At 40.2% G+C, this 144,179-nt stretch overlaps 8 protein-coding genes and 1 non-coding gene across 10 annotated transcripts in view; 5 read left to right on the top strand and 4 right to left on the bottom strand.

Moving 5' to 3' along the window:
- LOC115821780 (rho GTPase-activating protein 8-like) overlaps nt 1-8,258 on the top strand; it is a 9,736-nt gene extending 1,478 nt beyond the window's left edge. The window contains exons 2-12 of the mRNA XM_030785576.1: nt 281-409; nt 1,101-1,188; nt 2,020-2,151; nt 2,637-2,723; nt 2,853-2,951; nt 3,964-4,074; nt 4,258-4,331; nt 4,444-4,521; nt 5,198-5,326; nt 5,997-6,100; nt 8,061-8,258. Of these exons, the coding sequence (XP_030641436.1) occupies nt 281-409; nt 1,101-1,188; nt 2,020-2,151; nt 2,637-2,723; nt 2,853-2,951; nt 3,964-4,074; nt 4,258-4,331; nt 4,444-4,521; nt 5,198-5,326; nt 5,997-6,100; nt 8,061-8,258 (1,229 nt within the window). The remainder of the gene's footprint in view (nt 1-280; nt 410-1,100; nt 1,189-2,019; nt 2,152-2,636; nt 2,724-2,852; nt 2,952-3,963; nt 4,075-4,257; nt 4,332-4,443; nt 4,522-5,197; nt 5,327-5,996; nt 6,101-8,060) is intronic.
- Nucleotides 8,259-13,352: 5,094 nt separating this feature from the next.
- Nucleotides 13,353-68,563, bottom strand: phf21b (PHD finger protein 21B). The gene is made up of 14 exons (XM_030789322.1): nt 68,510-68,563; nt 67,749-67,814; nt 28,089-28,346; nt 19,939-20,031; nt 18,334-18,675; nt 17,552-17,680; nt 17,004-17,055; nt 16,723-16,799; nt 16,496-16,550; nt 15,950-15,972; nt 14,520-14,678; nt 14,310-14,376; nt 14,081-14,184; nt 13,353-13,625 (listed from the first exon to the last, which is right to left on the bottom strand). The coding sequence occupies exons 1-14, from the start codon at nt 68,561-68,563 to the stop codon at nt 13,353-13,355; spliced, it is 1,752 nt and encodes a 583-aa protein (XP_030645182.1).
- A 9,029-nt stretch (nt 68,564-77,592) lies between these two features.
- nup50 (nucleoporin 50) lies at nt 77,593-86,111 on the top strand. Its single transcript, XM_030773770.1, has 8 exons — nt 77,593-77,705; nt 78,546-78,630; nt 80,157-80,240; nt 80,388-80,583; nt 81,368-82,054; nt 84,001-84,088; nt 84,221-84,339; nt 84,822-86,111. The coding sequence occupies exons 2-8, from the start codon at nt 78,562-78,564 to the stop codon at nt 85,019-85,021; spliced, it is 1,443 nt and encodes a 480-aa protein (XP_030629630.1). The 5' UTR covers nt 77,593-77,705; nt 78,546-78,561; the 3' UTR covers nt 85,022-86,111.
- Nucleotides 86,112-90,111: 4,000 nt separating this feature from the next.
- On the bottom strand, nt 90,112-110,847 carry kiaa0930. 2 transcript variants are annotated; one of them, XM_030787614.1, is made up of 11 exons: nt 110,693-110,802; nt 101,522-101,670; nt 99,477-99,491; nt 92,687-92,791; nt 92,299-92,376; nt 92,011-92,112; nt 91,738-91,878; nt 91,401-91,592; nt 91,111-91,270; nt 90,761-90,916; nt 90,112-90,229 (listed from the first exon to the last, which is right to left on the bottom strand). In XM_030787614.1, the coding sequence occupies exons 1-11, from the start codon at nt 110,754-110,756 to the stop codon at nt 90,189-90,191; spliced, it is 1,203 nt and encodes a 400-aa protein (XP_030643474.1). In that variant the 5' UTR covers nt 110,757-110,802; the 3' UTR covers nt 90,112-90,188. The 2 variants fall into 2 exon arrangements, with proteins under 2 accessions (XP_030643474.1, XP_030643467.1); XM_030787607.1 differs by lacking the exon at nt 99,477-99,491 and having other exon boundaries at nt 110,693-110,847.
- Nucleotides 110,848-112,747: 1,900 nt separating this feature from the next.
- On the bottom strand, nt 112,748-118,634 carry fbxo7 (F-box protein 7). Its single transcript, XM_030782966.1, has 9 exons — nt 118,513-118,634; nt 117,966-118,203; nt 116,901-117,149; nt 116,482-116,626; nt 116,092-116,175; nt 115,860-115,955; nt 115,356-115,532; nt 114,996-115,042; nt 112,748-113,400 (listed from the first exon to the last, which is right to left on the bottom strand). Exons 1-9 carry the CDS (start codon nt 118,632-118,634, stop codon nt 113,083-113,085), a joined length of 1,476 nt encoding a protein of 491 aa, XP_030638826.1. The 3' UTR covers nt 112,748-113,082.
- An 871-nt stretch (nt 118,635-119,505) lies between these two features.
- On the top strand, nt 119,506-124,084 carry rtcb (RNA 2',3'-cyclic phosphate and 5'-OH ligase). The gene is made up of 12 exons (XM_030772886.1): nt 119,506-119,637; nt 119,975-120,053; nt 120,206-120,273; nt 120,407-120,506; nt 120,592-120,748; nt 121,000-121,156; nt 121,273-121,432; nt 121,755-121,930; nt 122,115-122,303; nt 122,580-122,690; nt 122,972-123,091; nt 123,214-124,084. Exons 1-12 carry the CDS (start codon nt 119,545-119,547, stop codon nt 123,319-123,321), a joined length of 1,518 nt encoding a protein of 505 aa, XP_030628746.1. The 5' UTR covers nt 119,506-119,544; the 3' UTR covers nt 123,322-124,084.
- A 69-nt stretch (nt 124,085-124,153) lies between these two features.
- Nucleotides 124,154-140,358, bottom strand: xpot (exportin, tRNA (nuclear export receptor for tRNAs)). The gene is made up of 25 exons (XM_030772875.1): nt 140,276-140,358; nt 139,093-139,246; nt 138,038-138,120; nt 137,793-137,849; nt 137,538-137,607; nt 137,122-137,340; nt 136,789-136,973; nt 135,525-135,693; nt 134,676-134,912; nt 134,387-134,425; nt 134,220-134,282; nt 132,486-132,610; nt 132,120-132,264; nt 130,759-130,878; nt 130,367-130,461; nt 130,080-130,149; nt 129,761-129,999; nt 129,208-129,493; nt 128,687-128,876; nt 127,184-127,300; nt 126,914-127,029; nt 126,780-126,827; nt 126,428-126,499; nt 126,022-126,078; nt 124,154-125,815 (listed from the first exon to the last, which is right to left on the bottom strand). The coding sequence occupies exons 2-25, from the start codon at nt 139,177-139,179 to the stop codon at nt 125,789-125,791; spliced, it is 2,916 nt and encodes a 971-aa protein (XP_030628735.1). The 5' UTR covers nt 139,180-139,246; nt 140,276-140,358; the 3' UTR covers nt 124,154-125,788.
- Nucleotides 140,359-141,277: 919 nt separating this feature from the next.
- On the top strand, nt 141,278-143,627 carry rpl18a (ribosomal protein L18a). Its single transcript, XM_030769473.1, has 5 exons — nt 141,278-141,335; nt 141,970-142,149; nt 142,448-142,577; nt 143,019-143,128; nt 143,477-143,627. The coding sequence occupies exons 1-5, from the start codon at nt 141,318-141,320 to the stop codon at nt 143,567-143,569; spliced, it is 531 nt and encodes a 176-aa protein (XP_030625333.1). The 5' UTR covers nt 141,278-141,317; the 3' UTR covers nt 143,570-143,627.
- On the top strand, nt 141,759-141,893 carry LOC115827203 (small nucleolar RNA SNORA68). The gene has a single exon (XR_004025921.1). It is a non-coding gene; the product is annotated as a small nucleolar RNA SNORA68 (small nucleolar RNA).
- Nucleotides 143,628-144,179: the final 552 nt, after the last annotated feature.

Below are 144,179 nucleotides of genomic sequence, written 5' to 3' on the forward strand. Positions count from 1 at the left end.
GCAAGGCACTTAATGCTCCCCACTGCTCCTGCGTCTGTTGTGTGTTCACTACTGGTGTGTTGGATGGGTTAAATGCAGGGACAAATTCACTGCTCACTGTTCACAGTGTGTTTGTGCAATCACGGAGACTTTAAAACTACTGATGATATCAATCTCGTTAAAAACATACACTGATTGTATGTGGATTATCTATTGTGAATACTTCGTGAAACTAATAAAACCTTTTTAGCAAAATATAGTGTGGCTTCACATAAGTGATCTCAGTGATATTTTCTGTCAGAGCTGAAAAAAGATGAAGAAGAGCAAGCAGGTGAATGCCCTCAAGCATCCATTCCTACCAACACTGCCTGTCAAGACACCTCACACCCCTACTACGACGTCGCACGGCACGGCATCCTCCAAGTTACTGGTACCATCTTATTGTGGGCTTGTTTTGAAAGGTCAACCAACCTGGTCTTGTATTTATTTAGTTGTGTTTGTGAGTAAATAGGAGTGTCCAGGTATCTTCCTCCAGTCATTACTGACACTTGTGGTTGCTGGATGAGATCCATACACAGTTGAAACAAGCATGACAGGAGTAACCTGTTTCTTGCATCAGATCATGGGAGATCTTTAATGGTTGTGGAAGATGGTTTTAAAATTGCCAAATGTAGTCAGTGCCAACAAAGGTGTACATTTATGCATATCTACTCTACAACGTGTATAGTAACTGTAAAATGTAACAGGTTTTCTTAGAGCACAGTCCTGTTAGACAGCTGCTTATTAACTTGACCCAGCATTTGCGATGGTGGAAGACACATTGCTAGACTGAAAATTTTATTTTAATAAACTACCAGCTGGCACTGAGTACAGTGCAGTGGATAAAACCTAGACTACAGGCTCCTATTTTGCCGAACTTCATTTTCATTTCAGTACATCAAGACATCAAATTTAAGTACTTTTCACTCATAAAACATGCTGCTAGTGATATGAGTTTTGGCACTTAACTTGTTAAGTAAACATGTGATCACTTAAGTATAAAATGCTTGTTTAGTCATCTGACGTAATAATTACATATTTGCATGTTTTGCTGAGAGTATCCCTCTGTTTGTGTTTCTCAGGAGATGACTACTATGGCAGAAAACTCATCATTTTCAGCAGCTGCCGCATGCCTCCTTCACATCAGCTCAACCACCGCAGACTACTGGAGTGAGAGAGATCTTCATCTATTTTACATCCACAGATAGATAAACTTGCACACTGTCAACACTGGATCAAACAAAAAGTTATAATATATCTCACAGGTTAGGGTTTTCACTTGGAGCAATTTTTAGTTTAGCCAAGCTGAATAGCTTCCTTAGCCTGGAGCCATCAGAAGGCTTCGTACCTGCAGGATTGGAAGTGGTACAACCCTAGCCTCAACTCTCACTATAGCTTTTTTGGGTTTACTTCTGGAAATCACACAGAGTGATACCAAAATCAGCCACTATTATTTAGATGGAATATACTCATAACAATTACTTCCCAGGTCCTAAAGTAAATAAACCAGATATTTTAGCAAGGTTGTGAACTAACAGGACTAACAAACGTTATCAACTTAGTTGCTTTTATGTTATAACTCACTAAATAAATGGAAACAATTAGTTTGAAAAATATAAACCGATCTTATGTTGTGTTGCATGTGTGCAGCGAAGGGTAGTTCATGAACAGGCATAATGTTCAAAAGAAGTTAGTGTGAATAAGCACTGTGATAACCTTGGGCCAGACTGCCTTCAATTAAGATAGTGAAAGAAAATACCATATCATCTCTCAACTTAGGATATTGTTAAAATCTGGTTATGGCTTCATAAGTCCATTCCTGGGCCCTGCTTCCCATGCAGATCTCTTATATGGGTCTTGATATTGAATTAATTGAATGATTCCAGCAGTGAGTTGACTTAGGGTATACTGTAAAAAGAGATGTATATTATTAAACTTCTTTGGGTTTCAGAATATGCTCATTTGTCTAAACAGTTGTTTGTGTGGATGACTTTCTCATAGATATATAAAGTACACGTTGGATCAGTACGTGGAAAGTGACTACACGCTGGTTTACCTCCACTATGGCCTGCGCAGCAGCAACAAACCCTCCTTGAGCTGGCTCAGAGATGCCTACAGGGAAATCGACAGAAAGTCAGTCACTCAAACCTCTCTCCTACCCTCATATCTTCTTAATAAGACCACTGTGTCCCAGCATTTCCCTTGCTATTGACTGTCCTTTTCAGAATTGCATCGTAAATTTCCCCAACTTCAGAGTGCATATGTAAACCCTCACTCGGTTAATAATTTAGTTTGTATTAATGATACAAATTATGCCTCGGTGAATATGGATACATAGAGAATAGTGTAATGCTCTTAGGGAGGCAAACTCTCTCCGTACCTTTAAAACCAGACTAAAGACTTCTCTGTCTTCTTATGGATAATATAATTTTGATTTGACTTATAGAGATGTAAAGCCCTTTGAGACTATAAATAGTGATATTGGGCTTTAAATAAACTTATTATTATTATTATTATACTGGAATATTCTCATTTTCAGGAACAGTTTGTCTCACCATTTCAAACCATTTTTCTATATTTTTTTGTGTCTTGTGTTGGAACATTGCATGTCTACATAGGTATAAGAAGAATCTGAAAGCTGTGTATGTCGTTCATCCTACTAACTTCATTCGGGTTATGTGGAACATATTTAAACCCATTATAAGGTGCGTCTAGTTTATTATTATTATTATTATTATTATTATTATTATTATTATTGTTGTTATGAGTTGGGTTGGGCTGGGTTAGATTGGTGGTCCATTTGTAACTTCCTGTCTGTCTTTTTCTCTGCTAAGTCACAAGTTTGGAAAAAAGCTGACTTACGTCAACTACCTGGCAGAGCTGAGAAACCATCTAAATTATGACCAGCTCACCATCCCCCCTGAAGTGTTAAGGTATGGAACCTTTTTTTTAGGTTGTGAACACATTTTAATGTGATGGCATCCTGTCATATCAGAATTCATTTTAGGAGTGATGACTGTTCCTGTTCAACTGCCTTTTTCTGTTCTTTTCTTTTTTTCTTTTTCTTTTCTTTTTTTTAAGACAAGAAATGAACAAACTGTTCTTCAAAAAATCAAGCTGTGAAGGAGAAAGACCTTTAATAGCTGGGTCCTAAAGTAAAAAGAAGAAATGCTAGAGAAAAAAGTATGCAAGGGGAAATATGTATGGTGCGTTTTATTCCTGGAGAACCTGTCTGCCTTCTGTTTGCAGTTCTAGTTTGCATACGTGTTCACTGTGTTGGGGGCATTAGGGCTCATATCAGCCAGATATTTATTTAAACTCTGTAACTGCCAGTTACTCCGAAGAAAAAAACCATGGAGTACTGCAGCTTGACTCTATGAATATGTATGAATAAAAAGGAAGAGCAAGTAGCTCTGGGAAAGAGGCATCTGCAGAGCTATTTTGGTCAAAGTTATATCTTAATGTGCATACACCAGTTATTATTCATACAGGCACTGAGCAAACAGACTCATCTAGAGACAGTAATCTGGAACATTCTTTGCTTTTACTATTCCCAGTGATCTTTATCACTGAATACAGCTTTGGTCTATCTCATGAAATTCATGCAGCCTAAAGAGACATAAAAGTACAAGCATGTTTTATCCCTGTGTTCTGTGAGGTATAGAACCATCATCCAAATCTGTCTTATACCCCTGTGTTCTCTGTGAGGTACAGAGCTGTCATCCAAATCTGTCTTATATCCCTGTGCTCTCTGTGAGGTATAGAACCGTCATCCAAATCTGTCTTATATCCCTGTGTTCTCTGTGAGGTATAGAACTGTCATCCAAATCTGTCTTATATCCCTGTGTTCTCTGTGAGGTATAGAACCGTCATCCAAATCTGTCTTATATCCCTGTGTTCACCGTGAGGTACAGAAGTGTCATGCTGAAAGATCTTGCTTTGCAGACATGATGAGAAGCTCCGTGCCACAAAGAAAGGAGGTCCGCCTCCCCCAGTCAAAGTCCCGCCCCCTCGGCCACCTCTCCCAACCCAACAGTTTGGTGTCGGCCTACAGTAGTGAGTTTATATACATTTATTTTTGGGCTGGTTTCTATAGTTTAGGTACAAGTGCATTTAGGAAAAGTATTCTAAAGTATTTATCTCCTTTATGTATATCTGAAAAACATGGAAAACAAATGTACTGAACATGCTGTATTTGTATTTTATTCGTTGTTTTTTTTTTTTTTTTTTTTTATCCAGCATTCGGGATAAAAACAAAGGTGTATTAATACCACCCGTAATGTCTCAAACTGTGTCGTACCTTAAAGAAAAAGGTAAAAAGAAAATCTTCTGTTTGACTTTTTCGTCAAAGTGTTTGCCGTAAGTTACAGCTCCTGTAAATTCTTAACAAGGTACAACAGCAGGCTTTCTCCTCTTCATCCTCAGGGCTGCGCACGGAGGGGATCTTTCGGAGGTCGGCTCATGTTCAACTCATCAAGGACATACAGAAACTCTATAACCAGGGTGAGCTCCTCTCTTGGCCTCCCTTAGGCCCTGCACAGCTAGTGGCAGCGCTTTTATCTCCCACTACCAGGAAGAAGGGATCAATAAACCTCAATCTCCTTGCCGGGTCCGGGGCCGTCACTTGGAGCGTGTCGCCCACAGGGCTGCTGATTAAAATAGTGTCCATTTCAGTCAACTTTCCACTTCATTAGTTCTTCCAGTTGCTTTTAAAAGGTCACAAAATCAATTCATGCTCTGTTTTACATAGCTTTGGCCTGTTTCTCACAGTTCATATGCTTTTCATATTTTTAGAAGCACAGTTTAAATTTCAGCATGGAGGAAGACATATGTTCTTACAGTTATTTCGTTTAATGCTGAAAACAATGCATTATCTTTAACAAAACATTAACGTGACCAAATGACTGGAGATCTGTAGATATTTATAAACAAACACACACACACACACACACACACACACACACACACACACACGATAGCCACGGCATATTCCATAGTTTGTTGTCCCAAGGCTAAAAACATAGGCTATGTCGTGTAATTTGTTGTGGTCATTTCCCAAAATCAATAGCTCACATACAGAAGCTCAATGAACTTACCGTGGAGTGGCAATCAAACTGTAAAGTATAGATCTTTTATGTTTGTACAGACATGACTTACTTGCCCCCTTGATCCCCCCCAGGGAAGCCAGTGAGCTTTGAGCAGTACGCCGACATCCATGTCCCTGCAGTCATTCTTAAGACCTTCCTCAGAGAGCTGCCTGAACCCCTGCTCACATTTGCTCTCTATGACCAAATCCTGGAGCTTATTAGTGAGTTCATGTCACTGCATTGGACCACAGTCCTCCTGTGTGTAGAATACACGAGTTTACAAATGCACTGCTTCTCCACAAGGTCAATGTAGAATTGTTTACAAATGTTCTCTTAGGGGTAACAAGATTTTATTCTAGATGTTGTATCATATGTTTTTTTCATTTATAGAGGATCCACTTAGTATGCTGTTGTGGGGGGGGGGGGCGTTTCTTCATATGGGTTACATTGAGAGTTAGAGAGATTTATTTGTTGATTTTTATTTCCACTCTGACAAAGAGGAACAGTAAGCTTCTTTAGGATTGCAGCTTTGTTAGCGGTCAGCCAACAAACCTAGTCTTGTACAATTTCCCCAGAAGCAGACCACTTCTCTCCCCTGGTCAACAATTAACATAATGTTCTAGCAACCTAACATGACAGGTTAAATGGCTGTAAAGATCTGTAGTTGAATGTGACTTAAGACTGGAGACACAAAGGAGTCTTTGTGTGTCCTCAGGAAATGCTTATGCCCCATCCAGCTTTGTCAATGACAGTATAGACTTACCATTGTGACTCATCTCATAGCCTTGTATCATAATAGACCTCAGGGCAACATGACTTTTATATGTTATTTTTATGCACATAGTTTTTTTTTTCTGAATTGTGTGGATTTACAGTGTTGTCATGCTTCAGGGGTGGAAAGCAGCCTGAGAGTGGCCACATGTAAGAGCATAGTGGAGAGTTTGCCAGAGCACAACTACATCGTACTCAAGTACCTTCTCTGCTTCCTGCACATGGTAAGACTTCTGGACACTAACATATGTTTACTGTGACCAAACTTCAGCACTGCAGCAGACAGACAGATGCTAACATTCAAACTACTAAGTGGACACCTGATGGCTGTGTTTGAATTGTATTAAAAGTAGTAAATGTCTTGTAACAGCTTAATTCTTGTTCTCCTGTGACTTAGCCTAAATAACAGTGTTTAGGTGCTAAGCTAGTTTGCAATTCAAAATGTGTGGTAGAAAAAAAGTTAGTGTTTTTCACACCAAGCAATCCGTATTGTTTCCGAGTATGCCTATGGAAACTAGTGCCCGAGAGCGAATTGTGCTCTCTCTTCCGTTTGGTCAAAAACTCGCTGCTCATATACAAATTGCTATGTCTGAATTCTTTGGCAAGACAGGAAGGAACAAGATATGGGACAGTCTGGATAGAGAAAAATAGCAACATTTTAACAGGTTGTCTGATGTATCAAGGCATTTACTCTTTTGTCTTTATGCATGTATTGTTACTTATTTTTGGGTCATACATTTTAGCATCTCTTAAGCATGTTACATGCTTGTAGATGTTTTTGAGGTACAAAGTACAATAGTTTGAATCTACTCAATTGCTGTGTTTTTATTCCCCGATTAAAAAAAAAAAAAGTTTTCGGATTTGTTTTACAGTAACACCAAGCCTCTAGCCACTGTAGGCCTTTTAAAATCTAGTGGATGAATGAAGTCATTCTGATGCCAGTGGATGTTGTTTGGGACAGCCCAGCCTAGTTCAAAACTGTAAGGTCATGAATGAACATGGGTTGTTGAATAGTCAACCAGACAAAAAGGACTGAAAAAAAATTGCTGCCACATTTCCCCCTTGTACATAAGATGTATACCATAATCTCACAGATCACCCATTACAGGTCATGTTGTGTTTGTCTCAGTGCTTTGGTGGCAGAACCTGGTAACTCTTTAGGTGTTCCCAGCCCAGGGTTGTCACTCCCTTTAGGGCTAACACACAGCCTGCACTTCCTGCTCCCTCGCCGGAACTGCTCATCTCTTCACATTAAGCTACATAAGCTCCGTCTGTGCTTAAGGCATGGGATTGTTAGCTGTTGAGCACAAAAGCTGAGAGTGCAAAATTTTCCCAAAGAGTTCCCCCTTACTGCTATTTAAGGACACATGGACCATGGAAGGCCTTTTCTGTTCTGCTTTGACATGGTTGCTGTCTTAGTATGAACAGTTCTATTTATATATATATATGTGTGCGTGTGTGTGTGTGAAGATTGTTCATATATATGTACAGAAAGTGTTCTTCTTCATTCTCTTTGTCTTAATTATGACAGGTGTGATCACACCAAACACAAGATTTCCTTCTCTACTTGTCTTCCAACCGCTCCACTGATTTGTGCGGTGATATGTTGTTAATGTTTACTATTACCTCTCAGATCACTTGTGCTCATTTGCGACGCACTGAGCTTTACTTGACTTCAGCGACTCTTTCAGTGTCTTGATGTTAATTCAATGCTGCTTGAACCCCTGTGGAAAATCAATATAGGGAAATGGAGTAATCTTGCCTAGATATTCCCATGGGTGTCATTAGTCAGCATGACAAGTTACTATTTAATCAGGGAGAATAGCGAATAATTACTCACAATGAGCCCCACTGCTCTCTCAGGGGCATCCAACCAAATTCATACACAGCTAAGACTTTTAAGTAGACTGCCATTCACCCAGTATGATGTTTCTTAGATTGAGTATTTCTCTGCTCTTACAGAATAACAGTGCCCAAATTGGTCATACTATCTGACACCACTAGCCATTATACAGGAAGATCAGTCACAAAACGGTTTCATGTTCAGGAGTAGATGTGACAAACCAGGCATCATTTTCCCTACAGAGACAAAATAAAACCATGAATTGTCCCACTGCTCCCTAATCTACTTTTCACTCTCTCACTTCCCCCCTCTCTCTCTCTCTCTCTGTCTTTCACACACAGGTTTCTAAGGAGAGCCTCATTAATAAGATGAACCCATCCAACCTGGCGTGTGTGTTTGGAGTAAATCTGGCTTGGCCATCCCAGGGCTCTGTGTCTCTGAGTGCTCTCCCCTCTCTCAACATCTTTACAGAAATCCTTATCGAGCATTACCACATGGTCTTCAGCACTCGCTCTCCCCCTGCTGAGGTACTGCCCTGACCTCATATACCAAAACCCTGTCCGGTCTCTGACACAGGCCACCGGCCACGCCCCACCGCACCGCTGACATGCCTCTTCATTACATTCAGTAATCAAGCTGGCCAGCAGCAGGATATGCTCAGACCATATGAGCACCGGGGTACACAAGAAAGCCTGTTGTTGACTACCAAAAACATACCAAGAAACTGTTACCCAACTTTAAAATTATTCAGTCTTATTTTTATATGAATTAGGTCAATGCCAAAACCCTCTTAAGCAGCCTTAAGATTGTTAACAGCGATAGAGCACACTGCTTTTTAAAATGCTTTTGTATATGTACATTACAGAGGTTAACCTTGATTTTTTTTTAAGCACCCAAAGCGAATTCTGCTTTGCTGGGATAAACACAGCACTGGAGATTGCCATGGTAACATAGGACTTGGAGAGGCTCAAGCAATAGCCTGAACAGTGAGGGTCGCTGAGACACTCAGTAACATGTGTACAATATCTTAACAGCAATGACTTATTATTTCATTTCCCTCATGTTGTTTCCAATGGTGAGTGGCACCTACTTTTGCAGATACAGGTAAAATCATTTGGACTGCTCTGCTTTTTATATATATATATATATGTGTGTGTGTGTGTGTGTGTGTGTGTGTGTGTGTGTAAGATCTCATCACCCCCTCTGCTCACACTTAGTCAATTCTGTGCTCTTTTCCGCCACTCTGTAAGAAATTAAAATAAACTTTACTGTTCCTCTCTGCAGTCACGCAAAGCACCAGTATAGTTTAGTTATGCATGTCTTGGTTTTGAATATTGTCTTTTGTTCCCTGATGTACTGGGTCATAATCTCATACGTCCTGTCCTAGATAACATAAAAAAAAAAATCTTTGATCTTGATCCGTCACAGGCAAGGCATCAGTCTCAGTGTCAACTCAGGCCTTCAGGAAACAATGGGAGGCAGGCTATTCTCTTCCCTATTTCATGACAGTTAGGACCTCACTGTCATGAAATAGGGAAGAGAATAGCCTTCAGTAAACCTCACTGTCATGAAATAGGGAAGAGAACAGCCTGCCTCCTATCTGCATTTCCTACTGTCTAACATGGTTTCTCAGGCAGCTATATAAGACATGTCCTCTGGCTAGACAATGCTGAAGGTTACCTGGAGTGGCAGGAGCACCGGGGTCAGTCTGCCAGCGCTGTCTCTGTTGGGACAGTGCAGTGACATCTAGATGACAGGCAATGCCTGCTGCTCCTGAAATTCTGGTTTGTGAAGGATGGGCTCCTCATTTTAGCTTTGAACGAGAAACAGAAACAGATTGGAGAAGTCTATGGAGCCAAAACAGGCATTCAACTAGCAAGCATGCTTTCATTTGAGTTTTTCCTCAAGAGGTGCATTAATTGCCATTTTTCCTACTTTTTTTTATGATGTAAACCATACAGTGTGTTGTTTTTCCCCACAGTGTTTCTTATGCATGTTCATATGCTTCACTTAATATGCTTCAATGAAGTACTGTTCATATTTATCAATATTATGTGGGATGTATTTGAAAGATCAAGTTAGACTTACAGAAACAAAAAAAACAAAACTTTTCTATGCTTTTAATAATACTAGAGGCAAATATATTAAAGTTCTAAATAAAACTTGTATGTTTTGTTGGTTTTTTTTGTTACTTGCTGTAAGTACTACTATATATGCATTAGTTCAGCAACACGTCATGCATTCTGATCATTAATGCAATCACAATGATCATGTACCACAATTACACTTTACCCATCACATATGCTGAAAATGAAAACTCTGGAGTTCTCCACAAACACATTTTCCCCTTGTGTTTTGTTTATTAACGATTCCATTTTCCATAAGAACTTGGTACAAAAAAGTGAGACTACTCTTTACCATTTACCAACTTCCATCAATCAACTTTTAATGCATCATAAAGAAGAAGAAAAAACTACATTGGCATATGTAAGACAAACACTTTCCTATACATACTATCCACTGGACAGTCCCCTTATGCAATGACAAAGAAAAACACTACTTTGACAGTCCAAAGACATATCCATCAAAAGTTCTGTGGCATGTTGTCTTCTCTTCTCCTCTCTCTTTGCTACCATTTCCTCATGGCAAAAGGACACATCACATATGGCAAGCTAAGTCTGAATGCATAATTGGCAAACAATAAAAAAGTGTTTTTGTCTCCTTTTTTCTTTCTCACATGTTCATCGATAAAAGAATATAAAAAAGATTTTTTTTTTCTCTCTCTTTTGTTCAATGTAGTGTTGAGTGTATTAAAATAGATCTGTATTAAGCACGGCACAGTTTCTCCCGGAGACGATTCTGGAATATGGGGGCACTGTGATGGAGGCAGGGGAAGTGCCTGTGTGAAAATGATGTGTGAAGGGCACTCTCTCCTTAGGATATGGAATTCTGATATGGCTGCCGTTTTTCCCTCCAGTTTTTTTCTCTCCTCTCATCCACTGGACCTGCTTCATAATCCTGCTCCCATGCTCAGTATCCCTCTGACAGATCCCTATGAGTTAGGTGTGCCCACACTACGCAGGTTCTTATCATGGCAATGCAAACCAGAGGACGATATGCATGGAATGACTTCCATTCTGGTTCTGCCTTTGCCTAACAGTCCATGTCTACTTTGCTATCATATTAGTGTTCGGAAAGGTATAATGTTTGTCAAGCCACAGACAACGTAAGGAAACTTACGGTCGATGTGTGCCACCTATATCTTTGTTCGTTTTTTTTTTCCCACTGTGGTTAAAGGTGAAAATCTTTTAAAAATCGTTTGCAGCCATGATAAAATACAGTATGTTAAAGCCCTTCTGGTAATAAAAGATATTTGTTTGCTTCATTTTATGTGGAGTTAAGAGCCACTACATTTCTCTCTACGAAATAGCAAATGGCAACCTTTATAATATCCTATAGTGTTGGACAGTGGATGCTCTCTTGATCATTAACAAGTAAACAAAAAAGCAAATTCATGGTAAGAGTTGACTGTGTGAAATATAACATCGCTGAATTCGTTTCAGCATGAGGTGATCTAACCCCTTTCATGTTGGTGAATGAACTCAAATAACTGAACTGCATGATGTGGATGCTCTGAAACCCATTCATTCTGCTGAGAATTTGTCAGAGGGAAACCTACAATAGATCTGCACTCTAATTAAGTAAAAGTCCGTTTTAAAGAACAGGCTTCTTTCCATTCTATCAGTGTCATAATTTAGAATGGATCATCAAAGACCCACAGCTAGGACTGCAGAAACAAACAAGCCCAGCTGTCAAGACTTGCTTAGAATTATTCTCCACATATGTTCAGAAAGCATGCGGGAGAACCATTCACTCTGCCTGCTTGAGTTCAACTTAAACTTGTGTAAAAAGGTGTAGTCTACAACTCCAAGATGTCACCCCAGTTCAACCTCTCAACTCAACTCTAAAAATATGTGTATTTTGTGTTAGGACTAGATTGTTTGACTAATAGAGATACAGTTGGGCATGATACAAGAGGCACATGAGCATTATCTAGGGATGAGGAGCATCTGCTGTGTTTCTGTTGAAACTTCCTCACCCTCCCTCCAAGTTCGATATGAAACTGACACCATAGAGGCCTTCTCTACCATCCACAAGCCTTGGGCACAGCAGGAAGACCATCTATAGGTACTGATACACAAGACTATTCTCCAACAACTTCAGCCACAATGACCTGTCATCTGTTTTTTTTTTCTTAGGAAAGAAAAGCATCACGAAAAACCCTGGATTTCTCTACTCTTTTGTTCTTGAGGCAGTGTTCATTTGTATCATCTAGCAGATTTAAAAACACACACCCACCCACCCACACCCCCCCCCCCCAAATGCAACATTGAAATAACGTGTGTCCTTGCAGTGACATGTTAAGTTGTACATAAATTCATGAGACATAAAAAAAAAAGCCAACAAAGGGGAGAAAAGCAAGAGGCAGAGTACATAGCAAAACAGAGAAGCAGAGAAATGTTCCCAGTACAAAAATGTAAAGTTTTTTTGGCATATTTTCTATACTGGTGAAATAAAGAAGGTTTTTGGGAGGATGATAAGGTCACACGCTCACAAAAACTGGAATGGCCCCTCCAAATGTACCCTTTGTAGTCAGTGCAACTAAAAAAATAAAAGAACGTCTCAGAGTGACCATGTGACTCATAGGACAATAAAGAAGAGAAAACAGGACCTGCGATAACAATACAACATATGTACAGTGATCCTCCATCTCCAATACTTCAGTATGCATTTGTCAACAGGCATCAGCATGAAAATACTAAATTCTCCACTAAAAATGCTAAATTCTGTAGTCATCTTAAATACTTTGTTCTTTTTTTTTTTATCTCAACTCTATTAATACTGAAAAAAAGTTATTCTCTGCTTTTTTTTGAAGGCTCGTATGCTTTTCATACATACACTGAAAACATTTCCCCCCATCCCTATTTCACCTGAATTATTATGGCAAACATTGTTCATAGGAGAATGAGAACAAATATCTACTTGGATATATCAATGTACAGTCCTCTCCATTTCATATGTCTGTTTTTTTTTTTTCTTTTTCTTTTTTTTCTTTCTTTTTGTTTTTTTTTTTTTTTTTACTACAACTACTCTAATGTCCTCTCTCACTATATGCAGAACAATTAATTGTTTCTCATAAAAAAAGCAAAACCAATACAAAGAATGTCTGTAGCCGCAGGGAATACTTCTTTTATGTATTCTTTACGGCACTGATATCTAGGTTTTTTTTAAGTCATAAATACATTAAGGCCAAGAACATTAATAAATAAAAAAAGAAAAACAATAAGTTAAAAAAATCTTAAGCACTGTAGGTGTTGGGTTTAAAAAATACTTGTAATGAATCGAGTGAAGGATATAGTTGTTGTTTTTTTTTTTTCAGGTTTTTTACAGATTTTTTTTTCTTAAGACATTGGAGCTCTTGCTGAAAAAAAAACACACAGGTTACATATCATTCTGGTCCTTGTGTCACATGTATGTCTCATTAACTTCTTTGAGCTCAATGGGGGGGAAAAAAAATTTGTTCTCCACTTCGTGTGTGTGCGAGTGCTGGGCCTTGCGGTGACCTGGCAGGGTCAGTTGTTGCCCTGCGGCTGGGGCAGACTCTTGTGCAGTAGTGCAGAGGGGCCTGCGGAGGGCGCCGTGATGGCAGGGGGGCTGCTGGTGCTGCAGGAGGGCTTGATCCAGGGCAGAGACAAGAGTGAAGCTCCTGTGGTGGTGGTGGCCGTCATGGTGACCTGGATCATCTGGTCGCGCTGGATCAGGCGGATCAAGGCTCTGAGACGTTCCAGAGAGGCCTGGGTCTCTCTTTGCTGACAGAGCAGCTTCTCCTTCAGATCCATGCATTTCTGACACACACACAAACAAATGCAACAAAACATTTTTTTTTTTATTTTTATATGCTATCAGCTTCTCTGACTTGAACAGCCTAAGCTGTGTCTCATCTCAGCCCTCAACATTATACTGTTTGTGTGACAGGAACAGCCCTGGTACAGGGGCATGTGTGAACAATGCAGACCAGAAACAGCAAGAATTCATTTCAGTTTTTTAATATTCTGTTTTTCTGAATTATTCATCGACTCCTCAGATTCGACAGAAACGCAGTTTCTCTAATCAGCTGCATCAGTCAGGCATTCAAGATGGTTCTGAGACTCTACGTAAATTTAGCATTTGCCCTGTAACTTTGTCACGCGCTCACAAATGGGATGAATACTACTGAGGTATTTGCAGTAAGGCAGCGTGAAAGGATTAAAATGAGAGCACATTGTCAGCATTGACTTCAGTGTGGTGGTAAAGTGACTACCGTGAGGGATTTGCTTAGCCTCAGGTCCTGCTCCTTTAAATGGGCACACTCTTTCTTCAGCTCACTGTTCCTCCTCAACAGCTTCCTCTTCTCCTCCTCTCTCACTACCAAAAACAAGAACACACGCATCATTCCGTCTGTAACCAAGCTCAGGTCATATCATTTAGAATGTGCTAGAGTCACACGTGCAGGCAATAACACCAGGTCTGCTTTATTTTAGGTGGCTTACCTGTTTTGTGTGTGACATATGACTGAACAAAGTTGTGAGGCCAAGACATGTTTTCTTTGTTCAAGACCTAAAAGAGTGAAGAGAAAATAATAGCTTGATGTCCACAAAATTACAAATTCATGCCCTCGAACGTAACCTGTACCACAGATAATCTTGATGGTGGATAAATATAATCCCAAATTTCCAAGCCCATTCTGGATGGAATCTCACCTTCTTCTGGCACTTGGGGCACATCCACATGCCCTTGGATGGTGACTTTAGTGGAGGGTTCAGGCAGTCGATATGATAGGCGCGGGTACACGTGTGGCATGGCTGGAGTTCTCCTTCCTCTTTACACACGGCACAGTGTTCATCATGCTCCAGCTCCTCCTATCGAACACACACACACACAAACACACACTGATGTGTTAGTTGACTGTCACACACACAGTGACGTGTTAGTTCATTATGTAATACCTGATGCTAAACATTCAAATCTCTAGGATAATGGTGTCAGAAAAGCGATCTGTTTGAATTAATCCTGTTACAGTATGCATGTCGAAAAGAGCAGGAAGACAAAATCTTATTCTCAAAGGGCTGGTGTAATGCTACATCTTTAGTTCAATTTTTAGTTATTACCAACCAATACAACACTTTATTTTGGTTTTAGTCAATGGGTTGGTTAACATTTTATTGGTCAACATTCACGCATTAACAATCAGCAATTAAAACAAGATCAATATTTCCTAATTTGATACTCTTTATTAAATTCATTTACAGTTATTAGCAGGCATGCACTGTGATATCATCTTATGAAAACAAAAAGGGCAACACATTCCACTAAAATATAGTGGGTTACTAACTATTTCAACTGCTGCTTAAAATCAGGTTTAATGATATGGTTCTTATCTGTCAATAAACAAATCTACCAGCTGGGTTGGATGATGACAGACAAAGGAATTAAGGGAACTCATACAGAGGCACAAGAATCTTCCCGTGTCCTATCTCTGTCCTTTCAAAGACTGTAGAGGCACATGGCTGAGTTAAATTGCATAAAATGCAAACATCTATTCAAAGTGTAGAAAACCATCACTAGAGAACACAGTGATCAAGCAACTGATAGAGCTGTCATTTTACAGTGGCTGTCAGAAAGCTGTTAAGAACAGGGTTTAATGAAGAGAGTAAGTGAAGATGGTCATGATAACGAGACTGTAATGTTCACATTCGACACGTCCTGCTGCAGAACCACAGCTTTGAAGATTAAGGCAATGAAATAAGTGTACTGTTTGTCAGGTTATTTGCAAGTTAAGAAATCGTACCTGTCTTATTTAAAGGTGATGTCATTAGACTGTGTATTCATGTTAACTACATTATTAGCCTCACTGACCCTTGACATCTTGGATTTATTCATAAAATCTAAACAGAATCCCATAAAAAGCCCATGTTTTCTGGGACACTAAAAACTGAAGGGGAAAAAAAAAAAGAATAAGAAAAAATACGCCGCACTGCTTGGAGCATATTTTCTTAAAACATAAAGTGACCCATTTATTTTCTCCCCCATGGAGGCCACGGGGAAAATGCAGTAGTGGGTACACAAACACACACACACACACACACACATACACGCGCATGCACGCACAAACTTACAAACTACTACATACCTTCCAGCATAGATCCTCAGTGTCTAGCGTGCGAACAGGAGGCAGAGAAAAAGTTAGTAGCTGGCACTGTGACACTGGGTTATTCAGCAGGGATTAGAAGAGGTTAAAGCCATGCAACAAGATGACGCAAATCTCATCGGCAACTGTTTTCCCACCACAGTCGTGATCACAAACGGGCTATGAACTGTCCCGACTCATCTACAGACTACAGAACTGTTGATATATGGCTTTCCCCTTAGGTTCATTAACGTTGTATTGATTCTAGCATGCTTGAAGGATATGTGATCACAACCACAGAGTGAGTGTGTGTGTGTGTGTGTGTGTGTGTGTGTGTGTGTGTGTGTGTGTGTGCGCGTGAGAGTGTGAAGTTTATTGGTTTCTGAATATGAAAAAATGTGGTAGACTGAAACAAGACACTCAGCTGTGAGGTTTTGCTGGTGCTGCATCTATATGTGTGTATCTGTGGACCTGTGTGGTTTTCCATGCACAGTTTTGACACCTTTACACCAGCTGTGTTGTGCTGATGGGAACCATAATTCGGTTTACCTCTTGCCGATAGGAAAAGCGGGTTGTTCAGATAATTTGATGCGAGTCGTTTGCGCTGGGGAGAAAAAGCACAGACAGACAATGTTCACTTTTACTCTCACTCGCTGAAACTACACATGCACATCATTTTAACGCTTACAAACACACATTTCTGCTAATGGTCATATTGGCGATGCTTAAATTTGTATCACACGTGCTCTAGCTGGACTAAATGCGACTTGAGTTACCTCGGGTTCGAACAGTCCACTGTAGGCTGGGTTAGCTGTGCTTCTTCGCTTCCTCTCCTGTCTCTTGGTCTGGATTTCTGCCAAACCAGAGGAACATCAGACCCGTTACGACAAAGATAAACCACAGCAATACCTTCCTTAAATGTGTGACAGACATATGTACTCCATAGCTCTTCTCTGATTTACTGTTAGGTATTGTGGCACATAAAGTTTTACTCAAAGGGAGTCAAAAAATCCTCAGCACATTTCAATATGCTTTTGAGGTAATAAACACAACTCACCCTCCAAGTGTTCTGTTGTGACCAGACCAAGGGCGACCATAAAGGCAATTTTCTGGAAAGGGGAGAAGAGTGAAAATGAAGGCAGGGACTCAGTGGGTGTGGAGATAGGGAATGATATGATGCTTGAAAATGGTTTAGGGAGAAGCTCTGCTTTATAGAGGGGTCATTTCCATCCCTGCACTGTTTGGGTACATGAACTCATAGAAGTGGGCCTTTTAAGCCCCCTGGACTAATATTAGTCATAAAAGTAGTTTTAGGGTAAGGTTGTCATGGCTATTTATCCCTTCAAATATGTTTTTCTTTTATTTGTCTCTTCTTTCTTCCCCCACAATACAACTTATAAGTGATTGTGACTCTCAAGAGACACAAGTGAATTTTTTGTCTTGATCCGTGTGTCCATTCGCTATGAGTCTGAATAACTTACAGAACCATGAGTCAGACAGTTCTTCATGTTATCTCAGCCACAGGTAGCACAGACTGCCTGTCTGTTTTCCTGGGTGTAAATCGGCCCTTGCACTGACTGTACGAGCACAGATTTTGGGGCTTACCTCTGGGTCTTCCTCCCTCTTCTTGGCTGGAGAGGAAGGGGCAGTGGTGGAGTCCTTTAAAGGGGTCTCAAACTGGTGGCCAGGGGAGCCCTGGGAACTGCTGGGGACCTGGGGCTGGATAATGATCACCTGGAAACATACATTCAAACAACCAAAAAAAAAAAAAGTTTCAATCAACCAGACCATTCATTCATCAAAAAGTCAAACTCCATCAAGCCATTTTGTCAGGCTGATTAACTTAAGTTTAAACTCGCTCAGTTTCTCCCCAAAGCCAAAATGTCACACACAGACTGTTCACTGGCTTTGCGCTGAGATATAAGCTTGGTTTCCCTCGGCTCATGATTTACTTTCTGTGGGACTCTTCAGAGCAGACCCAGAGTATGAACAAGGCGTGACCCGTGTGGACCACCTCTCTCCCTTAATGACAGTCTAATGAGCCACACAAATCTTCCCCCAGACTGCGTCAGCCACGTCCCCTCTCTCATTTCACGCTCTGATTAATTACTCCCATTTAACTCATAAGCTGAGGTCAGCCGGAGCTGAGAGCCAGAGCGAGATTTTGAGGAACTCTCAACACAAGGGCTTGGCAAGGTTAACTCATCCCCTCACAGGGACGAGGTTTATACCCCCTCCCCACACAACGCCTACCATGACAACGCTCAGCATTCATACAAAAGTCAGGTCGAAACACCATGACTTATGGTCGGTGTCGCCCATAAACTTTGGCGGCATGGCCACGCTTGGTGAATTCATTCCTCAGAGGATGGGGAGCGGGCGCTGACCTTGCTGTCAGGACTGAAGAGCAGCGGCTGGACTTTGACGGCGTCGCTCATGGCCGCTACCCCGTTGCCGGCGGGCGAGGCGGCGGAGATGATGGCGTATGCCACTCCAGGACTGGCGGTCGCGGTGGAGATGCCGGAGGGCTGTGGCGGCGGGGGACTCTCTCCCTGTCCGTTGGGCAGCCGCTCTGGGCTGAAGGTACTGTTGGCGGTGGGCAGCGCAGGGCCTTGGCTCTTGGGGCTGACCACGGCCGTGCCTCTGGGCAAACTCAGGGCCTGACTGGACTGCTGCTCCTGACACGGGCTGTGGGGAAGGCTGTCCGGAATCAGGGTCTTTGGCCTGACCTGTGGATGCACACGAAAGGCTGTTATTATCTGTTAGCATCTAACAACACATTCCTGGAATTGTGATTAAGCAGTATAGTGAAAATATTCATTACTGTAATTTTGTTTTGGATTAATGTATGCATAACTCAGATGCGTCTCTCTCTCTTTCTCTCTCTCTCTCTCTCTCTCTCTCACAGACATATACACACACACACACACACACATTGTAGAGTTGAAGTCCAGATATCCACACTGTTATACACACCCATCAAGCAAATGTCCAAGTATGGCTGTACAGATAAAAATCCTCTGAGCTGAAGATCAAACTTGCCTAGCAACAGTCTTATTCTCAAGGCCAAGTACAGAGTTAGTACATTTTTCAAACACAAAGCATCTTATTAACCAGTTGTTTTTTTTGTTTTGTTTTGGTTTTTTTGTAAATGTCTGTTAATGATATGAGAAAGCTGTGCTCGTTGTCATAGCATCTGCATGTCACATCTCCTTTGGCCTTGGATTGTGACTGTAGTAAGGGAGTGTGCTGCCACCAAGTGGCCATTTATGCACTAGCACAAATGAAAGCCCAGGTGTTGATAACCTTATCCAGAACAAACACATGTCTAATCATCCCAAAGGAGCTCTAAAAAAACAAATGAGCTCAAACAGCAAAGGGATTAACTCTGTTCAAAGCCATGATGGGATATGATACACTGTGCAAACCACAGTCTCATCCATTTATTAGCAGCATGATTTACTAACCTCCACAATTTGGACCTTGTCAATGACTCCAACTTTTACTTTAGTTCTGTGGTTGCACTCCTCGCAGTTGCTAGACCTAGTGACATTTAGTTTCCCTACATGAATATAAAGTACATGTGCTATCTTACTATGTTCTCAGCCTGTAACTGAACTGGTGATGCTTGGGTCTATTATGTCTACTGTTACTAGTCTACGTCTGTGTCAACTATCCCTCTGAAGTGGTCTGCAACTGTGTACAGGTTTGTTCTGACTTTTCCGCTGTCCTTCTCCCGTGAAGAATGTATGGTTAACCAATTTTAATAGGACAATTAGTTTTCGAAAAGTTTTCAAATATGTTTTTTTCACATTCTCAGTTACACTGCATGTTTGTGATCATCCACTTTTAAAAAGCACTGGGTTGCTTCAGTGTGTTTCATTGTCTCCCATCTGGTGTTGACTGTCTGAGGTCAGAGAAACAGAGCTGCCTCAGCATGACAGTGATGAGTGTGATGATGAGTGAGTGTGTGTGTGTATGCGGTTCAGTACCTGAGGTAGCACAGTGGGGGACTGCCCTGCCAGCCGATTGAGGGAGCTGACCTGAGGTACCTTTATGGGCAGTGCTGTAAGAGTTCCCAACATCTATAAGAGAGAAAAAGCAATAGGCAGGGGAGAGAAGTACAGATGAACATATGCATCATGTACATGGTCCTAACACAGTCGATCATACTTGATCATTATGGTGGATTACATTTGAATCTTTTCTGTTCAATAATAAGAAGTTATTACTGTTGTTGTTGTTGTTGTTGTTGTTTTTGTTGTTAATGTTGTTGTTGTTGTTGTTGTTGCTGATTCCGTCAAGCAGCCATGAGTAACTTTTACACCATCTCTGGATGAGGAACATGCTACTAGTTTGGAAGAAGACTGCATTAAAGATTCTGATTTTTTTTTTTTAAAAAAAAAGCATGGCAAACACATTTAGTATTTTTCAGTATACTGGGCGTGCGGGCGTTCACCAAGGTTCCAAGCGCTTTTGTTAAACAACATCCTGCCACATTACCGCTGCTGCAGCTGTGTGCTACACATTCTGAGGCCATAATGATTCTGACAAATGTAACTAATGTCGTTACACATTATGCTCCCATAACATTTTTGAAACATTTCAAAAATGCTGACATGGCTCCTCCTACCAGCAGGGCTCCCTCATACACTGAATAATGATCTGTGGTGAGTGAACAAAGCCGGGGAAAGGCTATGCCAACAAATGCCCATTTTAAACTAATAATTACATTTCCATGAATATTCTAGACATTGGTATTGTGAGAATCGCATGACCTTTTATATTCGTTTCATTTGTCATCTTGCATAATATCAGAGACTGTGGCTAAAAATACCCCTCCTCTCCTTTCTCCCTCTCTTAAGCCAGCCTACTCGAGCAGAGGAGAAGGGCTCACTTCATGTGTCTTTACATGAGACAGCTTTTAAAAGACACTGTCCCTTTGGCTCCAGCCTGATGAATTCTCCACTTTCTTCCTATGTGACAGAGCGCTGCATAAGCAAAGTGAAGCGTTTTATGAAATATGCAGATTGTTCTCTGAAGTCTTTAATTTCAAATAATGACAAAAGCTTTGAAGGATTACTCCGTCACTGCTCGGCACTCTGTAAGGTGTACCTTGTATGCCCTTTGTATTTTGGCTTACGTGAATGTACTCAAAAACACAGGGACAACACGTTTTCAAGTGAAACTGTCACACGTTACCACTTCTTTGTGTTTTAATTCCCACATTGCCAATTAAAAAAAAAATACTCACATTAAGTAGGTTCTAATTATTATAGTAGTGGAGACACACAACACACTAATACTCTGAGCTGTGTAACCTGACACTGTGGGCAGAGTCTTAAGATTTAACTGCTGAGCCAGTGGATTCACAGACAAACAGTTTTGTTTCAACATCATATTGATGAATTCTCTACTTCTGAGTAGAAATGTGCAACTGTCCCTAGTAGATACACTGATGCACTGATCTACAGTTCAATCTGAGCTGGGAGCTCAGCCAGTGCTGTTGTATGAATGGCTTTTTGATAGAAGAGATACAGGAGGCAACATTGAGTGGAGAATTATGTTTGACCTGTAAATCTGCTTTTCAAGGTCAGCCTATCATGTGAGTAATAATACAAGTCCTCTATAGCCCTCCATCTTCACTCTCACTCACTCTAAAGATTTACTGTCAACTCCTATACAATGACATGCTATCATAGCTTATATTGACGGCCATAAGTTACCAAACACAGATGGAGGTTGGCCTTTTGATCGTAAGTTAGAGTATTTGATGAAAGACAATGACCTAATAAGTCAAGAAAACTGTGCATTGTAAAAATGTGTAATAGCCCTCCACTGTTCAAACTAGCCCTTTCTCTGATGTGTTTTAATTTAGGATGCTATATAATCTCTCTGGCTAGGTCACTCCTTTCTCTGCATTTTTCTTTTTTTCTTTCTGTATCCTTAGTGTTTACTCTTGCAGCTTTACTTTCTCCGTGCTCTGATTATCTCAAAGGGGAAGAGTCAGAAAGGACAAAAAAAAAAAAAAAAAGTTTGAGCCGCTCTTATTTTTTGAAATGGAGTCTGTCCAGTGGTTTTTCTGACATATAATCCCCTCTCTCTATTGAGCTACAGCAAGATGAGTGAAGGGGAACAAGGCGGGAGGGGGTGAGAGACGGGGGACTGGGTTAAGGCTTGTTCCCATGGCAACGGGCAAGATGAAAATTCTCGCACTGTGAGGGCATTCATTTTCGTAATTGCTGCCCCTTTCCCCCAACGTAGGCCTCCTCTTTAGTGTGAGTGCCTTAACCTTGGAGTTGCTTTTTCTTTCTCTGCCCCCCCCCCCCCCCATGAATAAAAAGCTTCAGAGCCTGTGTAAGGCTTGTGTGTCGAGCAGCTTGTTTTGCAGTACAGCAACCTCAACAATCATCCCCCCCCTCCCCAACACTGCTACCTTCAAATGAAACGCAGGCACTTGTACAATAGTGAGGCAGAATGTCATTTTAAGATTTGTCTTTCAGCAGGGAAAAACTAGCAGAGCATGTGGTATTTACTTGTACCTCCCCTACCTGAGAGTCCCTGAGGGTCTACATGCTAGGCCCGTTTTCAGATAAACAAGTGTGTGTGTGTGTGTGTGTGTGCAAAAGAGAAAGAAAGAAAGAAAGAAAGGGAGCACTTCTTTCATCTATCTCCTGCCTTTTTCTTTCAGGCTACTAAAGTAAGAACAAGAGGCATTTAGCCTTAGTTTTTTTACTTACTTTTTTTTTTTTTTTTGCTTGCCGCATTGAAAAGCCTTTTAAGAGAGTAGGCATTATGTTGTCTGGCTGTGACATCTCAGACTGGCCTTGAGTTCTGTCCTGCTTTGCCTCGCCTGAACACAGCACTGAAACATCACTAGCTCTCCGCCCTCACTCTGAGGCTGTTGTATAGATGATAAATAAAGAAAACAAACAAAAGAAACTCCCTACAAGATGTTATATTTTGGATAGCAGGACGCATATCATCTGTTTTCTACGGCCTCCGAGTTGGTTGTTCACCTTGCAACAGCGCATTTACAGAAGCTCTTCCACTCCTCAGCTGAAACCAGGTATTCTAAAGTACAAGTCTCCTACTGTATTACTGGCACTGAGATTGTGATGGTGGGAGTGATGAATGGAGAGATTATATAACGCGAGGCCAGCAGAGAGTTTTCGGTGCTGCTGTTGGGTTTGTTAGCGTCTTGTGTGTCATCTCTGTTATTGACAGACGCCGCACTGGCGGTGAGGAGACACAGTCTGTGAGGCTCTAACACACATTTCATCTGAGAGGAGCTTTTTTTTCTTCTCGATGACGCATTCATCTCACCAACATCTCACTGGGGATGAGGGGCCTCGGGAACACGTTGAGATTTTACGCAAGGTTTCAGTTCCCGTCTCTTCTTCGTGTCTGAGCTTTCGTCTACCTGAGCCACAGTTCACAGCTCACAGCTGACAGTTGATCAAGTAATCACCCTCAGATACCATCCTTGAACATGTGGATTGGGTGTGATGAAGGAGGAGCTGCAACTGTTTCTGTTTTATGTGACTATCTGTTTGCCTTTGTACTTCACTCAAACTCCAAAACTCAGATCCACTTAAAAGCCGGACTGAGAGAGAAGGTTTATGACAAAGAGTTTCTTTGATTGTGATGTCTATATGAACACACATTCATCTCTTATCGACTGTGAATGGTCCACTATCACTAGCACTTTTTATTATATGTACCGTATACCTTTATGGTTCTTGGAATTCCCTTGTAGCATCTCATGAAGTCAGTCTGGGCCATTGTGTTGCCTTGCCTAATGTTTTATGTTGAAACCAGCTCAGGTGGAGAGATGAGAGAGCATCCATGCTTCTCAGTTGGACAAGGCACATCCCATCCCACCCCCCACCCCTTTTTTTCCCATTTTTGCAGCAGTTTCAGTACTTTGTGTTTTAGCTCTCTCAACTCCACATAAGGCTTAATGTCACATTTTGCAATGTTTGCACTGATTTTAATCTTGTTCTGGGTTTTTTTTTTTTTTTTTTTTTAATGGCATCCTCACCAGCAATCCTATGCTAATTAACATGGTAGCTGAGTTTGTCACAACAAACAGCATGGCCTGGTCTGAGTTAATGTTCCCACCACTGTCTGTGCACAGTGAAAAAGCTAGAAAGAGTATCAGGGCCACTAATGCATCTCAGAAACAGTGTTAATGGTCCCTGCAAAAGCCAAGGCAATTGCAATCAGTCACTTAGCTGTGAGAGTTCAGCTGCATTGCATTCAGAGTTACACAGTGACAACTAGAGCACCATCACATTCAAGAACTGTATGGTGAGCTCTGTCAAGCATGTCAGCTCCTTTGCAAACACACAGGCTCTTTACTCTCATTTAAAGAGACAGAGTGAGAAAAACATTGTCAAGATTCTGACAAATGCAGAAGTATTTGTGGATATATCCTACTAAGCACCGACTTATTTTATTTTATTTTTTTTAATCAATATCAATAATCACTTTGCCCTCATCACAGCTATTTTTTTATTCCCACTGCAATAAATGCAACACTCAGTTCACTAAATTCGAAGTTAAACATCAGAAAGGCATTGAAACCATGACAAAATAGTATATCTCTTCTCCACACAAAATATGCCTGATGTGCTCAAATACTGCTCTGTTAATGGTGTCTTGGTGAATCAAAAGAAATCTCTTTCCTCTCTCAACAAAACCATGTCCCCCAGTACCACCAACAGCCACATGGAGGCATCACAAATGACCAAAACAGTCCTTCTCTCTCAGGCCTACACACTTACTCACTCTCCATCTTCATCAGCCAACAGCATTCAGAAGGGAGCATATGACTTTATAAGATGGAGCGAATGAGGTATCACTGGAGTGAAATATGAATACTTCACTCCTGTGATGCCTCATATTATGATAAAACTGCATGACTGACAGTAGTTTGAGTTGAAAGTGCTATTTGTGGTTTGTTTGTTGCACTAAGCTTGGCTCAAAATGTACATTCTCTTCAATATATGGCCGCTCACCGGTTTGTGCTTACAGTCATATTATGAATACTTTTAAATACAGGCTCATTTACAGATATTCAGAGATGTACATGTCTGAAAAAGATCAGTTACTGAGTATCACTAAAACATACATTCACTCAAAGAAGTTATTCTGGTCGTAAAAACTGAACCAATCAGATTCTGGTACAAATCATTGACATGAACATCACATCTACTGTACACCTACTACACAACAGTACAGTAATAACAGGTTCCTTTCTTAACGTATCAGCATGACCTTGTACTAAACAGAGCATGAAAGACCCGGACACAGGCTATAAAAATCAAAAACCGATAAGAACATGAGATCCCAGCCTTCCTCTCCCCATTCTTCCTCAGTGCACATGTGGGTGGTGTTCAATTCAATTAGCGTTTGTTCTTACTGTGTAGCACGTGCGGGAGCCCTTTAGCAGAGACTCTTGGATCGGGGCATGCACACATCATGGCTTTAGTTGCGTAGCGCCCCTGCTCTCTCCTGGCATGGAGCAGCCACGGGCATGAAGCCCATGTCGTTTATTTACTGTGTGGCGAGTAGTTTGAAGCTTTTCCCAGAGGGCCGTAGCCCTAGCATCCGCTGACGTGCACTCACGGCCCTGTGCATATGGGCATGTGCGTTCCATCGCCTCCAGCTTTTTCTATAGCGATTCCAACATGGCTCCTTCTATAAAGCTGCTGAATATGTGCATACAGACATCCATAAGTGTATGAGTAGCCTGAGTACGTGTATTCTCTCGGTTTGAGTGTTAGGGACAAAGCAATATATTCATGTCTCCATTTACCCCTGTGCCTTAATTAAACATAGTCAGAACAGTTGTAAAAATGTGATGGGAAGAGCTGATAGGACATAATAGCAAGATGTACAGTACCTCATGGCTCTGCTTTGACAGCACTGACAGATGAAAGAAAGACACGGCCTTGGCTGTTATTTAAGGCGGATAAACACATTTTTGAATAGCTGGCAGGAAAGAGCTACAAAGAACCACAGTGATGATTACTGTTAGAGAAAGAGAACTCTCACTGAAGGATATCCTAACTACATTCTAGCTGCATTTTTCATGACCTTTGCAAGTTGGATCTGAACAGTAGGACTGTTCCTCCTAGTTTTCTCAACACATCTGATTTGTCCAGCAGATTCCTGTCCTCTGAGCACTGCTTTACAGTCAGTAGAGGTACTCAAACAGTATCTTTTCTTAATTGTTTCTTTATGAGTAAAATCGCTTTTGTCCATTTGAACAGTCTTGTACTGTTGAGTGATAAAACTAATTCTTGTTTTTCAAAACAATGGAGTAGAATGGAGCATAGTAAATACTAAGCTTAACTTGCCTAATGTTTATTCACCCGTTTAATTATTTTATTCCCCTGGTTTATACCTATCTGTATAAATTGCATGCTTGGAGGAACATTCGATATCATAACTAATGATCTCTACAGCTTTTAGTCTGTATAAATCGCGCTAGCTAACTAATTTACCATTAAGGTGAAGTTACAGCACTGCTTTGTTAGCTTTATCTTTTAAAGCAATATCATCTTTCTAACGCAGCTTTGCCATTACTTTTACAGTGACCCATGTCAATTTTCAGTTACCACAGACCTACTCATGAGTGTCCCAAACAAGTTCCCAAAACTGACAGAGCACTAAAGCAGTGCTCCTAATGTGCACCAATGCACAGGCACAATCCAATTACGCTCCATTATCAATCTTCACATTAGTGGCCAGGTGGCAGAAAGGACCTGTCCCAAACATATCCCCTCACCCCCCACCCCAACAAAATAGCCTCCGATTGGTAGTGCCTGCAAGGCAGATTGCTGTTGTTTTTAAGAAAAAAAAAATGAGTCCTGTGGCCTGGTCTTTTTTTCTGAGCACAGGCAGCTGGGGACAGCTGAAAGGCACAGATATGTTCCCCTCTACTAAACAGTACCACCATAAAGAGCAGTAAAACAATCCCACTGCCTGACCCCCGCCACCCTCTTACCCTTAAACCCCTCACTCAGCCTGACAGGACAGAGGGGGGAGGGATGGAGCGACACAGAGAGGGGAAAAAAAAGGGGGGGGGGGTCACTGATGCTAGTGGGGAGAGACAGCCATTGCCTTCAGTATGTGTCCCACACTGATGACACAAGGCTTTATCAGCAGCATGTTCACTGTCTTCTCTTTGTTTAGTGTGTTTCTAAAAGCCTGAGCCCCGTCTGCAACATTCTAATATGTGTCACTTATTTAGTAAAAAAGGACAGCCCAAACAAAATGGCGGTCAGGGCTAGTGTTCCTGTTTTTTCGGAAAAATGAAGACAGTGAGGAGGGTATAAAAGTGAACTTCTCATCAGTCCCTATTCTCTTGATGATGGCCTGAAATTACTGTAATAGTATGGTGCCTGTAGGCTGCAGATGCCAGCGACCCCGCCCCATGCTGATGTCATTTACGGTTGTGGGATACTGAGAACGCACTGTGTGCTGCGGAGATTGGACAAAATGAAAACATAATAAAAGGGGTTGTAATTTTGATGGGATGGGGCCTAAATCACACGTGGTCACATGACTGAATGAAAAAGGTGTGGTTTGATTGGACGAGGGTGGATGTGATGTGACAGATGTGAAGAACCAAACTGACTGCCAAGTGTTTATGTCTTCAGAGTTACACCAACTCAAGTCAAATAAATGCAACGTGTTGCGAATGTTTTCGAAAAGAAAGCTAATTAAATTATATCCACTGTACTGCAAAACCTTTTCATTTCAACATCAGTACGGCAGGACATCCATTAACAGTATTTTTGTAATTGTGTCCCAAATAGTCCCTGTGTTTGTCTGTTTTGGTGGAAAAACTACCACACAGAGGAGCAGTGGAATAATCACCTAATGGCATTACAATTAGTTAAAAGTTGCGACATAATAACTGATTTGTTAGTCTGCTGTTTGTTTGTTTAAGACTTAAGTGCATTATAGATTAGGATCTGTAAACAAGAGAATTAATGGTTGTAGTTTTTGTTTATTCTGATGCGTGTTCTATTAGATTTATTTTGTTGTATACCTTCAACACAATAAACTGGACGCTACTATTTGTTGCTGCTGTTTAGGGGTTATTAGAACTCAGGGTTACAGTTACCTGTGAGTGGGCCAGCTCCCCTGTCCTCCGGCTGAGGGAGTGGATGCTGCTCCCTGCCACTCTGTTCGCAGTTTGGAGGTTGATGGGGGACGTCTGCAGCGACTCGGTGCTCGCTGCCTTTTGTCCATTAATGTGTGCGGTCACCATGGAAACGGGAGCCTTTGCCGGCACCACTGAGATGGCTATGCTCTGGCTTGGCTGCTTGATGAGGGAGAGGGGCTTGGCTGTCCCCACAGGACAACTTCTCACAGCCAGCTTCTGTCACAGAGAGAGGGGGGGGGCAGAAAGAGAGAGAGGGAGAAATGGAGAGCGAGAGAGAGAGAGAGAGAGAGAGAGAGAGAGAGAGAGAGAGAGAGAGAGAGAGAGAGAGGGAGAAAGCGAGAGAGAGCAAGACAAGTGATGTTATTAGCACCATATCAGCAGATTACTTCAAGGACACCAACAAGCAGGCTGCTGTTTGAGTGTTAATCCTTGTTTTTATTCTTAATCTTTGTTTATGTGCTTCTGAAGGCTTACATGTGCTACTGCCTTTGGGGTGGGAGACTTTTGTGTCACTTCACTTTTGTTATATGGTGTGTGATCTCACAGGTTATCACCAGTTATTAAAGCACGTCCCCACTTACATTATAATTACTGTGAAAGCAGTAGTATGAGGTTTATGTGTCATGTTTCGTAAACACAGTTAAGAAACAAGAGCTCTGTGTTCATTTTCAGGCTTTTTTCAAACATTGATTGGTGGGGGCTTTTTTTGGCTCTATACTGTTCATGAGCAAAAACTACAGATAGTCAACATCCCATTAACATATTCCTCTTTGTTAGGAAAAGACGTCTCAGCGCGGGTGTTGTCTGATCAATGGTCTTTTAAAATCATTGTTTGAAAAAAATAATTTCTGACAGCTTTAACAATAATGCTTGGTGACTGTAGAACTGGTGCATGACAGTACACATAAAACACTCTGTATCCTCTGTTACTGCAACACTGAGTCAACATCAAAATAACTTTCATTTTCAGCCAAAATGTAATCACATACCAGGCCTACATAATCAGTGATGACCTAAGTTTGAATTACCTAGAGATCACTGAATGTATATTGCATCAGCCATATTTAATGGCGTTCAGAAGGACTGAACCATTCTTTTTGTCCATTTTTAAGTAGATCCATTATTTCTATTTGCTGTATTCTTTTTTTACATACATTTCAATCTTTTTTGCTCTGCTCCTTGTGTTTATAGTCTATAATTACAGTGAACACCGAATCCTACTGCAAAACAGTGCACTCTACTTTGTGTTTTGTCCTTGAAAACAGACCAGTGCCAGGCCCATTCAAAGCCACAAACAAAGCTTCCAATGTAAATGTCACGTGATTGTTCTACTCAGGCATTTGGGACTGGTTGTGAAGATTTGTCCTGCAAGATAAAGGATTGTGCAACTGTCCTCAACAATATGTTTCCCTCCCTGAAACTCTGTCTCTTTCTCATATGTCTATGTACACATACACTCCACCCCCTTTTTGGTAAAGAAGCAACAAAAATTTCCCAAGCGCACAGATAAGTGCAGTTTTCACACACATCACTGAAAGAGGAGGCACTCTAAATATTTTATATTCCATTCCACTGCCCCTTTCTTATTTCTGCTCTTGCCTTTTATCGTTTTTCTATGGGCTGTGGGGGCAGAGGGGGATGGGAGCAGAGGGGGAAAGGCCTTTCATTTCCAGCCGCATTCAAAACAAGACACACCATTTTTCTCTCTTTTAGCAGGCCTGCTAAGCGCAGACACAGGGGACTTTATTGAAAAGGATTTCCAAATGACCTTACCCAATTCTTCTTTTGCCCCAAAATAAAAGCGTACAAACGGAAAAGTGTCGGATGACGACGTGAGAATGGTAGAGTAACGGTCAATAGTAACTTACAGCTGATACATCTTTCAGTGTGATGAACAGTTCGTCCTTGAATGACAAATAACATTTCCAATGCACAGTTCCGCCCTGGATACCTCTTATATTTCTCTCAGGAGTCCGAGTTTGTGTTTAATTTGCGGTAGAACTAAACCTAATGAATAAGCACCTCAAATGATTAGATTCACAATGCATTTTTTGCTTTCTGAAAAGTATCTGTACAGTCAGGAGGAGGCAGGGGAAGTAAATGAACCTGCCACACTTGATCCCTTTACAATTTGATGAACTCACGGTTACCTGAGTAGAGCAGTTTTCTAAACATACACAGAGAGTCAGCTCCCACACACCACAGAGGAACAACAGAACATTTTAGATTCATTTAGAATCCTATGCCTGGGACTCTGCATGCCTAATCAGGTAGCCAGTCTTTTTTGTGTGTGTGTCTTATGAGGAGGGGACAGGGGAGTCTAGCCTGCCCAGTGCGCTGTGAATTTATGAGATCAGGGAAACTAGGAGCAAAAGGAGGGGGATGAAACACTGGATGTTGAGAGGAGAGCTGGAGTGGTAGTGGGGGGCTGGAGGGGGGAGGGAGGTGAACTCTACATCTCCGTGGAAACTAAATTCTCGCTTTGTGTCAAAATCCGCTCTAATCAGCATGTCGAACAAGAAGGGAAATGTAGCAGAAGCTCACTAGGGTGCTCTCTATTTCTTTTTCATTCTTGCTTTCACTTAGGTCCTTTTCTTTTGCACAAAAATGGATGCATGGAAAGAAATTATGAAAGTAATGAAAATAGCAACAACGCAATGGGAAAGAACCCAGATAAAACTGTGGAGCACAGCCAGGTTTCAGTCTTAGTTGTAAGCCAAAATGTTTGTGTTTTACACACACACTTGTATGTATATATACATACACACACACACATATATATATATGTATATACACACACACATACACCGTGTTGCTTGTGGAGATGGTGTGTGTGTGTGTGTATATATACATACATACATACATACATACATACATACATATATATATATATACACACACACACACACACACACACACACACACATACACCGTGTTGCTTGTGGAGATGGGGGGGGGGTAATATTAATAATTCAGTGTTTAAACTGGCTAACATTCTGTCCTCACACAATGATCATATTTCTGTAGAAGCTACTCTCCTCTGCCCTTAGAGTGCAGTCTCACAGAGAGGTTCAGCCAGTCAGACATCAGTGCTCATTTTCATGCCATTCTGTAATACAGTATCCAGCTGTGAGCTTGATTTACACACACTCTGGTGCACTGAATTTGTGAGCCTTATCTAAGCCCCTGTTCTGACTAAGGTCTTGCCATATAATCCTATCACTTTCCATAAAATAACCAACTCCTCTCTTCCTCATCAGGATTCTTTCTCCTCTTCCAGGCATTTTCCACTGAACACGTATGAATGGATTTACATACAAATACCACAAAAGGTCATGCTTTTAAACTAGGTAGACTGTTATGATTGTTTATAATACCGAAAAAAAAAAAAAAAAAAATTATCGACAGTCTGTGCAGAGCACATATTCAGAGGTAAGGTCACAGGTGAGAGAGAAACTAAAGGAGTCAAATCTGTGCCAAAGTCTATTCTATTAAAGCAGTGCAGATTTGTGTCCTTTGGGTGTGTTACTAATGAAGCACTAAAAGCATAAGAAATTCTGGCATTTCCAACCCCCTTCCCCCTCCACTCCAGTGTGAATAGGGACTTCATTCGCATGGCGTTATGTATTAATTTTCCCACAATGTGTGTGGTGGGGCCCATTGTTTCTGAGGATCAATGTAATCCACAGGCAGTCCCACCACCAGCCAGCATCTGGGCCCAACATGCCACCATTTGTTCAACCCAGGGCACCTCTGATTGTCTCAAAGGTCACCTTTCTCAAATCCTCATCCACACACACACACACACACACACACACACACACCCACACACACACAAAAAAAGTGGTGCAAAGACTGGCTCCTCTGGAAAGAGAGAAAGTATTTCAAATGAGGAGAGAAAAGAAAAACAACAAAAATAGAAAGGGGGAAATATCTTAGTATTATTGCAGTATGGTGAAACATACTTTATTTCAATCAATAATTTTCAAAGCAGAGCAGCGTCCCCTGAAGGATTCATTATCTTGTAAAGCTGCTGCAGAGTTTAAGCACTCCGCATGTGTAAACAGAAGGTCAGTTTAGGGTTTTCTGATTTAAGCCATGTTCTGACTATCTGCCATTCCAATTTCCTGAACTTTAGTGCCGTACAGAACTATGTTTGAGAGAAGTCTGCCAAATGATGCCGCCTCCTGTGCCTACGATTACAGCTCCCCTTCTAAAGGGAAGGCTTCATTGCACATATTACGGCAGTATGGCCCTTAGGTGTAGATTTTAAGACAGAGAAAATCATGATAATGTACACAAAGTGTGAGGAAAAACACCAGGGGACAGAAACATTGTCTCACTGACTGTAATTGCCCCCCGATGGTTGTCACGTCTCAGAGTCGCTGCAGTATAATGAGTAAACTGGTGTTGGATTCTCCAGACAAATAAATGACTCTTCATTCCCGTGATATCTTTGTTCTGGCCTTCTCTGTAGTATCCTCATTCATTCTAAGAGCCATATAAATGGAATGTCTCTCTTTTCTATATGCCAACAAAGTATCGAAATATACATATGGGCAGAAAAAAAGAAAACAAAACAAAATATGCCTATCTATGTGCACATGCTTCTGTTATTCTAAACAGGCCTTTGGCTCTCTCTCTGATGAATGTGTCCAAAGACAGTTATCCACCAAAGCTAAATATGAACGTGGACAGAACACAATTCAATATGCACACCACAGACAGGTGTCGTTATGGTGATGACTGGGAGTAACATGCAGCACTGTGCGTGAGACTGTAGAGTGGAAGGAGTATGACTGGCTGCTTCTCCAAGTGTCCTGTCTTAGCCGAGCACAGCCGTGGGATGCTATGGCACTGTGGCTGGCCAGGGCAGACCATGGAGAGGAAAACGCTTGAAAGTCGGTGATGGCAGTTAAGAGCGGGGTCCTAATGAACCGTTTTCTCTCGTTTCTCAGTTGAGAAAAGGCCTCACGTCCCTTTCCCTTTCATCGCCGGCCACGCTGCCGCTACTTTTCAACCTCCTGAGCTGCCTAATGATGAACGGACGGTGCTGACAGAATGGAAAAATGATCTCTCAGATGTCAACTCAATTTCTGTGAGCTGGGCTCTCTAACTTTGTAAGAGCATCTGATTACTCAGTCATACAATTCCTCAATCATTCAAACATAAAGTCAAAGTGACCCAAATCGGCCTCGGTGACGAGTTGAGTGAGCTTCGTGGTGTGTTACAAGCTGTGCCGTAAATGGGCATCTTCTCTCCTTGAGGAGCAAGGCACTGGCAGGGTGTAATACATGTGGTAGGACAGTGGGAAATGGCAAAAGGGTTTGCGGAAGCAGATAAACGTAGTGAATGACACTAATCTCTCACTTGTATCAGTGCCTTTGGCCGGGTGACAGGACAGGTTAATTAAACCTGGGAAAAGTTCCCGGTGGAGCGCCCTTGCCCTCGGAGGAGGGAAGAGTCCCCAATCAGCATTATATGTGATTCTCTCAAACAGAGGCCAGAGAGTTACTGAGACTTGAAGCTCGCTTTTACAGACCTGGTCACCAAACCCCTCCTTATTCTCTCTCATGTCTCTCTCAAGGTAGCACAGAACTCTCTGAAGCAGCTACCAAAAGAACAACTGTTCCGGTGACTTGTTCTTGGCACAGTGTTTTCTTTGGATGCACTGTTCTGTCATGTCTGTCTTCTCATTTACTCCATCACCCCTGTGGGGCAGTGCATGGTAGTGAGGCTCTACAGCAGCAATGGAAAGAACATTTATCCACACAGCCAAATGCACACCTCCCAAATGCCATATACTCTCCTGGCACCACACGACACGGCCCAACCAAGGTCTCAGCCCAACCCTCTACAGACCAAACTGTCAGGTCTGTTTTGGGTTTTTTTTTCCCCTCAATGTGTCACAAGGACCTGCTCCCTCTTCTGGCTCTCTGAATCTGAGGCACTGACTTCAGGTGTTCCCATAGGGACGCTGGATTATCCAGGGGTGCTCTGCACTGTGTGTTTTGGCAGGGTCCCCTGATCAGGCACCGAGATCCTCCTGCCAAGCTCCAGGCAGAGGGCCAGGCTCCCATGTGCCCTGTTGATAAGGGGCCGACTGTGCTGCTGCCAAGGGCATCTTATGGTGGAAATCAATCAACACATGGGTACAATATGATACCCCCCCAACCACACACACACACACACACACACACACACACACACACACACACGCACTAAACAAAACATCATGAGCTGTTGCTCTACCATCTTTGTTTGGTTTATCAAAACTTGAGGAGCACACTAGTAAACTGAATTTAAACAAAAGGCCAGTATGTATTTTGATTAAGATCTGACAGACACAGTATCTCAGGGAGTCCTTGTCTAAGTGGGATGCAATCAAAACTGCATGCATTACACCACTTACCACGAGTCAGCCCACAGCCGGCGTGTCATTTCTTCTCTAAAAGACATTTGAACGACATGCCGTGTCCTTTAAAAAAAGACTTTGATAAATACCATAGACAGGCTAGTCTGAAGACAAATTATAATTCCATCTTCTCCAATCATCTCACAATGGCAAAGTAGTGCACCTTCTATGTCCTGAAGTCACTAGTCTCAGTCACACTACCCAGCAGTCCCATTTACACGGCCAACAGCAAAGACCTAGTCATGCAGAGGATTTCCCATGTAGCAACAGATAAACAATAGCTCATCTTCAGCATAATGTCCTAATAAGAGGGAGTGATTATTATTAATATAAAGTTCCTTGGCCTTGTCTAACAAAAGATATGAATCGCATAAACCTTTCATCACTTTGCTGCTGAAACAACAAACACCAAATGTCCCTGTGAACCTTTTGATGTGACAGTCTATGGAGGGAGCAAAATTAAATCCTGACTCCCAATTTCCTCCCCGAGAAAACAATTCGATCATGTGGCCACTGCCCGTCACGCCATCTGTAGACAATAAATCCATTTAAATGCAAATCATACATGCCCAGTGTCTAATTTTCCCCATCTGAAGATGGGCTCATTGGAATGCGCCACACAAGACAACCCTCTCACCTATGAAAAAGTCAGTGTGATAGGTGTGGACAGCTGACAAATGTTTCAAGACAATCAGAATTAATATCATATTATGAGCCACTGAATGACAAGTTTCTTTCAAATTCACCAGGGACATTCAGGTTTTATTTACTTAGACAAAAAGCAGAAACTGGACAAAAAGAAGACAAAGAGGTCCAGCTCAACATCTGAAATGCTTTCACATAGGCTAGTTTTCAAACACAATGCCTTTAGATAACAAAAAGAAAAAAAAAACTGTTAGTTGCTTTTGAAAATAAGCCTTGATTTCATCATTTTGGGTCTTAAACATTAAAAACAAATCATTAAAGGACTTTAAATGAGTTGCTAAGTTTTCTGAAATATTTAAAGCTTGCCTTTGAAATCAAAAGAAATATAACCACAAAAGTGACCATAATTGTACCCCCTTTCTATCCTCAAACATCTTAGAGGCTTATGAAAAAGCGGTGATTTTTCTCTATGGTGACCCTCTTTGGAAAAAAAGGGCATAATTGACTATTTTAGTGATGGAGGAGAAAATTAAAATGTAATCTACTCTGTTATAACACACTGACATCACCTGCTGTTTCCTACCATGGCCTGTCTCAAACTAGAATGATCCAACTCTCATGCTTCCATTTTCTCCGCCCCCTTTTTGAGTGAGACACCTCCCCCTCCTGTCTGTCCCTCCCCCTTTACTAGACAGCAAACAATCAAGTCATATATCTATCAAGCATGCTTAAAGCAAAGCAGTGTGTAAGGAACATGCTTATGTTTCTGATTACACTGCTGTTTTTTGTCATTAATGTATAAACAATGTATGTCAGCTGTTCCAAATTACAATCATTGTTATAGGTATGCATATGATGTCAGTGCACCGCCTCAGTCTAGAGCAGGTGATGGAGAAATGTGTGAGAAGTTTCTTCTTAGTGAGATGTTTCCAAAACTGATTTGATCTCTAGGCTGAGCAACAACAATACTACACATCCCTTGTACCCTAAAACACGGGAGCCTCCCCATGGCTCTTCAAACGCCAAGCACCTTGTGTTTCTTCCGTTGATGACGGCTTTTCGAAATTAAAACACAGTTTGCATGGCGGTCCCTCTTGTGAGGGTTTCCCTCCTGCATCGCCAGCACTTCATTACCAGAGACCCTCCCTGCTTCCTGTCACTTCCCATCTTCCTCAGATGTCCCATCATACACCAGGAAGCAGCACAAAGCATCAGATGCTGCAAACCCAAATGCCACTCAGAAAGAATGTTACTGTTTCAGCCCAGACAGCATGTGACAGAACACAAAGAACTCACTAAGAGAAGCATATTCCTGCCAGACATCAAGTCTTTGAGCAGTTGAATAAAAAAAAAAAAATGAAAGCCTGAATTTATTTTGCTTTATGTTTTAAAAATATACTGAATGTTGTAGTCCATTATTTCTTTTAGTGCTACATTATGTAACACTAAATGTGAAAGTGCAGGGGAAATGACGGTATTTTATCATTGTCTATATCAAAGATATTTTGCCCTGTGTTTCATACAAATTCACTGACTTTTCACCTCGTAACCATGTAAAGGTTAATCATAACAAAACTAGTTAAAGCTTTGTGATCTGAGAAGGGAGAACATGTTCTGTTGCTCCTTATTTCATCAGTCAAAGCACCCCACAAACTCCAGAGCCACAGGGAACGCCTGCTGGAGGTGGATTCGATTACAGTCAAGTGCCTGAGCATATGCTGAACTGTCAGCGTGGAATGAGGATGAGATATTCCACTATCAGAGCAGCAGAGGATCACTTTGATGCCAAGGCCTGGGAATTATATACAACATACAGAGTGCCCTCTGCATCAAAACCCCTTTGCTGAAAATGTATACTTTTCTCAAGGGTGTAGAGATGTGTTGGGTCTCTCTCTCTCTCTCTCTAAGATTTTTGAAGTAATTAGCAATCATTCCATGACTCATATAGCCACAAATTTGAAATGCTCCAAGTAAACTAGATCACATTCTAAGGGCCTTTGGGATGCTGCCCGGCCGTGAATGGGAAACCCGTGTCTATGAAAATGTAATCAGGGCCACACTTAACTTCAGCGAGTCCGAGTGAAGGGTCACGACACTCCATACGATGTGAAATTAAAGTCTCAGAGAGCTCGTCTTGTGTCCAGCTCAGGCACGCGCACAAGCCCTGAAGGGCCCTCAGCCACAGCAGCCTGCCATCAAACATTCAGAAACTCAACCCTAATACCTGTTTACTTCATCCCTCCTTTCCTGTGTAGCTTTTTTATTGTTTGTTTGTTTCCTTTCCAGGGCTCATTAGAGTTGGAGGCACAGGCAAGGGAAACAGTGTGAATGTACTGTGTGCTTCGTTACACTAATGATTTAGTGATGGAAGGATGAAAGGATGCCTCTGTTGTGCTTTGAGCTAAAAGTGGAACTGTTGATATGAAACCAGAACAGGGCTTTCCTCCTCTGACCAGCTCTCATACAGGCCATCTTTCAACATCCTCATGCTACGACAATCAAGGCGATTTTTCCACCAATATGCAGAAGGGGAGTCTGAGACCAACTGTGAGGGGAAGATGTCCTCTATGCTCTGGCGTTTTGCATCCTGGGTTCAGCATGATCCTTAAACTTGATCAAATGCCTCTCTTATAACTGGATAGTTCACAAAATGTAGCTATTCAAATTGAAATTCTAAGAAATTATGCTGCTAGCGAGCAGATAATAAAACCATCACCAAACCATCACTAGAATCTTTTGTACATTAGCGTTCAAGACTATGTCACCCAGCCTTTTTCCTGTTATCATGACGGACACTAGATTAAAGTAAAATCACGTTCTCCCTCGGACTCTCAATTGGCCTGCAATATTATTCTAGAATAAGAGACACTGAGCATAGAGATGGCATCTTCAGTCTCTGACATAATGAGGACATTTATTTGCTCACCTTCATCCAACCCTGCCCCGGCCCTGGGAGAGAACAGAGTATGGAAGCCTATCGACTTACAGCAGCAACGATCGGGGACTGCTGAAAGGTCAAACTCAAGCGAATGGCACGAGGGGAATTATGGAGTGCAGATGACAGCGACCAATCATCGTAACTGGTGTGTCCTAATTGGAGGTAATAAGGAGATGAGGGATGGCGGAGTCACTGGTCTCCATGTGCAGTGGCCATTCTAGGTGGCGTTAATTATCATCGGCTTGATGTCTATCATCATTGCCTATATGCCATCTCAATTCACAACAGTCCACCACATCCTCCTCTGCTTGACTCTGAGCTTATTCTTCATCTTCAGTGTTGCTCAAAGTCTAACATATGGTGGAAGAACTGCTTACTTTATTAACTAAATGGCGTTTATCTGTTTGGCAGAAACACGGTGCCATCGTTGCAGAGGGATTTAGACCAAAGACTGGAGGGCTCTAGGCCTAGGGGCTGATTATGGGCCAAACACTCTGTGAGTCTATGAGTCTGTGCCCACTTTGGCCCACTAAATGCCACCATTAAACTGTTTAAGTAGTAAATACGAAAGACATCTGCTGAGTTGAATAATTTGACTGGCTTCATGTGTCCTTAATGTTAGATCTGCTGTTAGGAATGGGGATGATAATAACATATTCTAATCACACCGAAAGCTTTGTGGTGACTTGGATTCATCAAGCCCATAACAGTGGACAGAGTGTCTAATTTTAAAACACCACCAGGACAGCAATGACCAGTACTCACAACAGTCACCAAAGCAAATTAAACTGGATATTAGACATAAAGTCAACAATATAACGAGGGTTAAACGTCTAGGTGATTTCATAAACCAAAAGTATTAAAAAAAAAAAAAAAAAAGGTTTGGTCTATTGTCAACTGTTTGATTCCCTGTTCTAAAAGAATGATTCTGAGTGCGGTAATGGTCATGAGATTGTTTTAAAGTGCTGTTCAGTTACAAAATTTAAACCAGTATCCCTGCATTGTGGGTCCTGAGGAAGCAGGGCCTTGCAGGCAAAAAGAAAACCCTAGATTGTAGATGGAGATGTGGAGGGGAGGGGGGTGGGAGGGAACAGGGACAGCTGGCACTTTCAAAAAAGAGAAGGGGGAGGGGAACTGAGGGGTTGCTTGTGCAAGCTCAAGCTTTTGGGGGGGGGGGGGGGGGGGGGGGGGGGGGGTAAGATGTAGGGCCTGTGCTGTGTGGTGGAGGGAGACCAGCAGATGGACTTCTACTAACAATAGGCCCAGGACAGATGCAGCCACAAAGAGCAGCAGCCATCACACTCTGACAATAGTGAACCTAATGCCACGCTCCAGCAGAGCCACTGACCAAACACAGGCACTAAAGGAAAGTAGTTACTGTGGAGGTGGTGGAATGACAGACAGAGGGGGTTTTAATGCCTCTGCAGCATGTGGATATGAGACAGAGAACTACTGAATAATAAAAAAAAAAAGACTTTTTGAATCTCCTTTGCGCTCACTATCAGAGCTCTCTTCAGCTTTCACCGACCATCAAACTATCATGAACAACCAGTAAATCCCCACGAGCAGCTAATCCTAAATTCTGCCCATCATCTGTCAAAGGTAAACAACTAGATCACACTTTGAATCAAAAAGTACTTATGCAATGGTTAATCTACTAGAATATAGTTCACCATCTGTTTCTAATTCTCAAAATAAATAAATAAATAAATAAATAAATAAATAAAAACCCTCAACCAAAAAACGTTGTGAAACACAGGCGCAACAACAGCTTGAAGTTATGTTTAAAAAAAAAAAAAAAAAAAAAAAGTAAAACGAGGCCTTTTCGTGTATATTCTCAAATGATTCTCCTCTCTTTGTGAGGGGTTGCTTCTGACAAAGAGGGAACCCCCTGCATGTCTGCAGCATGTCTGCAGCATGCCTGAGGCAGCGAGGTGGTGCCTCTTTCTCTGAATGGGACAGGGCTGACAAAACCAGTGATGGCCCTGAATTAACAGACTGACACAGACATGGTCAGAGTGAATAACGCTGAAGCTTAAGAGACTTCACGAGATTTCAAGGCACCAATGTATTCGCCTCTGTCCACTCTTATAAAGGGTATCATTTGAGGAGAAGTGCGAGCTCTGCCCTTCATTTCTATGTGTGTAATCATTAACCCTGTGTGGACATTCCAAATAAAAAACAAATTAGGCTTTCTTGTCTCAATCATTTTGCTTAAATGTAACTCACCTGTTTGTGGAATCTCTTAATCAGAGTATTTAGTGTATGCTTTTAATGCTATCATTCTCGCATCTCTTAAGAGTCAAACTGACAATAAAGCATCATTGCCCACAGGAGGAGAGACATACCCAGTTTTTTCTTTCACTGAGGGGGACTCTGTGGCACATCCGTTATTAATTCCTGCACCCAGGCTCATGTGTGACTCCCCCAAATCCTCACCTTGCCAAGTGTGACAGCTTCCAATATTGGTGCATTGAACAGAACCCCCTAGCAAATATTGACACAGAGGATTTGAGTGTTCATTTCACCACAGTAGCTCTTGTGCCTGCGGAGCAGACTGATGCACTACTTCTCTGACCTCCTACTTCGATGGCATTATGGCCAAGAGGACCGGCACTTTTATTGTCGAGTCCTGTTGGGGCAGATATGGAGGCTAGTCGCAGATACGGGCTATTCATATCTCAGCATGTTGCCATAGTAAGCAGCAGGAGCCCCCTGCCAAGGGAATGATTTTTCTTTCGTCTTCCTGTCGAAACCAATCCTTCAGTCTGCCGCTGTCATAGGCTCAGTTGGTTCAGAACTATAAATCCCTCACTTATATGCCAATTACCCTGTCCTCTCCATCAGTGACAGACACACACACACACACACACACACTCTTCACTGGTCTATCCCCCTGTGAAGCAAGGATGTGAGTTCCAAATTTAAAAACAAAAAAGAGAGAGACAGAGAGAAACATGATTCCTAGTCTCTTCTCAAGGCACTATGTTTTGTGCTCTACATCTCTTTGTAATGACTATAGGTGAGTTACTTCAAATGAATTGTCATCTAACTCAGAGGGAAATAACTGAAAATAAATCTGAAATTTTTTTGACTAAATCACCCACTCAGTTGTAAAGGTCAACCTGTTGGTACTAGGGTGAGATGGTGAGCAAATCCTCTTTCCACCATTCTCTCCAACCATTCCATGATTTTACCATTCAGCTAATTATCCCCCTTCCCAACACCAGCCAAATGCATGGCTTAAAACACCCAGACTCTTTCTCTGCACCATTATTGCTCATCCACAATTACTTCAAATTAGATCTACAAGTCAATAACGCGAGTCAATATTTAATTTGCTCATAGTAGGTGGCGATTTAGTGCACGCTGTTGTGGATGTCTAGCACAGTGTCAGAGCTGGCCTGTAAAAGACACAGCAGCCCTCATGTCACAGCATGCCTGGAAGCCATCGAAACCAACACTCAATTCACTGTTGGTTTCGAAGGCAGCGGATGACAGAGCTCGCTTTCTTTAAAGGACCTTCATTGTTTTCAAGAAAACAAAAGTAAAGGAAGCACACTCTTGAGTACGAGGAGGGAAGAAAGAGCTAAAGGTGGCATGCATTTTGTAAAGGACTCGCTGTTATATTGATGAAAGAGCCTAAGTTTCAGCATATTGACCAAAGGCATCTTCTGGCTTTCTCCAGTATGTGACTGTATGCTCCGGAGAGTCATTAAACAACTTCTCTTTGCTGATTAAGATGAGTCTCTCCACTCCGACTCCTCTTTAGCTGTGTCCACAGATTCCTCAGGGGTAAGATAACAAAAGGTGTTAAGCACATCAAATGATTGTTGCATGGCTCATGTGAGACTTCTGTAACATCCCAGGGCTCTTTCGATGGCACAAAACGACCTGAATTAGGTATACATGCACAGCACAATAAAAACACGCATTTGGGGCCTGTTAGGATGGCAGTAAAAAACTGCATTATATCGTAACTTTGCTATTACGGCACCACAATGCAGCACTGAGATAGGTTTGACAGAACTTTGAGTGACAATGCTCTGTCGGTGCAAAAGTAAACAGACAACAGCTAAAAATGCAAATACATCCATTTACAAGGTAAACCAGCATGCTGTAATAGAAAACAAATTCAGCCTCAATTACACACACCAACGCTCCGCAACAATTATCCAGCCATCACAGAGCGCAAAGTTCATTTTAATTAGGTTTTTTTTTTTTTTTTTTTTGTAAGTACTTATGCGTAACATGCTTGGAAAGAAGAAAATTTGCAGGGGTTTGAAATGCAAACCTGCTGCAGAGCAGTGGGGAAATCAGCTCAGACAATGTAACAAATCACATGTCTGAAATAGTGCTGACATCTAATGAATCTGAACCTTTTTATCCCTTTCTTTTGTCTTACCTTTTCACAGCGGCAAACAGCCCATTGACTTTCTCAACATTTTTCCTCAACCAGTCACAAACGTTTAAGATGAGACAAACTACTGTAGTTCAGGGAATTTTTTTTTGGGGTATGGAAACATTCTGTCACATTCTTTTTCTATACTGATGACAAGGGAAAAGTACAGCATTTAAAGCTCACACAGTAACAGTCTCTCACTCTCTTCTCTTTCCCTGTTCAGACACACACACACATTTTATATATATATATATATATATATATATATATATGTTTGTGTGTGTGTGTATGTATGTATGTATGTATGTGCAGTTTTATAAACTCACAAACTTCTGCCTACCATTCCCAGATGGCATTTGGAATGCTACAATGATTCTCTTATCCTGTCCGATCACATCCTTCGCTTATATAAACACTCTTACAAGACAATCCACACGAGAGCATTTGAGCTGTTTTATCACAGCTCACTCACATACCTGCCTTTATCAGAATATTGATGCTTTTTTTTGTCATTTTTGTCTCATGACCACATATTCATGGAAATATTCACTGATCCATGCATTAAAAATCAAAGCTGAATCTACTATCATTTGACTGAGCTTAACAAAATGTTAAAGGACTATGAGTGTGAGAGACATGAGATAAATAAAGATAAATACAGCTGGCTTCATTTTGTATGCATTGCTTTCCACACAGGGGAAATTTATAAGCAGAGACTGCTGATAGTTTCCAAATCAGTCTGACTGGGGAACAGAACCATGCAGCGTTAGAAAGATTACCTTTCCTCCATAACCTGCACTCCCTAACAATAGATACACAACATCTTACACTCTCACTGTTCCACAAGTTTACTCACATTTTTTCCACGGGTGAAGATTACCATTAACACTGCCTTCACTCCTTCAATGTCTCTAACGCGTCTCTACACTGATGCTTACCAAAGCTGACTGACAGAAATCTCGGAAGAGTCAGAACAAATACACTGAATAAGTCCTTCTCATTTCTTCTTACTGATTACTCCTCACCGTTACAAATCTGGAATCTGACTCAGGCAGGGTTAGCCTCTCAACTGGACAAATGGCCCTCAGAAATAACAACGTCCTATGAGTCCTTGTGGAATACTGCCACCTTGTATGTTGAGCACAGTTTCATCTGACTTTACTGGATTTGTACAGGACTGGATTTATTCCAGCCTTCTCAAGTAACAAATATATTCATTTCCCCTGAAAGAACAGAAGATGAAATAATGATCTAGTATAATGATAGTCTCTGTTCCTGTTTCCCATGCTTTGTTCAACTGTAGTGAAACTTTTCACTCATCTTCAGCTTAGACTCAGCTGTGCCTGTTTTAGAAGTGATCGCAGAGGTTTCTCGTCGAAGAGAAGCCCATCTGAGGTATCTTCCTGCCTGTACAGATGCCCCAGGGGGACCTTTCTTTGTTTCCCTGCCTAGGAAACTGTTTCACAGAACAATAAATAAAATGAAATGATGTATAAGAAAAAATCCAGGTCCTTAGGAGGAATCCTTAGTTCATTACAAACTGTATCCAAAAAGCACACAGAACTGCGAGGGAAGAGGCATTATTAGAAGAATAGAAGACTTGACGGTGGTGAAATATGAAAACGTGACAAGAGCAAGAGAGGGTGTCCCCTTGTGACAGCTACAGTGGATCCTGCTACTCACAGTCTGGGCCCAAAACATGCCACAACATGTTCAGTCTCAATTAGCGGGCACTTGAAACCGTAAAATCCTGACTGGAAGTGGCTTATTTCTTTCACCATGTGTCAACTCTGAAAATTACTGTTCTACTGTTTCTCTGGCAAAGGACCTTGAATTGTTCTTGCAGTCCCTATTAAATCCAGACATACATCTTTATTGGCTTTTTTTAAGCTTTTAAACAAGGAAACTAGTGAACTTATTTTAGATTGCTATATGAAAACCACAGCCTTGAGACACAGGCACCTCTTTCCCCGGCCCAAAATGACCCAAAAGAGACTGTGAGGATTTTTGAAAACTCTCATTTACGCTTTTCATAGCCCAGAGGACAAGACAACATGCTTGTCTCCAGGTTCAAGCATCCCACTATCTACAGCCATTAGTGCTAGCCAAACTGCCATTTCATTAGGCTCCAACAAATGAAATTTTCTTTTGTATCTATGAGGCCCTGCCAGTCATGACAGCCTCTGTGATGGGGAAAAAAGAAAAAGCAATTTCAGCTCACGCCATATATATATATATATGTGTGTGTGTGTGTGTGTGTGTGTGTGTACACACACACACACACACACACATATATGAGTGCCTAGTAAGCAGAGGAGTTTCACTTGGAGACTATTGTAAGAGCCTGAAGCCTGGAAGTGGCATACAGCACCTTGTCTGTCTCTTTGATAGTGTAGAAGAAGGGCCTGTATTAAAAGCATGATTCTGTACACTTTGTTCGGAATTCAAATGTAAGTGATTCCTTGTGAGCTTTGATCATTTTCTACGCAATGTTCCTGGACAAAATGTACCACAGCCTTCCAATTTTCCTTGTACATTTGCTAAAATTCATTTCCACTGCAACAGCAATTTAAAAAAAAAAATCAATCTTGCCCTCTATTTGATTTATTCCCAAAGAATAAACCCTGCCAAAGCCTCATTTGAGACTGTTTTTCTGTACCGCGTGTCATTCCACATTCACTTTAAATGCACACACACTGATGTCTGCCTACGACTCAATCACTACTGATCCCTCATAGTGCTAAAATGATTAATAACTCCTTTCTCCACACTCGCCACTATCTTTTTCATCAGAACTTTAAATAGATATTGATTTACAATAATAACACTAGGTTTCTGGCACTGCATTCTGTGCAGCTGAACAATTAAAACAGTTTAAATGCAAAGAAGCAATTTGTTTTATGATTGAAAAAAAAAAAAATGTAAATTATCATTTGTAGAACTATATTCATGTTGGACGCATTTTATATATATATATACACACACACACACACACACACATATATTTATGTGTGTGTGTGTGTGTGTGTGTACGAATGTATATATCCCCCCCCCCCTCCACACACACACACACACACACACACACACACAAAATTTTGATGTAATCTTGTGGGAGGACACCTTCAGCAGTTCAGAAGCATGACCCCCCTGTGTCGTTTCCACTTCATCTGGGTCACAGAGTGTAGGTTCAGATCACGGCGTCTAATGCTGAAGAGAGGAAAGAGAACCCCACAGTGCCACTACCATCACAGCTTGCAAATTAGCTACCAAGTCCACCCACAACACAGCCTTATCTTAGGATGGGAATGCTGTATCAGTGAGGAGTTCATTTGTTAGTTAAATTTCAGTTCTTTGATTTGAGTCTCTTTGAATGTCAGATAAAAGGAGGGAAGTAATTTTAGTTTTTAAATTAAGCCATTTTTAATCAATCCTGGGGTTACAGCTAAAAGATAGAGTTTATAAAGACAAAAAAGTCTACTCTGCCCTAAAGAGCGGCTGTTGATGCAACGTTCGGGGATCCGTCTGCACAGAGTGGGCCTATATTCACAGACTGCCAACCCACTCAACTGCTCAGAGCTCATACCTTCGGGATCAAGCCAGGCTGCAGGATAGACTGTTTCACTCACCAGCATGAGTACCACATCTCCACTCTTTTCCCCAAAGCCCCAAAGCCTAACTGTAAACAAGTCCACACCAGCTCAACCCAGGCAGACATCTGGGTGCTTCCCTAAAACTCCACCTTCCCCTCCAGGACAAGTGCACTTAATATCTGTAAAATGAAATAATATCTGTATCACTGTTTCACAATGATGTTCCCCAAGCATAGCAGGCGAGGCCTAACAAAGGCTGTCAGTCTATATATCAGCTGTGAAGTGCATATCATTACCACATTTACAAGCTAGCCCACTACTCTGTCATAGTGACAAATACAAAGAGCCCCTTTCCCTGAAACACAATGCTGTGAAATTAGTGAGATGATTAATGTTTGCAACTTTGCTTAGACACAGTTGGACAAATATGAATCTGGCCCCCAACGCCATGCTCCCTATTTTTACGCTTTGACACCAGGTTCCACCACCATTTCTCCTGGTTTACAATGGCAACAGCCAATTAAATTTACAAGGCACTCTTCATTAGGTTGGAGGTAACAAAGGCAGAGAAGACACAATGCCTGAGAGACCACTGGTGAATAGGGAGGGGAAGCTTGGCAGCCATTTTGTGATAGTGTCTAACCCCAAAATGAAGTTTAAATTTCCTTTCCAAAATTCTTTGCATTGAAAGAACTGCATGGATTCCATGTTCCAGCTGACAGGTGATAAGTTCTATGTTTAATAAGTTCAGAGCGTATATGTTATGATGACATTCTGGTCAGTTACATATCCTTACACAGTGGGGGGGGGGGGGGGGGTCTTTGTGGTCTGCACAGAATCTTTAAAGATTAATTGCACCTGTAAGTCATTTCCATACATACTATATTTCTAGACTCTCTCAAAGGTAGAGGCCAATGTAAATGAATATGATGCAGCATTGCTTACATTGATAACACACACAGACATGCACACATACTGTATATGCATGTTTACCACATTTGCATGCCATTATGAAGGTTGGTAATTGGTTTATTGCCTGTAGGAGGATGACTGTCCTTTATCTGAGGGCTACACTTCAACATAATGGAATAAATCAGGTTACTTCTCTTGTTAAGTCCAATGGACCCCCAAAGACAATGTCGAAACAACAACAAAAATAACCACAACAAACAGCAAAAGAGGCAGTAACAGTGGCATGTCCCTTTATCTCTTTCTCTTAGGCAATTCTGTCCAAAAGCCCATTTATTTTTAATTGCTTTTTTGGCATTTGTCTCTATCTTTGTTTACATTCCTGGAGCCTCCGATAAGAGAGGCAGTAATATGAAATTAATTTGAATGCATTTACAACTGTAAAATACAAACCTTTGAAAAAGTTATCACCACAGTTAAAAACACAATCATTTTCAAACAACAAATGACAAGATTTTAGTCCCACAGCATGGAAGAAAAAAAGATTTTTGTTTTCACAGTAACTGAGTGATTACTGAACTGTTTGCTAATCATTTACCTTTGTTCAATGCATTCAATGTATTCGAACTGACTGTGTGTTTGGTGCGTCTTTATCAAAGCCCTGACTCAGACAAGAAAGCCATTAAGACATTGGTGCACTATTTGGAATTAATCTCCGAATGTAATCAAGCCCCAGAGTTTTCAGCGAATGTCCCTGACTCTGAAACAAAAATCTCCAGTTGCCATGGACTCGTTGCAAAGCAGATTGATCTGCAAGACGTCACAGCACAAGCGGCGAAGACAATGAGAGGGGGAAAAAAAAAAATCAACTTTCAGCGGATGTGCTAGTGCAAATAAACTGTTTATTCACTGGTAATGGTTTCTGCTTCAATCACAGTCACAAATAGCTTTAGAGGTGTCTGTGTCACAGCTGAACAGTGTGAGGAGCCGGTGCTTCCTGTAGAGACATAAACACTTAATGCTCCAACAGTTTCTTTCTTTTTTTTTTTTTTTTCCTGGAACCATACTTAGAATTTTAACACAAGAGTAAAAGAGTAAAATCTTAGAGTGTGTGTTATACTGTTTTCTCCAGAATTCTTTCACTTCTTACTGATTTAACTTGGCTTAAACATCCTGGTGTAAGACCCTTTCCCTCCATGGCGCCACTCTGATACCCGTGACTTGTGAATTTGAGATACTGGCAGCAACATTTTCTCATTCAATGTCTGCTGAATGCCAGCTATCAATTTATATCTACTGAGCATGTGCAGCTTTAAGTTTGTTTGGCCTGTAGCTTACCATTTTCAGCTGCGTGGATCTAACTTACATTTAAGATCTGTAAAAGGAGGAGCTTTTGGGAGGCAGTTTAATTGTTTACTATTCTTTCCTTATTTATGCAAGAAAGCCAGTTTTGAGTATTTATTTATTCAGTTTCATATACATAAGCAGCAAACTTGGATGGTTTTTTTTTGTTGTTGTTGTTGTTTTAATCGTAATCTAAACAAAAGGAAATCAAATGCGTATCTGTAAAACAGTAGCACTGAGAATGAGCACAAACGGATGCCTCTCAGTTTGTAGTATCTGAGAAGCTTTGCTGTAATAGCTGTATTGTATTCCACTGTATGTTGTGTATTATATATTGTGTTGAAATGATCAATAGAGTTTATTAAAAAGCTACCTCCCAGTCCCACCATGCTATCGCCTCTTATCCTCTCTGCAGAGACGAGAAGCCAGTATATAAACAGTATGTGACCTTTAAACTACCAAGCCCCACTCAGATTGGTTGCCTTGGTACACACAGTAGTTCCACCCTCCGGTATGTTACATACACACATATACACTATTTTTTAATACTCTTTTTTTCCAGAGGTGTCGATGTTCACATACTAACTTCTGTGATTAAAATAAAATGGAATGTTTTCAATTTTGTGTGTGCTAGGAAATTTTACTCAGTTGGCTAAGCATGTAGATATTATGAATTGCAATGCAGCATTAGACCACCCAGTACCTTTTTAACTGCTTAACTTGACTTAAAAGTAAATACTGTGCAAAAAGCATGTTCCTTAAATCTTTCCCACTTGTTATCAGGCTAACTGGGATATACAGCTTTGTGGAAAACCCAGTTGCTGCAGTCTTCTTCATCAAATTTGAGTCTAGCTTAGAACTACGAAAATATATCACTGGAAAACCTTGCGATGATTGCATTTTTTCCACAATTAATTAAAATACACGACACCTACAACCAAATCTACAGTTCATTAAACAGAACCACCCATAATTAGGGCCTAAAACCGAGTTCTTAATTATGATTGATCATTTTTAATCACAGTAAAGCATGCTGTTAACTCTATTTACTTTTTAACAATCTGACACATTCTTACGCTCACTCACTGTTCAGTGTTCTGATGAGATGTGAAGACATTCTGATTACTAATGTGATGCTGACCTCCATACTGGTTGAAAACTCTCTGGTAATCTGCCTGGTGCAGCTTTGGGGAAATACACAGTGGCATCATAAACACTGTAGGGTGAAATCTGAAATCTTCACTTATTAGCTTGTTGTTCAATATTACGAGGAATAAAGTATAATGCACTCTGTAATGTGCTTCATCCTTTTACTTGATTGAAGTTATTTTTATTTTCTCAGATGTTTGTCTACCTTTCCGTTTCTCCAAAGCATTACAAAAAATGGTCACACTTAGCTAAGTAACTACAGTGGAAGAGTAATAGTCTCACATTTTTACTACAAGTCAGCTGCATCCCAAAATACCTTGTTTCTCATAATTGTTAGGCATTACTGGAAAGCACTACTCAATGCCTTGAATTTCTAGAAGTCACTACATAAGTAGATAATTTAACTTAAGTATCAAGAGGGATTTGACTAGCCATCCACTAAACAGATTTTAGTAATCCTCCACTGAGAACAAACCAGCTGAGTCTCTCCAGCACATCAAACCTAACCCCACTGAATGGAGACTCTAAATACTGCCCGCAGTGTAAATCTGAGTGAGTTTTGCACACTACAGGGCCACCAGTGAACCTAGACAAGGGTAAACCTAATAAGTTGCACTGCGAGTAGGCAAAGGCAGTGCTGACACACTAGTCTAACTTCTTGTTTTCTCCACTCTTGTCTTTCTGTTCAGGTAAAGTCACTGTGTTTCACCCATCACTCACAGCGACCTTGTCACTGCATAACAAATTAAAGGCCCATTCATTACACTGTGAGTCTCTTTGTTAGTGCTTGCGCACCTGAGTGACAGTACAAGGACAATCTCACTCGCTGTCTTCTTCCATCTGTCTTTCTCTCATTTTGTCTTTCCTTCACGAACCAAAAACCTCCCACTCACACACACAGTTTGTTCACTTTGCGAACATCCATTCTTCTATGTGCTACATAGAAATGCCATGCTAAGAAAATATGTAATGTAACCTTTTTTGAAGCTAATACATACATATACACACACACACACACACACACACACACACACACATATATATATATATATATAAATATAAATATAAATATAAGGGTCCTTTATCCAGGTATGAGTGACTTGACGTGGCCTTGCTCAGTTGCCAAATAGGAGGAATGCTGTCACTATGGATAATCACTGAGCACAGTGAATGTGTTTTGCCCATAAATTGACTACTGCAATTTAAATATGTGGTTGAATTAAGTACGTAAGTATAATACAGAGGATCTATTGTGAGGAAGATCTATGAGGACCCGGACATTGTTTGATCGGAATCCCCCAAGTGCTTGTCTGGTAACTGTACTCCTAAGAGGGTAAACTACCAACATCCATGGACAGTAGTTTTTTGCAGCATTGCCAGTAGCTGAGAAATGATAGCCTAACTGTTGTAAAATGTAGGTGAAACATTAACAGAATACAAAGATTAAAAAAAAAATATATATATGAAAATCTCTCATTCATACATCTAAAAGAGGAAACACTCACAGCAAAAGGCAGTTTCCAGAGCGCTTTTTTTTTTCTTTAAGGATAATTCCTTCTACAAGATTACCTTTTATCAAGGTTGTTCTTTTATTTATATTTCCTCATTTAACAACTTAAGATTGTAACAGAAAATATATTAAACTCCTGAGATATAATAGGGCTCATAGAAGTACATATTCATTCTGGATTTAAACTGTACTCAGTATATTGCACTCTTATAACTTTATATATACACTCAAAACTGTAAAGTAATACCTTTGTATGTGGCTTTAAAACAGCCTGCATTTAAAACATCTGGCACAGATGGACAAGCTGCTTCACTACTACACCCTCAGCTCCATGGTGAACATCATTTTGAAAAAAAAAAAAAAAAAAAGTTGATATGTTTTGAAATACTGTCAGGACAGTTAAATTGCCATGAAAAGATAAACAGGATCCACATCACTGAAAGGCTGAAAAGCATCTTAAAAAAAAAAAATCCCACTGTCCTATTCCCCTGAGCCTCTTCTCCACACTACAGTCTGCAGTCTCTGCATGTCAGCTCACGTTCACCTCTCCATCTACGTTTCACTGAGAGTCACGCCAGCCGAGAAGACCAGGCATCGCTCAGAACTAATCTCACCTAAAACAGTTTCTGACAGGAACCCTGTGCAGTCAGCATTTACTAGAAAATCAGGACTGCGAGTGCCTATGGGAAAGAGAGTCTATGTTGATATATATCTGTTTGTTTCCCTGTAACTATCTGAGTGTCTGCACTGAATTAATGTCTTATGTAGCCAATTGTTTAGCCATATAATTTCAATATGTGTCCTTCTAGATGGGTGTAACAGAAATGTAGAAGTAGAACTTTCCCAAACCCTGGGATAAGTACCCTGTGTTGGTCTGTGACTGTGTATGCCTTTAAGGGCTGCTGAGAACACTCTCCAAGCAGACAGCAGTTTATTTACAGTGAGTCACTTTACCTCCCATTTCTCCTGTTTTTTTTTTTCCCTGGCACCGTGTTTAAAACCGTAGCAGGGCTATTAATAGTGTGGCCGCCTGATCTCTAGTTTGAGAGGAGACTGCATACGAACCATGCCATCTTCTGGCTGCTAGGCTGTAGCAGGGAAAGAGAGACTGATTCAAAGAGAAAAGCACCGGAAACATGACGAAATCCCACGTTGCCAATAACCTGATGCAGCACTGACCGCACTAACAGCCTTAATTTAAAAACAAGAAAATCACCAAGTTACCCACAAAGTGCTTAAACAATGAAAACGTGTTTAGTGCTTGATGTAGCCTCGATGAGATTATTATGAACAATATATTGTGGCAGTCAAAAAAGGAAAAAATCTGAATGTTCTTTAAGACGTTGAGTACCTATTCTCCATAGAATCGGTGAAAAGAAGTTTGAGTACAAAGGAAAGCCACAGAGGTATCGGATGTTGTCGGACATCCGCTGGATGATGTTATTTCTGTGCACACCACTTGGGAGCTTCAACAGAACGCTCATAATGAAATAGCATCTAACCCCACCTGCCCCTCCCCCCGCTGTACTGTAAGGGCAGTCAACTTATCTACTACAGCCACGTTTTGTCTGGTTTGCCAATTCTTTAAACTGAACACGTTCCCACAGAGTTTGTATCCCACTATCAAAAATGCTCTTGCCAAGGTTGTTTCAACCTTTTCAGCTGAAACATGACTCACAGGTCAAAATAACCCAGAAATGACACATGAATAAAAGTAGAGGCATAGCTACATTTTGAGACAACACACTCACAAAAGGACAGATCTTTAGCACACTCATTCGATTTAATGTCTTCACAGGCTTCCTGAAGAATGAGTTGACGGGCTGGATTCTGAGGGATGAAGAGGTATTTTCACCTCTGGACAGTGTTTTGAAGTGTTTTGAGTCCATGTCTACACAAGCAGATTACATACACTTTGTATGTCTCTTTTCAACTTTTAAAAACGTAATCACTCCAGCTATATATTAGAAATCTGAAATTCTTACTTCCACTGAAAAATCAAAATAGATAACGCCAGGACTTAATTAGATACTATTCTCCTGGCTGTATAGTTTTTACCTTGTGACATTTTGTTTAACAGCAATTTGGAGAAAACCACGTACTCAAGGTAAATCAACCGGGTCCTCTGAGTAATAATCAACCTTGTTTTTCAGGTGGGTACATCAAATGCTCAAGATCTCAAATTCACCTTCTTAGCAGCAACTCCCATGTCTGATCCCCCCCCCCCCCCCCCCCGAGTAGAGGACAAGTTTTGGAGACCATGGGCATCTTTTCATTCATTAGTTAAACACTTTAACAATCTCTGCATTCACAGATGTCCTTTCTCTTGAAAGTTTAAATGGTCACTCTTGCTTCAGCTTTTACCTCATAGCCTCATTCCACTCATAGAGGATAAACATCATATAAATCATAAGAACCATTACCATATAAACAGGATGTGGACATGAGTATTTGAGTGGATTCTTTCATTACATTGATGGAGAAGCCGTTGTCTATCTAGGATATTGTCTATCTAGACTCTGAAAAAGTGATTTGCCCATTGCTAAAAAGGAAGTCCATAATGTTGATAAGTATCATAAACTGAAGCACTATGTGTCTGTCCAAAAAGACTGAGGCTTCGCTGTCAATATATAAAACCTAAAAAGAAAAGCTGACTACACTATTAACCATAAAACCTCTAACTACCTCAAGGAAACAGATTAGAAGAGTCGTCTCAGTGCTTTCCTAGGCAAATCACTGCTTTGTCATGCACTGAATGAGATTCTTTGCATAGCACATTCTGGGATGCAAATGCAGGGCTTCCTTTGAAGTAGTATGAAAGAATTGTGCCAAAGATGCTATACAGCAAACTACTATTTTTACTGTCATGTTTCAGATGAACCCTCAAACAGCTGCTCACAGATGTCCTGGATAGATACTCCAAATGTGCTGCTGACGGTGATAATTGTGTGACACCTTATCACATCCCAGCCAGAAATAATCAGTATTACGAAAGCGTATCAAGAGGGGGTTGCAAATATAGCTTCACTCTAACGGGTTTCTACATAAACTAGTCTGTTGAACATCCCTCGCTAGTGTTTGTTCCATTATGTATTCTCTCCCCGGCCATTTTCCAAGGCACTGTTTATGATACCAGTGCTTTGATTAAGAGGGATTTTGAAAGATTTTATTTGGCGCAAATCTAGAAAGGCATTATCGGCATTGAAGCAGCAATGCCTTGAGCTAAGGGAGAGATCTGTGTGAAAGATCAGATTTCAGAGGGTGGCTGGGATTAGACGAACAGAGGCGTAGACCTGACAGCTCATCACAGCTTAACAGCGACCTGATCCCCACCAACACCATCCGCATTCACAAGTCTGTAAATATTGTGGATCCAAAATCAAAGTCATCAGCTCATTGCACCATATTCTTTTGAGAGACTAGGTCCTCTGGTGTGGATTTTAAACAGCGATACTGTTTCTAAGATTTAAACTTCTGCCCTGCACTTTTGGATTACTCTTGCAAGATATGAAATTTGTTGGACAGCGTCATGCAATAGTACCAATGCAATAACACAACTAGAGACAAGAGCTGATTTCCACAATGTGAAGACCTATTATTGTGCTTTGCAACACCCAGTTCTATTACCTGTGGTGGTTAAAGATGTTCATGGTATTCATTTTGGCACTGTCTGATATGCTGTAATGAGGCAACAGCCCAATGTGGATAGGCCTTGTTGCACCTATATGGGTTTCTCCTAAGCTATGTCACACTGGACCAAAACATAATGAATTACCAACATGCTGTACCTCTCCCTCACTGTTTGGTGGAGGAGAGAGAGGGTTTAGTAAACCAGGACAACTCCCTACGGGCCTTAGCACAAACAAGGCCAGCATCCCCCCCATGGGTTCTATGCCATTCCAGCCCTAAGTGTGCCTGTCTGGAGCTCTCACACCTCTCCAACCACAGTAATCACTCCAATACCACCATATCCACCTCATCTTCTGTGAGCCACTTATATAGTATCCCTACATGCTTTATTCTCTCTCTTGGCAAATTTGACATTATTGACTAACATTTCAGGGTAAAAAAGAGTCCTTAAAAGACTGAAAGCAGGGGACGCTTAAAAATCAATTAAGCTAGTAGGCAGACCAGCTTTCCTTTATCTTCAAATGACTCTTTTCCACCTTGAATAACTTTTGCACGTGCACGTTTAGAGATTCAAGTCTGTTTTACCCTACATTACAAAAGAAATAAGCTTTATCTGATCAAGAAAAAAAGTCATAGGCTAATCTGGCAATAACAATTAGTGCTGTGGACTGTCACACAACCACTCTGCACACAGCAAAAAATGACAAATTATATAATTGTGGATTACACGTCAATGAATTAAATGCCCACAGTGAGGAAGACTAAGACCTCAAGCATGTTGCTGGAATGGCACCCTTGAGCTTGTTCCATTGTTACACTCATAAAACATCTGACAGTTCGTTGTATCTACAACTGTTTCCTCCCATACACTTGAGAAATGCTTTTGGATTATACCTCTATCTCTGAGTCAGCACTTCTTTAGCAAAGTTACCTCTCTGACCTTTGATAAAGGAATTGTTCAGCACTGGTTAAATGCCTGCACAAGTATGGAATTACAATAGTATCTGCTGCTCTTGTTTTGTGCTGTGCTGTGTGCTCAAATATCCTTATATCTAACCTGTGAATGTAGAAGGCACTGTCACCCAATAAAAGTGGCCAAGCTGCCTTGCTGATACTAAAGGCAATATTAACATATTTTGGCATAAATATAAATCATTTTCTGATGACAGCCCAGTAAAAATTACCCCTGTTAGAAACACACTTGAGGTACAACCACTTCTGATCAATATTTAAAGGGTCTTTGAAGCTGAGAACAAGCAGGCCCCTAGTTCCTTTTAAGAGTCTGTTTTTTTTCCCTTTTAGGTTTGGGTTGCAGAGCCTCAGTAATGTATTTCAATAATGTATAAACAGCCAAACATTGTGAAATATTGGCCTAGAGGTATATGTAAATAAAGTGGGAGAGAAAGGTTGCGCCTTGGTGCAGGACTCCTTTAAACACCCAGCTGAACCTCCATCTGTAGTTCCAGTCTACTGACAGTAGCATTTATATAACATCATTCTAAAAGGCTAGTGCTATTCAAGCTCTGTTCTACCCACACTGTTCTTGCTATTAGCTATACTGACCTTTATTGTTGAGTCAGTTCTACTCACATGCATAGTATGTGTTTGTGACAACACAGCAGTAGTTATACATTCCAGTTACAGACCAAAACAAAAAGTGAGCCACTGATGAGCTTGTCATCCATGTAAATTTGGTCCGTACTAAACCTGGGATTGGTCCAAATTAGCGGCTTAAACATGTACATAAAACCTTTCAGCCAAGTAATTTAATATGTATAAAACTTCTCTTTGACTTAACATAAGTTGTGACCCACATCATTACATGTTTATGTTACATGTTAGTTCAGCTTATGCAGGACTATATTTCACTCTTTGTGACATCTCTGTTTCTAAAATGTGAGTCTACTGTCTGCAGCTGTAGAGAGAAAATCCTTGATAACCACTTCCTCATCCAAGTACTCAGGAGCAATGGAGGGAGGAAGCAAGGCTAAGTAAAGGACCAATAAGAGTACTTCAGAGATTCTCAGAGAAAGAAGATGCCCTGAATGTTCTGATGATCTCAGTAAGCCCTAAGGTTTCTTAGTTTGCTTTAAGGTAAGTCTTAATAACACTGGCTAATCAATTAATAATTTCCTTTTCTGTGGAAGGCTTTTATTACAGACCCTTCTTCACAATTCAAACGGAATTCTAGTCCATGTATGTTGTAACCTTTCTGTAAATTATGTAGTATTTGATTAACTATATTCACAATTAATCATAAACTTTTACACTGACATGACCGATCATGGGTCACATTATTAAAAAGTGCTGACTCTGGGGGTTTCTACATGTACCCAGACTATGGCAACGATAATCATTAGTTCTGAGGCCAGGCAGGCGTAGCTCATTTTAATTACTCCATGAGAGCTCTCTTCTGTGCACTGATAGTTTCTTTTTCAAACCTCACACCTCTGGTTCATCTCAGAATCTTTGCAGGTCATAATATACTGGTGTGTGACAGTTCAACTTGTGATTATTTTTCAACTCAATTGTGCAAGAAATGGATTCTTCCCCCTCTATTCCTCTGAGGGCTTTGCCTTGTGCAGAAGGAGGGAGAGAAGAGAGGGAAGGAAGGTGGGGAGGGATAGTGGGCAGACTGATGAAGTCATCCTTGCAAGTGTTAGCTTGTTCTAATTCAGTAATCCTATAGGTCAGATAACATGATCTAATCTTGTTACCTTGTTACCCTCTTACCAACAGTGAAAGTGGCTGTCATTCCACAGACACCCATTAAAGCATGGAGGGTTAAGATTCCCTTTTTCATATTTCCATTTTTTTTTTTTTTAGTTCCATTTCTGAATGTAACTGCAGAACCATCTAATCCCAGTATCCCATTACAGTTCCTCTTGTGGCCCCACACATGGCTGCATTTCCATATCATATATATATATATACACACACACACAGAAAACTATAAAACTACCTTTTTGCCAAACTTTATCCTCCACACTCTGGTTATGAAGTTATCTTGCTTGTCCAGTCACACACTGTGTCCAAATCAGGCAGCAGAATGCTGACCACTGTGCTCTCAGACTCAGACAGCTGTAGAGGAACTGGGTTACCAGCACAGCAAGCAACTTCACAAGCTCCTCTCAGCCTGCCCCTAATTGAATCAGATGTGTAGTGTTCTAAACAGCTCCCTTTAATTAAACATTCAACCAACACAGACGACATCACATCTGATACCATCTACCCATTTCTCATCCTGCAGTATAAATACTACTTTCAAGAATACACGAAATCTATGTGCCTTGACTCCAGTGCCTATTAAAGGGAAAAGCAAATAGTAGAGAGGGGGGAAATGAATAGTTAATGAGAGAAAAAGTCACCCTCAGCTAAATTTGTTTAAAAGATTAAGTCAGAGGCAGTTAAGACCTTGTTCACGCCTCAAAGAGAGATTCCAACTTCCACACTTGCGCAAAGAATGTCTTTCGAATACCGCTGCCTTGGTTACTGTCAACACAATCTCGTAAGAATGCTGAGAAAACAGACCGCGTGGAATGAAAGGCTGTGTGTTTGATGAAAAAGTGTCTCCTTTGGCCAGGCCTCACTGCTGACAGTGCGCGGCGCTAGTGTCGGCTGCTAATCTGCTGACCACAGATGTCCTGTTCCCCAGTCAGAGGACTGTGGGTGAACTGGATTATCAGCATAGGAAGATGACCCAATATTTTCAAAGAAAAGTTGATATAGCCCGTCATCTAAATGTGTTTTCCTTTATCAGTGCCGTATCTGGCATTCTGATGATCATTTCATTCCTACCTTTCCAAAAACAATTTATTCCAATCACAGGATTAGCCACAGTGCTAATTCTGTTTATTCATTCGTACATTCATGTATTTATATGTTCCTTCTTGTGGGGGTTGCTATTGAGGATGGAAGAGAAGTTTGGCTCAAGTAAAATAAAATGGTTTTACAGAAGTGTGTCCTATAATGACATGCTGATGCCTTGTGAGTTTGTCCAGTACACTGCTCTGTTTTGCATGACCACATTCACATATGTGTTTAGGAATGCAATAATGCTACCATAACCCCAAAAAGAAAAACACTGGTTGGGCTGAAGTCAGTGAATAGGTTTCGAGTCAGCTGCTGCCTATGGGCTGGTAAGCTGTCAGAGAGAAATGCAGAACTGCAAAGGAAGAAATAACAGAATAAATGACTTTGACCTGCTTGGCACATGAGCCTCTCAATGTAATGGAGTACATTGCTCCACTACACAGGTAGTATTAAAAATTATCCACAAAACCAAAACAAAAAAAATGCTAGCACATGGGCGCTGTGAAAAAAGATGACGTATGCTCATTCACAGCCAACATCTGAATGAACTTGTTTGGGTTCCACTGGCCTCACTGGAGAGCATGGTCACACAGCTTTTGTCACGCCTCTATGATAACGGGAAGAAGTGTACAATTCTGGGCACTATTTAAACCTAACATCATTAAATATCACATACGGAGGGACTGACCTATCTGGTAAACATGTAAGTATTAGAGACAGCACAACCTTCAAAATTCCTCTCTGGACTGCCGATTAAAGTATTCAGTATCACGAGTCCCTGCTCGTGCATCAATTTCAATGTACTACGTGTCCAGGTTTTCATGTACATTTCGAACAGAGAGACTATAGACTGTTGTGAACTTTTGCCCGAGTGAAATTTCAGTATTGATATCTGTGGTATTACAATTTGTTGCCACTGGAAACTGGCAGCCCTGTAAATGAAGTCTGTATAAGCCTTGCGCAATATCAGTTCTACAACCATTATTGATCATATGTGTACTGAATACTAAAGAAAGGGGAAAAAAAGAAATATACTATCACCAGATAACAAGCCACGCAAACACTGGAGCAATTACATTACAAGTCACGTTTATATCATGATGTAAAGAAAAAAAAAATATTCTTGGATTATTTACAAATGCCATGTAAAATATATAGAAATATACGTGACACGTAAATAAATAAATCTTTGAACACCGAAAAATAAATTCAACTTCAAATGAATAGCAAACATGACACTGGAGACACACAGACATATTTGAAATTACTATGGTAATTTTCAAAGCTTTGTAAATATGAAAATCGAGTCTTTCTGTCCCTTGAGCATACTTCCTTTCTCCCCGTAGAGAGATCCAGAATATGTGTCAATGTTGAGGGACAGTCTTACCTCACTTACCTTGCCAAGTCGGTAAAGAAAAAGGAAGAGCTTTCTGATTTTTGTTTTCTGTTCTTGTGCTATTCATAAAACATCTAAAAACCAATAGCTGACAACTACACGTTCTCTTTTGTCTTCCAAATTCTTATTCCTTTTGAGGATCACTTTGTTTACTCTGTGAGTTCCTCCTAAACATTTAGCTTGTAAAAGGGGTTGAAAATTTACAAAATTTGTGTTGACCAAGGTGAAAGAGGATATCAGACACATCCTGCACAATCTGACATCATGGTAATATTCTGTTCTCACTCCGTTATTGCTGAAATTATTGCAAAGCAAACATTAACAGGTATGGAGACAGGATATATGGGTAGTGTAAACATTATCTGTACTTGCTCTGCTTTTAGACAAACAATCTTTTTCCTTAACCTTTCTAGTTAAGCTTTGCTCTAGCTCTCCCCCCGCCCCCTCTTGTTGTCCAGCTGAACAGAATTAAATCCAAATGGCATGACAACTGTGACTATGGCTGTGTCCGAAATGGCATACTACATACTACTCACATACTTATCTTGAAGTAAAAGTAGTAAGTAGTATGCAGTACGTGAAAAATAAAAATTTTGCAGTACACGACAGTTACCCGGATGATGTACTACTCTGGCGAAAATTTGCAGTATACAACCGGAGCTCACTTTGTCGGGTACTGCATCCCATGAAGCAACGCGGTGATTTCCAACTGTCAGAAAATTCAAAAAACATGGCAGAGAGCGACAGAAGCGGCCTCAACTTCAACTGCAGCTGCAGTTCCGAATATAAATGCATCAGTTGCATACTTTGGTGTAATAAGTCTTCATACGCTTTCTTATAGGGCTACTTTTGATAGATATTTGTGGTAGTCATATGTTGTTCGATTTTAACAGAACAGGTAGCCCAACCGATAGCCAACGTGTAGTACACTACAGGAAAGTTCTCATAATTGCGTACCATAGTGTATACTAGCATGTGGAATAGTGTGCAGTACACAGTGTATACTGGGCCAGTATGCAGTATGCAGTACACTAGCATGCCATTTCAGACGCAGCCTATGTCTGAGACCACACTCTACTGCAACAGTTAGCACCATTTACGTGTATTTAACCTTAAATTCACTAACAAATAATCTAAACAAGTATCCAAGTTGAAAAATCCACTGTTTTTCCATCAACAAAACCAATTTATCATTCCAACATAGTCACTGAGATCATTCAAAAAGAATTCAAACAACAGCTCATTCATTTTCCTCCAGAGTCAGTGCAGTACTTATCCTTACGCGGGCTTTTCGTATACTGCGCTCTCCCTTGATGTTGCATGTGCAATTGTAACAGAGTGGCATTTTCTCAGGCTGATCTACTACATATAAATAAATACCAATTAGTATGCATAGTATCAAACCCTCCAGTTCCTTTTTAAGTGGTATATAGGCTACACTTTATCTTCCTATTTATGGTATAGACTAATAGGTCTCTTACAATGGCAATTCATAGCCTGATTTTTCACTCAGTTGCACCAGGATACTCACCCTCTGTGGTAAACCTGAATTATCAGAAATGGAGCCCATTTTGAAATGAGAAAGTTTTTGAATAGACAGTGTTAATCTGTACATACCTTAGCTGTGTGTGTGTGTGAGTGTGTGTGTGTGTGTGTGTGTGAGAGAGAGAGAGAGAGAGAGAGAGAGAGAGAGAGAGAGAGAAAGAGAGAGAGAAAGAGAGGGGGGGGGAGGCATGGCAGTCAACATGGGTTAATTCACTTTAGCCTTTCTTTCTCTCTCTTTCTCCCTCTCTCTCCGCCTGCCAGCAAGACCACATCAGCACTTTTATATGACTCCCTGGAAATGACTGCTGCACAATAATAACCAGCCGTTACAAAGAGTGAAACAGAAAAGAGACTGAGTCTCTATCACCATTAGAACAAGAGCACAGTGTTTGGAACGAGTGCCTGCAACTTGTTTGGGAGATTATCCGATAATTAACTATTCCAAAAATAGTTTTGCATAACATCAGTCTTGATGTTTTTTCCCCTTAACTGTCTACATTTGCTATGCTTATCTGCATATGTTTGCCCTTTAATTTACTGCAAGAATGACCTTTCACTCACAGTGAATATGTCCCAAATGCATCTTTGCACCCTTGCTAATGACTACTGCTGTCCTAGTCTGTGGAGATTTGTATTCTACAAGCCTAAGCCAAGAGGAAGGTAGAAGGGAGATGTTGGACAGACAGTGTACCCCTCCCTGACGAGCCTCATTGTTCTCGCTCCAGAGCCTGCATTCTCCCTAAGGAAGAGTCATGCCAGAGTTCTGACATAGGGCTCTTAATTAAGCTCAGAAACTTTAGCAGGGCCTCTCCAACTCTGTGATTAAAAGGAATTGTGAAACAAAGGGGGATTCACATGGCCTGAAGTGCATGGGGGGAAAAAGCACAAAGATTTACAGTCCTGTGAGATTTTCCAAAGGCATCCACTACAACTCTATAGTGACATTTGCGTGCCCTTTACTTACCCCTAACTTCCCAAGAAGGTCTCTCATGTGTAGCCACAGCTCCCACCTCCAGATGATATTCCTACTTTTAAGCTTGGATAGAGCACCAGGACCCAAACCATGGTGGTACAGGTCTTCTCTGGCTTTCATACACATCTATTATAATTGGCTTTCTTCAGGTGTGAGGCTAGTTTTTCTAAAGATGACACCCAGGTGACTTTTTCCAGGATGTTAGACTGAAAAATCTGCCTGATCAGAGAGAAAGAACATCCTCGTGTGTAAATGGGAGCATAAGCACCACACAAACGTGTGCTATGAAATTTACCAACAGCTGCAGTCCATCTCCTATAGCATCATTCTTACCATGCTCCAGAGCCCAAAACCTTTCAGAACCCCCAGAACAATCAATTATTCAATTTCAGTTCAATCCTTGGCTTTGAATCAAAGTTAAAGAAAGAGAATAGAATAGGAAATGGATCATTTCTTGCATTCATTTACTCCAGACAAGAGAGAAAAGAAATACTGGTTACCACAAGCCAAATATTAGTGTTCCAGCTAAACCTCAAAAGCCCAGCCCTATGTGAGATAACCTCATTCACATTCTCTAATAGGATTTTCTTTTTTTTTTTTGCAACCGAAAAGATATGTTCACTAATAAGTATCACCTACTGTGTCCTGCACTACAGAAGGATCAGTTCATCCTACTGATCATAGAGTTCTTTAAGAGGGCCCAAATCCAATGGTTTACCCACCTTCATGGTGCACTGAGTGTCTCAAACAGCATTTGAGTTGCATTAGGGAATGCAGAAGACCATTTTACATTCCAACAGTGAACTATAAACAGTGACTGTATAAAGCCATGCACCTCTTGGACCCAATAAAAAACCCTAATGAGGAACCAGTAAAGCCCATGTCACTGGATACTCCAGGCTCCTCCCACATCCTTTCCATTTATGAACCACTAGTCAAAAGCAGAGCCATTATGTGACTGTCCTCGGTTAGGTTAACTCCTAACCTTTCACCCAACCCAAGCTGCCATTCAGACATGGCTCCTATCAGCAGCTGGAGGGTACTCAAGCCCTGGTCCCAAAGGACCTGAGCCATATTACCCACAATCCTGACTTCAGGCTTTTTCTCCCCAAGCCATTGAGCCAGGCTATAAAACCCAACACACATCCAAACTGTTCAGATAATGGTTCCTGCCACTGACCTGGACATTTAGCCCAAAATAACCATCTTTACAAATTATCCAGAGTGGTGAAAAGAATTCAGCTCCACTCATACACTGGATGTAGTCTACTCATTTCAAAAATTTTGGATCAACCTCTAACTTGAATGTCTAGCGCGTGCGTGTGCTTCTGTTTGTGAAAAGATGTTGTTTTGTGGTCATCTACAGCTAACACTAAAGTTTAGAACCATTCATCTTTAGCATAGTAGCCTACTTCTTTTCTCAAGCATTACAGTTCTGGAAATCATGGATGGTTGTGAGCCTGAACAGTGAGGGACAACTAACAACAATGCTTTTACAAAATGCAGTGTGGAGAAGTGGTGTTCTGCATGGGTAAAAGCTCCCTTCTGTTGCGTTGGACTACTTTGTCAGATGAAGCTGGCTTTAGGCCCATGATGACAAATAAACATGGAACCAGACATAATGTAACCAATTAACTGCATTTAATTGCATGGCTCAGATTATGGGAAAAGATATTGGGGTCACACAATGACTCTATCATGCCCACCCCTGGTTCCATCCCACCTCAACTTCTTCCAATCACTGGCTCTCTAACAGTCAGGTGAATTAGACCTATCCAATAACTATGTGCACCAGGCTGTTTTCAACCCAGTATACTAATACAGCCAAATTACTCCTGAGATGCTAAAATGTTTTCTAGAAAAGATATAGCAAACTGTGATATGCATTTCTCTGCTTGTCTTCTTCTTAAACACACATTCCTGATATAGCAAGAACATATTTTTAGTCTCTTTACGTTGCTTCTGTTCCTTTCTTTCTTTCTCTATTTTTAACTCAGTTCGGTTCAAAGCTCTGTGTTTCCCCAGTTCCCTTTCTCTCTCTCTCTCTCTCTCTCTCTCTCCAAACTTTTTTTTTTTTTGTTTACTGTGAAATTTGCTTGTTTATTTGCACTTGTGTACAATCCTATTTCTAGAAACTGCTTCTTATCTTAGACCAGCTCTATTCAATTGACTCTACAAGAATGTGGGTAAGTTATAGATTCGTATTAAGTAATGGAAGTAATCCCCTTGAAATTATAAGAATGTTTCTGCACATTTCAAAGGAGAAACAAATAAATGCAGCTCAAAGCAGCTATTCTAGACACTAATCGCAATTAAGTGGAGTGAGACAGACATAGGCTACACGGCAAGTTATGGTGAAATATGCCGAAAGTTGTTAACTGCAGGGAAGAGCTATTTTTAAAAATTGCTGTAACCAACAGTGAAGATGAGAAGAACAAGTTTGTACTTAGAAAACTATAACAGACATAAAAGCTGCCTGAGTTCAACACTTCCGAGGAATTTATAACTGCTTCAGTGATGCAACAAGGAGTAAGAGCACTAAAAATGCTGTGAAAATCTGTCCACCAAAATGTTTCTTTAACTAAAATATGTTACTGCATCTTTGCACTTTATATTTAAAAAAAAAAAAAATCCATACTTCATCCCTTTATACTGATAATGAAATAAATGAAATCAGAACGCAAAGAGCACTGTGGTCTGCCCTAAGGGAAATGCAAAATTACTCAGATGCAGGTTAGATGAAGCACTTCTGTCGAACTTATTCTGGGGTTATTTTCCCCACAATAGTGCTGAAGTTTTATGTAGGCTTCTGTTTCTATCGATCTTGCAAGGAACAGTTTCAAGGTAATAAAAAGAAGATACAAGGATAACAGCATAACTCCTGAAAACCAAGCAAAAGGTGTTCATCCTTTTCCCTGAGAATGAACTGTGCACATATGTACCAAACATTGATTCCAAGGTTGTAAAGGAATCATGTTAGAATGTTCCTCGTCTTAACAAATATCCATGCTGTTCTTTTCTTACAAACAGGGAAATCTTCTTGATAATGCACATGTTTTTTTCAAAGTTGTTAAGGCTGTACCAAATGCCTACTGAGCTGAGACAGAAGCAAAGGCTATTTTTTGTCTCTGCATACAGCAATGGAAACATTCTTTGATCACTTCAATCTATGCCCTCTTAAATACAACTAACTCTATTTTTGGTTTTCTCCTCCTAAATAAACATAGTAAAAGTCATCATTTTACATTAAGTTTATTCTTGAACAGTCTATATAGACACTATGCATTATCTCATAATGAGAGAGATGTAGTACTGCAGCCTTACATGCACTTTGGATTAGGGACGACGAATCAACTAGAGCAAAAAAAGAACAAAAAAAAATTGGCCTGAAACTTTTTCAAGTGAGAACTTATAAACCTTGCTCTCCAGATCAGATGTAATCACAACTGTTCCTTTGACTGCATATGCATTTTTAAATCAATTTACAAAGAAATTGAAAAAATTGACACTGAACAATCTTGAAGGTCACTACGTACAAGTTTTACGACTGGCATAAATACCACAATTTCACATGACAATAAAATCCCCTTTCTTTTGCCTACTAAGTCATTTCAATCTTGAGCCAAACCAAACTGATGTATGGCTCACATGTAGGCCTACTGCTGTTTTCAGAATTTAAAATAGATAAAGTAGTCATTGTGTAACAGCTTATCTTTTACAATGTTTTGATTGCTTGCCTTTGTTTACTCCAAAATAATTTGCCCTACCTTGAAATTACCAAACTGGCAATACTACGTCATGCCAAAACATGTACTATATATCAGTTATATCAGCTGACAATGTTTCACAACATATTGTTGTTCATTTTCCTTTTATAAATACGTATGTAGTTAAACGGAAGTAAAATCAACAGAGCCATCTGTATTCTTCAGGTGCTACGTGAGTAACCTCGAAATTTCAAAGTGGAGGATATCATTACGTGGAAAACAACTTGCTTACTACATAGCAGAAACGTTAGAGTCGAGAAAAGTGGAGATCATTTTGCAAGCAAAAAGAACAGAATCTGTAAGGTCTGGTGATTAAATATCCCCTGCGCTGTGCTGACTCGGGTTTTCTCTCTTTCTACCTCCCTCCCCTCCCCCTCCTCCAAAAACAGCATCAAAGCAATCAAAATGGTAATGTTCGGCATGAATGAGACCCATCCCCCACCACGAAACTCTGCAGACTTTTTCTCCATGTTAGGAAGAAACCAACACCCCTTCTCACACAAAATGGAAGCTTCCACTATCAAACTGAAGCGTTTACAAAAACATTACAACAAATAGCGGTCAAACATCAGCAAACTACCCCTTGTATACTGCACAACAGCAAAAGCACACATTGTGATGGCGTTATATAAACCAGTTTCGTTTGGGATTTGAAACACGTTTAATTGCGGAGGGCAAAAATCAAGGCGCTGTTCCAAGTGCTGAAAACTGCATTCCAAAGGAAACACGATCGATTTAACTTAAGGAAAAGCAAATCGGTTCAAACAATGACTAACATGACTCCGACAACGTTGATATACTCAGTTTATGCGATGAGTCATTTAATTTGGCCGTACTGTTTCTCGCATAACTTCATAAATTGAGCTAGACACTGTAGAATCAGGATTGTGACTTTAAGCGTTCTATGACATCTGTTCGTGGTGCTGAAAAATAGCTCCTCTCTCCGAGGCGGAAGATCTCCTAAATTATCAACTGTATGCACTTGTTCTCTGAGAATAAGAGTATCCTTGTAAGAACTAAATTCATTCGTTCATTTAACACGATTCAAAAAAGTTAATCTTGCAACACCGTTTGATTCGAGATTGTAAAAAGTGAAAGTGTACTGCTGAGATCGAATCAAATGCTACCACGTCGTCATGTGACCGAGTGGAAATAATACCTTAACATTGGCAATAAAGTACCGAATAAGTCGATTCGGATACAATTAACTTAATATCAAGGACAAATCGATTCTCTTTGTGTTGAATCGTAACTATTTGATGCAAGACATCAAAAAGTCAACGCCGGCTACTTGGAAGCATCCTTTATTACTCTCCAGAAACATGTCGACCTACTCAAAATGGACGCTAAATTTTTCAACATTTCATGTTACACAACTTAGAGTGTCCAGACCAATTCGCTTTGTAGGTGAGGCACTTCTAAAGTCCGATTACTTCACTAAAAAAAGACCACCATGGATTCCAACACTTTCAAACCAGTCGAAAAGGCGAATTTGCTCTTAACATAACGTCTGACACAATACAAGGCTAAGCCGTGACATGAAAAATAATCCCTAATAATTTACCATTAAGGAAATATTCATGAAATCTTACTTGTTTTTCGCTTAGGGCTGTTATTCTGCTTTGCCTTTCGTGTAGCTGTTTCTTAAGCTCTCCGTCCTATAATTGAACAAAATACGATGAGTGTAAAAATAGTGTACTAAAAGAACCAAAATAGCAATGTTGGCAGTGACAAAACGTAAACTGAAAGGATATAGCGGTTTCTAGCAAAGTCACATTGGGGACAAACCAGGAAAAACGTCGCTAAGTACAAGGAGTAAAGGAAACAAGATGAGATTAATGCTGATAAAGTTTCTCGCACACTCCCATTGTAACTGCCTTATTTTCGAGACGACCACAATGGTTTAGAAATAAACATTTACCTGTGGGTCTTGCTTCATCTGTGCAACTAGTTTCTAAACAGAGAAAAGAACGAAAGATGTATTACAAAAAGTGTTTCAAGTTACTATGTTAGGGAGGAACAAAGCAGTGAGCATACACAGCTAGACAGTTTCTTGCACCTCATAAATATTCAAGTCTCGTTCTGATCGCTACACAAAACCACCGCATTATTATTCCAAATCCTTGTTGCCCTAAAAAGAAGAACGACAATACGAAAGTACTCTGAAAAGTACACCAACAATCTCTCCACAAAGTGCATGCTATGGCGTCACCAGACATTGAAGTACGATGTTTATACACCACTTATTTCCTCGGAATGCTAACCTCTAACGTTTGATCCCATCAGATTTTCTCCTCTAGCTAACACTCGCTCAAAAAACCAATAAGGTAGAATAATGCGATGTTTCATTTACCTGATGACATGGGATTTCTACTTTCAACGCCTCTTGAGGGCCTTGTAGTTCCATGTTCCGACTTCTAAAGCACTTTTCTTCTACTTTCGATGCAATCAAGGAGAAGTTTCCGCAAAATGAGAGTATTTTAAAAAGCGACAATAACAATCGAAAGAAGAACTACTCAGGCTGCAAAGCAAGTTCTCGCTTCTTTGCTGGGTACAAGACTCATCACTCACTTTACGCCAGCGAGTAAAGTGTCTCAAAGACGGTGGAAAGATTCCAGCATTTGAACATATCCACTCCAAAAACAACAACTCGTAGATATAGTCGATCTAATGTTTCGATCTACTTTACTTTTGCAAATTTTGAGTTGAATCTGGGGGACTATATTTTGTCCGAGTCCGCGGCTTGATTTCACTTTGCCTGGGGAAAGTTGCGCTTCGGCTGTCAATGCTAATTCGGAAGTTCCCGGATGGAGCAGTGAAAGAAGAACAAAACTCTCCCCTCGTCTGTCTTTCTCTCCCCCTCTGTCACATACAAGCATACACTCAGTCATGCGCACTCCCGGAAATGTAGAGGCGGGCAATCTACAATATTACAAGGACAGCTATGCAAGAAAGTGAACGTTAAATGTAAACTGACATTAAATTTGTGGGTCATGGGGAGAAAATACGAGTACATTTTTACTCTGTTTTCCCCCTGGAAATCTCTCTATTATATAATTGGTTAGCACCTTATTATCAGTGTTTTCCCCATAATGATTTACGATCCATGCTTAAAACATACGATTATCGTCAATCTGAACAAAGTATACCGGACGAATTGTGTTACTTACTGATTACACAATTGTACTTGCAAACCTCCTAAATAGGCTACTAGATCAAGCTAGATTTTTCACACAAATTGTAAGCTTTGTGCGGGCTTATTAATCACTGATTTGTTCAGAGAATTTTGGTTACTTTTTACCGTTGTCGGCAGTTAGGCCTAATGGGTCGCCTTCGCAAAGAAAAAGTGCTTTAAGTGTCGTGGCTAAGTTCTGCATCAGACATCAGTACAGGCAGCAAGTATACAAGCACGCTGGCCTTCGAGAACAGTTTAGGAGGGGTTAGGTTTGCTTAGGCACCCCTCCCTCTTCCTCCCTGCAGTTCCTCCTGGTCTGCTCATTACTTTTGTCCTCGGTATACCCATATATAAATTAACACGATGCCCTCCAGGCACAGAGATGCAAATAGATGCATCACAGTATCTTAAGTTTATCAACATGGTCAGTTATAATAACGGTTCTGAGAGCTCATAGTAAAAGGTTTAGCACTGCTGTTATCGCTCACTGTCCCGCTTCCCTTGTTCAGTTTCACACACACACACACTCACACTATACTCAAATGTTAAGTTCACGTGTCAACAATATATCAGACATGTTTCACTATTTTATTATTTCTCTCTGTTATTTTTGCTGATGTGTAAATCTTCTTAAGATCTACATTTTCTCTCAATCTTCTAATCATGTATAAGCAAATAAATAAAATAACTCAATTCAATTTATTTTTCCAATTGTGTACAAACTAGAGCAATCATCACTTTGTCCGTCAAACCTTGTACTTCTGTTAAATCGTTGGAAACACTGTAATAGTATATAACAGGTTATGAGTGTCAAAGCGGTGTTTTTACTCGAACGCATTCTTCATTCTTCAGGCTGACACCCTTTACTCCGTTTGCTCAAGGATTTGTCCTCCCCCTCCCTATCCGTCATCCGCCCTCCTCCGAGGCTCACAAAACACGTAGCAATTGGAGCGCCTCAACTGGTGCCCCTCACAGGGCCGCTGCGAAGACCAATCAGGAGTTGCGTCTCCTGCATATGCCTTCAGACGGACATGAGCAGCGATGATGAAAAACGAATCAGCGCAGCTAAGTGGGTTGGTCGCAGCTGCATGTGAGCTGAGAGTGAATGTGAAACGGATTTCAATTTTGTGTATTAATGGGGCAGAGGCCCTTGCAAATTTACTGATTCAAGTGACATATTTTAACCAGCTGTTGGTTTGACGACGGGGATAAAATTAGGAATCAAGTTTGAATAAATAAAAGGAGAAAGAAATACATACGCTGAAAAATGTAATACAGCACCATGGACAGCGACGACGAAGCAATAGGCTTAGTCAGTCCAAAAAAAGTAGCTTCATCATTAGAAGCGCAAAATCCAATTCCATTCATATGTGAGCATATGGAAGTTATTTATTCATGGACTTCACTGGCCTTCAGCACACTCTATTAGGCATTTTTATGTATTCCACTACTCTCAAGGAGCCTCACTTAACTAGCGCTTGTAAGCTTTGCCAGTGTTGGCTATTGTGTTCATGGTTGTTCCTTTGCCAGCCTCTTTTGATACGGGTCACCATTCTCACTGTAGCGTTCACTTTTGAAAAATAGCAGTCCTCGAAGATTTTAGTGGTAAAATATAGATATTTTTGCGGGCCGGATATTGGCTCTCAACGTGGGGCCGACCCCTCCCCCACCCAATACAGGTCGTAGGCTCTGTTGCTGCAACGGCGCTACGTCAGCTGCTACTTTTCATTTCACGGCTCAGCGGTGGAACTCTTGAACTCCGCTCTGAAAATGACCAGCAGTCCCTTTCGATTGCAAGATGCTTTAAGTAAGCCTCTCTACGGTGGTGCTGCTGGCTTAGAGGGCAAGGATGGTAGATGATGTGATTTTATTTGGTTTTGTTTATCCTCTTTACCCGCTTTATTGCTCTCTGACAGGCTTTCCAACAGTAGCCTACAGCTGAACATGAGACGTCGAACATTGTTTGTGAATATCTCTTTGTGAAATTACTTTAGGAACAGAAATATGTCTTTAATTTTTCAGTAAGTCAAAATAACGTGGGGGACAAATAGGCCACTTTATGCAAGATTGAAAGGTGAGAGACCTGACGCTAGAAGCAAAACACTGTGTACCGTTATTGAAACAAGATTAACCATTCATGACTGTTTGAAGCTGAACGTTTACAGGTGACAGCGGTGATAAAATAGGGTAAAACTGAAGCTGTGCAACGCTTTAAAACGCAACGTTGTTGAACTTCTGTCGTTAAGGACAACATTAAGGACAAAATAACTTTCATGTTTCAGCACTTCACAGTGCAAGAAAAGTAGTTAACAGTGTATTCTGGTTCAAGTCTCAAAAACACAAAATTGCTCAACTTTTCCTATCCAATTTGTTTATTTGTTTGGAGATCCTGGTTTCCTGCGTACCCACTTAAATACTTTGAATACTTAATTTGTAAATAAGCAAACACCATAATTGTATAGTGTGGGGGGAAAAAAGACAAAAATGTCCCTCTCTCAAATTAAGTATACTGAGCTAAATAAACAGCCATACAGAAATAACTCTGATGATTGCTGATTTTCTCTGTCGCCTTAGAAAAACTTTCAAAACAAAATGCTGTAGCAATCAAACTCTTGATAAACGGACAAACACACACTTGCACAGAGAGAGAAAGAGAGAGGTAGAGGGAGAGAGAGTATTCTCTCTCATGAAAACATTTCTTCTTCTTAAAATGCAACAACAATAAATAAACAGGGATCTGAAAAGTACACCAACAATCTCTCCACAAAGTGCATGCTATGCATCAGTTTGTCAGAACAACAGTGTCATTATGATAACTCAGTTTCATGAACCAGATATTCTTGACCATCTTTGATAAGCAAATGCAAAATAAATTAACATAAAAAGCAACTTATGAAATGCATTGTAGAATGGTGAAAAACAAAAGGATTTGTTTGCCATTTGCTACATGTGTGCATTGCTCTGCATACAATCGTTTTCATCAAAAGTTTTCATCATTCTTTATCAAAATGATCAAGTCAAACTGTCATACATTGTTTTGCAAAATGAAAACTGAAGTGTAAGAAGTGTAGGGTGCCCTCCTCTTACAGGGCAGTACTCCTATAGGAACTGATTCCAACCCCAGTGAAGTTCACTTGAAAAGCTCATCTAGGCCTTGGTTAGCTTTATCAGGTGTGTTTGAGCAGAATAGGACTAAAAACCTCCGGACTGTGCAATTCTCAAAGGATAGTTTGCTTAACATTACTCTGGATTGATGAGGAACATGGATGACTACAGCTTGGCTTGAAGAAGAGCACCCTCTGTGTGTGTAATGGCTGATTGGCTGAGCAACACACTTTCCTGGAATAGAGCAGACGCTGTCACTAGTGCTCTGCTGTTACAGTAAACATCATCCATGGAGAGCGTGGCTGAAGTGCCCTGGGCTGTGCTTAGCGTACAACATAATCCGCCAAGCACGCTACCTCCCCCCAGGCTCCAGCATGAGTAAGCATGCCAACCAGTCGAGTGGAAAACAGAGGAGAGAGAGAGAGAGGGAGGACAACTAGACAACTGGATTCAGCCACAGATCTAGCTCTATCTGATTAACATCCACACCCATGCACTCACCCATCTTGACAACAGCTGAATTCTTCTCTTACTTCAGCAGTGGAATTTGCACCATTAGCTGATTATTAATTATCAAATGCATTTTGGATTTGTGGAAATGGATTTATAGGTAATTTTTTTCTCTGTAGTTCAGAAGATTGTTTCTATCTATAAGTCTAATTTGGAAGATGTAGTGGAATGAAAAGAATTAGAAAAGTATTTACTGTCAAGTCCCTCTTAAATAAAGGAGTTACATGAAGCACAGTGTCTGAGGGTTGATGATTATGTGCTAACAAAGTGGTCTCAGTAGTTGCCAAATCGTTCAAAAAGACAGTGCTTGATTCACAAGACTGATTGGTTTCGCTTTCCAGCATATTTCTTACTGCACAAGAAAAAAAAATAGTCCTTACTCTTATATGGTCACATGATCCAGTTAGCATTTGCTCCCTGGCTGGAAAGTCCAAGATATGTTGAGATTGAGTTCATTAGCAGAGTTGTGTCCTTTATCCTTCAACTAAAGATGTTCAATCACTAAAGTGGTGCTCTAACATTTTTAGTCAGCTCTGTTGAGAAAGCCTTGGCACACAGTCTCTCACAGAGCATATAGCACATGAGTCAAGCAAGGCTCACTCTACACTAATGAAAAGATATTACAGTCTTTTCAGAGACAGCAAGGCATCAGTGCTGAACATTGACATTGATTAAATGGATATATAAAAATTTTGTTTTTAGATGCATGACTCCTTATTGTGCTCTAGAGCCCTGTACTTTAGGCTGCTACTATCAGCATTACATCTAGTCATTACTGTAAGCAAACTGTTTATTTAAATGTCTTGTTTATTGAAAAAGACATCCTTTATCAGAAAAGCTTTATGATGTACAGTTCTGTGTAGAGCAGGGATAAGGAACTTATGCTCAAATGTGTATATGTAATAGTAGTGTACGAAATTAAACAAAATGCCATAATAAACCAATACAATACAACAGAATAGTGGTCTCACTTGGTTTGTTCTGGAGCATTGGGAGCTGTGCTTTAGTTCAGCTGAAGCTGATCAAGTGGCTTCTTCAAAAGGACAGCATTCATGAACAGGGTTAAGTAGGATAAAGTAGATAGATTTCATTTCATTTTTATGAGGAAGATCAAAGTGCATATGTGAGGGTTTTCAATATGTCTCATTCATAATAAATGTATATTTTGTCAGAAAAAAGAGTGATGAGTTTTTTGCAGGGTACAATATGCTTCTTTGAAGTATTTTGATATTTTGTGGTGTCCTGGAGGCCTGGAGCTAGACATTTATGTAAACTTCTGAAAAATTTTAACCCAAAAAGTAGTTTCATTTTGTTATTCTGGGTAAAGGGATTTCCAACCAATGGCTGGCGGTTTGCAATTGAAAAAAATATCGTAAAATATTAGAAGGCCCACCAAATATAGTTACATTTGGATTCAGCATTTTTGTGTGTGGTGCACATTCACCAGATATGCAGTACAATTTAATTGCTTGGGACAGCAGAGTAGAGATGAATTACTGTTAGGCAGATGTGCAATGAGCCTTGTGTTGACTGTCCACCCCAATTTGAAGTGTCTTTGGTAAGAGAGCACTTTTAGAAGAAAGCAAAGTGGTGGTCCAAAATGGTATGTAACAGAAAAAACAGTTTTCCTGTAACAGGGTTACAGGTTTTAACCATTTACGACCCAGTTATAGGGGTTATAGCACTAACTGTAGTTTAATTTTTTGCTATACTCTTTTGTGTAATCAGTGATTCTTTTTTCAGCCTAGTTATTCTGTTTGATATTTACAATGCTGTGGTTTGAAAAGAAACTGAAAGACTGACAGAAAATATTTTGTTGAATGGTGTTATGTCTGTGATGAGCACAGAAGAAACAAGTCAAACTAAAGACAGAGTTTATTCATAGAAATGCATAACGGAACAAACTCAGAAGGACCGCATCTGTCAAAACTAACAGCCCGTGTATCACTTAGTGATCTTACAGAACACAGTCAGAGTAACCAGTCCAGCAACAAGGCACATATGTCCTTGAGACTTCAGCACAAAAACCCAACATATGGCCTGATGCTTTTGATAAAACTGAGTAGTTGTATGCTTAATTTTTACCTACATTAGAGAATAGAGGAAACTAGCATGGTTTTCAGGCTTATGAGGTTTTAGTCAAAGAGCAAAGTGGGAAAATGATCATTTAAAAAAAAATCCCCCCAAAAACAAGGTAATAATGAATGACTATTGCAGTGGTTTAAACCTTTTGTGCAGCCTGCAACAAGTATTAAAACTCTAATAAACACCTTCCCACTTCAAAATAGGGGTATATTTGTAAATATTTTGGGGGGTTAGTACCAGTCATAGCCACTAGAAGGCAATAACAAAAAAGCAAGGGAAAATAGAATTTAAGATACAAAAAGTACTTGTCCTACTGCTGAGTGGTAGTCTCCAGTTCTTTTCATTAAGGTACACCCGATATATGAAGTATGTACAAATATTTCACATGTATTGCCGTAACCCCAACTTTATTTATCTGAATTGTATCTTTTCTCAAATGACACATTAGGACTGTCTGTAGAGAATAGGAATATTAGTATTTGTTTTCATGTTGCATGAAATTATTCCAACAGTATGTCAAAGATTGTGAGCAAAGATAAAATACATTTTGCTCCATTAAGGGCAACCAGTTAAATTTCCTCTTAATTTGTCCATTCACTCTGGTAATTACTGTGTATGGCAGTTAACTAATTGTGCATAATTACGGTTTCACTGATCTGTGGTGCCTGATTGACATTTAAATATGTCATGCGAGCAGTTCAGCAATTATAAATGCATGCAGTGAAATTATAATCAGGGCTGCCTGATTTAATTAAGCGACTAGCAAGGATAAAGATGTTACTCATCTTTTTTTAAGGGTGAGTGTCAAAGGCTGACAAAGAACACATAGAAGGCTGGGATTCATTTACATTCAGAAGTTTATCTTTTTCACAAATATGTAAAAATGGATATATATTTCTGTAACAGTTTAAAGCAGTAATCCCCCAGTGGAATAAGAGCTACCTCAATCACCGTAATCCATGATGTTAAACATTCACTCATTAATAGTGATCAATAGCACAACAGACCTCTAGGGGGATGGCTTGGCTTTGTAATGCTGGCTCCCATTTGGTGTTCTGCTCTGTAAAAATCCTAGATCAATTGATTTTGTCTTCCCTGTCAAGACCATTGGTTAGAGTGTGGTTCTGCTGCCATTGTGACTGGCTATGTGAGCAGTCAGAAGTATGTGTGCTCATGAGACTTTCACACACTCTTTGTGACTTCAAAGCTCTCTTCCAAGGGTGAACAATAACTGGACTGAGTAAATTATTGCCACAGATTTTGAGAATCCCTCACTGCTGGGAAGAGAGTGGAGAAATATGGAATATATAAAATGTGTGATAGTTTTAGCTTGAAATGCACTATATAGCATTTTTCTACCTCTCTCTCAGAGCAGAGCCTCTTAGATAATTTTGTTTTTCATGAATATGCTTATGTATTCAGTGCAAACAAGAGTTTGTGTATGATCCTTTATGGTGCATAAAAGCCTATGCATGACCTTTTGTCTCATTCGTGGAGCTTGCATTCAGTTCTCCCTGTCTGATTGCGCCAAGCCTCCTTTTCTCTCCTGGCCAGCTGGTCAGGGTTCTCCTGCTGCCATTAGAGCTCACAGCTCACTTCCTACTTTCTCCAGCACCTGTTCCTGTCTTGGCACAGCTCTGTAGGATCCTGAGAGCTTGGAGCCCAGCCATCTGCCATCTAATGCTGCAGCATTTTTTATACAGTCCCCAAAGCCTTTCTGGATCTGTGTAGAGCAGTATTGAGATCAAGCTGTGGTTTTGCCTACCACAAGGAAAAGTTGTTAACTCAAATGTGAAGATTCTAAAAGCACATCTTGTCAGGAATGAGCTTATTACTCTGCAAGTGTGTTGTACTAACATGGTTACAATGTTGTCTTACAGCAGGTTTTTTTTTCTCTAATAATAATTGTGCATGGGAAATATATACAGATATTTATTTTGTTTTACATATTAATAGTAATGATACATTGGCTGAGGAAATAATCATGCCAGTGATTTGTATCTTAGGCTGATATACCGCGGTGCTGATGAAGATGAAATTTCATCCCTGGAACACTATAAGGTTTTTACATTATAGAACTCCAAATAAGTAAATAAATGAATGAATAATTTTTTTTTTTTTTTTTAATGATAATGATGATAAATTTGTTGGAGCAGTGATGAAATCCATTACTTAGGCGCAGCATTTAGGCATAGTGACTATACATTTTTATAACTGTGTAACTGAGATAAACTGATTCCAAAACATCTTCCTTTGACTGCCGACAAATTTGGCTTAAAATCCGGACCATCCGATGCACTGCATGTACCATTCTGTCAGGATTTGTTGGCATATACAGTGTGCAGTCTGCAGTATTCGATGGTGTGTGATTTAAATCGGTTTGGTTAGAAAGAGAGTGGTTTTATCATTTAAACTGCAATGACAAGCATTGCACTTCATCATTACACTACAACTCCCTTGACACGTTGACGTAAAAACCATCCTTTGCACCTGCGCATTGCTGTAGCCGGACGCGCGAATATTCCGTTTTGTAAAATGGCGGCGTGACAGAGGACCCCGGCGTTGAGAGGAAATTGACGAAGAGAACCGGTTGTTACCTAAAGTTGTGAAATACCGAACATTGTGTCAGTTTTAGTTAAGGAACGTTTCAAATCCAGTTCAGAATACAAGAGAGGTATGTTGTGTCCAGCTCCTTTTATGTATATTCCACAGTTAAATGATTTTCAACACCAACGTTGAAGTTAGCTAGGAAGTTAGCATCATGTGGAACTGGAATTGCCTGGCCTCCTGGCCATCAGCGAGCGAGTGACATTAACCAAGTTCGCAAGCTAATGCTCATGTGTTTTCTGTTGATGCGACGATTTATTGTATCATTTAACTACGTTTTACCTTTACTTATTTAGCGTAGAACACCGACTGACAGACGTAATTTAAGGGTAGATAAAATAAGGCTAATACCGGGGTGGTAGACTTGGAAGGCAGTATAGTTTGCTTGGCTAGCGTTACACGTTAAGTAAATGTTTATGTTAGTGGACGAATTGGTATGTGACTTCAGTAAGTTCGTACTCAGCGTCCAGATTGGATTTGAAATCAGGTCCAGAATAAGTAATAAGAATATGGATTACCAAATATTGTCAAAGTCAGGATTCGACGTTAACCGCTTGGGCTAATGCTAATGGGAGACAGCACCACACTAAGTTGGGTGCAAGTTATACAGGTGTGCTCATTAATCTGACAGATCCTAACTGTTCAACCAAATTTAAGCCAAGAGCTGGTATCTTTCCCAGTAATAGAGAAACATATTTGAAAGAGACAGAGATCGAAAAGAAATCTTTAGATCTTTAGGATTAATGAAATAATGTACTCGGCTCTGATTTGTTGGGCTGGAGGGATTCATTATTCCGCTACGTAAACCCTCATCTTTCTTGTACCAAGACTGCAAATAATGAGTTATTGAAGTTGGTTTTTGACTCTCAACAAACGATTTGTTGTTTGATCTATGTGTTTACTACAGCCAAAACAAAATTGTGATGGCAAAGAGGATTGCAGATAAGGAGTTGACAGACAGGAACTGGGATCAGGAAGACGAGGGTGAAGAGGTAGGCAATAAATCATTTACTCTGCTTTTACTTTCAGTTTGTTTTTGGGAACACTTGCTTAACCTGAGTAAAAAATGTTCAAGCAGCACAAGCCCACTTCAAGCCATGATTTTTTTCCCTAAAAGCTGTTGGTATAATGCAAGATCTGTTGCTTTGCTCCTATATCAACATAATTGATGGTCTTGCACAAACAGTTCAAACGTGAAAGTATTGCACTAGACCATTGCTGTATTATGAATAGGCCTTGTTTTTGGTTTAAAAAATACACGGCTCACCATTCACTGAAGTTGGGTTTTTGAATTTGGCTCTATTTTAGTGGAGGTGTCAACAAACCCATCTGCTGTTTTCTTTTGGTGACAACAACTTGGATCATTAGGACAAATGATGCTTTGCTCAGATGTTGTGCAACTTGAATCTGTACTCATGTTTTTACCTTTAACCTAACTTTGAACTTAAACCTACATCAGAGAGTTCATACAGCACAATAAAACCATATTAGCAGGGTCAGTTAGCCTATGCCCATGTATTAAAGCTATAATACAATAATGTAAAATAAATGCTCATTTGGTTTTAAATAACACCATCAAAAGGTTACATAAATTGAATAACCATTGCAAACAAACATATCTGTTTTCATTTTATTTTCATAAATCTTTAATGGATATTATTAATTACACTTTAGGAGCACTCAGGAAGGCTGCTGTTTTTATAACACACTAGCATTAATAGCGCACATAACCATGCTTAGATTGTATTTTATAATGAAGCCTTGTTTGGTATCTTGTTACTATGAACACAAATCCTGGTTCCTTGCAAAGTGAAGATGAGTTAAACAAACTTGTCTGGAGTATGCTGTTTATTGACACATGGTATTTTCACTGAGGTCTGAGGCAAAATTCAGTTGCTTTCTCTCATCGTTTTTTGTTTTATCTCTCTCCATTGTTTGGGACAGACAAACTGTACATTGTTTTTACAGCTATGCTCTTGGATAACAGAAATATTTGCACACTCCCTAATACCCTCAACAGATGGACACAGAACTTTGTAAAACTATATAGTTATACTTAGTTCATGAAAAAGCATTTGTACGTTGCAGTTCAAATAATCACCTTCCTACATTTCTCCGCCTATGATTCAATTGATTCAACAGTAAAAATATGTCACTTTAATCAGCATACAATGAGTTATTACTCAACATAGTGAGCAAGCAAATGAAGTTCTTGGACATGGGCACTCTTGCATAGCTGTGTCTTATTATGAGACACAAATGATCTAAGTGCTTTCACCACACATACTTGTTTTCTCAGTATGTTATTGAAGCAGATCAGTACTACCAGTATGATGACCAGCGTTATCATCAGTTGAACGAGGGCCTGGAATATGCTTTAACGCACTGAGCCCAATGCACCCTTCACCCCGTTTAAGACTGTCACTGCTTGCTTTAACCGTCACCGTTTTTTACAGTAGTTTTTTTTGTTTGGTTTTTTTACCGTATTTAAACATGTGACGCCTTTGCTACTCCTCAGGCAGGGACATTTTCTGTTGCGAGTGAAGATGTGATGAAGAATCGGGCCATTAAAAAGGCGAAGCGTCGAAATGCTGGCGCAGAGGTAAAGCTGCTCACATGATCTCATTCACGATACTGCTGTTTTCCTCTTGGAGAAAGGGATGACAGTATACCCGACAGTCTTAGTTAGGGTATTCACTCTGTGCACAGAGTATCTGAATTATTGATGAGTTTTCTATTTTTGCCTCAGGGTGAGAGTGGAGGAGCTTTTAAGGCATTTAAGGGCTTCTCGCTAACCCCATCCTCAGCAGGAGGTACAGGCACATTCCCCAGTTTTGGGAATGGAGCTTCTTTCAAGCCTCTGTCCAGTCTGACCAATGGCAGCACCACTCCGTCTTTTGGAGGCTTCACAACACCCGCCACAACCAAGACAACTCCCGTCCCAGGTAACCCTCTCAAAGTTTGAGGCCCCCCCCCCCCCCAACCCCCCCCCCCCCCCCCTTTTTTTTTCCATTTGCTCATTCGCTGGTGTTATGTCTTTGAACATACAAGGGCAGAATTTCTCAATGGACAGGTTGTTTGTTCGGTGGTTTCATGACTTAATGACCTGAAAACCTTGTAGTGCTCTGCTATTTTAAGTGAGAAATATGTCCAGTTTACAGTGTTTGTATAGCCTTTAACATTTGCTTTGTTGATTTATAAGTTTAATAAAACATAATAATTTATTGTAAAATAGCTCTTACTGGCAGACGGGCATTAGTTTGAGGTTTGTGTGCAGGCTTTGTAGTTTACTTATTTAGTTTATTTAGTCATATACAGGAGGTGTTGTAGTATACTGTTGCACATTGTATGCTTTGAGATGAGCATCTAGTCCAAAAGAATGGCAGTATGTCAACAGTGTTGATGGGAAATGGACTTGAAATGATTCCATTGTTGAGGGGAAGGCTTTGGCATTTGAAGTTAATGGAGCTGAATCAGTGGTTAGTTTTTTGCGTCAGTGTGCTATATCCTAGCCTAGCGAGCTACAGGCGGCAGAATAAAAGAGCTGCAGTGCTTCCTTCCTTTGAGAGCCTGTCATATACCTCTCAGACGGTGCAGGGATGTTGTCTGGGTAGTACAGTCTGTGACAAACTCAGCCCCCTGCTGCGTCAAAGAGCAGCCTGAAGAGCATCAGTTCTATTGGGTGCTGTCAGTCACTCTGCTCTGCTTCCCCCTCCCCCCTAGCCTCAGGATCCTCTACATTCAATGGTCCTGCCTCTTCCAAGCCCCCAGCTGCTGACATCACGGACAGGCAATCCAATGGCTCCTCCCCAAACCTGGCTCAGAGCTCTAGCGGCTGCGGCAACAGTAAGGAGTACAACCGCCAGCTCACAGCTCTCAACTGCTCCGTGCGCGACTGGATCACAAAGCATGTGAACGACAACCCCCTGTGCGATCTCAACCCTATTTTCCGTGACTATGAGCGGCACCTGGCCAGCATCGAGAAGAAATATGGAAGCGGCGTGGCAACAGCCACCCAGGTGGATACAGCCTCCAAGAGCGAGGCATCAGGGGGGATACAGGGGGGGCTCCAGGCTGCCAGCGCTGCTCTGCCTTTCTCAAGCAGTACTGTCACAACAGCCACAGCCGCTGCCAGTGCAGCACCCACTTTGTTCTCTTTCGGCAAAGAGAAGGACAGTGCCGCCCCTGAGAAGAGCAGCGTGCCCGTTACCGCGCCTCCCGGTGTTACCTTTAACTTTGGCCAGAAGCTGGACAGCTCAGTACTGGGCTCCCTCGGGTCTGGTGGCGCTCCCAGCTTCTCCTCGTCGTCCTCCACGTCTTTGTTTGGAGTGACACCCAAAACAGTTGCTCCTGCATCCTCCTTCTCCTTCAGCCAAGGGGTCAAGACCGATTCAGCCAGTAACAGCCAGACTGCAGGTACGCACTGAAACATTGCTTTGTGTACATGCCGATCAGAGTTGAATTATCTTAATAATGTTATCAAATCCACACATAATTGTGAAGTATCAAAATTGTTCTCCTTTGGTGGGGTTTTAGTTTGGAGCCTGTGGTTTGTTTGGATGTGGTGTTAAATCACAGAGGGTTACAGTAGTATACCCTTTCACCGAATAATACTGAACCTAAAGTGTACCAGACAGCAGCGCCTGAGATCATGACACATTAACAATGTTTTTGTAAAATGAGCACAAGTTCCTTCAGTTAGAGCAGAAAATTGATTTAGTGTGAGAAATCTTTCAGAAGCTCTGATATTGATAAACGATAGTAAGCAGGTTATGTGGTCACGACTGATGCATTGGTTTAATGCCTTGCAATGCTGTATGGTTTGTGACATTACATTCAGTGCCATAAGACTAGACTGTGCAAGACATACAGTCCATTTTGCATGACAGATTCAGTGGAGATTTGATATAAGACATACAGTGCATTTTGCATGATAGATTCAGTGGAGATCTGAAATAAGACATACAGTGCATTTTGCATGACAGATTCAGTGGAGATTTTAAATAAGACATGCAGTGCATTTTGCATGACAGATTCAGTGGAAATCTGAAATAAGTGTTCTAAATGGACAAAGTGTGTTTTGCTGATATTTTAGAGGACAGCATACAGTAAAGAAATTTAAATAATATGTTAATAATCCAGTGGTAATGGGCTTTATGAAGGATTTATCTAAAGCAAGCAATGTATATGACAAGTCAGAAATTGTCACCTTATTATCGGAGATTAACAAGCTTGCACTTCACCCTTTTTTTTTTATTTGAGTCGATTAATCATGCAGCGTATTGTTGGCACAGACAGGGAGAAAGTAGAGGTTTTGTTGTCTTTGTTTGCATTGTAAGGTTGGGTTTAATTGTGATAATATTTGTTTGCACTGTAAGGTTAGGTTTAATTGTGATAATATTCGTTTGCACTGTAAGGTTAGGTTTAACTGTGATAATATTTGTTTGCATTGCAAGGTTGAGTTTAACTGTGATAATATTTGTTTGCGCTGTAAGGTTGGGTTTAATTGTGATAATATATGTTTGCATTGGAAGGTTGGGTTTAACTGTGATAATATTTGTTTGCATTGGAAGGTTGGGTTTAACTGTGATAATATTTGTTTGCATTGGAAGGTTGGGTTTAATTGTGATAATATTTGTTTGCATTGGAAGGTTGGGTTTAACTGTGATAATATTTGTTTGCATTGGAAGGTTGGGTTTAACTGTGATAATATTTGTTTGCATTGGAAGGTTGGGTTTAACTGTGATAATATTTGTTTGCATTGGAAGGTTGGGTTTAACTGTGATAATATTTGTTTGCATTGGAAGGTTGGGTTTAACTGTGATAATATTTGTTTGCATTGGAAGGTTGGGTTTAACTGTGATAATATTTGTTTGCATTGGAAGGTTGGGTTTAACTGTGATAATATTTGTTTGCATTGGAAGGTTGGGTTTAATTGTGATAATATTTGTTTGCATTGGAAGGTTGGGTTTAACTGTGATAATATTTGTTTGCATTGGAAGGTTGGGTTTAACTGTGATAATATTTGTTTGCATTGGAAGGTTGGGTTTAACTGTGATAATATTTGTTTGCATTGGAAGGTTGGGTTTAACTGTGATAATATTTGTTTGCATTGGAAGGTTGGGTTTAACTGTGATAATATTTGTTTGCATTGGAAGGTTGGGTTTAACTGTGATAATATTTGTTTGCATTGGAAGGTTGGGTTTAACTGTGATAATATTTGTTTGCATTGGAAGGTTGGGTTTAATTGTGATAATATTTGTTTGCATTGGAAGGTTGGGTTTAATTGTGATAATATTTGTTTGCATTGGAAGGTTGGGTTTAATTGTGATCATTTTTGCATGCTTCTCCTCCTCACTAAGATGAGAATGCAGCAGAGGAGGAGTCAGAGGAACCTCCTGTACCTGTGGTGAGAGAAATTAAGGAGAAAGATGCCTTCTACTCCAAAAAGTATGTCTTTAAGGTTCTCTTGATTCTCATGTACCTCTAAGGATTTTTTTTAATCTGAACAGACCAAAAAATATTGAGTAATTAATTATTCTAGTAATCATAGCACTTAATTTCACGTTATGTCCGTTTCAGGTGCAAGTTGTTCTATAAGAAAGAGAATGAATTCAAGGAGAAAGGCGTTGGCACGTTGCATTTAAAGACAGTAGCAGAGGGCAAACTGCAGCTGCTGGTTCGTGCTGATACCAACCTGGGTAAGTTGATTTCATTACATTTAGCTGTGTCTAGGGGGTTGGCTTACAAACACATCAAAAATTTTATCTGAACATTGAACTGGTTATAAAATATTTTCTTTAGATGAAGTTCTTTGAAATTGTACTGTAATTAAAAATAAAACGAATAAAATGAATGTCATCCGCAGTAATTGCAGTCCTGGTATCCGTTTTCACTGGCTACCAGCCGTTCTCACTGGCTACCAGCGAATCGGCACAAGGTTGCTCTTGTCATTCCTTGGTGGCTATAAGAAGCAGAGCAGACATGTTTTAGTCACTGCTGTACTGTTTTTTGTTTTTTATATATATATATTTTATATATATATATAATTTTTTTTTAAAATTCCACAACATCTAGTTAAGGCATTTTCTTATATGTTCATGACAAATAAGTCATATTTTCAATCTGTCATGCCTGCCCATGTTGTTTATTTTTCCCCAAATCTTCCCTCCTTGTTATTTAGGAAACATTTTGTTGAATATCATGGTACCGTCCACCATGCCTTGCTCGCGAACAGGGAAAAACAATGTGATGGTGGTGTGTGTCCCAAACCCCCCTGTGGATGACAAGAATCCGACCACCCCCGTGCCCATGCTCATCCGTGTGAAAACAGCCGAGGACGCGGATGAACTTCACAAAATCCTCCTGGAAAAGAAAGCCTGAGGCTCCGTCTTCTTTCACCTGTGCACAGACTCTGAGCCACTCGTTTTAACAGACTCCCCCGTTTTCCCCCCTCCTGTCCTCTCTGTCGTATAATGCCTGAATGTTGCCTGCATGGCCAAATGTGAAGATTCCGTAGTTAGCCTGTATCTACACTCGATTCACACTCGTACCAGTTCATTCAAAGAAAACCTTTTAATTTGCATGCGTTTACAGACATCTTTGCGAGCAGTTTTAAATGATTTGTTGACAGAGATTTCACAGTGTCGTACGCTGTGAAATCACGCAAAAGCAGTCCCTTTCTGAGATGGTCATGATAGCTTAGAGACTTCTTTTTTCCCCACCGTTGAAGAGGTTATGTGATTCAGAAGAAGGCTTCCTCCTCAGAAAGGCGCAGGTTTTGTGGCTAATGGAGTTAATCTGAATTTATGAACATTCCATCATAATTTACTGTGCTGCTATTAAAGAGATTAATTAAAGGTTAGACAGATTTTGCTTGTGGTTTTTTGTTTTTCTTTTGAGTGATTGGAGAACTGTTTTCATTCATTAATGAGTGCGTCTGGATTAGATGAAAAAATGCTTGTAAGAATGAACTGGAGTATAGCTTGAATATTTTGTACTTGCTGAGTTTACCCTTTGTAGGGAAAGGGAGTGGAGAGGTCTTGAGGTTAGTATTTAAAACAAATCGCTGCAGATGTTGACTCACAATCTGATTCCAAAACCACATATGTATTTTTAATCATTTCATTTAACGGCAGATCAGTTTTGTAGATATACAGATCCTTCCATTTAAAACACAATGGTTTGTTCCTGTTGATATTCTGTGTTCAGGCATTTGTCGGTATTGGTATTTATTTTAGAAGCGATGGTATGTTGCCCTCTGATCTGCATTGTGTGAATGAATCCTGTATAGTTCCCTCCTTTGGAAGTGTATGATATCCAAACACGTTAATAAACGGTTAAGGAGTTCATGTTTGATCATTCAGCAGTCGATACTTTGGTGTGATGGCACTCGTCACCAAGTAACTTTTTTTGGTTGACTTTGTTTTTCAAGTGACCTTTGTAATGCCTTGGACAATAGAGTGAGTGAGTAAAAAACACCACCTGATACCTTTGTAGATTTGTGTATTGGTTAATAAACCAAATCAAGCTGATTAACTCACCTTGTGTCTTCATTTTTTGTTGGGACAGTATATGCTACTGACATATTGTGACATATTGAAATATTAAGAATGGTAATCATAAATATTGTCTAATGCAATATTTGGTTTCTTGACCACTTCTGTGTACATTCTGTTTTTTCAGATTTTTCTAAAGGTTTTGATGGCTTCTGAGTGTGCTACGTACACTTTTGGATCCAGTCCTCTACTTCAGATTAAGGAAAGCATTTTTGTCATACCCCTCAGTATCTATGCTTGATAAATTGAGAGACATTGGACATAACTGAACATCATCTCCAAAATCTCCAACTGAGGAGAGTGGCTATGGTCTCATTCTGTCAAACAGAAAAGATAGTGGAGAGAATTATAGCAAAACTCTGCCATGCACCTCTATAAATGTCAAAGTGTTGTGTTTTGTATCAATATGAGCGAAAAAGTCGTCAGCTAAGGAAAAATAGGCTAATGATCCTTGACTGAGCCTAGTCCTCAGTATTTTTCTGATCTGCATTGTGTTTACCCAACAGAAGCCTGCATGGGTTTGCTCACTGTGTTTAGTTTGTTTTACATAAATATGCAACACAGTTTAAAAAAAAAACACACACATATATATATATATATATATATATATATATATATATGTGTGTGTGTGTGTGTGTGCGCGCGTATATATTTATATGTATACAGTGATATATATATATATTTTTTTTTGTACACATTACACTTCATGAACAAAATATAATTTTGTTGATGAGAAAATTGTATGAGCAAAGTTGTGGGAAGGGATTCTCAAAAGTGCTTAACATGACTGGAGTGAACGGATTTGTAATATTTGCTGGCAGGCCCAGTTTTGAATTTGTAGAAGGCATTGTGTTTATCTGCAGAATACAATTTATTTGCATCTGCTCTGTTTAGAACCTTGTAAAACATTTGTTTGTGAACTGAAATATATTTGCAAAATGATCTGCATCTGAAAAACATGAATTTTTATGAATTGGAGGATATTTTCAAGAAGTTTTTGAAATTTAGCAAGAATATCAATTTCCCTCTGAAAACTATGTTAAGGACATGTATATATGCATGCTGTTGTGGTGTTGGAACTGTTTGGTGGCCTGCTGATATAACTTGCATTAAGTGTACGGGCACCAGGACAGTCATGACTAGATTACAAGTCTAACCAGCATGCTAACATCATGGAGTTGACCCTGGAGTTGGCCCTTTCACTGAGGCCCTAACATCATGGAGTTGACCCTGGAGTTGGCCCTTTCACTGAGGCCCTAACATCATGGAGTTGACCCTGGAGTTGGCCCTTTCACTGAGGCCCTAACATCATGGAGTTGACCCTGGAGTTGGCCCTTTCACTGAGGCCCTAACATCATGGAGTTGACCCTGGAGTTGGCCCTTTCACTGAGGCCCTAACATCATGGAGTTGACCCTGGAGTTGGCCCTTTCACTGAGGCCCTAACATCATGGAGTTGACCCTGGAGTTGGCCCTTTCACTGAGGCCCTAACATCATGGAGTTGACCCTGGAGTTGGCCCTTTCACTGAGGCCCTAACATCATGGAGTTGACCCTGCCTCACCAGGCCCAAGCTTCAGTTTCAGAGAATTGTCACAGCTGTGGTACAATGTAGTCACATTAAATCCCCCCCCCCCCCCCCCCCACCTCAATTAGCCAAAATCTTACATGATGCAATTGTTTCAGGATTTGAACAAGCTAATGCAAACACAGAGCCAATATCTGGAAAGCACTGTAGTCTCCTTTTACGTATGGAAGTAGCACTGGAAATGACTGCTAATTGGCAAGTTTCTCTTCACTAAAGAAAAGCTTGTTCCCACTCATTTCTTGGAAGTACCATAATAACTTCTCCTCAGCAAGATTAATCAAGATGAGTGAGCTTTGTTCGGGTCAGGTGTAGTCAGTAATGGCCTATGTTCTATGAAGATGCATGGAATATTTTTTTAAGAAGCTTTTCTTGGGGAACTGTGAACCCATCAAAGTAGCTATGCCAACTAAGGATCTCTAGTTTCACCAACACACAAACTAGAGAAACTAACTTGACCAGTACTGCACAATACAAATGGTATTTTAACAGCATCAAAATAGTGAATGGATTGGGAACAACAAACTCCATTGTGGTAGCAGTAGATGTAATTGAACAACTGCTCAAAAATATTTGCATTGAAACTAAATGGTCACATGTTACATGTGAGAGAGTGAAAGCTTCGGTAGGGGTGACTATCTTTTGGCTAACCATTTAGGCACAAGTTCCTACTCTACAGACACCTTGAGTTTCTCTCACAGAACATGTGTGGATCTGAGTCTAGTAGGCATTAAATACCATTAGTCACATTACTTCATTTAAATGGAAACACATACTGTTTTAAATCTTGCCTAAACACACTGCAGTACACCACAATGTAAGACATCTGTCTTCAAAAGGACAATGTTTTTTTCTGGTAATAAGTATTTTCATAAAGAAGCACAGTAAAAGTACATATATTTGCAAATGTTATAACATAAGAATGGACTTAACATGCACATTTACAGAACTACTCTTTAAAGCTTGATACAAAAGCGCATGTAAAGCATAAAGATCTGTGTATGTGTCACAAAACCCTGTTGAGAACAGTGCTCAACTGGTTCAAAATGGGCCTCTATTAGACCACAGGAAAAATAAATAATTGCAAGGACAGACAAAGTTTCAAAAGTTTAAAAAGCATTTTCAAAATGCTACCAATATATCCTTTTTCTCCACTAAATATTGACTGGTCAGTAAAGGAGTTTTGGCAATCTTTACATTGGGAATACATTCAGCTAACAAACGCCAAATAATACTGAGGATACAGGTAGGCTATCTCCTCACACACTCTGTGACTTCAAACTGTTTTTGTCTGAAATTAGAAGTCACTTAACCCTTTCATAGTCAAGGACAAATCACAAGAAACAACAAAATTTGAGGGAGATCACATACAATTGCAAACAGCTACCATTGCAGATTTGACAGATTTGCTTAACCTACTGTTTGTCTGTGTTGTAAATTCAAAGAAACTTAGAATTGCATGAGCCTCCACAATTTGTCTATATTGTGTGTATACTGTATACTGTCATATGCCTAGATCATTTTCCAGTGAGTGGTGATTTTATTAAGCACTGTGCTCTTGTCATTATACTAAATATACTTAAAAATGAAAACTGTGCTCTGGAAGCTCCAAATAAAAATAGTACATCAACTGTTATTTGTCTCAATAAATACACATCACAAGATCATCCCATTGTACAGAAACACCAAGCATACTTGCCCATTAAAGGAAGATGAAGACTATGAACTTTAATTTGTGCAGCTATTTTAAGAGCTGCAACCATCAAGTAATATTAATAGTGCACCTAGCATGTTGTGTGATCAGTAGGTTGTCAAAAGCTTCATAGTGTTATATCAGCTGGTAAAGAAGTGTTAAGGCTCAGGGATAACAGAGGGAATATGGAAAAATGCAACTACTGACAAATCAATGTACAAATAAACAACATAGCTAAAATGTGACCTTTTTTTTCAACAAGAATGGACAGGGTGTATGATTCACTGAGTAGATAAGCAGCTGTGTATTTACAAGTAACAGACATTCCTTTCTTTTTTTTTTTTTTTCTTCGATTTCCCTTTTGCTTCCAGGTTGGACATTAAGTTAGTGCCACTTCAGTTCCAAGCCCAAGCCGACCAATCAGACAGTACTTTTCCAAGTTGTTCAGATGCCCAGGGTTGTGCTACCTTGGATATCGTACACTCTTTCCGACTCAAAGAAAGGGTAGAAGAATAGGTGGAAGAGGCACTTTTTGATTGGCTGGTTTTAGTAGTTCTAGGGGTTTCCCTTTTGTTCTCTTCTCTTTGTTGTTGGTTTTTTTTTGTTTTTGTTTTTGTTTTTTTTTTTGGTTCTCTCTCCCGACACTAGATGGTGGTGTTGTCTCAGTGGCCTGATGCAAGGAGGCACTTAGTAATGTGTCTTGGGCAGCTGACGCTGCTATGTCATCAAGATAGGCTTTTGTCTCACCTCCAGAATATCTGTAAGAATGCAATTTAGATATATTTAATATAGTTTTTTGTACAGTAGATAAAGTTTAATGTCTTTTCTATGCTGGCTAAAAAACACTGCTGGAAGCATTACTGTTCCCAAAATGATACGTCATAAATCAAAGCATTGCTTTGATTTATCATTCAACTGTGCTTCAACATAAATGTGAGCAGGTCGCTGTCTTTTTAAGAAATACCACATTATATACAACCAGACAACGCATGGAAACATACAGTAATGATTTGATTCCACAGTTGTCTCATAGAACCTGCTACCTAAATGTATACTGACAGAAAAAGTACTGGGTAAATTTTGCCTTTCAGTTAGTTGACAGCATTTGAGTACCTCTAGACACAGACTGTTGGACAAATGTGCAAGAAATCTTTGGGAACAGATCAACTTTTACCATCCTTTGAGAAGAGCATAGCCCATGCCTAAGAGGATACTCTACCTGTTTTAAAGCCTCCTAGTGTGGCTAACTTGGATATACTGAAAAGAAAGCTGCTGAAACCTGTCTGTACCTGTGGTGATGCGGTGTAGGGGAAGGGTCACATAGGTGAGATGAGAGTATAACAGGAAGTATTCTTCCGTGCGGTTAAGCTTCAGCCAGGAACCCACTAATGAGCGACCCGTTCCTGACAGAGACCGTGATCGCAGGTTTGTGGTATTGCACAGATCTGTAGACAAGGGGTTTACCATTAATCTTTCCATTTTATCACAAAACAGACTGTAATTCTTTCCACAAAGACATTCATCATAGCGAGTTCTCAGATGACTGACCCGTAAACGGTTTGTTAGGAGTGTAACACAAAAGTATTCCGTGATTGCCTTCAGGCACTGCTCTGCTCTGTGTGCAGGTATATTCTCTTACCTTCATCATCCTCCTCTCTGAAAAACTCTTCACTGTCATTAGCTGAATGGGACTTTTTCATCTCAGCTATGCGGTTGCGGGGCACTTTGCGGCGCAGCGATGGTGAAAAGAAGGAGGGTCGATTCCTCTCTGGAGTTGGTGGAGTGCTAAATGAAGTTACCTGACAGAAATCAGAGCACAGAGAAAAGGAAAACCTTAAACTGCCAGGAAAGACTTATTATTAACAGCTGCTTTCATTCCCTCAAGTAAAGATCAAAGACAACCATGGGAATAACACTGGTTGACCTTACCCTTTCACCGTGGACAGGTGAGTCCTGGTCCTCCTCCGTGCCACAGGGGGAAGTGTCGCCAGTGGGCACTCTACTCACAGCCATCTCAGCATGGCCCTTTCCCTGAGGCCCTTTCATTCTCACAAACTCCATGTTGTTGTATTTGTAGAATCCAAAAGACATACGCTGAGCCATCTTGGCTGCCACACTCACCTGAGCACATGACAAATGAATAAGGGGCATTTTCAGTTTATCTCCAAGTGGGCTCTTTAAAGAAAATCATACGACACAACTGAGAATGTGAGACATAAATCACGATCATCGTTGTCCACAGACAATATATAGCGCTGTGTTTTACCCTGTTGTCATAAACTTTTTTGAGGGCTTCATAACGAATGGAACCCTGGAAAATGACTCCTTGGAACGTGTTGGTCTTGTCACTGGCCACCAGTTCAACACACACCATCTCTCCCTCTCCAACAGTCATGTCACTGAACACCTGCATGACACATCATGTGGTACAGGTTTTAATACAGTTTGGATACTTAATGTTTGTTTTTAAACTCTGAACCACACAATACCTAAACAACAGAGGTGTCGAGGAGGAACAGAGAGAGAGGGGGAAGGTTACCTCCTCAAAGTTATCAATCATGAAGAAGATGTTTGGATAACTCATTTTGGACTCCTCCCCTTTGCTGTCCATCGGATGTTTGCTGGGAGAGGCAAACACTTGCTGTAAAGTGAATCAGACAGGGAGTTAGAGGAGTGCACATGCAAGTGCTGGAGTAGGCTTTAGTACTGTGTGTTTACTATGGCTGTCTTTCACTACTGAATTAACATAGTAAGACCATGCTGAAAAACCTTACAAAAAAATACATTAAAAACCCAGGGTTGTTTTTAGAATAGAATTGTATCTTGCCTGGGACTTTTTCTTGTGAATGTGAATATCTCCAGCTTCTGAGCGCGTGCAGACAGCACATGTGACCACATAGTCCAACTGAAAGACATTAAGACATTATACACACAAGTCATTCTTTTAATCATAAATATTGAGATATTTTAACAATAATACTTTAACAAAGTAAAGTAATTTGTGAAGGTGTTACCATGTTCCATAAAATAGTATCTGAGGCAAACAAATTACACAACTTTAAACATGGTAGCTAATGTCACATGTGTGCCCATAGAGGCTCTGTAAAAAAAACAACAACAACAAAAAAAACAAAACATGCGGACTTCCAGAGCAGCTCTCTCACCTGACCCACAGTCAGTTTGTCTAATCCACTCGACGATGCAGCATTACCCACCTTTTGTAAAATGAGGTTCAGATAAACGCTCTCTTCCCAATCAATGTCAGGGTCTCCGAGGCCAGGAAGTTTTTTGGAGTCTCTTCTGTACACCTCTACCTCCACCTTAGAAAAAGTGAGAGACGATTTCACATCATTAATTTTAACCACTCCACATGGCCTTACATTAAACACTGGTATCACTTCTGTGTAAGTCAAGGAGCAACTGAAGCCTTCGTGGACAGAAGAGTGATCTCAAGCGATATCACATGGACAAATAAAACTAATTTTTGCCTGTGAATTCAAGTAGGAAAAGAAAAGGCCCATACGAGTGAATGCTCATTTTTATACAGCAGACAAATACTTTCCCCATGTCAGGATCTACTGCCTGATATGTCCCTACCCTGCCGTGGGTACTTTAAACAACATAGAGGGAGATATGATTTATTCTCTCCTGTATGTTACAGGCTGTAGCTGATTGCCTTTATACCCTATTTCATCACCAACCTGTACCTCAGCCCTTTACACTGACTGAAGGCTTGAGGAGAGATGGATGGTGCATATGCAATTAAACAACAAGCTTCAGAGAAAGAAAGGGTTACCATAGTTACAGGGAAAGGTAAGGTGTTTATGTATGCTAGGGAGATGGGGTTTACCCCCTGAAGGCACAGGAACCTTAAGCTGATTCTTGGAGGGCTTAATTCTTTCAGTCAGCAACACTGATCTAGGCAGGGACTTAAGAGCATCCTGTGCATTTTCTATATTCTCCATAGTTTGAAAGAAATCAAATGAACATGACGGTAGAAAATATTTAAGGAAGACAGTCATGCAAGAAAACAATAGATGTCTCTAATCTTAGCCGATCTATTTGGTCAGTTCAGTAGTAATGACAGGCCCAAGCATTAGGCAAACGGAAAGCTGTTTCCAAGTAGACTTTTTGAATAACTGTTCAATCAACTAACACTTGTAGAGTGCTGCTGAGAAGGAATCAGAGAATATCATTTTTTCGCTTCAACAGAAATTACATATCTGACTGCAATTCAGTTTTAGTTAAAGGGAACAAAACAGGAAAAAAAGATTACCAGAGAGGAATACACAAATTAATGTGTGTACATATTTGTCAAACAATTTAAAATTGACCTCAGTTCTCAGTCCTGTAACTTATGGCCAACTATTGGTAATCTTCAAGGTAAAAATTGGAATTTTATCAAGGGCACCATGTAGTCCCTCTCAAGAGCTTAAAGAATGTTTCTCAGCTGAAATCCTCTGTCTGTGAAAAACTGTAAAGATGCATAAAACCACAGTTCAAGAGACATAAGGAGGAAATAAAAGTTAGCAAAAAAGTGCTCCTGTGCTCCAACCAACAGGTCAACTGTAACATATTTTTCCAGCCCTAGCTATGCCACTGGCTAAAGCACAACTCTCAGGTCACCGGACATGCACGTCTGCGGCGTCTGTAAAACACTGAGAAAATGCCCGTCTGTACATTTAGATACAGAGGGAAGAGCCTGAATGTTAGGCTCATACTGTGACCCTCATCACATGCAGAGCAGGGGTCTACAGATGACTGACGTACACTGCGTCACTGGCATTTCATACGGACGAATTATCATGGATAGTCTCTTCTCTGCCCTGGCCACACTGTGAACGACACTGAGAAAATGCCCATCTGTACATTTAGATTTACACAACAGTATTGCATGTTTCTGGTCTGCATCTCTTTTTTTAAACTACAGTACCTGGTTCTCCTTGGCAACAGTGCTTTGTACAGCACAGCCGTTTATGGCATATGCGCATCAAAAAGGGTAGTAAACATATAACTGACACACTAAATCAAAATAACACTTCCAAAGCAGAAATGACTTATGCATAGGTTAATTACTAACATCACTGAAGAGTACAGCAAGAGAGTACCGGCAACAGTTGTCTATTTTATGTTTTAATTACTTTAGTTTAGGTATGATTTTGCTGAAGAGAAGTAAAACAGTCATGACCTTCCAGAGCAGTAAGTTGATAAAACTGACTTTTTGTCAGTTAGTCTGTTTGTTCACTCACTGATCTAACACAGTCATTGTGAAACTGACTGGATTTGGACTGTGGGAAAATCTCTGTCATTTGGCTTAACTTTTCATCAGAAAAGGGAACAACAGAATGTTCCTGACCTAAGCACTACAGACGCAGATTTGCAGAAATGATGGCTACGGAAAAGATGACAAGAGCAACACTCTTGTCAGAGCTCCTCAACACTCGTTTCATTTAAATGCTAATGTAAGAAAAGAAAGACAGCACATGTATAAGGCAGAGGACAAAGAGGAGACAGGACATATTAGACAAGACAAAAAACAAGATTCCCTGGCACCAACACAATGTTGTGTCCATCTTTCCACTGACTTAATTAAATAAGAGCAGTTGTGAGTTGAAGAGAAAAGGACAAACTAAAGCTAATAAAAAAAAAATACCATGCAATGTCAATACTCATCTGGGGCCTCTGTCTGCTGTGGTGAGAATGTTTGAAATCACTTCAAGTTCTCCTATATCTCAGGCACCGGGAGACAAATCAATACCATTACCTGGTGGTAATTGGCTTGCTGCTGAGTGTCAGCGCTTGGTAGGAGAGGGTCAGGGAAGAACAATAAGGCAGTGAAAGAATAGTCAGGCATCATTTACACAGGCAAGAGTGACTTTCCTTTGTGTTCTATGGTTTTGTCACTGGTTATAGTCCATTACTGAAATTATTTAAACTCGTGAGCAATTACTGAAATTACTGAACAATACAAGTGTAAGTACAATTTTGGAATGAATGTTTCTTCCATATAGCCTGTGCCAAATCAGTGTTCCAAATCCTAAGAAATGGATTTATTTAACCCACAGGTAGATAAGAAACTGCGAGATTGCTTTTGTTTACAGGAGACAGGATCTATGCTGTGCCACTGCACTGTTCAAGAAAACTCATTTGTGAAAGGTCACAAACACAACCTGAGGCATCTTCCCTCCACTGATTATCAACTTCAAATATAAACATCAATTTTGGATATGGTATAAGCAACAATATGAGCATGTTAATGAAAAAAGATAAAGAGAGAAATAAAATATATTTGAGATTGTACTTGGTCACTTTGAAATACAGCATTTGAGAAATGTTATGGTTTTGAATTATGAAAGTGAAGGTTACTCCAAAAATAGGTTCACCGAATGGCATAGAAGGTGCTAAACCACAGAAAGGGATTAGAGTAAGCTCATGTCATATTTTTTTAAACAATCACACTTGGCAAAAGACTACAAGCCTGACTTACTCCAGTGTTCTGCTTAAAACTTCGACAGTGTAGTAATATGGCTACAATACCACTGGTCAAGGACGTAGTGCAATAATCATTTGTCTTGTTAATGCTGTTGCAGGTGCAAATGATGCTAGTAAATAGCATCCTGTCCTGCTCTCCACTGTCCTTGTGTTTGAAGCCCTTGTCTCTCTTCGCTGTGTACCAGATCTAGGCTAAAGATGGATCTGGTGGATTTTGAAGATAAAACAGTATACTATTCTCATTGTCTCTCTTCAGTCGATGTCATATCATTGTTTTCCGGGATGGAGGTGCAGGTAATGGTGACTATTACAGGTTGCCAAGAATTCACAGACAAAATAACATAAATCAAATACTCATATGAATATGCACACATAATGCTTTGGTGGCAATATTCATCTATCCCGGGGAAATCAGAATGAACTGTCACATAGTCAGTTATATAACATGGACAGACTTGTGTTCCTTTCCTCATTTCAGGAGATACAATGAGCTATCATAATGGGCAGACGTTTTCACCCTTCAGGGGGACCAGAATGTTACGCACTACACAGCCTGCACTACTAAGCATGAGACTGCATTCTGGCATAGCAACTACTGCAATGCAAAACCAAATGGTGTCTACAGAGAGAGAGCAACTCCCACGAAATCAGCTGTTCCCACTGGAGCATGAAGCATTACTTGTTGAAGGCTATCTTATTAAAGATTAGGCCTGAATTAGTTCAGCATATGAAGAGGACTGATACATGATATTCATTTTCTATGCATTTAGATGAAAGTCAGTGGGAGGTTCAACTTGAAAGCAGGAGGTTTGACTACAGTACTCACTGAGTAAAGATTTTGTCCTTATAAGTAGATAATTATATTATGTTACAAAATATCCAATGTTTTCACTCTTGACAAAGATCATGTGTACATTCATGCTTTTTGTTACTGTGTCCCTATGAACAGTACCACCCAATTCTGAATAAATTATTATTATCATACTTTATCATCGATGCAGATATACAATATTTCATTATTCTGTACCAAAGACTGCATGCAACACGTTCATATAAAAAAGACAAATGTTCTGCAAGCATTTATGGTAAATGGCCCTCCTAAAATAAAAGCTTGTTATTACTGGATGTCATTCAATTGAATCCAGACTTCACAATTCAGTTGGATGTAACCTGCCTGTCTGAGCCTCACTTTTACCATTCTGGCCCTCTTGTGGTGAAAGATGTGCCAGTCCCTGTCAGAGAAGCATTGCACTGTCAGTTATGAAAATGCTTTGATTAGACTGTGCTAATGAGATTTTTTTATTTCAAAATGTCAAACTGACAAAACACAAGGCACTAGAGCAAAGAAAGACAGGAAAAAGGCACCAATGATAAATAAACAGGCACATGCTGCTGGGAATGACATCTAATCACTTTCTAATCACTGATTCACTACCATTAAATTATGAAGTACCAAAATAATCTGTCAGACAGACTGATGAGAGACTCTGTTGTGAATAAGAGGTGATAAAATACAAAACTACTGTCTTTAAGTTAAAACTCAGATTACTCTCTATATTAAGGGTAATATTCAAAATGGAAGGACAGTGATGAAGTATGACGAAATGTCTGAGCTTTCCAACATAATGTCTGTTTTAAAGAGTCTTCTGGGGAATATTTAATAAATACTTAATCTTTATGTGTTATACCTCTCCCATGAGTCACACCTGCAATGGATTCAATATCTTTTAAAGCCCACCTGGTGGTGTATTATAAATTTCCTACTTCCCAGTTTTTGTGTACTGAGGCATGTTGATTTAAGCCTATTTGCTATGCTCTTTTATAAATTGCTTTGGACAAAAGCATCTGCCAAATGACTAAATACAAATGTTAATGTAAGACACTGACCTGATGTTGACCTGAAGTTCAACCAAGATGTGATGAATAAACCAAATACTAAAAGATTAATCAAATCTGAACATTTGAAGAATAAGGTGGTCATAACTAAAGGTCTAGAACAGCAGCATGATCACATTCTCAGGTAACTTGTGTACCACTAGTTTTGAGCTTTTTCTTTTAGAAATGAGTACATACATACTAGGCAAATACTTCAAAGAGAGAACAGAATCCACAAACACAGGTGCCAAAATTCCCACTGATAATCTACACATCTATGGTATAATTCACACAGTAGGAGCCAGCAAAAAGGAGTCCAACCTGAAACAAGATACTTTTCTTAACTCAGATTACCAGACATAACAAAAAAAAAGCACTGTTGCATTTATTGTCAGTTTTTGTGGGGAACTAACTTTGACTCATATGATTGGTATGAGGTCCCTGTCTAAATAGACTGCACACCTCTCTGTGTTGGTTCCTCTTTCCTCTCCTGGTGCTCTTTGTGGCTGTCTGGTCTCTCCAGTCCCTGCCCCTGGACTGATCTGATGTTTATGACAGTGCTTAAAGATCAGTGGAGTGCACTCACCCAGCAGGACACATTTTCTCCTGCTACACTGTGATATGAACACTGACAGAGGAAAGTGGACTGTGAGAATGTATTTGTTAATTCATATTAATTTGTATGAGCTTCAAAAGTTGAATCCATGGAAATGCATTCAAATAGTCATGGATGTGATTTCACATAAAGAAATATTTGCAGAGAGCAAATGCAAACACCTGAGAGCAATTATTAGATCACTCGGACCTGATCACAGCATTTTACCTTCAACTCCAAAATAAGTGAACTTCTGTGAACTGTTATGAACTGTGAACTGTTACAGAAGATGGCACCAGTACAAACAAGGATTTGACTATGTAGCTCAAGAATACTGGCTGGATAAGACCTTATTAATTTAAAATATTTTTAGGACTTTGAAATAAAATTAGTTTTCCCACATTCTGTGATAGAATTCTAGCGTCATTCCAACTGTGGTTGAAAATTTGTTAAAATCTCTCAATCTGAAAAATTTGGGTAGGCTGTGAGTGATATTAAAAATAAATATCTACATTTACATTTATTCATTTAGAAGACACTTTGATCCAAAGTGAATATACATATTTATAAAGACATTTTCATCAGTATTCACAGGCCTGGAGACTGTACAACTCCTTGCTTTTAACCAGATCTATGAACTAAGGGTGGATATGGAGAACATTGAAGGCATCCTAACTTATGCACAGTACTCCTTCTTTGCCATCTCTCCTGGGGTCACTGATGTCGAGCAGGACAGATAAAGACTATATGTCAGTGGTTTAACAGATGGAGGGAGAGGTAAAGGCAATCATGAGAGGATACCTGGATTTCAGATATTGGAGATGGCCTCAGTGGTCAACTGACAGCAAGCAATCATGGCAGGATGCCAAATCCACCAACAGAGAAATTGAATCTAGCCATAAATGTCAAAGTCTCAGTGATATAGCACTATGGCTACTTAGCATTTTGGAGCTTACTGACTCAAAGATAGAACTAATGTATAGACAACATAAATGATCTTACATAAATGAATGCATCCATTCCTATTTTAGGAATTTCAGAACTTCAGGATCAGGATTCTGCTGTGTCTAACTGTACCACAAAGTTTGAAAATGGGTGCTCGCTTGGTGGAACAGAAAAGACCCTAGGCAGTCACTGCACAGATCTGAGTTCATACCCCGACAGCGGTCCTTTCGGCTTGAACAGGCGTCTGCCGGCTGCAAGACTACTTCATAAAAAAAAGCAGTTCAGTTTTTCTCAGTTCCCCTATTCTGTCCCTAAACGCTTCAGATCCTCTTATCTAAAATCACATTTTCAAATCTCAAACTCCAAATCCCAACGTGCTCCAGAGGAAAATGGATAGGTCTTTGAGTTTCTACAGAGGGTGAGACCAGTATAATAATGACTTCGAACATGCTGCAGCAAAGTGCTGGGTGGGTAAGCCACTTATCAGTACATTATACAAGTTGTGTTCAAAGAAGAAAAAAAATGATGAATGAAATTCAGATATAAAACATGAAACAAATCCATAAAATGAAAATGTCATAGCCCATTTTCTAATATACTGTATATCTAGCTACTGAAATTACCAATGGGCTTCTGGTGGACTGAGAGAGGGGCTCTGCTACTGTAGAGCCATGGTTTGTCAGCAGGTTTGGAGACCATCTGTCTTGTCACTCAGAGTTATGAGCTGAGAGTAGAACACGGACGACTTTGTAGGAAGGAAAGTCTATGTTAAATATTTCCCCCTCGCGATTTCTCTTCAGCCGTTAATGCTGAACTGAACAGCTCCAGTTACAGGTTGGAGGTGCTGGAGAGAAAAAAAAAAAAAAAAAAAAACTTGCCTGATTTCCATGACTATGCAGCCCTACACAAAATCAAATACTCATCACATCTCTGTTTATGTTTTATCCACTATTGGATTGGACGATCTATTGCCACAGAGCTTCATGCAGCATGGAGACAGGATGACGTTGAGCTTTGTCAAAAGTATTTCTATGAAATTAACACCAGTAAACTTATGAGGAACTCTGCATGCTTAATGCTGCAAAACTGAAAATCAGATCAATTTCATATCATATCTAAATAAACAACTATTGTCCGGTTTGCCTGTTTTGTTGCATTGTTAATACGCTGTACGTTGTAAACAAATATCCATGTGAAACTGTTTTGCAAAACATCACTAATGCTGCCCGGCTAATCAGCAATAGCAAGGGACAACGGACAACATCACAGAAAATCTGTGTTTAAAAGAAAGGTAAGCAAGGGTATATGCTCACTGCAAAGCAATCATTTATCACAGTAGGGAACAAAGGCTGTTTTTCACAGGTCAACCTTATACCGTGACAATATATTGAATAAGCTAACAAGCTAACAAGAAATCCCAGTGAGCCATAAAACCCTTCCAATATTCAACCTGAAAAAAAAAAACAACAACTAAATTCACAAAAATACATACATGCATGTCATCGTATTCAGACATGTTACTGAGCCCAAGATAAAACAAGAAAAATATATACTGTCAAATCACTAATCTGTCCAAACCTTAGGGCACCTGGATCTTCATATACAGATGTTTATCCCCCACCTTTCTGCTAAATGAGCGGGAGAGAGAGAGAGACAGGCAGGCAGAGAGAGAGAGAGAGAGAGAGAGAGAGAGAGAGAGAGAGAGAGTGAGAGAGCAAGAGAGAGAGAGACAGACAGACAGACAGAGAGAGAGAGAGAGAGAGCAAGAGAGAGAGACACACACAGGCAAAGAAAGAGAGAGAGAGAGACAGAGACAGAGAGAGCTGTGCTATCTGTGAACACTAATGAAGTTGTTTGTTTGTTGTTCTCATACTATGATGTAAGATAGCGAACCGTTTTTGTTTTGTTTTTTTTCCAATTTTGAAAATGAAAATTCAAAAAGCACAATAACATGTTGTATTATCTTTAAAACAAATCAGGAACTACAATTCCCTTGGATGTAGACACTGGCAGAGAGAACTACATATAATTAATGAAGAAACTAGAACTGACACGACAAAACAAGAAATTGAGACCTAGGAGAGTCTGTGCAGTTCTGTAATGTGACTTAATAAGCGGAAGGCATTCCGGGAATTGGTCTTACCTTCTTTCCCTCTGTATTGTCGGCACTGACGTATGAAAGCTTCCGGCGAACATAGAAAAGCATGTCATCCTGCCGTGGTGCCCACTTTTCCATGAAATATGTAGAGAACATCCACGTCCAAAATACTATCCGGTCATCTTTAAAACACCCTGTTAAAACAACACAGATGGTCACCTCACAATCCCCATAACACTTTTATAAAGCTAAAAACACAGAGATATAAGGTATCAAACTTTCATATCAATAATGAGTGAAGTCTCAAAGATGTAGACATAATATTACATTAATACAAATGCTTTAAAGAACCTTAAAATATACTAATCTAACAATACGCTACAGGCTTAGTGCATATGTTCTCAGAGTCAAGTCAGTTCACAAGAATTCACTTGTTTTTTTTTAATTTCTTTCAAAAACACACTGTATCTGTACATCTACCATTGCAAAAATGACACTTGACCTAAGTTCACTGACAAATACACATTATTCCTTATTCTCAGTTTTACTGTGCCTCTTTCTGTGCCTTCCATTTTTACATGGACAGAGTGGACTATCCCTGAAACATCGTCAAGGACCATGACATACAAAAAGTTCAAAGGCTGCATACAGAGACTGTACAATTTGTTTCCCCTCAATTAGATCTATGTAAGACTTCCTCCACTCAGAAAGTGTTTGTGTGTGTGTGTGTGTGTGTGTGTGAGAGAGAGAGAGAGAGAGAGAGAGAGAGAGAGAGAGAGAGAGAGAGAGAGAGAGAGAAAGAGAGAGAGTACAAACACAAAAAATTGAGGGAAGAGAAAGAATGAGATGGAGTGAGCTCAACAAGGGAACTGTCACTCATTCCAGTGTCATCTTTTGCCTTGTTGCTAGGCGACAGGGTTGCTGAGCTGCAGGTGTCTGGCCCCATTGAGGAGATGACCTGAGGTGCTGCGCTGCAGGTTAAGACCCCACTGGGGTAAATGGGGAACTAAGGGGTCAGGACAAGCTGTAACGGTGTGTGTGTCTCTTTTTTGGGGGGGGGCTCCCGAGAAAGACAATTTATAATAACAAATAATCAATAGTTGGCATATCTACATAAGGAAAAATGTATACAAACTGCCCCAACCCTTAGAAAATTCTGTAAAATGCTTGACAATAATCGGTTTCTAAACTTACAACATCACATAATTAAAGTCTCTAGGGTATTTTTTTTTTTCATTTAAATGAGAAAAGTCTATAGTACAGTGCCACCTGGAGATTGGTTCAGAATCTTGTCGCATGGGAACTTTGTATGCATGTCTCTACACTCTAGCATTGGAATGCAAGCTGCTGACCATCTGCCTGATGATTGATTGATGGATTGTTCTCCTTCTCATTTCACTAAAGCCTGCATGACTCAGAATCATCAGTTTAAAGCATATCCTCCAAACATTTCAATCTTATTCAAAATGCAGATACTGTATAAAATGAGAACAAAAACAAATCCAGTAAAGGTTACTACCCAACAAAGTTCAAACGCTTGAGAAAGGTCATCGATATACCACGTGTTTACACCAGGCATGATAGCTGGGGTTCAATTAACTCTCAAAATGCCAACTCCATTACTTTGGTCCGTAAGGGCGTTGCCATGGCAACTGATCATTTCAAACCCATCTAACACAAGCTGATTGAGACCAAATGCTATACAATTAGGGTGCTTCATGAAAGGCAGTGAATATTAAATTTGAAAACATACAAAAAGAGTAAGCTACAATTTGTCTTAGAATGCAGCATGTATGACAAAGTTATGCACAGAAGATGAGCAACAATCTCTGAAATACATTTTAATGCCCATTTTAGACTCATCCATGAAATGATCATGGTGTATAGTTTAGGCATATCCATTGTTAGTTCAAACAAAGGCCTTGCAAGTTCAACCTCAAAGCCAGCACCTTCTATAGATGTGACATATGCCATAGCAGAGGGTTAGGCTTGTTATCAGAAGACCCAGCAGTCAACAGGAGGCAATTCATTTGTCTAGTTTTCAGTAAATACAGTATCTCTGACATGGCTTTAATTTACCTGAAATGATAAACTCATCAGAGGGCCACTTTTTCTCTCTGACGACACTGTCAGAAAGTCAACACAGAGTCTATTGCAGTCTTGTGAATATCAAATTAAAAAAGGTCATATAACATACTAGGTGGTGAATGATTCTTTAGCTCCCTATTGTACATGGGTCTTAGACTGTGAAATAGCTGCACTTTATTACCTGAGGATCCTTGGTATATCATGAATGAGCTGGCTGGTTATGGTAACAGAGTAATCTGCATTACCATTATGGAGAGACCATAAAGTGTCTGGACTAATTCCATATGCCCCTGAGGACAGTAACCTCCTGTAGATTCGGGCTCTGCACACTTCATCACAAGACATAATGGGGGTAGTTCTGAGATTATAATGCGAGAAGTAGTATAGCCCACTTCAGTGAGCAAAACAATAACGCTGGCCTGAGAAAACACTACAGGTGAATTTGCATGAGAGTTCACTATATGGTTAACTTATACTGTAACAATATATGAGAAAACTTTCACTCTACTGAAATCAGTGGGAACTACTGTTTATTCTTGATTTTGTATTGCTAGGGCAAGTGACGCAGCACTTGTCTATGGCTCTGGATAGGCTGACAAACAGCAGGCCTTGATTTGTTTTTCTTTTTTTTTTTATTCAAACTGTTCTTTTTAAGGCTAAAGTGTGTCACTTTTCATGCTCATGAATATTCATTTAAGCTTCAGAAGGCTGCAGTCTTGAAATAGCTGAGAGCAGAGCCCTTTGCTCTTAGTGCCTTTTTCATGCTCTGGGCTGGACAGTCAATCAGTGACACTCTTTTGTTTCCATAGTCCAGCAACAGTGATGTTATAATGAGGTCCAAATGCACTTTGCACTTTGGCTTTAAAAAATTACAACTGTGCCGACTGTAGACATGTAAAGAGAAAAGGAATAGCGCTTTGATGATAAAGGTTCAACTGTAGTTGAAATTTCACAGACACCTCTTTGACTCTTAGGTCACATGCATCTGATGGCATGCAAAGAGGATGTTGTTTGTGGAAATAAGTTGAGGAAGTGAAATTCCTTTGAATTTAAAATCCAGAACAAGAGACTGTACCAAAGTTTATGCCCTATGTATCACAAAAAAGACTTTTGTTATTCACGCAAGAAACAGGGGAAAAAAAAGCCACTGAGGTATGTATTGCATTCAAAAGTCTGTGAATGCCATTATTCAGCCTGTGATAGTGTGTTGTGTCTGTGAGATTCCCCATGTTCTCCATCTTAAAGGTGAGCGACAGCCCACAACTGCAGAAAAAAAAAAATTGTGAAATGGACCAATCTGTATAATAGAGAGCAAGCAAAAAATACACATGTGTATAAAAACACACAGGATAGAGCTTGGGCATGTATGTCAATAGGCTTGTAACAGACTGTAACAGATGTGTTATTAGTTTAAGGTTTGCTACCAGCAGTCTAACTTCTTGCCCTTTTGGCTCATCAGTAATAAGATAGACTGTGCTGCGATAACTGGTGTATGTCAGACAGAAACTTTAACACTAAAAAGAAACCAGCTAGCAGTGCCTTTTGTAATGCATCGTAGGACCTGCCCAGAGTTCTGCTTAGATAGTCCATCTAGGGGTCACTGGGATCCTCCTTATTTCAGTTTTTAAACAAAAAAAATAAAAAACAAAAAACCCTTTACTTCACACTGGCCGTCAGAGCCCCTGTCTCCAATCAATACTCACACATAAGCCAAATCTCACAGCTTTACACAGCATTTCACACCAAGGTTCAGTGCAACTCAGCGTCTAGCACACTGCTCTTCAGTGAGCCCTGTGGAAAGCTGTGGTGGACTTAATGGAGCCCACAGGACCTGAGTGAGAACCACAGAGCCTTAAAGTATCACACAGTAATCCTGCATACGACTCTAAATCAAACCCGAGCTTAATTACATGGCTTGAAAAGCCAATTTACTGTTCTCTCTTACGCAGTTCTTCTTCTCTTCATTATATCTATGCCTAAATTTTCTTATCCCATCCGCTCCCACAACTTTCAAAGTGCATAGTAGCTGTTTTATGGGAAAATCCCATAGACATGCAGTGTTGAAAGTGGCTGGACTTTCAGACCCAGGACACTTTGTGGGACTGCTCATTTTACTTCTCAAAACAGAGAAGTAAAGGTCTGAATGAAGGCTACGTCAAAACATATGGTATATGGTGACCACCAAACAGATTTGTCATGCTTTGGGCTTTCAGCAGTAAATGGACCCACTTGTAAACAGCTGAATCCTAAGTGACTAAGTCCATTACTGCAAGCAGATATGCCTTTTAAACCAAAGCCTTTTTGTTCTGAGAAACACACAAAGACGTATAGAGGAACTGGACTGAAATGCCTATACGTTCTGAACACAAACTTAAAGACAACCTGAGTGAGGGGCATGAGGCAAAGGACTAATAGAATCAATTCTACTAAGTCTAATTCCACTGTGGTAGGGAGGACAGACAGGGGGCCTTCCCAGGACTGTCTGCCTCTTACCATAATGAGATAATCACAGGGGCTTCCACTTGAACTCCACCACACACAGGGCTTTGCAGCTGAAGCGGATTTGGGGGGTGGGGGTGGGGGGGTTCCCTCTCTATGTTACAATAAGCCACAAAAAGCGACGTGGTCAAATGTAAGTGTTACTGATATTACTGATTAATAAAAAATTATACTCATTGTCTGACTTCACTTCCAATTACAAACTGTACTTCTCTTAACATCTTGCTCAATTTATTTTCTAAACAGGCTTAGAGATAAGAACGGGATTATTCCAAGCAGTCTTCCTATAATGAGCAGAGGGTTATTCCTGAATCACTCTAAATCGATACGTTCCCATCTGCAGAGCAGAACAACAAAAGCGACCTAGGAAAGCCCTTCAGTCTCATTTGATCTGATGGCAGCTGAACATTACTCCTCATCAGTTCACTCTCAGACTTTGAACGGGGAACATGAAGAGGAAAGGGTTTGCTGAGTCCTGTGAAATCTGGCCTGTGATCTTTTCAAATGTGCTGGAGTGGTAAACAAACTGACTCTCACTTTTCCTTTTATAACATTCCTTCTTTCTCTTCCTCTCCTTCTCTCCATGAGCAGACTCAGTACAGCAAGTAAGAATGCACAGCAGCAGAGCAATGAATTAAACAACACAATAAAGTAAGACTCTGAAACGTTAGACTGTGAAAATGAAATATTTAAACATCACCATAAGTCATGGACACTGGTGTGTAGCAATGTGAAATCAAAGAGCTGAGGTTTGTTTGTGTCTGTGGGAAGGGGTAAAAAGACCTCGATACCACATATGATACTCAAATAAACAAACTAAAAGAACAGCTTCCAATGAGAGTGTTATCTTTATGGATGGCTACACTGACCATTGAGACATGGGGCTCCGAAAGACGGCTTTCCCGTGAGAGGAACTCAAGCAAATGCATTCAAGCCTGTCAAGGAGAACAGGGCTAAGGACCAACATACAAGTGAATCTGTTTCATGATTTCTTTAAGTTAACTCTCAGACAAAACTTGGTAAAAAAAACAGACAAAATGCAATATTTATGGGGAGAAAGAGAATAACATGCAAAAGTTCATTAACAAAACTGGAATAATTCAACGGATAAAGAGGTAAAAATCCTCATTAACTTGAACTGCTGTAAGATCTGTGTTGACCCTCTTTTATCAGTCTGACATCAGACAGGATCATATATTCTCCATGGGCTTAATCATTTTGCTCTATTTTTTGGATAGAGTCATGAGCAGCTGGAGGCAAGAGACATAATAAGGAAAAAGAAGACAGAGGCTTAGCACTGATAGCCAACGAGACATAGATACGGTTTAACTGTGCACAATCTCTGCTGCAAGTTACATGTCTGATGGGGTATGGAAGTACAATGTACAAAAGATTAAAGATTAGTTTTTTGTAAAGGTGTTGTTTGTATGTAGCTTAAATACAGACAACACAACAACATTATACCAGCATAGTCATAAGGAAGACAGAGGCAAAATGGGAAGAAATTTTCAGTGGCATTTCGTGTCACACTGAATGTCAGTGGCTTTGAGAGGAGAGTGTGAGTGCCCAAGCCAGACAGGGAAAACATGACTATGTGGCACTTGTGTCATCATACAACAGGCAGAGGAGAGAAAAAAAAGAGCAACCAGCAGGCACAGAACTGGAGTTGTTTTTTGTCACTCACATGAAACTGTGAAATTTATAAATGCATTAAGTGACGCACATTTATTTCACTGTTGCAAATAATACAAACCAATTCAATCTGAATAACTTTTATCCTTAAAGAACTTTAAGGCACAAAGAACATTCGTGTATTCATTAGTATTTTTTTTTTAAATAGCCCATTGTTCAAACTGTTTCTTTCACTCAATGTACAATCATTAGCAGAGTGGAGTAAAGATACCAAACCATATGTCATGACGCAAGTAAAGGACGTGAGATTATGAAATTCACAGTCTGAGTCTTTGATGTAGCATGACAGTTAGACACATTGATCAAGTAGCCAGTCTCACAAAAGCTCAGTGCACAGTTTAAATACACTGTTCTGGGACTACAAAGACCATTACACAACATTTGACGAAAGGCTTTCTATTTATGCACCTATCACAGCAAGCAACTTCAAACCACCTGTTTATTTCTTGTACATAACAACTGTGATGTATTTATTTGAAAAGGAGTAGACTATTTATTTGATTTGATTTGATTTGATTTGACTCAATCATCCCATAGTCTGAGTTTGTATAAAGGCCAAAAATATATTCAATCAAGGAGATGCCCTTTCATGACTTGGTTCTTGTTTAAAATAATATAAGAAAACAAAACAAAACAAAAAAACCTTTTGCCCTATGAGGGTGTATCATGTAGGATTCCAAACAAACACACACGTGTGTTTCAATCACCAGACACGATGACATTCACGTTCATCTGTGTGCTACATATGAATGGCTAGTAACACTCCAGGTGTGATACCCATCCGGCATTTTGTGCATCCAGCCTGCTGCGCCATCCGGATGTGGTACAGGGCTTGTGGAGGTGGTAGCTGCGGCAAACACGAGAGGCTTTGGTCAGGTGCCAAGCTCGGCCAGCCGGTCAGCCGGTGACTCAGACAGACTCCGCTCCTATGAGACTTAATTACCCCACAATGGCATTATCTACTTATCTACTGGCCTACATGAAAACAGAGGACAGGCAAGGAGAGAAAAAGATAAAAGTAAACGCAAGGACCCTCAAGGCAGAGAACAACATCAGTGATAGGGAAAGAGTGCTTTACACTGTCCAACACAGCTGAGGTTGCTTTTGTGTTGAAGAGGTGATGGTGTGGGTTATCATAAAGTAACGCTTCTTTTACTCTTTACCCTTTTAATACTTTACGCTTCTGCTTCACAGAACAAGGATACAGAGAAACTCGCCTAAGTCTCAAGAATGAAAAGAATTCACTCTAGTAACACAGTGTTAATCACTTAGTACATAAAATCCTTAATTAGTTCAGAGATTTAATTCATGATGAATACAGTGTGTGTTTTCTTTTTTTTTCCCATTAAAAACAACTTTCTGACAAGATGCAGTCACAGGTTCAATTATTATTCTTACATATTAAGGAAATGCTTGCTTGGTCCTGCACTGTCCTTACCTACCATTTCACAGCATCATTTCCAGTAGCACTGGGAAGAAATCCTTCCCTGAGTCACTGGACTTGGTCATTGATATGCACAGACTGAGAAACTGACTCAACACTGACTAAAGAAGACACTGCAGTGTTACCTATATAGAGCTGAAGGACAGAGAAGACCCTGACCTAGCCAACCTCACAAACTGAGGCAGTCCATGGAGCCTTTGATCATAGAGACAAACGAAAGCATAGCACAACACTGCAGAAGCTTGGAGCAATGCCAGATATGAGACAAAGTAGAGGACAGGGACGATGGCTGAGGAGATAACATAATGGTGTTGAGGAGCTTCTGGAGAGGCTTTGAAATAACAGCTAGTAGGACCAGATTATTCTAATGTAACACAACACCTGCCTGACAGCGTGAGACCAAGGTTGCAAAAACTAAAGCAGGAATTATTGATGAATTAAAGGAGGAACAGCAATTAAAAAAAAGAAACAAACTTCCAAACACTTTATATTTGTATGAACATCGTTTAAGTTTTTATGAGATCGTGCATAATGTATAGTGTACTGATGTTATTAGTTATGTAATATCACATGTAAAACAAATACATTGGTTCATGATTGGCTTGTGTTGGCAACTACTGGTTTGATTGAGCTCAGTTTTATTCATGAGCTATGGCTTAAAAGAATGAATTGATGCTCATTTGAATGTCCTTCATATGGTAATATACCTTTCAAGTAATTGAGTACACCTGGGCAGCAAAAAGGATCGAAATTAGAATAAAAATGGTTTGGACCAAGAGCCAGGTGCCAGTTACTGTTACTAAAAAGAAATAAAACTCTCACTATTTATGAAATATTGCTTCTTTTTTAACGATTGCCCCCCTTTAGATCTGACCAGTATCCAAAACCAAAACATCTTACATTAACTACACTGATGCAGGAGACGATGTGGGCCTGGTTATCACAGAGACCCTCTAATAAATGATTCAATCATTTGCAGGTCTGGCACGTTAAAGATAGCGAAATCATGACGATTTGCTAACAAATCGCTCAGACCGTCTCACAGATTTTTACCAACTTGGGTCTGTCGACATTATGTAGGCACTTATTTCTCGTGAAAATTTACAAGAGATTACGCTCTTGCTTCGTGTCGCCTTCAAACTCAGATTACCAACCTATGATATAATTACGATAGACTTTGTGATAAGGTGTGCCTAGTGGTCGGGTGTAGAAGGCTATTGAATAAAATGACGTCAGCCTTCTGTTGAAGGGTTTCACCGTAATAATACAGACTACATAGGGTGCTGTGCATTCATGTGCCTTTAAAGACAGACTGAGTAGTAATGTAAGGATTGCCATAAGTTCTTGCAAAGCAGCTTTGTACTCCGGCGTAACATTCTTAAGTGGAATGACAGCTGAAGCAGAGCTTGTGCAGACTTAATGTAAAGGCTTTTAACAACTCCACTGACTGACACCATAGCTACTCTTGAGAAGCATCAATGACAGAGACTTACCTAACCCACTTATTTCTTGACGAATGTTCAGACGGTTCCGTTCCTCGGCAATAGCTTTGAGCATTTGCTGCAGAGACTGGTCCAGTTCACCGTTTTCATCTTCCACTGTCCCGACTGTCTTGCAATAACTCGGAGAGGATGCCATCCCCAAACTGATCTCATGACAGTCCCTGCAACGGAAGAATAACCCGGCTGGGAGAGTGACCTGACAAAACAGGCAGACCAAGGCTGGGAGATTCACCTCTGTGTCTTTACTGTAATTGTCTGTATTCCAAGTACTGTCGACCTAAAAGGACACCCCACCGTTACTCCTATAATGTGGCATCACAGATCTATAAGAAATGCTATATGAAACACAATTGTTGCCTTCACTTCCGTCTGTTCTACAAGAGCAGTTGGAACTGCGACGGGAACACCCCTTACACTTCCTGTAACGCAGGACAACAGAATCCACTTAAAGGGGAAGAGACTTGCCAAGAGGAGCTTCTTCATTCTGCAGTTGATTTGTTTCGAAGATACTTTGTACACTTAAATCTGTCTCTGTCGGACATTAATTTTCCTACACAAACATCAAATGTGTCACAATGTCACGCTATGACTTCACAAGTCACTCTTTTATTTTCCTGTCACTTGAGGATGACACGGACGGCACGAGTGATATAGCGCGTTGGTCACGAGCCAAGACATATCTCATGGTAAACAAAAGAGAGTTTTGTATATTAGTTGTTAAAGCATCGCATGGTCTGCATCACATTCGTGGCGTGGTCTTGCATTCACCGCAACATTAACACAAAGAACTCAGTTTTGTAACAGACCTCTAATTGTTTACTTTAAATTATGTTTTAAATTTTACTTTCACCAAATATTTACGGCTAATAAACTATACGCCGGAACCAAGATGCTATCACTTAATGCTCACGTATATATATATATATATATATATATATATATATATATATATATATATATATAACAACAGCAACAACAACAACAGTAACCATATTAATAACAACTGCAAATGGTAACGTGTGACTAATGAGGTCACATACATATTTTTAAGCCTTTTTTTTTTAAATACATCTTGATATATTAGCCTTAATAATTTCTTTTTTTTTTTTTATCCGTTATGACCTGATGACACGTAATAAAGACATTGTCACTACATGTATAATGTGTCCCTTCTTATTTTCACTAAATGCTAAGCACTTTGGCCCCAAAAAAACATTCAGGAAGTTACAATGAAGTTACACTCTTCAGATTTCGCATTCCAGTGGAATTAGTATCTGTTAGTAACTGTGACTAAGCTATGTACTTTAATGAGTATGACTTACCAATGTCTATAATCTATTACTAACTGAAGTATCTACTTGGAGTAGAGTGGTATTGATGGTATCACTCGCTCAGTGTCACTAAGGATGTAATTTGAAAATCAAATTTATGACAGTATGATTTCAGAGAAAATGTTTAGGGGGATTCACATAATAATATAAATGTGGTAAATACTCACCAGAACTGTATATACCCTTTACCCTATAACTGCCATGGTCAGTTTCCACAATTCAATAGCAGATAATAAATATAGTTCACATGATTTATTTTTAACCAAATAAAAGTTGATATGTTTTCTATTTCAAATACTACATGAATTAACAAATGAAACAAGTTCTGTTTCTTGAATAAATCAGCAAATTAGCTTCTTTGAACACTTAAAATAAGAAGGCTGATTACATTATACTGTATTTTTCTTAAATACTGAAACTACATTTTAAATATTTGAAATATATAACATTGTATTATATCAGGTTCATAATACTCTTCAGCCATCATATCACTACTGTTCTAATGAATGTTCCAATGACTTGTGCTAGCTGCTCATAGTGTATCCACATTAATTCTGGTAAGTGATTTAGACCTGTAATCGGATGGGATGTTTTCATAGTGCATATGTGCTTGTTCTGCAGAATCTTTCATTAAGACTGCACTCAGAGCTAAACATGACTCAAGCAACACCTATCAATACCCAATCTAATTTTATTGGAAGCTTTTTCACAGAATCAGAGCAAGCAGGTAAATAGTTGTTGTCCTTGTAAGCAGTCAGTAATAAATTTGTCTCATGTTGCAACAATTAGACTAGAACACAGGGGCAAGATGACACACAGAGCTTGGGACTGGTTCTTCTTTTGTAACTGTGAAAATCTGAGTTTGTGATAAGGTTGATTAATGGTCAGTGTTGAGACAGAAGACGGCAAATGGGTTTATCACTGTGAACTGTATGAATCAGTTAATTATACTTAAGCATAAAACATTCAGCCCTTTAACTGAAATATCTCAAAATTTTAATGAGCACTTGCAGTCTTCCCAGAAGTTCAATTCAAAAAGAATCTGAAGTGTCAGATGAAACCCCGTCGGATATCAGCAGGCCGGCTTCCCCCTGGTCTCAGCGAGTTCCGTCCAATGGGAACATCTATACGAGGTTCACGGCCAGGCAGTGGACCAATGGGGTCGTAGCGAGGGCGTGGCAGGACGCTCGGAGGGATGCCAGGTCTCTGGTCATACTCGCCTCCAATGATTCCAGGCGGGTACAGTGGAAAGGGAAGAGGAGGGTTGGGTATGGGAGCAACTGGGTAAATACCTGGCATTGGATATGGGAATGGCCTGTGTCTAAGTTTATTCATCTTCTTCATTTGGATGTATCTTTTTTTGTAAAGCTGTGGGGACAAAAGCAAAATATTTTGCTTTATTTCAAATTGTACCACCACCACCACCACTAATAATAATAATAATAATAATAATAATAATAATAATAACAGTTGAATAATATAAAATAGAATGATTCCAATATAATAACTATACATAGTAAATTAAATTATAAAATAACAATTATAAATTATTATAATTCAACATAATAATTTGATTTATATAGAACTTGACAAGTACAGCAGTACAAAGAAAAAACATAACTCAGCAAAAATAAGTATAAGAGTTTGTGGCAATCAAACATAAGCCACGGTGAAGGGCATCTTTCTAAGTCTCCCATCAATATTATTAATGGATTTAGCCTCCTGAAGACTTAAGGGGAGGGGCAAAGACAATCCACAGCACTAGTGTATGTACTGAAAACACACAATAAGACTCTCAGTATTAGAAACTGAGTAAGAGGCCTACATCGACAAAGCATCAGCCTGCGAGAACTGACATATATCTTGAGGAGGTAAGAGAGGTAGATTGGGATGAGGAGAATTGTAAAATGAACGCTAAATTTGGTGGGCAGGACAGGCAGAATTTGTTTTTGGGGTTTAGTGTGAAGCAGAACTCTAGCAGCAGAGATTTAAACATGCAGTTTATTTAAGAGTGTGTTATGAACTCCATATGGACACATAAGACTAACAAAATGATGTCTTGATCCAGCCCATAATTGTGCCACTGATGACAAAAAGACAAAAGAAACAGCAGATTTGATACTGGGCCAGACAGTCAGAGAACCAAGCCAAGGTTAACTTTGTTTAACACAAGGGTCACAGATACAATTGTAAATCAACTAAAAAATGCCAGCTGACAGGGAACTATTTAAAATGTTAACAAGGGCTGAACAAACAGTCAGAAGAAAAGCTTTCAACACTGAGGTAGGTATAGCATTTATTGGACAGGAAGTTGTCCTGCAGCAGTTTCTGAACACTGCTTGAAATGAGTCAACAAATTAAATGGTTGAAAACCTGATAGAAAGCTCAGCAATCAACAAAATATTCAAAGGTTTAAAAGGTCAGACTTTGACAAAATTGTGTTTATAGTGACAGTCTTAGCTTGGAACACACATAAAATGAATTAAGCGTCTATGTGAGAACAGGATTTTTCAAAACATTGACTGATGAGAGACAATAAAACATCTGAGCTGCCTGTTACTAAGGAGATCATTTTAGAACTGTAAAAGCCTCTACTCAGTGCCAGTGTTTGTCAACATGCAGGGTATGGTTATAAACATGTACTTTAAGTTTCTTTTGTTTCTTCTGAAGTGCTCAAGCTAGTGATTCAGTAAGTTGGAGTTTTAGGGGTTTTCCATACAGATCAGTGCTTGAATGTGACCATGTGTGTGCTACAGTATTCAGTGCAGTGGAGGGTAAGCTGTTTTTTCTTTGTGAGTGTTTCTGGATAATCTAGTAAGACACACATAGAAAACATTTATGGGGAGTTTAATTTAATGGGATCAAAATACACACAGATACTGTGTAAAGGTTATTGAGTAGGTATGGGAAAGTGCTGAAATGTTTAAAAGAATCCTTCATTTTTGGCAACATATGCAACCCACCTCTTTCCAGTCTGTATCTCTTGGCTCAGTCCTCGATGGATTGCATACTGAAGGAGGATGAGAAAAAAGAGAGAGAAAGAACCCATACAACATTGGCAAACAAAAAGTATAGTCTCAGAGATGCATCAACATCAAATGAAAGCAATGCAAAAAAATGAAATGGTAGCCTATGTATTACTGAAAACAGGCACTATTTTCTCTCCTTATTTCATTTGAAAGTAAGTTCTGTAGCTCAAAACTATATACATCATTGTGAAACATAACTGTACAGGAACAAGCCATGTAAAATAACATAAAAAAGTCTCCACAAAGCAGCACTGTTATGCACATCATTAGGACAACCACTCAGTGTGTTCATACCTCCGAAATCACGGTGACAAAGGTATCTCCAGAGAGACGGATCCTCCGAGGCTACACGAAGGTCTCGACTGACGGCTGAGAGGGCAACCAGGGAAACCACATCAAGCAGGCGCAAGATCCTCAGGAGTAGCTCGGGAGGCAGAACAGGCAGGCCAAAAAGTGCAGGTAGACCCATAGCTTCCAACAGGGGGAGACAACAAGCCATCATTCAATGTCCTGTTCATTTACGCCTAGAGTGGGCAGCACTGCCTGCTCTGTTATGGCCAAGTTTTTTTCTTTCTTTTTTTTTTTTTTACTGTTATGAAGCCCCTCACATCCTGGCTAAATTGAGAACACTGTTTCTGAGTTGAAAATTCATACACAGCCGCTATCCTGGTGGAGGGACATGGGCCCTGCTACACATGTTGAGAACAATGCAGCCAAGTAAATGGGCGGAATTCTTAGAGACAAAACAAACTATTTGGGGCCATTATCAATAATACCGTGCTCGAAATATTGGACTACCTTGTCTAGCTGTTGCAATCAAAGGGTAGGCCAACTGGTCTTTGAAAATGTGAGACAGCTTCCTCAAGTCTTTGTACACTGCAGCAGCATTTTCATCTGCAGAAAGGGAAAACATGTGAGTATGATTACTATTTAATCAGTGTGGCAGTGAGACATAACCAGAGATGTACCAACTTGGCATACAAATGTCTAAGACATGACAAAAGTACATCATTTTAAGACTTCAACCAACCTGAACATTTCTGGGTCACATACGAGGATGGTTTAAGTGATAGCTTCCTTGAGTTTTCCATAGTATTGTTTATCTTCAGAGTAGCTGTAAATAGAGTAAAAGTACTTTCAGACTATTTAGTGATCTCTTTCACCAATATGTCAAATTATGTGACATCCTTTGATGTTATACATAGTTTAAATGTGAAGTGTAAAAGTGTGTTATTTAACACCAGTCTCTAAATGCAGCAAGACAGACCCTGAGACAATCAATAATGTGTCACAGATTAAATGTTTGTGTCAATGTGTAATTGTAGTGTATTTGTATAAAACTGTCAGTTTCTGTCGCAGAGTGACACCATTAAAAATAACATGGAAAAGGTGATGTAATTGGATGATGTAATTTGTATACCATTTATGACAAGTGTCTGGCCCATAGGAACTGCTACAACAGTGACAAGGCTGGTTTCACACAGAGGATGCACATATTGTAGCCTGTACAGTCCACCTGTTGCCCGCCATCCACTGGGCATTTCACCTGCCCTCACCTCCAAACCCTGCACAGCAACAACACAGTGTGAACCTAATGTAGACAAAGTACAAATGAACATTGTTCTATGGTGTTTGGATTTTACATGGTACGTGCCCCTCCTTAAAGTTACAATTAATTAACAATCGAAAGAGCCAAGTATGCTTATTTCGATAATGCTAGAAAGGGAACTTGTTTAACAGATAAAACTTTTTAACATTTAACATTTACATTTATTATCATGTGGGCCAGAATCTTTTTGCTCACTCAACCGCTCACAATAAGTTTTTGTCAATACATACCTGAGGCTGGAAACCAGTCTCCACCATGAGAAGATGTAAAGCCACCATTAGGGAGTCACCAGAGCTCTGGCTTTGGGCTCCACTGTGCAGAAGCGCTAGAGAGTGTGGTACCTTTCCCTCCTCTGCTTCACTACAGAGCATGGGTTCTGGGATAAAAGGGCCTGTAGCCACCTCATCCTCTGTTTCCAGAGCCTCCTCATCCTCAGCTGCTGCTGCCTCCTGACTGCCCTCACTGCTGCGAGGAACAGCCTGTGAAGCAAACCAGAAAGGTAAAAGAATAAACTTGCAAGTGTACTCTTGGCTCTGCTAAATCTGTTGTGCAACCTCAGTTAAACGAAGGAAAAGCAGGTGTTCCCAAAGCTTGATGCAAAAAAGCATCTTGGGCTTGTAACTGTTATCAATTCGCTATCAATTTATTCAATATTTTGTGTATTTGGGTGTATGACAGAAGAAATATAAAATGAAAATAAGGCCACTCGCATCCCTGTTCTTTTTTTTTTCACTTTTTCAGGGCCTGGAGCAAAACTTCATAAGAGACAAAAGGAGATTCAAAACTCCTCAGTGTTGAGCCATAGAATTCTGGTTTAACCATGCAGGGAAGCTTTGATATTAATATCTTTCACTTTTACTTCTGTAGCAAGAAGTCTGACTTTTCCTTTTCTTTTTAATGTCACAAAATATAATCTCTCAAGAACAGAGTCCAAAATACGAAACAAAAGTGGTGGTACATACTATTATTAATTAAGTATTAACATTTATTATTAAAGTCTCATTTAAAATAACCTTCAGTACCAACTTTATTGGAGTTGTAATTTTTTACTACATACCTTCATGGTTTAGCTATGCATGATTTTTTTGTGTATATGTGATTTTCTCTAGCCTAATTACTCTACAAACACATTCAGTATCAAAAATGATAAAATAATGTTATTAAGGCATGCCTGCCAATAACCCCTTTACCCTAGGTGTGAAAGTTTTAATAAGCTCTACTTCAGCTTGTCATTTTTGTAAAGTAACTACTGATGGAAGTCATTGTACAGCATGTTCATCAGAAGAATTTCTCACCTCATTATTAGAGTGCTGGAATGCTGAATGGGCAGCCCGATCCGGCTCCATCTTTTTTTGTGCTGTACTAAAACCGCTCAAGTTCTGACATGTGGAGGATGGGGAAGGTAGAGGGCTGGACTGGGGCAAAATCACACTGATCAAATCACCAGAAACGATGCCACAGGAGGATAGGGTTTGTCCTGTGTCAACTAGGGGCTCTTTGCCATTCAGGGACAGAGCAAATTCCGTGTCTGGTCTGTGGAAAACAAACAGTGCAAATATAAAGTTTCAAATAGGCTGGGACATGTAGCATATTTTCTGATTTCCATCAAATGTTGCCAAGTCAGCCACGTGTTGTTGAGATGAGATCCAACATCTTTGAGTCTGGAAGACAGGTAGCAACACAGCAAATAAACGAGTCATGTGTAATCACGCACAACAATGCACTTTGACTACTGCAGGGAGCCCCAAATCCTCATCAAATGTATGAGAAGATCAGTTAAAGATATCAGAATGTCGGCTGTGTCGCACCTCTGAAAGTATAAGGGGGAATGCAGTAACTTACACAAGTCCGTAAGACGGTAATAGGATCTCCTTGACATGTATGTTAAGATCTGTCAGCGTGGGCTGGTCCCCATCCAGCTCCAAACGACTGGTCTGTTTATTAATTTTTACACGCAACTTCATTCTACGAATGCAATGCACAAAACAAACATAACTGGACATGTAGAGCAAACGACGGATTATACTAAACAATATGGTTTCATTTACTTTAGACGCAAGCTTATAACTCTGGTGTAAACATCTCGATGTTTGGTTACTTGTTTTTTCCAAGCTGATCACACTGCAGGGAAAGTGGGACAGGCAAGCATCGACATAAACTATATAGTCAGTTTCGCAGGAAAATACACAGTTTGAAACGTGCCAATGCAGAGGGTGTGTCTGTTTACAAGCAAACGAAAAGTTAGTTAGCTAGCAAACTAGCTGTGTTGGTGATTCACCTAACCCAGGGCAGCACAATTGTGATGGTTCCTACGCTTGTTACATTTAGTTTTTGAAGGGCAACAATCTGTACTACATGGAGACCATGGAAAGACGCGAGCACTGACAACTGCTTTTTATAGTTACATATAGTATACGAATTTGCAGTAGAAAAGAAAGAGAATCGTATGCGTACATCAGCGATCAGCGATCAGCGTCCAGACCGATGACAGATGAACGACAAAACTTCCGGTTTGAAATGTTTCGTTTTGTCAGTATCTTCAGAATAAAAGTACCTCGTTGGGGTGACTTATTTCGAAGATACCTAACGATCAAACTATGTCCTACAGATGTCTGCGTAACATTTTTAAGACAGTGAAAGAGATACATTGAAGAGATATTTGCTGCTTTGAATGGCAGAAGTAATCCAGCATCACCTATAATTTTGAAAACGCGTTCTTATTACTTCTCTTGAGTATGTGCTTTATCGAGATCTCTACCAGCGCACGTCGAATGCCGACGTCACCTCGCTGTAAATATAAGTGTGCATGGCATCGATGACAGAAGCCGACTGAAAGATATCTCGCTGTTATAACCAACGATACATGATACCAAAATGAGTCGTACTTATAATGATGAATTACAGTATTTGGATAAAATCCATAAAAACTGCTGGCGAATCAAGAAAGGTTTTGTCCCTAATATGCAGGTGAGGCAAGAGTGAGAAATGGAAACGTGTACTGAAATGTGGCATAGTTTGAAGCCATTCGTTAGCCATCTTAGCTAGGTTAGTCGGTTATTGCGTGCCTCACTCTATAACTTTTATAGTCGATAAGTGCTGCCCAAATGTCCAAATTCTGTTTCAGTTACTCTTCCAAATCAGTGTTTGTTTTGGAATACACAAGTACTCGCCTAATTATGTTTCAGGGGTGAAAGAGCGACTTCGTTTTTACACTAAGTACTTCTGCAGCTATAGCCCCTCAGCTAACGTGGGTCAGTGTTTGAATTAGCGCTCACTAGCTGAATTTTTTCCTAATCAATTCTAGGTGGAAGGGGTGTTTTACGTCAACGATCCACTTGAAAAGTTAATGTTTGAAGAGTTAAGGAATGCATGTCGCGGAGGAGGTAAGCGATAGATGTGACTCACACCCATTTGATTTTGTCAGTGATGTACCACAAAACAACATCACAAAATGTCCCTTTTAGCATTTTTGTAAAGCAATACACGAAACTCACAAACCAACCTTTGATATAGTTAAAATACACTGTTTTCGCAGGTTTTGGTGGTTTTCTGCCGGCTATGAAACAAATTGGGAATGTTGCAGCCTTGCCTGGAATAGTCCATGTAAGCAGATCATACCATCTCACGAATGCTCTGCTATGGTAGATCAACCTTTGAAAGCACCTCAGTTGAGTAGATTCCTGGTAATATTGCTGTTAATTTTGCAGTATGTATTCTACCTTTTTTTTTCCCATAGAGATCCATAGGTCTACCTGATGTTCACTCTGGGTATGGATTTGCCATTGGAAACATGGCTGCTTTTGACATGAGTGACCCTACAGCTGTTGTCTCCCCAGGTGGGTAGATAGGAGAAATCGTTACAGATGCATTTTAAAAATTAAGACTAGCCCATGTGATGTTTATTGTTCTATGTCCACTCAGGTGGTGTGGGATTTGACATCAACTGTGGTGTGCGGCTGCTGAGAACAAACCTGGATGAGAGTGATGTGCAGCCAGTGAAGGAGCAGCTGGCTCAGTCCCTGTTTGATCATATACCTGTAGGAGTGGGCTCAAAGGGAGTCATTCCCATGAGTGCCAAGTGAGAACTGAGAAAATTACAAGTCAAACACAAATTATTAACCAGTTTATATTTTCAGTTATCCACATTTATTTCTGTATCATGTAGTATTAGGGCAGAGTCATCCGAAGACTACAAGAGATCTGTAAGAAAATAAAAAGTGTATCTGTCATGTAGAAATAATGCCAGATGTTCCCGGCACAAATTTTCTATGAACTTTGAAGTGTTTGGTTTTGGTACGAGTCGATGTGGCTGTTCTTTGTCTTGTGTAGGGACTTGGAAGAGGCTCTTGAGATGGGTGTGGACTGGTCCCTGCGAGAGGGCTATGCCTGGGCTGAGGATAAAGAGCACTGTGAGGAATATGGCAGGATGCTGCAGGCAGACCCCAACAAAGTTTCCTCCAAGGCCAAGAAGAGAGGTTTACCACAGGTAATGAAGCGGTGTTCAGTGTCTGTCCCCACTGGAGATCCATGGCATACAGTTACCAAGCTCCCATTTACCATGTGAATTTAAGACATCTTAGGTTTTCTTAATACACATTGCAGCTTGGGACTTTGGGAGCAGGGAACCATTATGCTGAGATCCAGGTGGTTGATGAGATTTACAATGACTATGCTGCAAAGAAGATGGGCATCGATCACAAGGGCCAAGTGTGTGTGATGATCCACAGTGGCAGTCGGGGCCTGGGACATCAGGTAGCCACAGGTCAGTGCTTTCAATTTGCCTTACATCAAGATCTTTCAAAATGTACGTCAAGGGTCGATAGTTGTAATAAATGGGCCATCTTTTCCTTGCTATGAAAGTATTGAACTGTTGGCTTCCTTTTCTTGTTTAATTTTGTTGTTTTAAGATGACTGACAATTGAAGGAAACCGCTAATTTCATTTGTTAAAGTTGACACAAAGAAATAAAGTACAAATTTCCGTTTCATTAAGTGCAAATGACGGACTGAGGGTTTAGAAAGCAGGTGCAAGATAAAGATACATTAATGGAGATGAATGATCCTGAGCTCCTTCTTTCATGTGTAGATGCCTTGGTTGCCATGGAAAAGGCAATGAAGCGAGATAACATCATAGTGAACGACCGTCAGCTAGCCTGTGCCCGCATCACCTCCCCAGAGGGCCAGGACTACCTGAAAGGCATGGCTGCTGCCGGCAACTATGCCTGGGTTAACCGCTCCTCCATGACCTTCCTCACCAGACAGGTGGGCTATGAACTGCCATGAACTGAAAAGTGCTCTATAGATACTTGCTCTGAGCAGGAGATTAAGCTTGAAGGCAACAGTGACTTGATTATTCTGATGCAGTGGTTGAAACCAAGTTTGAACAATAAAACATACTTTGAGTTCTTTTTTTCACATGCACCTCTCCTTTTTTTTTATCTTTCAGGCCTTCTCTAAAGTGTTTACGACTACACCCGACGATTTGGACATGCATGTCATCTATGACGTGTCCCATAATATTGCCAAGGTGGAGGAGCACATGGTGGATGACAAACAGAGGACCCTGCTGGTGCACCGTAAAGGCTCCACCCGTGCCTTCCCACCCCACCATCCCCTAATTCCAGTGGACTACCAGGTACTGCACAGACATGGATACCAAAAATGCATGAAAGCTGTTGACAGTTTATTTAATGTCTGCTCAGAATATCTCTATGAAGGCCCTCTATAGTGTGTAATCAACATACAGATAATGGTGATCTTCTAAACAGTATTTATTTTTGTCGGTTTTGTAAAAAAAATATCGCAGAGATTTAATGATGTGTGAATTTACAGTGCCAACTGTGTGTACAGCTTGTATGTGTAGCCTTGCTGTTTAGGCAGTAACACAGCACTCATTTTTTGCTCTAACCAGCTGACAGGCCAGCCTGTCTTGATTGGTGGCACAATGGGTACCTGCAGCTATGTCCTCACAGGCACGGAACAGGGCATGACGGAGACCTTTGGTACCACCTGTCATGGCGCGGTAAGGCAGCAGGGTGAATTGTCTGTGGAGTGTATATGTGAATGCAGCTTTACCAGTGCTTGGGTTCCTTTTCAGTCTTCAGTGCTGTGTATAGAGGGATTTGAGTTCTTAATACTTACTTGTAGAAAATGCATCAACTGTTGAATTCATGCATAATGGAATATCTGTTTACAGTATTCAAGTTTTCAAATGCAATGCTAATGTGGACATCATGAAGAACACATGTAATCACACACAGGCCATTGGTGAACTGCTCATTAAATTTCTGTGTATGCTGGTAGGGTCGTGCATTATCCCGAGCCAAATCCCGCAGAAATCTGGACTTCCAGGATGTGTTGGACAAGCTGGCAGACATGGGTATTGCCATCAGGGTGGCCTCACCCAAACTCGTCATGGAAGAGGTAAAGAACAGAATGATGTCTGTGTGCAGAATAACAGGGACCAGACAAACCAGATTTCTCATTTTGTTTAGGGACTTCTTTCATGAATAGATTGTCTGTGTCTGTGCTTTCTTTCCACACAGGCACCTGAATCGTACAAAAACGTAACTGATGTCGTCAACACATGCCATGATGCTGGCATCAGCAAGAAGGCCATCAAACTGAGACCAATTGCAGTCATTAAGGGTTAAAGACCTGACGTGTTGTGACTGAGACGAACGGGCACCTAAGCCAGGATGACCTCCAGAAGCCCAAAGGAAACGAAAGCTCGGCTGACCTTTGTTAAGGAAATGGCTGCGTAGAGGGATGTCTTACACTACCAAATATACATGGCCAAATGTTGCCCCCTCCTGAAAACAGCTCATTGTGCTCGACAATGTTTACAAATTTCTAAACACGGGAGAGCTATTAATTACGTTCTGCTCATGACGGTTGAGTGGCTATTTTTTTTTTTTTTTTGAGCGTTAAGAAAGGAAAGCAAAAACTCCTTTGTGTTTGTGTGGTTATTTCACAGCTTACCACTGCTGCTCACTGATCCAATGAGAAATGTGCAGAATTAAAAGACTGATTAGTATACACTTTATTGGTTGTGACAAAAGATTGACAAGGATGTGAAAGTGTATCTCAACATATCAAAAATAAGTCAAATACTAACAATAATACTAACAATCCAGAGTGAAAGAGGTCTATTCTTTAATGTCTTTTTTTTTTGGCGTAAATACAGATCTTTCAGAGCAGGTGTGATATGCCACTAAGAACTGTCAAGCTTAAAGGATGGCTGCTTGAAGAAGAGATAACATACATTTTGTGTTCAGCAAAAATATTTGATAAGTACTACTGACTCTGATTTAAACTTTTATTGTGGACGGGTGGGGGCGGAGCAAGGGCGGGGCTGGAGGAGTCATGTACTTAGCCTGAGGAAGTCTGTGAGAAACTAATAAAACAAACCGGCCCACTTCATATCTCACATTAACAGCACGTTGTTTTGTTTTGTTTTGTTTTACTAAATTCTTTACAATCAATATTTTTCTTGTGCTAGATTTATTTATTTATTACCTTTGTCATACCGTCAATTGCTGGAAATATTCTGAGTGGATTTTAGTTTAGATACATTTGCCATCTTGCACATCATGTTTCTTTTATTTCTTATGTGTTAGGATTACCACAAATGATTAACAAGGCCACAAAACCAACGAAACAGGAAGAGAGTCAAATATGCAGTTGAACCACACACCTATGAAATGTAAGGACTAATGCATCTAAAGAGGGCATCGATGGTCATGTGACCTCTCATCAAACATCTGGTGATAGCATCTTATGATAACCATGACACTCTGTAATATTGCGTAAGATGCAAACACAGAAGTGATGTCTGTCATATTTAAGCAGGTACTTTGCTGAGAATAATCAAATACTCATATTTTCAAAAAATTCTTTCACTTATTTTACAACATGTGATCAACCATCCCATAACATTTTATACAAGTGTGCATCACAGCTTGAGAAACACCTGTGTGGTCAAATTTAAAATGTTTTATGTAATACTAAGGTCCATAGAGTGACTATGACTGTACATTAAAGTCTTAAGTGACTGGCCTGGTTATGAATCACCACACAGTATGGAGATATAACATGTTGGCTCCTGATATACTCAACTCTTCCTCTTGATAACAGTTATACTTTAAGAACACCGGGTCCTTTGACAGCTGTTCAGATACTATACAGGTCAGGGGACGCTGTTTTAACATACCATAAACAAATCAGGCTGTTTATTTGACAGAACAAATGGAGAAACTTATTCTGATAATTTAACAGAGGTTACATTTAATGAACAGTGAGGGTTTTCTTGCCTGCTCTGCTAAGAACATGTCATGCATGTATTCTTTTGGACAGACAATTCCGTTTGAACTGAGAAGGCAAAATGTATGCTAAGCCAGAGTCAAGAGCACTTCCATATTCTCCTACATATCACTTCAAACTAAAAAAAAAAAAAACAACTTAAAAAAGAAACTGTGGCCATTGAATAAAACTGCCTCGGATCAGCCCTTGTTTTGCTCAAATGCATTGGGGATAAACCTCACTACTCAAACACTCAAAAAAATATCATATCTTTAAATGTTCTAAAGAATTTTAAACCAATAAAGCTATCTCTCATAAATCCCAAAAAATCAAGGTAACATTTTGAGGTCATATTTTTCAAATAATTAATGAACTGTTTTTTTTCCCCCACATTAAGTAACCATAAAATTTAGGTCTCTAACTTTCCCTTGGACTTTGTAATTTAAGCACCTCAAGTTCTTCCCCAACCCTCCCACCGTCTACACTTTGCTTCCCGTCCTCCCACCCAAACTGAGTGGGCTGACCAATTGCAGACGTCCATCCTTTGATGAGAATGCCACGCCCACAGAAAGAGCATGACTCGGATTGGGCCTAGGTCTGTGGAAGGGCACGGTCACTTTGAAGTGACAGCCCATTCCCACGCAAGTCCTTTATCGGCACCAGTTCCCCCACTTAGACAGGATGGGCTTTGTTATGCAATTCACTTTAAGTGCAAAAGCAGCTCCTACGCTAAGCTCTGTCTTTTTCTTTTAAGTGGCACTGACAACTGCTTTCCTCTTGCTCTAGTGCCTTCTCCACCTCCTTCTGAACTTCCAGTTTTTACAGTTTGGCTCGCTGAAAAAATGCCTGAAAGTTGACAGAGGGGAAGATGTGTTAAGTACATTAATTTAAAACACAATGTAACAGCACAAAAGACCAATGCAAATGCATTACACAATTTAAAGCAGTCTTTTTTTTTTTGTAAAGGAGGGGGAAAAAAAGGATTCTCCAAATCCTCTTAAAAGATGATTTTACAGTTCCAAAGCAGTTCACTGTTAAAGAAAATCACATACCTTCATGTAGTTTTTCAGAACTTTCACATCTGGCTGCTGAAGTACTTGACAGAGTTCCTACGTGAAAGTATGAGAATGCAGTTCAAACACAGATAATATGAAAGAAGATCTGACAGACTATGTTAAAACCATTACTTTTACTTTTTTCCTCTGACAGTGTGACAGTCAGGGATGTCAGTCAGTACTATTTACCACAACAGACAAATTAGTACCAGACAACTCATCACTACAGCATGTGGATTAATGTTATACCATGAAATCTCGGAAGCTAAATGTACCCAAAATACATTATGGCCTCTCTCTTTCCTTTAGAACTCATGTTTTGATAGTTTTCATATTACAGGTATATGGTGTCAGTTTGTAGTTCTACTGATAAATTAAGATCTTTATAACATGCTGGTCCTACCTGTGTGATTTCAGGAGATACTTGCAATGAGGGCAAGTATTCCTGTTGTAGAAACTGAATGAACTCAGGTCCCTGGACAAAAAGAACAGAGATATTCTCAGCATCCATACTCACAGATAGTGTTCCTTTTCATTCACTCTTGTTTGCAACAATTGAAGAGTTATGTAATAACTGAAGAGTTTTATCAACATAGTTTATACTTATTCCATTCTTCTGCTATCTCATTCTTTTCTTAGAGGCAAAATAAACTTAGATGATTCGGTGGCTCCAAGTAAATTTGGCCAACAACAGTGACTATGCTAATATAATCAATACTCTGAAAATTAATTTAACTGAACAGACTAATACTTACCCTTTTGAGATGAATCATCTTCAGTGTTAGTGTACACTCTGACAATGTCTAACAAACAAAAACAAAGCTCAAATAAGAAACACGACCATCTCTATTTAAATTTAAATATCACATATTCTTGACGACTGACTTACCAAGATAGTCTGTGCGTCAGAAAGGTCGAACGTTGGCTTGAGAGGTGCCACAAAGCATGCTGGAACAATGTGTTTGTAAATGAAATCCGGGAACCCTACCAAACCGTCTTTACCCCCTACAGGGAAACAGCAACGGATTAGCTAAAGGGTAAGAGGCTGATGTGGAGTGGTTACTGATTCGTCTCTAAATGAAAGCATTTGCACCCTGTGCTCCCACTAACAACCACTCTCTCACTCGGTCTGAGTGAAGGAGTATTCAAAACAGCTTACCCCACAGCTCCACCAGTTTTGACAGAATAATGAAGCAGGTTTTCTGGGCTATAGGATCTGGGAAGTCCACAGCTCCCTGGATAATTGTGAAGAGCACACGCTCTATGTTTTCAGCTCCTGGAGAACAATATATTCATTATCAATCCTTTTCCTTCACAAGTATTTTCCTACTCTGGTTTCAATAAAGAATTTGTCCTAACAGTGGTATCAGACCGTTGTAAAGAAAAAGACTGATTTACTTTTGTAGTTAGAGCAGACTGCAGACTATACACACTGCAGACTACACCCACTACAGACAACATTTAAATACTGAAAACTGTAACAGGTCAAACTACAGTTTACGTTTTTTTTTAAATATATAATCATGCATCTTTAAATGATTACAGAATTCACCATTCCAAAACATGTAACTGTGTTTAAGAAGTTAACTGGGCCATTCATTTATGTTATTCAAACATCAGTATCTCAATATATGTTCAATAAACCAAGTTTTCCCCACAGTTCGTAAACTTTTTGGTTTCAGATGAGGCTACAGTGCTCTTCAGAATTTTTGGTATATTTGGTAATGGTAAGCAAAAAAGGACCAAAAAAAATTGCATTGTTGTTTAGCAACCTGATCTTACACTAAGAAACACAAGAAATCTACCCCCTTCACAGAGGTCAAATTATTCAAAGAAAAAAAATCTCTCAAAAATGAGATTTTTTCCGTCTAAAAGATGTGTCATATTTACTGGCACCCCTTGAAAATCTTACAAACACTCCAATAATAGATGTGTATTCGCATTAACATTTAAGTTTTCATATTTATTTGTGTCTTTGGGAACACTAAGGTGGTCATCCATGACTTGCTGTTATAATATGGTATAAATATGGGGTGACACATTGGTCAAACTCCTTTCTTTATCAACACAGGAGGTCACAGGAGGCACAAATTAAATGAAACGGATGGTTGCTGACCTCCATAAATCAGTCAGTCAATGACTATGAAAATACAGCTACACACCTGAAAATATCCATCTACATCATTCAGGCCATAGTTAAAAAGTGTAGAAACTGGAGCAATGATGAAGCTGCCGGTAAAAAATGTGAGTGTATTTTGCCCCTGCACACAGTGAAGTAATTAGTTCAAGAGGTAAGAATGTCTGTTGTTGTGGGGCTGTTTTAAATCCAAAGGCCCTGTGGCCCTTGAAAGATGCCTCTCCCTGGAGGCCAAAACTTCGTCATGGTTGGAACCTCTAGCAGCACAATGATCTGGAGCATACCTCCAAATTCACACAAAAATGGTTCACTGACCACAGAATCAAGCTTTTGATCTTGATCTTCATCAAATACTGTGGGATATGACTCAGTGCTGTGATTTTGAGAGAGGGGGAGTGTGCACCAATCATTAAATGCAGGGGTACCAATAGTGACACATATCTTTGACAGAATGTCGTCCAGCATTTTTTCCTCATATTAATCAAGGGTGCCAATAATTCTGAAGTGCTCTTTGTCACAACTTACCTTGGTTGGCCATCACCTCATTCATACCACTGCCTGTGATGGTCTGTATGAAGCTGAAGTAGCTCCTCCTGAGCATCTGCTTCTCCAGAGCCGCCGTCTGATCGTTCTCTTCTGCGGGCCGGCCCAGGACCTCAAAGATGGCCAGGACCAGTGGCATGAACACTTGCTGAAGGAAGGGAGACACCTGGCTCTGCATACAAAGACAGAGGGACCAGAGAGTAGTGTGACTGGGAAGATACAGTTTCATGAATATTTAACACTGGATTTAGTGCTATTAGACCATACAGTATTTTCAAATGAACCCTGTTTAAGTCAAAAGTATTCTCAGATGGAAACTTCAACAATGTTAAAAGCAGACCTTTTTTTTAGCCAATGACTGAATAGATATTGCATTACCACTGGCTCTAAGACACATGGGGATATCTCATTAAGATTTACACAATGACTCAAAACTGTCTGCCATGGTTTTAAGACTGAGAAACCAAATTCATTTTGACAGCTTTCTTAGAAGAATGGGAGACCTTGAACTTGGCAGTAATCTGGCTGATGAGGGGAATGAATTCTTGCAGGTCTTTGGCCTCACAGTCTTTGAGCATGTGCTCAGAGGCTGCTGGGATGAAGGGCAACACCTCCTCCTCCAGGCAGATGATCATGCGGTGCAAGAAGGAGCGAACGGCACTGCGCAGAGGCCCCCTCTGGACAGGACAGCTCAGCGCAGGCAGGAAGGTTTGTAAGCAGTCGAGGTAAACCTCCGAACAGCCACACTGCTTCACCGTCTGCTTGTTGCTGAATGCCTTGCTGGTGCGACTGCAGGAGGTAAGGCACAACCACCAGAGGACAGATATATGATAGTGTTCACGCAGACGTAATGCAACAATACCAAACATGGCTTTAAATGCTCATTAAGGGTCCAGAAGTCTCTGAGCACTAGAGTTTAATGGGTTCTGTGGTTCTCATATTTCTTTCTATTTACAGTCTATATTACAGAACCACCAAACTCCTGTTTGATTAAAGCAAGGGTCTGTGAGTGAAATGTTTTAGTTATGTTGGATAATACAGTGGTGGTCTCTGTACCTAGCAAAGCCAACAGCATGGCTCAGGCAGTCTGCCAGCGCAGCCTGTCTCTCCTCGTCAGCCTCCTGTGGCAGCTTGGCCAACAGGAGACGGAAGACGTCAGTGAGAGGGGAGAGGAGGCTTCTCATCAGGGCCTGTTTCCGCTCGGCAGGGCTCTCACCGTTCACGATCAGCACGCCCGCTGTCTCAAACATGAATAACTGATCATCACTGGTCAGCAGGGCTGGGAAACCATTCTCCTGTAGAGTGAGGGAAATGCCATTAGACCAGGATGGTCATTTGGATTTGTGAGTAAGGCATTTGAGTGTGTCTGACTTACTGGAGGAGCTAGCTCGAGAAGATCTTGTATTCTGGTCAGGATGTCCTCAATGAAGGCATTCATATGCTTACTGCTGACAAAAAGACAAAAAATTCTGAAGGCCCTGGGAAAAAGGTAGGTGTTGTGAATTGTTAATTTTGTTTTTTTATTGGGTTACATTGGGTTATCTCAAATGAACATGTTAGGAAGACTCCCGACATCGCTGTAAATTATTAACTGTAGTAAACCACAGCATAGTACTTTTACAGTGAGAGATTTGAGTGACTGCACTGTATGGCATGACTCACTGCAGAGTTTTGACGAATCTGGAAAAAAGGTACGCCACCCTGCTCCGGACCTTAGGACTGCTGTTCCTCAGACCCCGGTGGTCCAGGAACGCCATCTGACAAGGAAACACACACGCAGGAAGAGTCTGTTCAACTGTCACTTCACTATTGCTTTATACCGTAACACTTAACCATTCGTTCAGACTGCCTGGATTCAAAACACAACTGAAATTATTTTTTTACACACACACAGAAATGTATAATTGAAGTTTTATCAGACAGGCCGGGAGACATAAACAGGACAGCTGCAAAGAAGGCATTAAGTGGGGTGATTGAAAGTATATTGCGTACCAAGAGTGTGGTGTCAAAGAAAACAACAGATCTGTCTATGAACACAGGTATGGCACACTCACCAGGACACTGGGAATGTGTTGAGGCTCTGTGATAAAAAACTTGTCATACCGGACGACAGTCTCAAAGAACTCAAGTGTTACTGAAGTATGTTGATATTCACTGACGCCGCTGGTGATGAGCTGGAAATACAACACACACCGTATGACAATGACAACATTCCACCTCATATTCTCTCACATACACACACATACACACACACACACACACACACACACCAGAAGAGGAGTGCAACAAGTGCAAACCTCATGACCACCTGAATTTGTGCTGAACATAACCATCTCATCAGAACAATTTCACTCACACAACTGATGAGAGTAGGGCTGGGCGACAAAACAATAACAATAATTATCGCAATATAATTTTCCTCGATAGAAATATAACAAATGTTCAATAAATGTTCAATATAATTAATTTCCTTGCTTAGATAGCATGCATAAAAATGAATCACGAACTGCCAGTCATGTCACAGGAACAGAGGTATGCTTTGCACAAGTTAGGTTGCAAGGTTAGACGTATAAATTCAAGCCAGTACATGGTATTGTTTACAGACAAAGCAGCTGACAGGCTTGTAGTTGAAGCGGAATAAGCAAAATAAGTGAAATGAGCGACACCGGAGAAAAAGCAGTGCCCATGACCAGCTCGAGGACGAAGACATCGTCAACAAGAAAAGTCGCTCAACCTCAGTAGTGTGGAGATACTTTGGTCATTTACAATCTAACAAAAAATAGAGCAGCGTGCACTGAAAACTGTGCCAAAGACACATGCCATCAAAGACAGGCAACACCACAAACCTGTCTCATCATCTGAAACAATATCACCCGTTAGAACACGAGTGTCGTAAACGCTTACAAAATGTTTCAAACCGTCTGTACAGTAAGGGTTTGGCATGCTGACCAGAATTAAGACTTCTTTGTTTATTGTTTCGTTTATTGACATTATCCTTTAAAACACGTTTAAACTTTGCAGTCTGAGCCATCTTACATGTGTGCTGTATCACACTGCAGCAGTTAATTTTTTCTATTAAGATATTTATTTTGTTGAGGAAAAGGGCCTGAGAAAGGATTTTATTTAGTTTTACTCATGCATATTTTGATGTTGAATAAAGATTTTATCATTATAATTGTTTTGAATGTTCTACCTCAGATTTGTGAAATGTTCCGCTGTTTGGCAAGTGTTTGTCATGTTCTGAACATAAATAATAGTTTAAAACCACAATTAACCGTCTGGTTTCTTCAACATTCACTTGGGAGCAAAAATCAGCCTTTAAACTTGAAAGAAATAATGATTTGACATTTATCGTGATAATTATCGATACCGACTGATGTGAATGTCAATAATGTTTTCCCCTAAATTCACTCACAGTTCTCATCATGTCCTGCAGGGTGCTAGTCTTAGTGGCGTCTCCAGCGAAGTGAGCCCCATGAGATGCAGGCATCGCCTCACCCAGCATGTACAGCAGTCTGATGGCCACCTCCACCTCCATGAAAGGGGCTGTTTGCCAGCTCCTGTCACAAAACACACACAGATGCATAAACACTCACACAGCGGGGTCTGACCAAAGGTCAGTAGCTGATCTGTTAACATAACGCTATGTGTAGGAAGAGCCAAGTATGTGGTATGTCAGGGCTTAAGCAGCGTTAAGATGATATAGTGCAGGTATCAACTGAAGAGACAATATTAATTATGAGTGATCAGTCAGGCTAAGCAGTAGTGTACTGTATCTTACTGCATGGCTGTGTCAAAAACCCTGCGAACAGCTTGCAGCAAGAGCTCAGGGGAGACTTGAGCCAGTCGGTCCAGAAGCATCTTCAACTGTTTCCTATACTCTACAAACATAGCCTCATCCTCCCCCTGAAGAACACAAACAGAAAGAGAAAATGTGTGTGTGTGAGAGAGGGAATGATTATAAATCATATACCCCTTTCACACACGCAATTTTATTCGCAAATTTTCCAGAATGGTGTTACACGTGAACGCGAGCGAAAAAGCTAGTGAACCACCCATAAGCAAGCAGCAAATAATTGTACATAACAATATTAGCAGTAGGGCTGGGTACCAAACTTCGGTACTTTTATGGCACCGACCGAATTGCTGAGATACTATCGAGTATCGAAAAATGCCTTGTCATTCGGTACCAAATTTCGATACCAAAGGAGTAAGTCTCATCAGCGTCAGTGAGCCAATAAGCTTGTAGCATGCTTGTACCAAGATCCAGCAATGCTGGTGATTGGCTGTCTAACATAACATTACACGAACACATAGTAGAGGCATACAGGAAAAACACTACGTTATGCCCAGAGATGGGCTCACATGTGTGGGTTGTATTTTGAGAGGCTTGACTACAGTGTGCATCGCATAGTAGGTGTAACAACGTCTAAGAGATCAAAAGCGTGGCTCCATTTTATCAGGTTTGATGCCAATAGCGTGCGATGCAATATATGCAAAAAGCACATTGCTGCCAAGACTTGCAACACGACAAATTTGATGAAACACCTGAACATTCATGGGATAAATTAAAGAGCAGAAAGTTGCTCCATGTTCGACTGCAAGAGGAACGGACCACAACCGTCTTCCTCTCATCATTCAAGTCCACCTAACGTTACACAGCCTCCACCCAAAATCTCTACCTCCACCCAAAATCTCCATCGGATTCCCCCTCATCTGATATTACTGAGGACTGCACTGTGACTGGGATTTTAGCAGGTAATTTGGCCAACTTGTACATGGTTGTTTACCAGATTTAACGTTACTGTAATAGGTGCAGTGCGGGTTACTTAAACTGGGATCCCCATGTAACGTTAGATATTGTTTGAGTTTAGCTTTAGCTTATGGCTAAAGATAGCTAGCTAAATCAAAAGCTGAAATGCATTAAGATTGACAGTAAGTGGTCAACTTGAACTAACATATGGGCCAGCTTGTTAAAACTGCTTGCTAAACAGCTCAGCTATCTTTTTTTTCTCTTCACATTAGGCTCTGCTCCTGTCCACCCTGGTGTGAGGAGGACACAGGAGCTGAAAAATAAAACTAAATAGAACTTAACGTTTGTACCGTAATGTGTAATTTTCTTTTTGAAAAAATGGATTTTAGAAAACTGGCATCCAAAAATGTATCATTCAGGAACCAGTATCGAAGTCAAGGTATTGATACTCTGTCAGCGAATCAACACTCAATAGGATCTGTTCACCCGTCATTTTGTTCAAAAGCGTCTTCCATCACATACATTAGATGTCTTATCCTGCCTTTCTGGGATTTTCATTTCATGTATGAACACGCTTGTCTGGGCAAAGTGCTGGGATAGGGGTGCAATGTGAGAGAGGGTATCTGCTAGCACTGGCAATGGTAATCTGGCAATGTTACAGGTCTTATGTCTGAAAGGGCTTTAGAGAAAAACACCCTACCACTTTGTCTATCACTTTTAATATACATTTATTTAAAAACAGAGAGAGAGCAAGAATATTACCTCATTTTCAAAATTGTACTCGTCATCGTAGGTCAGCTTTTTCATAACCGCTAACATGATTGCCTGTTGAAAAGCAGAGTAATGACTTACTAAGTTTAGAGTCCTTAGTTCAGAGGGTAGAAAAAGGATGACAGAAATGAGGAAATTTGGATGATCTGATATAGTACCTCTATATTGTTTTTTTGTTGGTCCGTGAGAAGTGGTAGCTGTGGAAAGAACAAATAATACAAAAAAAACATAAAAATGGGACGTGTTACATGACCAGGACAAAACCAATCTGAACGTTTTCAGCATCATCTTCTGGAAAAAACTGAATGACTGTCTAACACTAGTAGTTGAGTTAATCTATGCAGCTACATACTGATAAAAACTGATTATTAATCATCTTAAAAAACTGGTCCAGTGCAACCATTTATTGCCCTAATGTGAGTCACGACAGTTTGTCTGTTTACACACCTGTTTGAGGACATGCAGGTAATCATAACAGAAGCCCACAATGTTGGCAGAGATGTCATCATCTTCGTGCACTAACAACTTCAGCATAAGGGGCACTTTGGCCTCCAGTGCCCGCAGCGTTTCGGCAGCGACCTTCACATTGCCTGCCTTGCTCAGCTTGGTCCAGCTGAGCACCAAAGATTGACCCATGCCGTTCACCAGCCGAGAGAACTTGGCCAGGAAATCCACGTCCTCTTCCTGAGGATGGTAGACAGGAAAGGGATATAGAGAGAGGACATTTGAACTTAAAGAGCATAAAACAGAAATTTGACATCTGCTTACTGACTTCAAAACACTGGACCCATGAATTGCAACACCGTAATGTATACCACTCACTTTATCTTGAGTCTTTGTTTTGCATCAGGAAAGACTTCGCAATCCTGAGACTTTGTTGTGTTCTTAATTTAACCAGGTAAAGTATTAAAAGCCTCTTTTGTAAGAAAGGCCTGGCCAAAGCTACAGTATAAAAACAAACATCAAAGATAGTAAAAGAAACCATAGAGACATAAAACTATGACCATAGATTTATACACTACAAAAAACACACAATTAAAAACAAACTGTAAAAACAGATCATGAAATTAGAACCAGGTCAGCAGGACAAAACACACAAATGCTTCGAAAAGGAGATTTGATGCCAGTACTTTAGATGTGCTAGAGTTCATGAGATTCTGCTACCACAGACTTTCCTGGATAGACTGAAACCACTTCTTTTTTTTGTGGCTGGGCCACGCATTCCCACTTTTACATGCCAAACTTAAATCGTAGCAGGACAAGAGCAGAGTTTTTAGCAGAAGTGTGCCCATATACCTGTTCTACATTGAAGAAGCCTGCAGACTGCAGCACTTGGCACAGAGACTCCACTAACTTCGTCTTGTCCACTGGGTCCATGCCCTTGTTGACAATTTCAAACAAGCAGTCACAGGCCTCCTCTCTCAGGTCCTCTGCAGACATGTGGCTTAGTAACAGATTCACAAACCTAGAAATAAACATAGCCAACAGTCACTTTCTGTCCCATATATCTGATGTCTGAGTTCAACAATGTGTACTGAACTCAAGATGCTCCATCCACAGAAACAGTTAGTAAACTACCACAATAATCTTTCTTCCACTTTCCCCCCTCATTAATTCTGCAAGAAACAGAAATTTTATCAGAAACACAATTTTTCCAGAGAATCAAAGAGCATGCATTTACCCACAATACTGGACTAGTTCTTGTGTCACACTGATGACCGCATGCACAGCAGAGGGCATAGTTTATAATTGTAGTACAGAGGTGGAATCACAGCCATAACACTGATAAGCCAACCTTTGTTTGCTGAGACCCTACTTCTTGATTTCTTTATAATTAGTAGCTCTGCTTTTCCTCATCATAAAAGCATTACATCTTATACAACGTTTATGGTTTGGATACCAAAAACAGCTGATACTTGCTCAAGAGGGAGATCTGCGCCAGATCACTGAAGGTCACATCAGCTTATGAATATGTTCAAACTGTTTTTTTTTATATTGAGAACACAATTTTGATAAGCGTTTCTGATGGCAACAGCAGGAATTTCTGACGGCAGCAATTAAACTGCAACATACACACGTATTTGATATCCGAAATTATATTTACTTTTTGATGTCACGTGCTGACATTCTGATATCATAAATACTTATTTTAAAAGTATGCTTTACTTTAATTTGTGGCTGGTTAAATATCCGTTCTGAACAAACATGAATAGTAGAATTATAACCAGGTGCCACTTACCTCACAATATGACTGGCAAATGGAATAAAAGCCAAATGGTCTTGTCATAGTAGGCAATTATAACACAAGAACTATTAACACAAACATAACAGAAGAACTACAATAATGCTACACCTACAACCAAGTTCTAAATAAAACACAAGCAGTGCAGCACTCTAGATGTTCCCGACTCCTCTAGAACTGCCAGAGATGAGCTGAATTTGGCTCATGTGAGCCTTGTGGGACATTTTTATTGTGCAAATTCTGTGCTTAAAATACTAAAATGTGAGGCACTAAACTCTAAGTATGTAATAAACCACCTTAACGTCTCTCAGCACTGACCTATCATTGGCTATGAGGTTGAGGTCAATCCAGGAGACGTAGGCACCCACCACCTCAAGGCACTGGCAGGTCAGCTCCGTATGTGACTGCTGGTAGGCCTGGAGGATCTGGAACCATGACTCTACCAGGCTGGGGATGCACTGCTCCCGCATAGTGTCCTTAATGAGGGTGTTCCTTCGTGTTTCCTGGCAAATGAGAAAATAAGACAAATTGTCATCTTCAGCCTGGGTCTCCTTTTTGTGCATTTCAACCAGCTCAGTCCTGTCAGGCTGAAATGGAGAGTACATCCCCATGTGAGAAAAACACAGAGTGCTGCTGTGCTCTGGGCCTTGCCTCTGGAGTGTGGAGGATGTCCCTGTCCACCACCTCAGCGTCTATGGCCATGAGTGTACGTAGGTAGATGTCCACGCCATGAGGGTTCAGCCCAACCAGAGCCAGGATGTCAAAGAAGAACTTCGGCCAGTGCGTCAGGTACTCCATGACGAAGGTCAGGGCAAAGACCTGAGCCGCTTTGTTCCGGATGAATGGCTTCTCTGGCTGCACATTCATAAGCTGAGGGAAAAGAAAAAGACCAATGTGAACACAAGTCACAAGAACACACTCTTTCATTCGAAGTTCGCTTACAGAAGATAGAATATGTTGCATCGTTATTGACAATGACTTTTTAAACAACCTGATGATTCATCGTGAAGGAATCAATTCCACAATTGTCTCTGCTGAAGAACAAAAAAAAACAAAAAAAAACAAACCTGTGCCTGTAGCCATTTCATGAGGGTTTCTCGAATGAGCTGCTGCTGGACTGCACTGAGGCCCGCATGTCTGTGAAAAAGAGAGAAACGCGTATTCCAGGAACAACTCTTTCCAGGAAGACACACATTTTTTTCTGCATAATGCTATGCTTACTGTGTCATTGCTTTCATTTACTATACACTTGTCAACCAATCAGCTATTATTTGACATTAACACAACTTACTACTCCCGTTCTGACTTGATATCCTCCTCACCTGTATTTGATCTGATGCTCCAAAACTTGGAAGCAGAAGAATTTCACGTGATCATCACTGTGAGGGAAGACGTTTCCAGCATTAGATGTCTGATTAATTCAGACACTGCAGTGCAGAATTAATGACACAGCACTACCCTTGAACATGCAGTGTCTTTGAGACAACTGTTAGCTTAACACAGATATCGCACTCTTCAAATAAGACTGCCCTGCCGAGATACATCTGTAAGCATGTGTTCAGCTCACCTGTAGATCCCTTTTGCCAAGGCCTCAGCGCACACTTCCCAGGCATCCTGAGACTCCTTCAGCTGCTCAAAATATGCTAGTGCCTGGAAGGGATGAAGATAAAAGGTCTGAAGAGTCAACTTTTAACTATTATATATGGCCCTTTTAAAAGTGAACAGTAAATACTGGCAGAAAAGTCTCCTTGCTGGGAAAGTATGTGTAGGTGTTTGTATTTATCAACACACGTATGCTTGGTTTTGTAATTTGTTTTGTTTTTGCTGTTTGGCCTACGTGTAAACAACAGCCAAGTGGAATTGATAATAAACCATAAACTTTTTATGCTTCTCAGTCTCATTATAAGAGTTAACAAATATAGCTGTCATGAACACAAAAACTCACATTCAGGATGTGCTTTGTAATATAATTGTGAAACAATAGAACATCGAGTAAATAAATGCTGAATGAATGCCTAAGCCCAAACTAAAAGCAGTGGAACAGCAAGCTTTGGAGGGAAGCTCAACTTAGCTTCCTATTTCAAAACTACATTACACAACATCCATCGAGTGTTATATGTTCAATATACAGCAAGGTTTGCCACATAAAGAAAGCTCATCTGAACTCATCGGCAAAACTAAGACATCAAATCCATCCACAAGCTCTCTTCTTGACAAACCTCATGTATGAGTAAAACACCTATCTTATAAATGAATCTCATCATTGTTGGTCTAGTCAAGATTCCTCAAATCCAGTTTTGGAAGTTTTTCCAAAACTATGACCTCTAATTGGCTGGAGAAAGAACTCACCCAATGCCCAGGAAAAAGAAAGGAAAAAATCAGCCTCAAGTTATGAGGCATGGTTAAAAAAAAAACAAAACAAAAAAAAAAACCCAAAAAACAGAGGGAGGATATCTGCTTTAGGCAGTATACTCCCTAATGTATGTGATGATGTCACAACGGCAATTTTTAGACCGCCAAATGTTCCCATTTTTACACATTTTGAAAGAAAAGCAAATGTATGGTTTCACCATTATATGTGTGGGATATATGGATGCTGTAACAGTTCTTGTCCTGGCTTACCCTCTGCCTGTAACAAGCATCCGCGTTTGGGTTCAGTCCCATCAGGGCCTGCTCGTCCATGATGGCTCGTACAGACTCGCAGGCCATTCGTGGGTTAGCTGGTGTTCTTTACAGATTCACTCCCTTCTTCAACCCAAGAGTTGGATACATACATCTGCCAAACAGAAATCAAAAAGTGGTATTAAAAGGGCTAGTTTTGCTTTATAAAATAAGAGGACCATTTTTAATCAAAGCAACCTGAGAGTGGTTTTGAGCATCTTAGTAAACCATGTTTTAATCTATTTTTCCATGCCAATTTTGACAGCAATACTTTGGCGTCGACATGGTGGCATAAATCTAGTAAGTTACTGCTGACAGAAACATCTGGCCGTGTGACCAGATTTATTATCATTTACAGTACTAACACAAAGTAGATAGTGAGCGTGGCCTATGTACAGGTGCGATCTTAAACTAAGCACCAACAAAGCAAACACTGACAATTGCCGTTCAGTCAACACAAAAGATGGGGCTGACTGGCCTCTCGCTGTCAGTCTCCGCATTCAGTAAATAACAATCAACGTTACCAAAACACTTGTTTCTCGATGACATGATGCAATATGGCTCCAATATTTTGAGCCGCAATGTCTCCCCCATATGAGAAGTTTGCCTGTAACGTTAGCCATTGCATTATTAGCGAACAAAAAACTATTTTGGCACGGAGCAACGTTGATAACTTCGTGTCAACGTAACAGATTTGCAACACAGAATCCACCTTTCAACAAACAGTCCTACATAGCTAACAACACAAACTAGCTGACAACTTTTCTTAAAAAGTTAGCAGTGATCAATATGGTAGCTAGCAAACTAGCTCGCTAGCATGTCACATGCGCTTTCATTTACAATAACGTGGTATGACATTACATATATAAACTGACGTTTCATGTCTTTTAGAGGCACAGAATACGCATCAACCTTATCAAGCGACTTTATAAAGCTAATAAAAACTGTAGGTCGGTGGCTATATTAGTTAAACATCGTTAGCTGAGTTAGCCAGCTAACGTGCTGATTGGCAGTGGCTGCATTTCCTCGCACATCAGCACGCCTGAATCTGTGACACAAAAGCATCGCACGAAAGTTTCTAAGGGCCTTTAATTGTAATACATTTTCAGTATAACACATACTAAGGGGTAGGATGATTACGTACCTTATTAGTAACTCTACGGACACATTGTCCTCCGTTATATGCCCCTTTAACTAATAACTATTCAGAACTGATCTCCGTTCGGCTGTTTAGCGATGTGGATAGCAGTGAGGTGTGCGCGTGTCGGCTAGACGGAGACTGGGAGAGCGTCACATTCTAGGTCACGACCGAAGGAAGAAGTTCGACGCTTTTCAATAATAGAATTTAACTTATATTTCCATGCAACAAATGGGTCTTATAAATGCAGTAAATTTTGACCTTTCTCACTGTGAACGCTGCTATACCACTGTACAACATGAATGCTGTTATACCACTGCAACTTGTCATTCATTTCTGTTTAACATTTTTTTCTTAGTTGACTTGTATATTTTATTCTTTAGTTGCAATATGTAAAGAGTAGTACTTTATTTAAGTAATTGATTGTCGTGTTACAATAAAGTATGAAATATCTTTAAAATAATCCTTTCCTATTTCATTTTCATATAGTGTGCATAAAATTTCCATTCTGTAGTTGTGCGCACAACTACACGATGCGCATGCACAGTCATTGCCGAATTACATCCTCGAATTTAAATTCAGCCTTTTCACGGCAATTATACACATAAATGAAAACGCAAAGCTTGAAACTGAAGTGCGTACATAAGCTTTCATGTGATAATCCTGTGAAACTTTTACAATGCGTATTCAATGATATATAGGCAACTCGCATAAAGCACAGTAGTAGAGCAGCGTGTAACTGATTGTTGACAAATCCTCTCACTCTCTGATTTCAAAGTTAAATCAAACATATATTCTTATTAATCTTATTGTTCCATAACTTGGTCCCTCGGAATACTAAATTATGGAAAAATAAGATTATTAAGCAGAGGGAGAAAATCACTCATTCATTCTTTTGCTCAAAGGCATTTTGTCCAAAAAAAAAAAAAAAAAAAAAGCGTAAACGAGAACACTCTAACGCGCAGGTCCACTTTTCCTGAAAGGAATGACGTAAAGGTGCTCCGCCCTTCTACTTCCTCTTTCACAGTGGCAGTCAGCGAGGGACACCATGAAGGCGTCTGGCACAGTACGTAAAATTGCTAAAAATCATCTATATTGCATAGGAACCTAGTATTTAAGGCTCATGTTAGTTCCTAAACTATAAGAGAACGCTCTTTTTTTGCGCTCATTAAGCTAGCTCAAGTTTTCAGATGAGAAATATTAATATTCGTGATCGGGTCGCTCATGATTCTAACATGGCGTCCAAATTGGGTTTGAGAACCATGTGGTGTTGAAAATCATATAAAGGTAGATGGGTGCGTGGACGCAAATGAGCTTGAAGTCTGTATCACAGTTCCACGTGAATTATTTAGGATTAAAAAGGTTAACGTTCTTCAAGTTAGCTTCATGTTTGACAGCCTTGCCTTCGCCAACTTTTGTGGAGCGTGCAGTTAGCCGGCTAACTATCTAGCATTGTGACTATGCTTATAAACTAGTGTACTGTTGGAAGTTAGCACCCAAAACCCAAAGATCATACCGATGCACTGTGATGTGATCTTGCCTGGTGTGCTGAAAGAAATGTGTACCTTGTCGCCTTTCGGATGCTGATTTGTGCTCTCGAAAGTGAAATCAAGGTTCTACACCGTTTCATCGGTTATGTGGTGGTTCAGCATCCGTGCCGTGCAAAAGATTAACAAAATTTACTTCTCCGACTTCTACAGCTTAGGGAGTATAAAGTTGTGGGCCGTCTGTTGCCCTCTGCCAAGAACCCATCTCCACCTTTGTATCGCATGCGGATCTTCGCCCCTAACCATGTGGTGGCCAAATCCCGCTTCTGGTATTTCGTCTCCCAGCTAAGGAAGATGAAGAAGGCCTCCGGAGAAACTGTTTACTGTGGCCTGGTAAGAACCTTGACATTTGTCGTGTTTTGTCATGGGGACCCAAACAACCCACCTTTCTTTAAGCTGAAGAGAAAGGAAACACATTTAATTGTTAATAATATTCCATTAGGAAGATTTTGTCTGACTTATCAATCATTCTGTTAAATGCATGGCACTATTACTCATTGATGTTCTGAGTACTTGTTCAGCATTGTTCATTTTGGATTTGATTACATAATGCTTGTCATTCAAGAATAATCTCACTTGAGAAACACTCTTAACAATCGAATAATCCACATATCCCTTTTTTGTGGACCAGGTACATGAGAAGTCTCCCTTGAAGGTGAAGAACTTTGGTATCTGGCTGCGCTATGACTCTCGCAGTGGCACCCACAACATGTACCGCGAGTACAGGGACCTGACCACCTCTGGGGCTGTTACTCAGTGCTGTGAGTACCGTCCATTACTTCACACTCTACGTTACATTTAATCATTCCCTCAAAAAAGTATGGTTAATCATGGATGTGTTTTGTGGTGTTGCACATACAAGTTTGGTGGCATACGGTATGTTGGAATGATCTGCGAGACACAGGTAAAATAAGGATTTGACTCTGCTCATGTGCAGTGGTGCACGCCAACCCAAATGCCATCACTGTCAGGTAGTACTGGTGTCATGTCAGTGCAGTTATCAGGTACAGAAATTTAAACAGATGCACCTTTTGTCTCAATTTGGCATTCCGCTTAGCTGATGAGGGTAAATTTAATAGTCAGCATGCTTTAAAGCCCTCGTTGCCCACAGAAACTGAAGAATTAAAAGCCTCGTCAGGATTTTCTGTGAATATCTATGGTTGGTTGTATCACCATGTTAATGGCTGTAATTCTGTTCACAGACCGGGACATGGGAGCTCGCCACCGCGCTCGTGCTCACTCTATCCAGATCATGAAGGTTCAGGTGATCGCAGCCAACAAATGTCGCAGACCTGCCATCAAGCAGTTCCATGTATGTATACACATTGTGGTAAAATGATAGTTTTTCCTTTTTAAAGAATTCAGGAAAAAAATTCAGAAGTTACGTACAGAATATATCTGCAACTTAAAACCTCACTTAAGCCATGTGGGCTGCATCCTAAGCAGGTCTCTCACTGGACTGTCTTATTTGTCAGCTCTGGTTAAAAACCTGCAAGATGAGCTGCCAGATTCCTCTTCCAGATTTAAAGTCTGTCTTAAAATCTGGCGGCTTGAAAACTGGCAACATACCCTCATTTGAAGCAAATCCGCTTAATCTTAACTCGACAACCAAGGATGGTTAACTTGGATATTAATTTGTCCTCTCATTTGTCTCTCACAGGACTCCAAGATCAAGTTCCCTCTGCCCCACAGGGTCCTGCGTCGCCAACACAAGCCCCGTTTCACAACCAAACGACCAAACACCTTCTTCTGAAGTGTATAAATGTTTTTCAGTACATCTGGGGAATAAAAAAAGAAATTACAAAATTCAAGTTTGTGTCTGTTTTTGACATGATAACTGATTATTTTGCATATAGGATTTTTAAAAGAATTTGGAAGATTGGGGTTGAGTCACAGCAGTGCAGCTGACTCATCAGTAAAAAGGCAGAAGCCATATCGTCCAGTGGCTACCTCCATACTTATTTTTTAACTTATCATTTTTAACAGCTCTAAATTTCCTATTTAAAGTCCTATTTTGCAGAGTTTTGAGAACCTGCACAATGGTTAGTCAACATAAACTATTGGAATATAGCATTGTTTTCTATCTAGTAAAGACTGAAGTTATTTTTCTGGAGAATGTATAGATAATTGTCATGAATTTCCATTAGAGGGGGCCAAAACACCACAGTTAAAGTACCATCAAATGCATTTTATCTCCACTTTGAGCAAACACAAAGTGGGAGTAAAGGTAATGAATTTAGAGTCAAATATTTACTTTAATTCTATTTTGCTAAATCTAATGATGTGAACTAGATGAAACTACTGGGGCTGTGAAATGCCCTCACAAATATTGTCTATATTATTGGTCAAATAAGCTGGTGTTT

Source organism: Chanos chanos, chromosome 1, assembly GCF_902362185.1.
Source record: "Chanos chanos chromosome 1, fChaCha1.1, whole genome shotgun sequence".
In the NCBI taxonomy this organism is placed as follows: Eukaryota; Metazoa; Chordata; class Actinopteri; order Gonorynchiformes; family Chanidae; genus Chanos; species Chanos chanos.

Excerpts from the sequence above, each read along its gene's own strand:
- xpot (XM_030772875.1), bottom strand. The coding sequence starts at position 139,179 with ATGGCCTGCGAGTCTGTACGAGCCATCATGGACGAGCAGGCCCTGATG. Across the intron at positions 134,426-134,675 it reads ACCTGCATGTCCTCAAACAG|CTACCACTTCTCACGGACCA; the intron begins GTGTGTAAACAG and ends TTCTTTCCACAG. Across the intron at positions 130,462-130,758 it reads AACACATTCCCAGTGTCCTG|ATGGCGTTCCTGGACCACCG; the intron begins GTGAGTGTGCCA and ends TTTCCTTGTCAG.
- nup50 (XM_030773770.1), top strand. The coding sequence starts at position 78,562 with ATGGCAAAGAGGATTGCAGATAAGGAGTTGACAGACAGGAACTGGGAT. Across the intron at positions 80,584-81,367 it reads CAAGACAACTCCCGTCCCAG|GATCCTCTACATTCAATGGT; the intron begins GTAACCCTCTCA and ends CCCTAGCCTCAG. Across the intron at positions 84,089-84,220 it reads GATGCCTTCTACTCCAAAAA|GTGCAAGTTGTTCTATAAGA; the intron begins GTATGTCTTTAA and ends TGTCCGTTTCAG.
- fbxo7 (XM_030782966.1), bottom strand. The coding sequence starts at position 118,634 with ATGAAGTTGCGTGTAAAAATTAATAAACAGACCAGTCGTTTGGAGCTG. Across the intron at positions 115,533-115,859 it reads GATTGCAACAGCTAGACAAG|CTATGGGTCTACCTGCACTT; the intron begins GTAGTCCAATAT and ends CCCTGTTGGAAG. Across the intron at positions 115,043-115,355 it reads TTGTCACCGTGATTTCGGAG|TATGCAATCCATCGAGGACT; the intron begins GTATGAACACAC and ends ATCCTCCTTCAG.
- kiaa0930 (XM_030787607.1), bottom strand. The coding sequence starts at position 110,837 with ATGGCATCCTCTCCGAGTTATTGCAAGACAGTCGGGACAGTGGAAGAT. Across the intron at positions 91,879-92,010 it reads TGATTGATAACTTTGAGGAG|GTGTTCAGTGACATGACTGT; the intron begins GTAACCTTCCCC and ends TGTGTCATGCAG. Across the intron at positions 90,230-90,760 it reads CCTACACCGCATCACCACAG|ATATTCTGGAGGTGAGACAA; the intron begins GTACAGACAGGT and ends GCATTCTTACAG.
- rpl18a (XM_030769473.1), top strand. Across the intron at positions 142,578-143,018 it reads TGGGGCTGTTACTCAGTGCT|ACCGGGACATGGGAGCTCGC; the intron begins GTGAGTACCGTC and ends TTCTGTTCACAG. Across the intron at positions 143,129-143,476 it reads CTGCCATCAAGCAGTTCCAT|GACTCCAAGATCAAGTTCCC; the intron begins GTATGTATACAC and ends TGTCTCTCACAG.
- phf21b (XM_030789322.1), bottom strand. The coding sequence starts at position 68,563 with ATGGAACTACAAGGCCCTCAAGAGGCGTTGAAAGTAGAAATCCCATGT. Across the intron at positions 17,681-18,333 it reads TCTTCAGTCCTGACAGCAAG|GTGATCATTATCCAGCCCCA; the intron begins GTCAGCGCCCGC and ends GTATGTTTCCAG. Across the intron at positions 16,800-17,003 it reads CACAACAGAACACTTGGAGG|AAATCCAGACCAAGAGACAG; the intron begins GTGAGTTGTGTT and ends CTGGTTTGGCAG.
- rtcb (XM_030772886.1), top strand. The coding sequence starts at position 119,545 with ATGAGTCGTACTTATAATGATGAATTACAGTATTTGGATAAAATCCAT. Across the intron at positions 120,507-120,591 it reads TACAGCTGTTGTCTCCCCAG|GTGGTGTGGGATTTGACATC; the intron begins GTGGGTAGATAG and ends ATGTCCACTCAG. Across the intron at positions 122,304-122,579 it reads TAATTCCAGTGGACTACCAG|CTGACAGGCCAGCCTGTCTT; the intron begins GTACTGCACAGA and ends TGCTCTAACCAG.